General features: G+C 37.7%; 7 protein-coding genes and 1 long non-coding RNA gene across 8 annotated transcripts; 3 read left to right on the top strand and 5 right to left on the bottom strand.

Annotated features, from left to right (window-relative positions):
• The first annotated feature begins 2,018 nt into the window (after positions 1 to 2,018).
• On the top strand, positions 2,019 to 23,320 carry cttnbp2nla (CTTNBP2 N-terminal like a). The gene is made up of 5 exons (XM_053499674.1): positions 2,019 to 2,113; positions 7,142 to 7,249; positions 16,428 to 16,691; positions 18,193 to 18,300; positions 19,086 to 23,320. The coding sequence occupies exons 1-5, from the start codon at positions 2,099 to 2,101 to the stop codon at positions 20,286 to 20,288; spliced, it is 1,698 nt and encodes a 565-aa protein (XP_053355649.1). The 5' UTR covers positions 2,019 to 2,098; the 3' UTR covers positions 20,289 to 23,320.
• A 4,572-nt stretch (positions 23,321 to 27,892) lies between these two features.
• On the top strand, positions 27,893 to 35,719 carry wnt2ba (wingless-type MMTV integration site family, member 2Ba). The gene is made up of 5 exons (XM_053499368.1): positions 27,893 to 28,269; positions 33,122 to 33,342; positions 34,050 to 34,327; positions 34,549 to 34,813; positions 35,171 to 35,719. Exons 1-5 carry the CDS (start codon positions 28,148 to 28,150, stop codon positions 35,398 to 35,400), a joined length of 1,116 nt encoding a protein of 371 aa, XP_053355343.1. The 5' UTR covers positions 27,893 to 28,147; the 3' UTR covers positions 35,401 to 35,719.
• Positions 35,720 to 42,772: 7,053 nt separating this feature from the next.
• Positions 42,773 to 55,667, bottom strand: st7l (suppression of tumorigenicity 7 like). The gene is made up of 15 exons (XM_053499341.1): positions 55,390 to 55,667; positions 54,941 to 55,023; positions 52,669 to 52,828; positions 52,209 to 52,263; positions 51,990 to 52,105; positions 51,793 to 51,871; positions 50,888 to 50,976; positions 50,699 to 50,799; positions 50,347 to 50,461; positions 50,141 to 50,213; positions 49,547 to 49,649; positions 45,981 to 46,131; positions 45,040 to 45,132; positions 44,801 to 44,940; positions 42,773 to 43,020 (listed from the first exon to the last, which is right to left on the bottom strand). The coding sequence occupies exons 1-15, from the start codon at positions 55,556 to 55,558 to the stop codon at positions 42,925 to 42,927; spliced, it is 1,623 nt and encodes a 540-aa protein (XP_053355316.1). The 5' UTR covers positions 55,559 to 55,667; the 3' UTR covers positions 42,773 to 42,924.
• A 4,483-nt stretch (positions 55,668 to 60,150) lies between these two features.
• capza1a (capping actin protein of muscle Z-line subunit alpha 1a) lies at positions 60,151 to 74,219 on the bottom strand. Its single transcript, XM_053498609.1, has 9 exons — positions 74,139 to 74,219; positions 66,168 to 66,231; positions 64,733 to 64,784; positions 64,166 to 64,223; positions 63,794 to 64,000; positions 63,478 to 63,557; positions 63,239 to 63,389; positions 61,007 to 61,069; positions 60,151 to 60,748 (listed from the first exon to the last, which is right to left on the bottom strand). The coding sequence occupies exons 1-9, from the start codon at positions 74,175 to 74,177 to the stop codon at positions 60,608 to 60,610; spliced, it is 855 nt and encodes a 284-aa protein (XP_053354584.1). The 5' UTR covers positions 74,178 to 74,219; the 3' UTR covers positions 60,151 to 60,607.
• A 2,203-nt stretch (positions 74,220 to 76,422) lies between these two features.
• On the bottom strand, positions 76,423 to 79,932 carry LOC128526598 (uncharacterized). Its single transcript, XR_008360819.1, has 2 exons — positions 79,842 to 79,932; positions 76,423 to 76,812 (listed from the first exon to the last, which is right to left on the bottom strand). It is a non-coding gene; the product is annotated as an uncharacterized LOC128526598 (long non-coding RNA).
• A 464-nt stretch (positions 79,933 to 80,396) lies between these two features.
• mov10a (Mov10 RISC complex RNA helicase a) lies at positions 80,397 to 95,888 on the top strand. The gene is made up of 22 exons (XM_053499499.1): positions 80,397 to 80,558; positions 80,845 to 80,944; positions 81,092 to 81,291; positions 81,565 to 81,806; positions 82,541 to 82,796; positions 83,576 to 83,716; positions 84,690 to 84,852; positions 84,960 to 85,111; positions 85,197 to 85,367; positions 85,463 to 85,610; positions 85,849 to 86,010; positions 86,112 to 86,215; positions 86,463 to 86,560; positions 86,635 to 86,733; positions 86,862 to 86,973; positions 87,069 to 87,186; positions 87,345 to 87,536; positions 87,620 to 87,682; positions 90,995 to 91,120; positions 91,386 to 91,474; positions 93,351 to 93,469; positions 95,476 to 95,888. Exons 1-22 carry the CDS (start codon positions 80,440 to 80,442, stop codon positions 95,532 to 95,534), a joined length of 3,033 nt encoding a protein of 1,010 aa, XP_053355474.1. The 5' UTR covers positions 80,397 to 80,439; the 3' UTR covers positions 95,535 to 95,888.
• A 143-nt stretch (positions 95,889 to 96,031) lies between these two features.
• Positions 96,032 to 112,277, bottom strand: rhoca (ras homolog family member Ca). Its single transcript, XM_053499500.1, has 5 exons — positions 112,126 to 112,277; positions 106,085 to 106,242; positions 101,358 to 101,478; positions 99,880 to 100,010; positions 96,032 to 97,952 (listed from the first exon to the last, which is right to left on the bottom strand). Exons 2-5 carry the CDS (start codon positions 106,238 to 106,240, stop codon positions 97,779 to 97,781), a joined length of 582 nt encoding a protein of 193 aa, XP_053355475.1. The 5' UTR covers positions 106,241 to 106,242; positions 112,126 to 112,277; the 3' UTR covers positions 96,032 to 97,778.
• Positions 112,278 to 114,158: 1,881 nt separating this feature from the next.
• On the bottom strand, positions 114,159 to 129,833 carry ppm1j (protein phosphatase, Mg2+/Mn2+ dependent, 1J). Its single transcript, XM_053499536.1, has 10 exons — positions 129,281 to 129,833; positions 125,012 to 125,129; positions 124,158 to 124,487; positions 120,444 to 120,556; positions 120,110 to 120,194; positions 119,677 to 119,795; positions 119,470 to 119,533; positions 119,107 to 119,214; positions 118,724 to 118,875; positions 114,159 to 115,907 (listed from the first exon to the last, which is right to left on the bottom strand). The coding sequence occupies exons 1-10, from the start codon at positions 129,541 to 129,543 to the stop codon at positions 115,760 to 115,762; spliced, it is 1,500 nt and encodes a 499-aa protein (XP_053355511.1). The 5' UTR covers positions 129,544 to 129,833; the 3' UTR covers positions 114,159 to 115,759.
• Positions 129,834 to 133,228: the final 3,395 nt, after the last annotated feature.

Below are 133,228 nucleotides of genomic sequence, written 5' to 3'. Positions count from 1 at the left end.
AGCTAAAACCTGATCACTACTGGGTCTGGATTATTTAAAGACAAATATGTGAAAGTATCGAAATGGCATAAAGCAATCACCTTAAATCTATATACTATGTATAAAAATAAATAAATAACTGACACACATTTTTAAAGGAGGAATGAGCAGAAAAGGCTGCCCAAAGTGTTGATTCAAGCAAATTAAGGCAATAACACCAAATACTCCCAATTTATTACTTTATGCAAAGAAATTGCTATAAAACAATCAATATTTGTATATATAATATGAAGTCCTTTATTCTTTAAAACCTGTCGGATCCAGCTGGGCATAGAGTCAAAAAGACGTCTCCAGCATTCCGGTGTTACTTGCTCAATCCATGCCTGATTAATTGTTTCCTGAAGATCATGTACAAATGATTGCAACAGAAGTTCACAATTCCCTTGAGAAATTACTATTTTTAGCCCTTTTTTTTTTGCAGAGGTGAACACAAAACTTTTCCATCCTTTAACAACTCTTTAGCCCCACAAGTTTGAACTAATTAGAGACATCACTTGTTTTGTACACAGAGAGAACTATAAAACAATACACTATATGGACAAAAGTGTTTGTCCAAATCTGAAATTGTATCCATGGTATTGTACCCTTTCACAGCAATAGCAGCTTCCACTATTTTTAGAAGGCTGTCCACAAGATTTTGGAGAGTTTCTGTGGCAATTCCTTCCCATTCATTCTGCATAGAATATATGAGGTCGGCACTGATGTTGGACGAGAAGGCCCGTCCCGCAATCTCTGTTCCAAATCATTCCAAAGGTGCTCAATGGGGTTGACATTAAGGCTCTGTGCGGGCCAGTCAAGTTCTTGAACACCAAACGCATCAAACCATGTCCTTATAGTTCTTGCTTTTTGCACTGGGACACAGTCCTGTTGGAATAAAAAAGGGCTTCCCTAAAGTGTTGCCACAAAATTGAAAGCATTGCATTGTCCAAGATGTCTCGGTATGCTGAAGCATTAAGATTGCCCATTACTTAGAATAAGAGATCTGATTAAAACACCTGAATTCAATAATAAAGTTTGGCCAAATACTTATGTGCATATAATGTATGGTGTCATACTGCATTTTCCCACCACTGCATATAGAACAGGTAGCACTGTTGCATAGTGGTTAACACTGTGACCTCGCAACTTTAGGGTCGAGGGTTTGATTTCTTGTCTCAGGTCTGTGTTCAAGGAGTTTACATGTTCTTCCCGTGAGCTTGGTGGGTTTCCTCCGGGTACTCCGGTTTCCTCACGCAGTCCAAAGACATTCAGATTAGACTAACTGAAGTTCCTAAATTGTATGTGTGTGCGTGTGTGTGCCCTGTGATGGATCGGCACCTTGTCCATGGTGTACCCTCTGCCTCGTTCCCTAAGTCTCCTGGGATAGGCTCTAGGACCCCTGTGACCCTGTATACAGGATAAAGTGGTATGGAAGATTATTGAATGAATAAATGTCTATAGAACATTAAAGCATAGACATAGCGTACAAACTGACATGAAAGGAAATGTATGGTAACTGGAAATGTGTGGAGTTGTGAAACATGTGACTTTAATGTAGGTTTATGTAAAATGTTTGCCTTTACTCAAAGATGTATTTCACTAAAGTCTAAAAGTGTAAGAGTATTTGTGGTAACGTAGTTTACATAAAAGCTGAATTAAAATCGTGAGTTATGAATTCAACTATATAAACGGTGTACTTCGCGTATTGATATTTACGAACGTTTTTGTTTATTCTATAATGACTGTGAATGTTAGAAATTGTGTGTATAATTTAAAAGGCTTGGAAAACAGCTTTATCATCTTCCCCACAGTACACTGGCCAAGTCACAGTGGGGCAGTTAGAGGGAGCCGGAGGCTGCACAAAGAACAGAGTCCATCGTTCAACTTCTTCTTTAACTCCTGCCCCCTGCTGCCAGACTCGCTTTCCTATTGGCCAGAACGTTAAGGATAGCCTGCTTATTGGCTCTCCGGGAGGTCAATCATTTTTACTCGTTCCCGTTGTCTTTTCATCACGAAATGAGGTTACTCGTCTTTTAAACCCAAATCTGATGACCAGTGTTCGAAAGTGAACAAAGCTGGAATGGCGCCGACCACGGTAAGAGTGTTTCCTCATATAAAACTGCAAATATTTCTTTTTGTTAGTTCGCTTTTACAACTTTTCTTTACTTCCTTTTGAATTCTTTGGATGAAAAGTCCAGCGCTGCAGTTTGCAAACTTTGCAAAACTGCAACTCACGCCACAGCGTATTAGTAACTGTCAAGAGATTATGCAGGAAAGGGCCATTTATTAACTTTTTTATAGTAGTATCATGCATTTTGGGAATGTTGAATCTGTAGAAAGTGATGCAGTTTGGTGCAGAAGCTGGACAGTTTGCTCTTTGTTACTTTGCAGTGCAGGAGTCAGATATCAAATAACCACAGGATTCCTGTCAGGAGCAGCCTAACACACTAACACACTGGAACACATCTCACAGATCCTACACACAAAGCTTTTAATGCATGGCAAGGCTTACAAGACTTTTAGCACTGTCTTACTCTTTAATACTTTGAAGCTTGCAGCTTATGTCTTAATCATGTTAAATAATTTCAGCATTTTTGTTGTTGTACAAGCACTAAGGTTGAGAAAAGCACAATTGTGTAATATTAATAAAGTTAAATATTACACTATTAAAGTTATTAATATCTAGACATTTCATCTAGTTGCACTGGAAGGCTTTATTTTCTGGAATTTTATCACTTGTGATGCTTCACTGATGTTTTTTTTTTCCTTCGGGAAGAAAAGATTCAAAAGCTGAGTCCAAATAACTCCTTCTACATTCAAGTGAAATGCACAAAATAGTGGGAGGAAATCATGGGTGTTATATCCAATAGGAACGTACTTGGAATTCAGTCAAGAGTCGTCTGCTGTGGAGCCTAAAGGAATGTCGGCACATTTTCTGAAGTGGTTGGATATGTTTAATGCCGTAGCCCTGCTGAATGCTCAGGGCCAGAGAGGAAATGCCATATTACTGAACCATATAAGGAGCCCGGCAAGACTGGCCCAAATCCCAAATGAACATTTAGTGCACTTCATTGAGTGTAGATGGCAGCGTTTCGTCCTCTGTATGGAGAGCCATTTAGAAATCGGATCTTTGATAAAAGACCGGAAAGCCCAGAAGTGATTTGAAGAGGTTTGAAAAGCTGTGAACTGTTAAAGTGACACTTACGTCTGTATACTGTATTAAATGTAATATTACAGTATGCGGTTCATTGTGATGGTATAGAGGCATGCACAGGAAGGAGAAAATTGATCGTCGAAACACCTTGAATATGAATTTGCAAGAATAATATGTGGTTAAAAAAGCACAAAAAATGCCCTGCAGTACATCTTACTGTACATCAGCCTTTATGCCTGCTTATAGTGCAAATATTCCCTTTTGTGCTGTAGGATGCATCACATGCACGTCCGTACAGTATTAATAATTTTTTCCATTTTTTTGTGTGGTCAGACACAAACCATGAAAGCTGTCAACGCCACTAAAGCCCACAGGAGTACTCAGTACCAATTTAGTCCATAAAACAAAAACAGTATGCATTGAACAACTTGGCAAGTTAGTGCAAACATGAAAGTGTTAACACGGCCACATTGAGATTAGTGGTAACAGTTTGACGAGGCAGAGGACTTTAGTTCTTCGAAGTCTGAATCTTTTTTATCTTGTACAGTAGCCCAAATTGTGGTTTCAGACTGTATTATGTAACTCAATCCTCATCACTTCATGATGTGGAAACTTTGGCTAACCAGACAAATCTCTGTGTGAGCCTGCAGTTTTGCAGAAAGCAAAATACTGGCTGTACAGAGAGGTAAGAGCGCTCAGGGTAAGCTCAGTGTTCTTTATGCATGAAAAATGGGAATTCAGTTGGCCAAAAATACTTTTTTTTTCATTGTTTATTGAGTTCAGTGAGACATTGTTGAATATGTGACTTCCTTAAGGTTCACTAAATTCTTTTCCTCTTACACCTGGTTAAGCCACAGTTTATTTTAGACTTTTTGTAGCACTACTGAGACAAGAGCACTGATGGTATGGAATGTAGCTGTGGCTCATGAGCACAAAATGGATGACCCTCGGTTATTGATGGTTTTCGTTTCTCATGAACCTTGTGACAGAAAAGGAGATGCACCATCCAGATGTACGTGCATATGTCTGTACGCCTGTATCTGAAAAATACTGTCAGAACTATCTCGCTTCTCCAAGCTTTTTGGATGGTTTATTGTGTGTTGTTTTTTTCTGTTGCAAATGTAACCTTTCTTTTAGATGAGAAATTATTTAATAGTGTCAGAATCTGTAGAACGTTTAAGTTGGTGTCAAATGGTGTTCAGTGTTCATACGTAAAGGAATGGGGTTTCCCAGCACTTTGGTTTGTATGAGCAAGCTACCAAGTGAGGATCAGATTTCCACCGACTCCCTTTGTCTGACCCGGAGTGTTTTTTGCCCCAGGCATTGAATGGGCTATATCAGGCGATTTCTCTACTTCCCAAACAGTGCATCTACTCAGTCTTTTAGCTGAGTTAGTTTTTCCCATATGCCTTCCCTATTTTTATCCCTACCCTGTGAGACCTTGAGGAAAACCTGGCTTTCTGTTTTTGTTGCTTGGATGTTTGGAATATACAGAATTCAGGAGTCCACATTTTATGGTATTTTACCAAAATCGCATTCTGATCCATTATTATACCCAGGAGATGTAACGAGTATATCAACTTGGTTTACTTAACTGCCAAAATAATGGGCAATACAATGAGAAACAATGCTCATAATGCTACTCATATTTACCCAAAGAAGCCTGCTATGTTCTCATTAAAAAAAATATATAGTTTGATTTAATTCAGAAAAGGTTTGCAGATTGTTTTTCGGGCTGGTTTTCTTGTTAGCTTAGTCATATTAAATAGCATCTGTTATCTTTTATGTTCCGGTCATTTCAAGGATGTTCTGTGGGCTTAAGTCAGGTCTTTTTCGGGGGTGGGATTCTAAAGGACATTCCGAGACCTGTCTTAAAGCCACTTTAACATTGTCTTGGCTGTTTGCTCTGGGTTGTTATTGTGCTGGAAGGTGAATCTTTACCCTGGTTTGAGGTCATGTGTGCTCTGGAGCAGGCTTACTTCAAGGACCCTCTCTGTAATTGGCTCCATTCTCTTAGTTCTACCCAGTCTCACTGTCTCTGCTGCTAAAAAGCATGTTCCCATGATCATGCTTTATCATAAAGATGCTATTAGCAGTTGATGAGCAGTTCCTGGTTTTTGCCTGATGTAGCGTTTGGACTTAAGAGTAAATCTTTCATAAGAGTCATAAAAGCAGAGCAGCTTTTTCCACATACTTCTGAGTGTGAGTACTCAGGAGTGGCTTTTGGCTTTTTCTGAATCTCTGTTAGAGTGGCCGTTGGGTTCTTGGTGACCTCTCTGAATAAGATCTTTCATGGCCAGTTACTGAGTTTGGCTGAACCTACAGTAGTGGTTTCTCTTTGATTGTCTTCCTCTGTTTTCCATTTTACAGTAATGGAGAGCACTGTGTGGGAATATTGAAAGCTTTTTTGCACCCTTGACCAGATCTTTGTCTTAAAATTATTTAATTCCAGAGGTCTGCAGAGAGTTTTCTGCTTTTATTTTGACCTGACATTCACTGTGAATTGTAGGCCTTTATACACAAAGTTGTTGTTGATGTACAATCAATTGAATTTGCTACAAGTGGTACAACATTTTAGTTCTTGGTTTTTAAAGAAAATCTGCATTATGGATTACTGTGGCAGGAGTGGCCAAAAAGTCAATTTAATCCATTTGAAAGGGCACACTAACACAATCTATAACACAATAAAGTGCAAAATGTGAAAAGGTCTGAAACTTTCTGAACCCACGGTACATTCAGCTGACTGAATAATATAGTAAACTATTTGTCATACTACAGTACTTATATTATGTAAGGTACTAAACAGTTAAACTTAAACAAGCACATACCCACTCAGCCGAAAAAATAGGTTTGTCTTTCTTTGGAATCAGGAAGACTACATGGGTTGAAAAAACATTTTTTTTCCCTAAAGGTGCAGTTTTCACTGCAAACATACTAGCAAATTAGTGTGTATTTGCAAAAAGCACTGGAACTTGTAGATTCCTCAAAGCCTGGTGTAAAGGAGGATGTGGTCACATGCTCTGTAGGTTATAACATTAAGGGCAGTGAAGGGTGGATTTAAACACTAAATAAATCAAAGAAGCATGAAAAATCATGGTGCTAAAAGTATAAAAAATATATACATATAATTATAAAATAAAAAAAATAAAACAGTAAAAAGGCATAAATCCATGTACATCACATTATTTTATGTGACACACACACACAATTGCAATTGCTCATTACTATTCCACATTCAGTTGCAGACTGGTAGATGAGACAGTGATGAGGAAGCGATTGATGGGTACAGTGGGTGAGTGGTGGGTGTGTAATGAGGATGTCAGAGGGACAGGGAGCTAGCCATATTTAATTATGTTACATATTAATATGCAGCTTTACTTTGTTTGTATGCATCTAAGAATCTTATTACTTTTATCTTATGTTTTAGTTGTTGTTTTTTTCCCTATATAATGTTGAAGATTTGAGAACACATTTAGAAGGACACATTTACTTAACAAGAAGTGTCAGTGAGGTTTTGTGTCACAGGAAAGAAGACAAAGGGCTTTGTCGATCAATAAAGTATCTATCTATCTGTTTGGGCAAATGTTTTACTGATACTAATATTTTACAATGTATAAATGCTAACAACTACAATATATAACATAATTGAATACAATATCAATATTAATACAACTTAAGTATAAGGCATTTCAATATTAAAACTCAAAGTGCCAGAATAGTCTAAAACAACTATAATGTAGTTCATGACTAACAGTGTGTTTGACTTAATGTTTCATGGTACCACACCTTTTCTATCGTTTGCCATGACTGAGATTGACCCAATGTTTATTCTTAAGTAATATCTAAAATGTAATCAGAATCAGGAATCCTGTAGTTAAGTGTATTGCTTAAAAGTACTACAGTATCCATGAGCGAGAAAAAAAAACAAACAAAAAAAACCATATGTAGTCATTCTTGTTTTGTATGCAGGAGTCCAGGCTGAATGTTGATGCTCTGAGTAAGAAAGATGTGCTGCTGCTCTTCAGTGTGCTGGAAGGAGAACTGGAGGCCCGAGACCTCGTCATCCAGGCACTCAGGGTGAGTTGGGCACTTTAGACCTACTGTGTGATTAATGCTGCTAGTCTTTATTCTAATGCACAGATATAGTGGCATGTAACAGGGCAGCATATCTTGGTTGCATTTTTTCATTTTGAAACCCCAGTTAGTAAATCCCACTAGCAACCCCGCACAACCGAGAACAACTAAAGGATGCTTCAGTGAATGCAGTGTTAGTTCCCCTACTTTAGCTCATTTCATTGGCTACCTCCGACTGCCTGCGTCAAGTACAAGTTCCCGCTTGCCTGTTGAGTAATCAGTGGAATTTTGGCCACCTACATGGAATCATTCATCAGGGCCGGTACATGCAGCACTGCAAGTGAACAACACTTAAGCAAGTGTTACCACCACCATGTGCTACTAAAATGCCATCCACAAGTAAAAAGATTTTTTATTTATTTTTTTCTCGCCTGTCCATTTTCATGTACTAGCCAGCTCTCCCCTATACAACAGCTACAAGCTAGAGAAGGTTAATAAGTGTTTCCTTTAAGAAACATGATCACAGACAAATGTACAAATGGAGTTACTCATGTTCAGTCACGGAACAGCATGCAGTACGTAACACACTTGGAGGAAAGCACTTTTTGCCCTATATGGGTGGAGTATAACCGACAGTGGATGGCGCAAAAAAAATATGAATTTACAAAAGGTGAAAAAATAGTTAAAAAAAAAAAAGAGGTTCAGCAAAATCCAGACAAAACATAAAAAATTCTAACATAAATGCTGACAAGGATTTATATAAGTGACAACAGAGTGGAAATTCTGCTAAAGTATTCTGCTAAATTAGCATGCATTTGGTAACTGTTCATGGGCACTCTCAATATATATTCAAAGAGGTGTCAATGCAAGTGAAGGAGGTTGTAATCAGGCAAAAAAACAAAACGGACATATTAGAGCGATAGCAGAAACTTAAGGTGTGAACAAACCAACAATATGGTACATACTTAAAATGAAGGAATAAGCTGGTGAGCTTGGACACACCACAGAGGACAAGAAAAACCCCTTTACAGCATCTATTGAAGTCAAGAACACACTGGAGCAGGTTGGTACAGTGTATCATTGTCTAATAAGTCTTCATGAATGTAATTTTAGAGGGTTTCCCTGAAAACCACTGGTAACGCTTAAGAACAAAATGAGTACAGCGCAGAACTTTCTGCTTAGATTCAGGAAATGCTGTAATGCCTATAGGACAGCGCTTAACAATAAAGATGGATAAAGACCCAAAACCTACTGCAAAAGCAACCAAAGAGTTTCTTAAGGAAAAGAAATTGACTGATTCTTTTAAATGGTAATGTCAGTCATGAACCCAGCTGAGAATTCAAATCTGTGTGTGTGTGTGTGTAAACAAGACAGACAGAGTGAGAGAGAGAGAGACACTGGTAGATGTTGGACAGGTGTAGAGCTTTGTCTTGCATCCACGTTGTCCCAGACATATACTACAGATGTACCCCTCGGTAAAATCCAGATGTGTATTTAGCACGTCTCCACTGCCAACTTCAATGATGGCCCTGAAGCCAGCCTTGTGAGCACAGCTACATTTCAGCAGGCAGCAGTAAACCTGCACTGGTTTCAGTTACATGAAAGCATGTAAATTTAGTTTCTTTGTGCAAGACCAACAAAGTGTAAATACAATATGAGTGCCTTGCTGTAGCTTTAGTTTTAACAATTATTTCTTTAGAATTTAACCATTTCCTTTTTTTTTGTTGTTTAGTGGTGTTTACTTTGTGGTACATACAGTGGTGTGAAAAAGTGTTTGTCCCCTTACTGATTTCTTATTTTTTTGCTTGTTTGTCACACTTTAATGTTTCAGATCATCAAGATAACACAAATAAACACATCATGCGGTTTTTAAATGAATCTTTTTATTATTAAGGGAAAACTAAATAGCCCTGTGTGAAAAGGTGTTTGCTCCCTAAACCTAATAACTGGTTGGGCCACCCTTAGCAGCAACAACTGCAGTCAAGCGTTTTTGATAACTTGCAATGAGTCTGTTAAAACCCTGTGGAGGAATTTTGGCCCACTAATTTAATTTAATTCAATTTATTTATTCAATGTACTCATCTTTGCAGAATTGTTGTAACTTAGCCACAATGGAGGGTTTTCAAGCATGAACCGCTTTTTTAAGGTCATGCTACAGCATCCCAGTTGGATTCAGGTCAGCACTTTGACCAGTCCACTCCAAAGTCTTCATTTTATTTTTCTTTAACCATTCAAAAGTGGACTTGCTGGTGTGCTTTGGATCATTGTCCTGCTGCAGAACCCAAGTTTGATTCAGCATGAGGTCACAAACAGACATTCCCCTTCAGGATATTTTGGTACGCAGCGGATTTCATGGTTACATTTATTAAAGCAAGTCTTCCAAGTCCTGAAGCATTAAAACAGCCCCTGACCATCACACTACCACCACCATATTTTACTGTTGGTATTCAATTCAATTCAATTCAATTTTATTTGTATAGCGCTTTTAGCAATTTTCATTGCCGCAAAGCAGCTTTACACAGTCAAAAGAATTATTTAAGTTTGTATGAAATGTGAATTTGTATGAATCAAAATGGTCAGTTTGTCCCTGGTATGGTCAGGTATGATGTTCTTTTTCTGAAATGTGGTGTTACCTTTACGCCACACATAATGGGACACACACCTTCCAAAAAGTTAAACTTTTGTCTCATAGGTCCACAGAGTATTTTCCCAATAGTCTTGGGGATCATTAAGATGTTTTCCGGGAAAACTGAGACGACCCTTAATGTTGTTTTTGCTCAGCAGTGGTTTTTGTCCTGAAACTCTGCTATGCAAACTATTTTTGCCCAGTCTCTTTCTTATGGTGGAGTCTCACCTTAACTGAGGCAAGAGACCCCTGCAGTTCTTTGGATGTTGTTGTAAGGTCTTTTGTGACCTCTTGGATGAATTGTCACTGCGCTCTTGGGCTAATTTTGGTCGTCCGACCACTCCTGGGAAGGCTTTTAACTGTTGTGGCTTTAGAACCTTTTCCAGACAGATAGATCTCAATTATTTTCTTTCTCATTTGTTTTTTAATCCAGGAAGATGTCTAGCTTTTGAGGATCTTGTCAGGCAGGTCCTATTTAAATGATTTCTTGATTGTGAACAGGTGTGGCAGTAATCAGGCCTGGGTGTGGCTAGAGAAATTTAACTCAAATGTGATAAACCAGAGTAAAGTTATGTTTTAACTTTTTCATACAGGCTATGTAGTTTTGGATTTTGTTTTCCCTTTAAAACCTTCATTTAAAAACTGCATGATGTGTTTACTTGTGTTACCTTTGAATAATATCTAAATTTGTTTGATAATCTGGAACATTAAGTGTGACAAATATGCAAAAACATAAGAAATAAGTAAGGGAGCAAACAATTTTTCACACTACTTTACATGTAGTTATTGATGTTTTTTCAGTAATCGCTCATTGGGGATTTGTGAGTGTTTGCTTGGAGTACAGGGTGAACAATTCTCCCAAACATAGCTGGAAAGAATGATAAAAGTAATGATATTCTCTGTAAATTATCAGAATCCTTCCTGAACATAAGCTCACTTTCTTGCTCATCTTTTACTTTTTTACTTTTTTGAATTTTGCAATCACACGGCAGAGCCAATACATTTTCATCATCCTGATACATATTAAAATTCACGATGCCATTAATCTTCTCTAGATCCCATGAACCACCAGCCGCAAAAGCTATTATAAAAATAAAAAAAAACTGTTAGTTGTGTGTCAGCAGAGGTACGATGTGCATGTTTGTCAGCACTTTGGAATTATTGCAGCTATTAATCAAATAAGAAAATTGATGCATGTTTTAGAGTGTTTTCCTCCTCCAGAGAGTTTGTTGGGAAGCTTGGCTGCATTCCTCTTTGAGTTTTTCAGGAGCGACCTTTCAGCATTGTAAAATTGGCCCACTCATTCATTGACGCTTAGTCAGTATGTGTCACTGTCTATTTGTCTGTGAAAACAACGCTGAGACCTTGTTACGTTGTGCCTGGGTTCTGCCTCACAGTTTGTGCAGTAAAGTCAAAGCTCTTAAGGCCTGAGTCTGTGTATTATACAAATAATAGAAGTGATATTTTTGCATATCTTGTAGAGAAATAAGGAAGTGCTACCAACCAACTTCAGAGTCATGTTTTCCATGTCTTATGGCTGTTGTTAGCAAAAAGAATCTAAAGGGAAGAAACTTCTATTCAAAAAGAGGAACGTTGTACAGTGTCCGGCACAAGAGTAAAATAACAATATCTTTGTTTGCTTTGCTTTCATGTAGGGTGTTAAAAGCAGATTTTATGTAAAGCAGTTATGTGTTTTGCAATGCTGTCAATTGATACAGTTCTTATCTATTTAATCACAGTCATAGTCGATTTATCACAATTTTAAAATACTGAGAATTGCTTGTTTTATAAACGTGCAATATTGGAATAAAGAAATGTATTATAAACTGGTTAGTTGAAATAGATTATACAGTTGTATAAAATATTAACATTTAACAACTATTACATTCAAATGTCTCGAAGAGGACTTGCACTGCATGCAGTGGCTGGGTAGTATGGAATGAGGCAAACTCTCCGACAGTGGGGCTCAAACCCGGATCCTCAGATCTAAAAACCGACAACCTAGAACCTTAGGTGCCTGAGCCACCACTCCCACATTTTACGTTTAATGTATGCATGCAAAATACTTTCTTCTTGATGGTAACTTGAGCACACAATGTTGGTTTTAGTCAAACTTAAAGGGTTTTTCTAACAAAACTGTTCACACCCTGTAACGTTTCCTTAGTCATCTTATTTTCAGCGGTAAACATGCCATTATCACACATAGCCAGGTAACTGTGTTGTAATTATGGGAAGCAATTAGGGTCAAACTTGGTCATGTGATTAATTTGCATAAAGAATAGCAATGCATTAAATTACCTAGTAATTTGCGAACAAATTCCATTTGAACAAATTTAATTGTCTTTCATAGTCATAGTGAAAATGGAGTGCATGGATAGAACAGTATTAATGGGTGAAAAAGCATCCTTATGAGAGAGCACCCTCCATATGTTTTCGCACCTACATTTATTTTTATTATTGCCTTTACTCATGATTTTTTCAGTGATTTTAAGGTGAACCGGATAAAATTTTATTTTATAATGATTATTTCACTGTTGCTTATTTGAATTATATTCACAGCAAATATAATCATTTAAAGTATATATTTTTTGCACATTTCTTTATTTAATTTTGAATAAGTTCATTTTCCAGTGTGTGACCCCTTCAGTTCATCTGTAAATTTCAAATCAAGTCCAGTCAAGTAGGCTTTTATTGTAATTTCAACCATATACAGTTTAGTATACAGTGTAACAAAACAATATTCGTAGTGCGAATAAATTGTCCATGAGATGGTAAATGCAGTAAACAATTTGTGTCTAACCCTTGACTTTCACAAGGCTGTAGTTTAAACCACACACATACCCCCACACTCCCAGATGTACCATGAACAGACAATATTTTAAAAAAACTGTTGGTAAGTAAATCTTCCTAAACTCTTCTCTTGCACCCTCCTCAAGATAATGTGTTCCTGATAAGATTAGACTGTAGGATAATTCCTTGGCAGCCACTTCACTTTATCAAAATGTCCGGGGGCTCACTTCTTCAGTGGTTGTTCACTAGCAGTAAGAGCTTGAAACTGACAGGAACTTTAACAGTGTGTCTCTGACAGCCTCTCCTTGTAGGCATTTATCTCATCACAGCAGCAATGTAGGCCATCAGCAACAAGTAGCAAATCCTTTGGTTTATCTATATTCTTCTGTTGTAAGATACTGATGTTCTTTTTAACTTACGTAGTTATTTTAGTAAAGAAACGGATCTTGTGAAAAGCATTTAATTGTCTGAGTAGCTCAGATAACAGTTTTTTTTTTTCATGTAAATTTTGGAAATTGTGCCATAGGAGCACATTAAAGTGTGATGGAGTTTACTATGAAGTTTTTATTGACCAACAAGCAGGGTGATTTTTGTCAGCATGATATTTCAGGATCAGGTGATTTATATGGAATTCTGTATGATTTATTTGGAAGTATATTTGTAACAAGCAGATGAACTTATCCCGCTGCAAATTAAATGATTAGATTTTAAATGATTAGATTTTAAATTTGGTCCGAACAAAAAAAATAAAAATATATTTTATTTATTTTCTTTGCCATTGAAAATATATTTTAAGAGCATTTCTTGCCTACAGATTAGCAACAAGAAGGACTAGACTTGGTGCTGGTGTAGACATTTTTATTGATGACACTGGCAATGTTCTACTTGTTATAGTTTAGTTTTTAGTTTCATTTGCAGTGGGATAAGTCAGACCACTTCCTCCTTTTACACTGTGTTAATTGAAAAGTAGGCGAAAAAAACAGTTTCTACTTTGACACATGCACTAAGTAAAATTACAATCAATGTTTATCTTTTTACCATACACCAATATAGGCCTCTTCCGAATGGTTGAGATGTTGCTTCATGGGAAAAGTATGAATAGATTTGTTTTACAAATGTTTTGGGGCATAACTTAACTTTATCTCTTGTGGTATGCAACAAACAATTAAAAAGACAAAGTATTTAAAGGCACACCATCATCTAGTGGATTTTTTAGCATAGCAAGTGTTAGGGTTGGCTCATTCAGGTTCAGGTTCAACACATGTTTTTAACATGACAGTCACTTAAAAGGGTGCTCTACCAAAATGTTTAGCAGAATATCAAAGGTTTGCAAATATATTGCAGTTTGCATTTAGAGTAAGCATTAAATACACAAAGGACTTTATATTCTTATGTATGCTGTTTACTTCACCCACACTTAACCATCAATAGGATAAAGTGGTTTCTGAATGCTAGTATGTGAGATCAAATCAAACTTGAAATGCTCCAGGAGTATAAACTGTTCGGCCATAACTTTCTAAAAAAAAAACAGCAAACTATAAATGGAAGAACAATAAGTAAAAGAGAAAAAACAAATGCAACCTTTCTATAAATTAGGTAAAATTATCTTAGTAAAGGTACAAGCAAATATAACAACTATGGAAGCAAGCAGAATTGGTCAATCAGCTATTAAAATCTATTCGCATGTTTTACTCCCTTGGGGGCACCAATAGAAATGTTTATTTTTGTACCCTACACTAATATAGGCCTCTTCCAAATGGTTGAGATATTGAAAGTATAAATTTATTTGCTAATTAAAAAAGTACAATTTGAGCACTGATCAACTATAGTTTACTTTAGTCAGAAGAAAGTTTACTCCTCCATCTGACATGCCTTATGCAAAGGCATCCACTGGACCACTAGTGGAGTTTGTTTTTCTTACTTGTATACTTGGAGGAGTGGGGTGGGGGCCGAGGATGTTCACTAAAGAATGTAGAAGAAGAGCTTTTACAGAGCAGAGGCAATTATAGTCAAGCCAGTTGTACGTCATCTCTGCAAACATAAACAAACATGACTATCTTCTTCTCTTTGTTTTCCTGTATCTTTTCCCTCTTAGGATTTAATTGAAGAGATGTTCTTGAGGCTGAGAGAATTTATGTACTGAAAGATCTTTGTTCATCTACAGTGAGTAGCATTAGGCTGAAAAAATGTTAACGTCTTGCCACATTTTTTCTTAAGACCTTAAAAGCAATATTCTTTCTTTGTGTGGCAGAATTGTCCCTGTCAGATCATGCCAAAAAGCCTAAAGCATGCTCATCTCATTTAGAATTAGTCTCATAGGGTGCAGTGATGCCTTCAGCTCTGTGGAATAGTCTGACTTTCAGAGCTTTTTTAAATCACTGCCAGGTGGCTGATGTTTAGTGCTGGATGCTGTTTATCTAAGGTGAAAGGCAGAATTTCCTATCTGTCATTATGATTTACATGTGTAGAAACGAAGAACTGTCTGTTTGATTCACTGACCTGTGCTGGTATGTAAACAATTAATTTAACTGGATGTTCTTTACTATATATGAAGTCAACTCTTGTGCCTCTTAGAAATTGAAGTTTCTTCACCTGCATCTATTGCCATATTCACTATGCGTTCTTAACACACAGTTCTCCACAGATATCCCCTTCTTTTCTCACATTCTGTGTCTCTGTTTCCTCTATTTTTTTGTCTTCCTTCATCTATTCCAGAATTAGTGTCACGGAGTTCACAAAGTGTTCAAAGACCCCTAGATAAACCACCAAGAACGGAAGAGAGGGATGACTCATACGTAGTTATTCAGGCTTCATGTATTTGTGTATTCTGTACTAAACTACAGGCAAACCTTTACTGATCAGAAAAAAAGTGTGAATTATAAACCTGTAGTCCATCAGGGTATGACTTCCAACAGCCACCATATAAAGTTAAAACTGCTTTGCTCCCTGGCAGTTTATGGGTCATGGGAAACACTTTCCCATACGTTCCCATACAGTAAGTCTCCAGATAAACATGGATATGTTAAGTGCAGGTCAGCATGTAAAGGCTCATCTTTTATAGTGTGTCTGGCACAAAACACTCACACTTATCAGATGGTCCTTCATGTTTTAACCTGACTCCTGTCAGTATCTAATCCTCTTACCTCAAAGCTCATTGAAAACAACTGTCTTAATTTAATCTTCTTCTTCTCTCCAAGCTACTTAAACCATCTAGGCTCCATCTACAGCTTGTAAACCTACTTCCCTAACTGTAAAGCTGTGTACTCTGTAAACTGTAAACTGTACTCCTTGCCTTCTGGTGGCATGAGCAGCTTAAATATCTTGCATGACTCCAGTTGTTTGGGCCTCTCATCTTGCACCGGTGTACTCCGGGCAGATTTTCCTCTCTTTCTAGACCTCCCATTTTGTCTCTGCATGAAATAAATTAATGCTAAAGGCCAAAGATTGTGTATTATGCACAGTGAGCTTCTGAGGATGGTTTATGTTGTTCATGGCAGGGTCATGAGCTCTGTATCCTTGTGTTTCCTGTTTCTAAAGAGAAGCATGTGTTGGGCGGTGAGAGAGGCGCCGGATAACTCTTCTGCAAAAGTCTGTGTTCTTGCTTTAGATACAGTTTGGCATGAGTCATCAGCCCTCTATGTTGATATGGAAAATCAATTATGTAAAATTGTGCTCCGGATTCCTGAATACTGTCACACACATGCTCGTTGTTGTCTTTTTTAATTACCTTTTCCATTTCATTGAGAGCCTTTTGCCATTTTGCAGGCCCAGCGCAGAGAAACATATGTGTGGGAGCACTATGGGAAGTATGATCTGAGCGATCCCTTCCTGGCCCTTCAGAGGGACAACGAGGCTCTTCGGGGCTCTGCTCAGGGCAGAGGAAATGGAGCAGGTTGTTCACAGAGACGAGAGACACGCAGCAAGCGCACTGATCCACTGACCATGCTCAGGCTGGTGGTGGGACACTGCAGGAGAATGCAGGAGAAGATGCTGAAACAGCTTGCAGCTGCTGAGAGCAGGCACAGAAGGGTAAATATGCACTGTATTTTGCATATTTATTAATACAGATTAACAGTTGTTCTCCTGATTTGTCTTTGCATGTGCTTCTGCTGACACCAATAGTCACGCTTGTAGCGTCATCTGTTTCTCACCATTAGTTGATTATTCTATTCTTTACAGGCTATATGAAGTCAAGCAAGGATTTTGATTAGGAGGTTAACTATTTCTTGCGTTTAAATTAAAAAAAAAAGTCAATACAAATATTTACAATACATATATAGTCAATACATATATTCTAGATTTATTACATACAAATTGAAGTATTTCATATCTTGTTTGTTTTAATTTTAATGATTATAGCTTATAGCTCATGAAAATCTCAAAATATTAGACTATTTTATTTCGAGTTTAAGTAAATTACTCCTCATACAGTATAATTACAGTGTATCCCTTGGTCAAGTTCAGTACACACATTGGAAAGACTGCTGACTTCACTGTTATTTAGAAGACAATAATCTACACCCTCATTGGTGAAAGTGATGGCTCTTCACACAGTGCTGTATTGAAGCATACAGTATGCTGGGAAAGTTGACTAAAAAGCTGTGGTAGTAAAATGTGCACACGCAACAGGGGTGACCATAGGATTAAAAAGATTGTCAAGCAAAGCTTGAAAGCTTCACAAGGAGTGGAGTGGGGCTGGAGTCTGTGCAACAAGAGCCACCATGAACAAACGCCTTAAGAAGATGGGTTAGAGCTGTTGCATTCCTCGTACTCCTGAACCAGAGACAATGTCAGAAGCATCTTACCTGGATTGAGGAGAAACAGAACTGAACAGGAAATCTGGAGAAAGAGTAAAGAGGCACAGAATCCAAGTTTCTTGATGTACTGTGTGGATTTTACAGTTGAAGAATGCAGAAGATTTTAGAGTACTGCATGTTTCTATCCATCTGCTGACGAGCTTTATGAAGATTCCAGTGTTGTTTTCTGGCAGAACTTTCAGTGATAAAACTGAAATACCACTAATAGATTTGCTGACCATAATATTACTGATTGACAAGTTGAAGGCTGCTATCAAAGCAACCTGGTCTTCAATAACACCTCAGCACCTCAGCAGTGCCACAGGCTAATCACCTCCATGCCATGCCGCACTAATGCAGTAATACATGTACTGAGTGCATAAATCAACAAAACTTCTTTTAATCCTGGTATTGTAAATCCTTCTTTTATTGATCTTAGGAAATATTCTACTCTTTTGAGATACTGGATTTTTTAATTTTTTATGAGCTATAGGTCTGTAATCATTGAAATGAAAACAAATAAATGCTTAATATTTAACTTTACTTGTAATGCATCTGGAACATATGAGCTTCTCTTTTCCAAAACAAATGACACAAAAAAATTAACTGTTGATCTATACATTTTCGAGATGCATTGTGTATTATGCCAGAATCCATAATAAGGAAAGGTGTTACAGTACGCAACAATTAGTTAATACTGTTGCCTCTTTGGTGCCCCCTTATGCTGGTTTCAGGTCATTGCAGATTTAGAGGAGGAGAAGAGGCGGCATGCTGAGGATACAGCTGAGGGAGATGATGTCACATGCATTTTAGAGAAGGAACGAGAACGCCTCCTACAGCAGGTACGGAAACCTGCACCACTATGCCTGGGTTTTAAAATGCATATTAGCATACTGTATAATGCAACAGTAAATAGTGTATACTGTATGCAGTAATGCATGCAATATGTAGAGGTGTTTGCTAGTAAACTCATGGAACCACAGTACAAAGTTCGCTCTTGAGGACACCTTGGTCAAAATGACCTACTATACTGCGTGCTTTCATGGTAACTGTTGCTTTAATGCACTAGGTCTGAACTTTAAAGGTTTTTATAAAAAAATAAATAAAATAGTTAAACAAAGTAAAACTAAGTGAAAGCATGCAACCATTAAAGTCATTCAGGAACTGAAAGGCTTTTAAAGCAATTAATGAAGTGAAACACAAAGATAAAAGCACATTCTTAATAAACTACAATTGCATTAATGTTTATGAGCTGATGGAAAACAAGATGATTCTTCCTTCCTTTTTTCTTTTTGTGTTGCATTGCGGAACATAGTACATTTCTTAAGATAGCTGCGACTGCATACAGGCTCAAGCATTATGTTACTGTAACTGTATGGCATGTTTACATATTGTGATTTTCAACAAATTAAGGATGAGTTGTATGCTGTGTATATAAAAACAACTTTTTCTTTTTTGAGAACATTAATTTTTTTTTACATTCTTTTCTTGTATATTACATTTATGATTTGGAAAATGTTTGGTATTTAGAAAACAAAGATGCAAATGACACAAAATTATTGATTCAGTCAATTATTCAGTTATTCATCACTGTTAATCACTATAATAATTGGTTTTGTGTGTTTAGTTGGAGTTTGAAAAGGCAAAGTTCTCCCGTGTGGAGAAAGAGAACAAGCGATTGCAAGCTCAGCTAGAGGATGAACGTGTTCAGCACAAGCAGCTTATGGCTGCACTGGGGCGAGAATGCAAACGCTCGAGCTTGCGTGCCCACGAGGAGGGACAACGTGCCAGTGAACTTAGTTGCCGCCTAGACCGCCAACGTACCACAAATCAAAGCCTGAAGGCAGAGCTTGAGGAGGAAAAGAAGCGTGCCATGCAAATGGAGGCAACGAGGGAAGAACTGCTGGCTGAGTTTGATACAGAAAGGGAGCAGCTGGGTCTGCGGCTAAGACGGGAAGGGGCATGCATCATTGCTTTACAGGAGGAGGTGGAGAGGCTGAGGAGAGAGGTACGACAGCTCAGGGGACGGGAGGACAATTTGGAACATAGTAGCGAATTTCGGGAGGTGAAAGACTTTTTAGTGGAGAGTGGAATAGAAAAATCAGACATGATCCAGCTTAAGATTAATGGTCATCAGACTCTGGTAGAGGAAGGAGGGAGTGTCTTGTTGGAGATGAAAGAGAACGAAAGAGAAAATGAAGCTTTTCATTCTACCTTAACCCCCGACTATAGCGTATTGACTAATGGAACTGTGTCATCCGCTAATCTAAATAATGAGAGTCCCTCAACCTGCAGCACAGACTCCTCACCTGACACAAGGTCTTCCTCTAGCCTACAGGCTGCTTATCAGGCTGGGATCCAGCAGCGTTTCCATGCAGCACGTCACAAATTCCAGTGCGTTGCTGAGCAAGACCTCCAGCTGGGTTCACCTGTCTCTCATTCCCCTCGTGACCTTTCACCCGGTGCCACCGCAGATCCTCCAGCAGAGTGCAGCAACTCCAAACAAGCAGGCCGCAGCACAGTGACTCAGTCTGTCAGCCGTTTCATCACCAAAACAGCATCGACACCCAACAGCTCACCCTTTGGCACAGACTACCGTGCAATGGCCCCACTCGCAGCTCTGTCTCCTGGAATTCGCTCTCCCACAATCCCCAGGGTGGATAGGGGCATCCCTCCACCCATTCCCCCTAAGAAACCAGGCTTGGCTGAGACCCCACCCTCCCCTGCCACCCTCCGAGCTGCACACATGGCTCAGATATTAGCTGGATGTGGGCGGAAAAGCACAGAAAACAGCAAAGAGCCAGACATGCTGTTGTCTTCCAGCAGCTAACAAGCATATCTTAGTCAAATAGTCATGGGTTCTGCAGTGGCATCTGTATTATTTTGTTTTGCTTTAGATCTCTTGCTTCTACATTTTAATGTTTATGCCTGTTATGATAAAACTAATAATTTGAATTGTTGACCAGTCATGTTATATTAGTTATGTGCTAAGAAAGGAATAACACATGTGGATGGCCATGATCTTTTATGAAAGGATTCCATGTCTGGGTGGTGTGACATTCAAATTCCACACTGAAGTAAATTCTTTGTTTAACAGCATGGTTTAAAGATTGTTGTTCAACTTGTACCACAGCAATTTGCCAGCGATGACATTTGAAAAAATTGTCTATAAACGTTTTTACCTGTTACATTTAACATTATAAATAGTTTGTGAGACGAGTTAGCTCCTTTTATCACGTGCCATTTTTATACCAGCTATAGGCTTTGGATAACTAGTCTCTCTTTAATTATACAGACAGTATGGTTATGAATAGAACTCAATGATACCAAAAATGGAGCTTGTGTTCTGTAAAGTCCTGTTCTGAAGACTTTCCTTAAGAAGCTGTTAGGCTGCATTGACACTCGGAACTCCTTTCATACACATTAAATAAACGCGTCTTATTAGGGAACTTCAGTATTTTGGTGAGTATACCGGACGCAGGTTTATCTTTGAAAATCCATCGTGAAACTGAAGAAATGATAACAGATACGCACTAGTGCCTAAGTATAAACTGTCATTAATGTTACAGCTGGAACTTTGGTCAGAGCTGTGTGGTTAAAAAAATGTATGTGTAATGCTGTGGAATAATTAATCACATGAAAGGTCATGCTGTTGTACTGAATATCAGCATGGCTGTGATGCAGTTGTATGTACAAGTTCGCAGCCTATACCGCATCATGTAGCCAAAAGAGGAGGAGAATTACAGTCCTGTCAATCTTGTAAGTTTCCCTTTATATTTCCACTTATTCTGCTTAGATTATCAGCTAACATCTGGTGTCCTGGAAGCCAGTTAGCTTTGTAGCTTGCGTTAGCCATGAAAAAAAAACGTTCCAGTTCCGAGGCAATTCGGGGTGCTTTAGAAGCAATTGATGAGTGTTTTTCAAAGATAATAATAATAAAATGTTATCAGATGTATTTTTTGTATATTCTGCAAACTTCCACACATTTCAAATATCAATATCAAGAATTGCTTTTGGCGATGTTGACCAATGAGACCAGCTAATATCAGAATAAGGGTTAGTTTTAACGCAGTACCTTTGATATTGCCCAGTAAAACATTTTCTCAACACATTAAAACACCATTTGTCTTTTGTGTTGCTAATTATTGTGTGTTAACTTTAAAATCATATCACCATGGATTTTGTGTATTTTTACAATCATGTTAAGTCTGAGGTAAATTAAAAAAAGGATACAATTAACATATACATAGTTTTTTTTTTTTTTGCTTACACTGAAATTTTGTGTGCTCATCATATGCTTTTATATCATGTATATGGTCTTCTTTGAGTAGCCAAGTTTTTGTAAGTTCTTACACATTGAATGCATAGCATACAGTAATTTTATTTTTGTTCTCTTTGTATCTGGAATGCTTTCTAGTTTATACACTGTAATGTATGTTTGTGACAGATTGTGTGATGCAGACAAGCTTGCGTTTTACAGCTTTTGTAATTTGTGCATATGTATATAAAATATTACACAGCAACTATTATCTTTTTTAAATATTAACTATTAAAGTTCTGCTTTAATGATATACCTCTCACATGAGGTAGGTATGTTATATCTGATGTTCACACTTATTAGTGTATTATTTTATTTTATGCACTGTGTTAACTAGTTGGTCAGTTGCCCAATCCGGTCTACTCCATGTCAGTGTTACATAATAATGTAATGTACTATAACAATGTATAAGTTGGGGTAGATACTATAGTATTCCTATCCATATTCAATATATGTATACGCTGATCAGCGTTACTATTAAAACCATTAACATTATAAGCAACTAGGATTTAGGTTCTCCGTGTGCCACCAATGTGGCTCTGTCTCCTTGGGGCGTGGCTCTGCAGGGCCTCTCAGTGTATGCTGTGGTGTTCTGGCACCAGGACGTTGTCCTCGGATACTTTGGGTGTGGGCATGGGTGAGCCATGATCCTGCTGGTGTGTAGTTGGTAACCCAGTGTTGTTCAGTTCAGTGGTTATAATGTTATAATGTAATTGGTGAATCCTTGGCCATAGCAAATACAGTATTGAACTCTTTTGTTTATAAAGGGTTTTTTTTTGGACTTCTTCAATCCAGCCACCAGAGGGAAGCAACTGGTTAAGTTTGTGGTAAAGGTCCTTTTTTTTTCCTTCCTAGTGTGTAGTGTATAATTCCTTTTTTTTTAATCCATGCTTATAATCATTTAGGAAATAAAGCATTATTATCTGGGACAGTATTTAGTATTAATTGGTTTGTTCATTTTGTTTAATAATATAATTATTCTAATTATTTTAATATTGTCTTAAAAAACTGTCAAATTCTGCTGTTGAACTAAGAACTAAGTGTGCGAAAAATGTGTGAACTTCACAGGCAACCATGTGAGACTAACAGACTAGGAGCCTCTCCCTAAATCCATAATCCCCTTGTTATATCTGTGTGTGTGTGCATGTATGTGTGTGACATGGGAGACAGAGAAGCAAACATGCATGAAGTATGCACTGGTCTGCTGCCCTGCTGTATAGCACTTACTAATGACCAATTTTGTGTGAAGTATTTAGTTTGGAATTAAAATGAAAAACGTTTTTACAACCAAATAGCACAGATGGAATATATCTGCATGAGGTATTAGCTTTTAGATGTAGCATTGTCCCTAATTTTAAAGTTCTGTTCAGGACTAAAAGACCCATTAGATTTTTTTTATATAAGGGAGGAAATACTTAAACCATGAAATAATTTCCATCATTATACTTAATGTGCCAGTTTCGATTTCTGTTTCCACTTAAAAAACAGTTTTATAATCTTATTTATATTACAGAGATGATGTAGCTGTAAAAATGACTGGTCAATGGTTAACTCCGGAGTATGTCCAAAAATTATTGTATAAAAGAAACATTTCCACAAAAATATTTTTACTAAGCTTTTTTTTATTTGTTTTCACATCCTTGAAAATTGCTACGCCTAAAGGATAGATACAGTAGAGTTTGTGTAGAATTTCAGTGCTCAGTAGTATGCTCCAGGTGTGAATGGAGGTGTGCAGGTTATCCTTTCTGTCCCATCCAAGGTGTATTGCCATTTTAATATATGTGTTCCTGGGACTGGCTGACAAATATGCTGTCACTCCCACCAGGATAAAGTGGTCACTGAAGTCACGATTGCTTCTCTTAGTATTCAGTGTTTTCCCTTTTTGTTTTTAATATTTTAGTGTCTCATTAATTACACTAAGTATTTGGATATTTTATCCAAAATCCTGGTTTGAGCCTAAAAGATTACGTCCAAATAAACACAGACATGGTTGTGGGATCCAAAAAGAAGTGTTTTGCAATGACCATCTCAGTCCCTGGATTTGAACCTTGTTAAAAAACATGTGGTCTGAGTTGAAGAAGGAAGTCACATGCACAATCCCAAGAATTTAAAGGAGCTTAAATGTTCTGCAAGAAGGAGTACAACAAGATCCATCATGTCCTTCAACCTTATTATATATTAGTAAAAAACACATCAACAGAAGAATTTTTGGCACCTTTGGTAAAGATGAGTAAAAATGTTTTAATGGTTAGCTTAACTGCATACTGACAATGTGAAGATGTGAAAATAACTGAGAAGAAAACAAATGGAATAAAAAAAAGGACAAAGTATTTTACACCAACTAACGGTGATGTTTATGGCTAGAGATGTAAATATCTCTCACTTTGAAATCAAATCCAGATTTCTGTAAAGCTAATTTGTGCCAATATCTATTGTTAAAATATTTTACAAATAAAATTTTACTGAATTAAAGAAATCAAACTATTTGGAATTCATGTCAGAAGAATGCCTTTTCTTTTATCTAACCACAGATGTAAGCACCTGGAGTTTGCTAGACACTACTTAAACTTTGATTGTAGGCAAGTTCCATTGACAGATGAGAGACAAATAAAGTTGTTTGGCATCAAACAGTTAAGGCGGGTTTGGCATCAAAAGAAAGATGGTTACACAGAGGACAACTTAATCCCACTGTTTGGTCTGGTGCTGGATCTATGATGGACAGCTGATTCTCTTCCAATGCCGTTGGAACTTTGGCATGAATGGCATCATGGATGCCATTATGTACCGAGCGATTAAAATGAAAATGTGTCCGCCTCTATAAAGAAACTACAATTTGATATTCCGGTAACGCCAATGATTTATATCCAAATCCACACAAGCGTAATACAGTGACCACAAAATCAGGCGTTTCGACGTGGCCATCCAGGCCTTAAACTTAAAACCTGTGGAGAGGGGTGTGGAGGAGAGTTTAAAATAGAGGACATGAAGCATTTGGAGAGATTTTGATGTAAGGAGCAGTCTCAGATGTTTCTGCTCTGTATGATTCTCATCAAGGAGATGACACTGTGCTGTATTATTTTTTGCAGAAAAAGAATGCACAAAGTGTTGGATGCACAGGTAACAATTATTACAATGCTTTTTCTCACTCAATTACAAACTATACTGCTTATCCTGTACAGGGTTGCGAGAGGCCTGGACCCTATCCCAGGGAACTTGGGGCATGGTACACCCTTGATGGGTGCCAGTCCATTACAGGGCACAAGCATGTACACACTCACTCACTCACTCACACACTCACTCACACACTCACACACTTACTCACTTGCACACTGCGGGCTATTTGAAAATAGCACTTAGCCTTATTTTAATGTCTTTGGCCTGTGTAAGGAAACAGGAGTACCCAGAAGAAAACCCACTAAGCACAGGGATAATAAGCAAACTCCATGCAAACAGATCTCAGGTAATCAAACCCTTTATCCTGGAGGTGCTAGGCCAAACAGCTAACCAATATGCCATGGTGGCACCAAAATGTTTTTCATTTAAGCTTTTGTTTTTTATTTTTTATAGCATACAGTCAGCACAATTTAAAATTATATTTCTTAGATAAGCTAATTAAACTTATATACATTGTCCTTTTTAAACCAAGAGCGATATAACCTCTAAAACTGGCTGTATATTTACTGTATATTTTAGAACATTGCTAAAATAAAGAGAATTAATTGGCTGGTGAATAGGTTTTAGTTTTTTTTCACGTGGTCACAACTCTGCTGGTGGAGTTTGGAGTTTTTAGGTCAGAAGAGACATGTGCATGGCCTCCAGAGATCCCTCCTTAGGCACACCAGTTTTTGGGCATGAAATAGGGAGAAAGTTTCATCACATTAAAAAGATAACAGACAGCCAAAGTGAATACCATGATGACCAGCCTGAACATGATCATAACTTTTGCAACCACACCTGAATAAACTAGCACATCTTTTTGGATTCAAGGGAGGATTATTTTAAATGTAGTTTTGTCACCGCTAGAAAATTTTTTATCCATTCCCTATATTTTACTGCAGCGCTGCTGCCTGTCCAGACAATTTAATCGGCTGGAAATCAAAGCTACTAGACATGCAGAATAATACTAATTGCCAGTTGGGGTTCCCTTTTGCCATATAATCTTTCTCTAGCTCACATACACATATTCATCCAAAACTGTGAGGTTTCCAATAGGTTTATCAATCATCAAACCAAAATCTCACGAGACTCACCACTGATCCAGAGTAGCATTTTTGCAATGCTGCACTAATAACAAGGCCACTGCCTCTATGGACATGCATAGCAGTCGTTATTCTGCAAATAATTTGAAACTGGTCCCAGCCACAAACCCCAGCTCTCCAATGAGCTTTTTGAAGAGCACAAGCCTGCCAGTCTGTTCGTTCCTGCCTCATCCCAGGAGAGAACAATTATACGAGTGTGATTACAAAGCCAAATGACTGAGCTCTATACTATAATGCAGAAATCGTGTCTGGGCATGTTGAAAGGCAAGAGCACAACCACATCAAAAGGCTGAAACAAACTGGTGCTTCAGGCACTGCAGAGTAAAACGATAGAGGCTGGAATTCTTAATGGGAATGTTTTAGGAAATTGCATTTTGATTTCAACCCAAAAAAACTTGTTAAAAGCTGTTTCTTCTATGGCAGATACTCAGCCATGGTTTAATGGGTCACCATGTCCCAGGTCCAGTTACTATCATAGAAATGTCACAGTAAAATCTACTACCTAACATGTGGACAAACTCAGAATGGGTCACAAGCTAACAAGCATACAGGAACGGAACCAGCAGATGTAACAAATTCATATCCTGAAATAAATGAGCAATGGCAACCATCTTCACAGGGAATGTGTTCATTGCACTAAATATAGACCTGAAGAAGAGGCTGTGTGCTGCTACCTAGACAAACTCTACTACAGAAAAATACATTTGCGACACTGGTATAGATTATACAGTGCAAGGTTTCGCAAGTGAACACAATATGCAATACATTGTGCCCCATGGATGAAGACATTATCACTCTGAAAAAGGAAACACCCATCAATAGAGAAATCCTAGGATGAAGGTGATGAGTCAGGAAAAACTATATGAATTGTAGTGACTTTTTTTTTTGTTGTTTAAATGAGTGGACCAAGCCATACCTTCCTACTCCTTAATAAATACTGAATTAAGAACGTTTAACTATCAAGGAGGATTAGTAAAAAAAAAAAAAAAACATAATCGCCACTGTTTGGTCTGGTGCTGGATCTATGATGGACAGCTGATTCTCCTCCAATGCCGTCGAACCTTTGGCATGAATGGCATCATAAATTCCATTATGTACCAAGCGATTAAAATGAAAATCTGCCTGTCTCTGTCAAGAAGCTACAACTTGATATTCCAAGTGGACAGTGGTGCCAGTGATTTATATCCAAATCCACACAAGGGTAATTCACTGACCACAAAATCAGGCGTTTTGACGTGGCCGCCCAGGCCTTAAACTTTACCGAAAACCGTTGGGGGAGGTGAAGAGGAGAACTTTAACTCAAGGACATGGAGCCTCTTGGAGAGATTTTGATGTGAGGGGCAGTTCAGATGTTTCTGTGCTGTTTTGTTCTCATCAAGGAGATGCCAATGTGCTGTATTATTTAGGCAGAGAAAGGTGGTACAAAGTATTACATGCAGAGGTGACAATAATTTGCAGCAATGTTTTTTGGTTCAAAATGTTCTTCATTCTTTTTCATTTTATTGAATGTTTTTCTTGAAAATAATTAGTCCAATTAAAAAAATATATTAACCAGAACGTTTTTTTGTTATGTATTTTGTGCGTGTGTGTGTGTTTAATAATTGCCAAACTGCCAGAATCATAATGAGTTGTAGCTAAGTATAATTTACCAACATTAATACATTTGTCAATAATAAGTGCTCTCTCTCTCTCTCTATCTCACACACACACACACACACATTATTATCGACACTATATACTCATCTTGTCCAATGAGAGCTCTCTCTCTCTCTCTCTCACACACACACACACACACACACACACCGCCCACATCCACTTATTATCCCTGACAATCGGATGCTGCAGCAGAGACACCACACTGCTCTCAGCTCAGCTGCACGACTTCAACCTGCAGACAGAAAAATAATAATAATAATAATAAAGAAATCACTTTCGGATAGAAATCTAGATGTTTAGTAACTCGTGCAGATCGGAGCGCTTCACTTCCTTTCTAACAGACCCAGAGATCAGAGATCAGGAGGGAAGAGCAGAAATGTTCAAGAGCACCGCAGGACTGCTGAACTAGTGTCGTGTCGAGGTACAGAGGGGAGAAGAGTCTGAGTTTCTCCTGAGATGCTGCAGCTGCGTGAAGTCGGGAGGTCGGGGGGTAGCGGACCTGAGAGAGCGCAGGGGGTCTGCCTGGCCTTCATCCTCCTGCTGCTCATGTTCACTCCGACTGTGGACTCGTCCTGGTGGTGAGCGCGTCCTCATTTCCTATCAACGAAATCCGAACACGAGCCTGAGGGCAATGCACTTGCTAACGGGGATGGTCTGTGCTGTGGAAGTACTGATTGTTGCCTTTAGTGTGTGTATGATTTACACATGGGGATTTAGAAACTCGTTATTTTTAAAGGTACATAACTGAGCCTTAAAGGACACTCCTGTACCTTAGATTTTGGAGGAATTCTACAGTAAATGCTCCTTTCCACGTGGTACAGAAGATCAGTGTTTAAGGTTACAACCCCACTGACATGGAAGTGCCCCAAAGCTAGAAATTAAATGACAGGTTATTAAAAGCCTAAATAAAGAAGTCGAAGTAGAATGCCTATATGGAAAATTATTTTTGATTTACTGTTTCCTACTTAAAACATTTTAAATATGATTTATGTAGAAAACAGTGATTTACAGAAATAACTTCGGCTGGGTTTTTAACATTTTTTGCCTCTGTACATATAAAATATATAATATACAAAATCTATAATATATCTAGGTACAAATATATATAGATCAAGTGTAAATCTTTTGTGCCCTTTTGTAGCCTATAGATTGTTTTTCTGTGAAGGTGCATATGTTATACATTAAATTATCAGTAATATTTAAAGTACTTTTAATTATAAAATATATTAAAAAGTGAAAGCCACAGATTAACACTTTTTGGTATCATTTTTTAAAAATTACAGTTTGCACCTTTATTTATAAAAGTGTGAATATATCGAGAAATATATTGTAATCACTAAGATATGAAAAACCTGCCCATGCTTAATGTAGCTCCCCCCAGTAATTTCACGAGCACAAAGATTCTCTGAAGACTGGCAATTTATTGAAAGGTTCATCAGCAAGATAACCATCCAATCTTAACCATGAGATGAGAAGTAAAGGCGTAAAATAAATACAAAGACAAAAAACAAAAGAGAACAAACAGAATAAATATAGCAACTTTGAAACTTTAATTAACCTTTAAGTATTAAAGTATACAGTAGAAATATATACACGCTCAACATGCGGTGCAAACGTCTTCCTTGAATAGTCATTTGGTCCATTTGTCATATTAAAGACTTTTTTCTAAGCATGTTCAACTTACAAGTCTCCAACAAACTATTGAAAATAATATGTAGTTCATGCATTTATTATAAATCTAAACTCTTACCTGAATAAATTATAAACCTAATATAAACAGTTGCACACCGAAAGTTTATATAGTGGTAACTATGGTCACACATGTTCAGTTATAGCACTGGAGTGTTCTGTTATACAGTACTAAAAAAATGAAGTTCCCATAGGTTATACTGTAGGTTATTTGTCCATGTTTAATACTGTAGGATATTTTTTAAAGAAAATAGTTTTTTTTGTATATTCAAGTTAGAAAATTTGATCAGATCACATGTCTTTTATCTTAAAAGATGCTCCATGTTATATGAAGCAATATTATAAATCAGTGTTGCAAAAAGGAGTCCTTGAAATTATATTTCTGTAATGTGTTATAGTGGCATAGTGGTGCAGTGGTTGTTGTAGCTGCCACACAGGTTGAGGGTCCCCAGTTTGATCCTGAGCTCAGGTTACTTTCTGTGTACTGTGTGTGGTTTTGCATGCTCTTCCCATGTCTGTGAGGGCTTCCTCCCACATACTTAAAAAGACAAACTGTTAGATTGATTGGCTATGCCAAATTGCTCCTATGTGGGTGAATGAGTGAAAAGTTTGTTGAATTTGCGTCCCATTTATTGTGTATTCCCACTACGGCCAAGAATTCCCAGGATTAGCTCCAGATCCACCATGACTCTGACCACAATAACGTAGTTACTGAGTGAATGAATTAATTTCTTAGGTTCTCTAAATGTGTTTATCCTTACTAATGACAATTCTCAGAGTGTGTTAGAATAAAGTTCATTGCCTTGTCAGTGCGACAAACTTGGTGTTTACTTAAAGATTTTAAGTTTGACAAAATTTGTTGGCTCTTTTTTTGTCTGATTACACTGCCTGGCCTCAAAAAGTCACCACTGGCAAATTATTGGCCTGTATTAAGCAAAGAAAATTACTCGTGAGCTTTGAAAATACCGGAATTAGGTAAGGGACTGTCCATGCATTATTAAATCTTGGAGGGAAAGCGTTGAACCATTAACTTTATGGAAGAAATTTGGTTTAAAAAAAAAAACCCATAAATGTAGATCATGTAAATGATTGGTGAAGTTGGATCATAAAAAAAGGGACACAGAAATGACAGCTATTTTTATTAATAAAAGTAAGAGTGTTTCCACACACACAGTGTGGCCAGAAGAACACCCGTTTAAGTAAAGCTAATCAGGGGAAATGGCTTTAGTTTGCTAAGGACCATAAAGCGTGTACCCATCATGCATAGTGCCCAGTGTACAAGGCTCTGGAGGCAGTGTTATGATCAGGGGATGTTTCAGTTGGTCAGGTCTAGGCTCAGCACGTTATACAGCAATAAAAAGGAATGTACCGAATGACTAGGTTATAACATCAATGCATTTTTTCCCTCCCTAATTGCACAGGCATATTCCAGGACTCAAACGGTGAAGGAGTTGTTCTGGGAGAATGAGGAATCATTCGCATACATGAATTGGCCAAAGTTGAAGTCGGTTGAACAAAATCTTAGAATGTGCGACTTTTTTTGGCCAGGCACTGTATATTAGTGATGTTAAACTAAAAGCTGCTCAAAAACTACCGAACTCTATAATGTTTATAAGCTATAAACTATTTTTGTTTAGTAAGCTGGTGTTTAATGGATTTTTTGTCCGTTAAACTTTAGTTGTAGCATTGAAATTGAAACCTAGCTACCTAGCTTTGGGAAATTTATCCTAAATGTAGCCTCAAAATGAGTTTGTTATCCATCTCCAGCGGTAGGTAGACATATGAGCCTTGTTGTTCAAGCCTGTTATTTTTAGATAAGCAATTAGTAGGCGGGTTAGACACTCTCAAATATTTACTGATCACTAGATTTTTAGCAGGTCTTAGTAGTGGTATTTTTTTTATTTAAAAAAGCTAACTTAGGTACATAGCCTGGGTTCGATTCCCAGCCAGGGAACCATAGAAGAGGGTTTGATTCCTGACCAGATAACCGTAAAACAAGGACCTCCAAAAATTCCAGTTTCGGTCCCCCTGGCCACATGGAAAACTTGTAAAGAGACATAGGGCTCTGGGGACAATTGAATTAGTGAATTTATTGTAAGCTAGTTAGGTTACTAGCTGACTAGTTCATGTTAACAACATTTTTAGAAATTAGGGTAACCAAATATATTTTATGAAATAAATTAAATAATGTAAATGCTTCCTCTGAAGTAGTTTTAGCAAAGGCCTACTGTATAGGATATTCAATCAATAAATGCAGTATTCTGAGGGAGAGACACCTTCAGAACTACACTGGAGATATTGCACATGAGCGTCTGACGTTCATGTTCTGGGCCACAGACTTTGTTTCACTTTGGTCACAGGTTATTGCTTTTCAGCTCCCAACAGAAGATGTGATGAAACATTGGGACATTTCTCAATTAAACAGTTGTTTCTGTCACTAATTGAAGGATCCATGGGGATTCCTTCATGTCTCAGTGGTAGCAATATCAACAAAGCCCAACATCTTACCACGCTTTTGGTCAATTGCTTTGCAGTCTACAGCTGTGTAAACAACAGAAAGTCTCAGTAGTCTACCCAATTTTAGTTACTGCCCCCTACCAATGTGAAAGTCCCATTTCTTAACCAAACAAGCAAGAACACTGTACCTGTATCTTTGAAGCTGTGCTAAAGTAACTAGATGGGCCCTGCTGCTTCAAAAAAAAAAGGCAGTGGGGATCTGGCAGTGTGAAGTTTAGCCAGTAAGACAGCTATGGCTGTGCGCCCACAGCCACAAAAACCACAATGATAAATATCTCTCCTTTCCTACAGTAATTTATGCAGTTATGGGGATTGTTGTCATCATAGTAATCAATTTACACAGTGCTTTTCTGGCTTACAAGCATTAGTCTTTTCCAATCCCAGACAGATGTGGCTGATAAGTCTTTTTTTTTTTTCTGTGGAGAAAATGTGTGTGTAAAGTATAAATAGGGGAGCAGTGTAGAACAAGGCCTCCCTGGTTGTTGGTGAGAATGGTCTTGTGCAGCATGTGAATGTGGGTATGTGCGCGAATAAAGACAGGGACGTCCATAACAGGAGTGGAAACTAAACACTGCGTTCATCTGAGCACTGTCGCACAAACTGGGTTATAATTGATTGGATAATGAAATCCAGGAAGAAAAGCATAAACCTTACAGTGTATATGTGTGTGTGTGTGTGTGTGTGTGTGTGTGTGTGTGTGTGTGTGTGTGTGTGTGTGTTAGATCTGAATCAAAGAGGCCAGTTAGAGGATGCTGTAATCTTCACTTTGCTGCCTATGGACTATTTAGAAGAAAAAAAACATTAGTAATCCAGGCAAACTATGATGAAATATAAACTTTTACAGCAGTATTATGTATTACAAATACAAGTATACTGTGTTCAAAAGGTTAAATCTAGAATTCTGAATAGGTCTTTGGTTTGACGCTCCGGAGGAACACTTAAAGATTCTATACTGAAGTTTACTAAACGTTTTTACTGTAATTAAAGAGTTTGTAATAGAAATCTTTCTGGCCTCAAGAAACCATTATAACACATTAACTGGAGAAAATTTGAAACATCCAACTTTTACGCCTTTACGATAAGTCTTCTCAGCTACTGATTGTAACTGAACTAGCTTTCTAGCTGTTATGCACATTATACATTGCTATAGCATTGCTGTTATTCAGTGGTTGGTGACGTAGAGCCATAGTTCCACATTTCTTTAATGGTTCTCCCCTTCTGCAGGTACATTGGTGCACTTGGCGCACGGGTCATATGCGATAACATTCCTGGCCTGGTTAACAAGCAGCGGCAGTTGTGCCAGAGACACCCAGACTTAATGCAGTCAATTGGCGAGGGAGCCAAGGAATGGATTCACGAGTGTCAACACCAGTTCCAGCACCATCGCTGGAACTGTAGCACACTGGAACGTGACCACACTGTCTTTGGCCGCGTCATGCTCCGAAGTACGTCCCAGGTTTACGTACAGTACACGTACATAACATATTAATTACAATGACATAAGTAATCTATTCATGAATGTGTTATAAATCGCTTCTAAGTAGGCCATACCAGAGTAAGAGGGAGTAAAAAAAAAGCCATCATTTCTCAGATTTACAAAATGGGCGGGAGTCTGAAGAGAGTGTGGATATTCTCCAAATACAAGTGGTGAGCAGGGGGATCTGCACGAGCAATGTATAAACAGTAATAGGAGATGTAAATATTTGTGAAGATGACTCTGGCAGACAGACAAAACTGCTCACTTTGACATATCACCCTATGTTTTGGCTAAGTGCATAAGCGGGAGGATGAAAAATGAGGGGAATAGGGGTCATCGTGTTCTCCACAGAAGGGAAAAAAAACACACCTCAAGGCTATGAGTGCAGTGATCCAGACACTGAAGGTGAGGGAGCGTTGGTCTGAATCTGTCTGAGGGTAGGAAGCACCAGGGTGGCCCTCCACACTTGAATAAGCCCAGGATGTCAAGAGCTTCAACCTGAGAGGATGATAATCATGTGACGACCCAGTACACCACCACACCTGCTTTAATAAAAGAAATTGCATCTATCTCACACCTAGAATTCTATAAAAAAGTTCTATGAAATATTTCTGTTGTCTTCTTTTCTTGTGGTTTATAGCTGATAAGTTGATCATGTTGTTTTGATCTTGGCAGGTAGCCGTGAAGCTGCATTTGTGTACGCGATCTCTTCTGCTGGAGTGGTGTATGCAATCACTCGGGCCTGCAGCCAGGGGGAGCTCAAAAGCTGCACCTGTGACACCCACAAGAGAGGAAGAGCACATGATGAAATGGGTGACTTTGACTGGGGTGGCTGTAGTGACAATGTAAATTATGGTATCAAGTTTGCCAAAGCCTTCGTCGATGCCAGGGAGAAAATGGTAAAAGATGCCCGAGCCCTGATGAACCTGCACAACAACCGCTGTGGCAGAATGGTGAGGACATACTGCATGTACCATTGAGCTGGCTGGTTAATTAAGCACTGTATGTTGACATACTGTACACTGTCTTCTCTCCCATCCATTAGGACAAATTCCATACCAATCCATTATCAAATATCAAAACAAAAATGGCTTTTACTTCATGTTCGATGATTATTATTATTATTATTATTATTTTTGTCTTAATGAAGTTGATCAACCATTATTGTTCTTAGGCAGTGAAGCGTTTCATGAAGCTGGAATGCAAGTGTCATGGCGTCAGTGGTTCGTGTGCTCTGCGGACCTGTTGGCTCGCTATGTCTGATTTCCGGCGCACAGGAGACTACTTGAGGAAGAAGTACAACATGGCAGTGGAGGTCACAATGAACCAGGATGGCACTGGGTTTATGGCTGCAGACAGGAACTTCAAAGGTACAACCAAAAACGAACTGGTGTACGTGGAAAACTCTCCAGACTATTGCCTCATGGACCGAACAGCAGGTGGGTGAACAGTCACAGCCATTGAGCCATGGTAATACAATCAGTCAAATATTTGGTATTAATGATGTGGTATAATGGAAAACAGAGAGGATTACAAACATTGGATGATTTTTTTATACCGCTGCTTTAGTTGTACAGTAACTGGCAGTCAGAACATGGCAATCATTTACAAATATCTTGTTCTTGGACATAGGTTTGGTTCACAGGCCAAAAAGCAAACATAATAACCCTCAAAACAATCAGATTTTATTTAAAGACTGTTGAGCACCCTACCCATATCCGTGACATAGGCAGTGACACTCACTAGCTGGATAAAGAACAGTGCATGTGTCATTATCCTATATCTGTTTGTTTCAGGTTCTCTGGGCACAGCAGGGAGGGTGTGCAATAAATCTTCCAAAGGCATGGATGGCTGTGAAGTTATGTGCTGTGGCCGTGGATATGACACCACACGGGTTAAGCGGATCACCAAGTGCGAGTGCAGATTCAAATGGTGTTGCTCGGTGGAGTGCCAAGACTGTGAAGACACTGTGGATGTTCACACTTGCAAACCACACAAGCGCCCAGATTGGCTAGATCTTACTTGACTTCTGTGGCAGTGGCCAAAATGTTCTCTTCTCAGGACTCCCAAGTGGACCAAAGAACCAGTGGATGCATGGTTCCAGCTTGCTAGTGTCTGTCTGCAGAATGTTGCAGAAGTGAAATTTTTCTTTAATCTGGACCCCTGGTTGTCCTTGGACAGAAAAAAGAAAAAAGGATTTAATATTTGTTTTTTTCTCTCTTGTTGTCGTGGTTAAATGACCTCGAATAAGAGCACAGAACTTACTGCACATTGCTTTAAAATGTACAGACACCAACGTTTTGACAACTTCTTTGATGAGAACTTGATTAAGCATTTTGTTGTGGACTCTGCGTTACTGAACGCAGTGCATCATCAAACTGGTCTGTGAGAACTGTCTGACAACAGAATAGACCTTACTTAAATTAAAATTGTCTGAAAGAATACGAGGCTGTATGATTTATACAATAAAAAAACAGCTCTAAAAGAGAAGGTCATACCATTTTCATACATGAAAGAATGCTGCATGTAACATCACAGTGCTAAAGTGTGGTTTCTTCGAAATTCTTTCCATAATAATATAATTGATTTGGACAACTACATAAAGATCAAATTTCCTGTAAAACCCATTGTTATTATGCAATGTAAGATGTTGGTATTTTAATCCTTGAATTGAAACGGAATATCTAAGCACTTAATCATAAATATACAGTACATGTAAGCACTTTTTGTGAGGGTTTGGGTAAGACTGATGAAAGACTGGGTATAGATTCTCTTAAAAACTGAGTATTGTTTACATTGATTAAAATAAAATGAAAACGGGCTGATACACAGCTACAATATGATTACATTTAACTAGGTCTCAGTTTTGAAACCAATACTGTCCTGACAATTTGGATTGATACCGGACTGGATTAGATAATGGACTGGATTAGATAGACAGTATTTTCCATTTAGTGACACGATGATGTAGTTTACACAGTGAATGTGTGCCCTGTTAACTGACATGACGGAATTTGGAAGTGAATACAGGGCACAGCTTATTCTAAAACATGTCACCATCAAGCCCCTGATGTTTCACATAACTTGTCAAAAGCTTGCAGAGAGTTGCTTAACTCCTAGGGGAATATTGGTAATGGAGCGGAATTGGGTATTGGACAATATTCACTGCTGTGATATCAGTATCATACCACAAATGGAAAATGGATTAGTCAGTTCTTCATAATGCACTGTGAATTGGGAAGGTGTAAATGAAGACGAAATGTCTTTTGAATGAAGGTGTAAAAAAAAAGAGCAAGTGACATTTACACAAGACAAGCACAGTATGATAATGAGACTCTTTTTAAAGAAGACCTTACATCCGTGAATGATGATCCAGACCGAGGTGACACTAAGCAGTCGTGTTGCTTCTGTTGCCACTGCAATCGCACATTACAGGAAATTATTGCCACATCCTCCGTATACTACCGACCTTGCTCCAAGTGATTCCTACTGTACATGTTTGGAATTACAGGAGTTCCTAGGAGGCTAGTGTTTCAGATGTGAAGCAGACAGTCCACTCATCATACTGGCGTACTGAGAAAATTTTCTACCTTGATGGAATCCAAGCACTAGTGAAATACTAGTTTTTACTCTCATAATGCTGTTCTGTTATTCACACGTCCCAGTTTGATTTGAACGCCCGTCGTACTGAACATTGATGAAACCCATCCTTTGGTCTTTAAAGGCATAACACTAGTTGTGTTGCATGCTAGTAGTTTCGCAATCACATGTATTTGTCTTAAAAAAGAATTGAGTATTTACCCTCTGCAATATTTTAATGGTTTAATATCTTTTTTTTCTGATGCAAATCCAATAGTGATACTAAATGTCAAATCATTACCATATAAAGATATAGTGTATCATGATTGAGTAGTAAAAATAGCCAGGACAGCATGGCTAGCATTCATTTTGCTATGCCAAACCGTCTGTTTCTAAATTTGTTATTAAGATGGATGAGTGGAGTCAGGGCATTGGCATACTAGTGGGATAACATGTCTAAAATGCCACTTCCATTAATCTAAAGCAACCTGAACCTTTGTCATGTACAGGATGAACAGAATTGCACTGTTCTTTGTTATAATGTCTAAATGGTTACAATATATATATATATATATATATATATATATATATATATATATATTTTTTTTTTTAAGATAAAAGTAAATGCTTATAGTAAAAAAAAAAAAACAGTTAAGACTACTATGTATAGGTCAATAGGTTTGGTTTCAGGGTCTTATTCTATGATGTCATTTTTCCATCCTCTGCTAAAACCCCTGTCATATTGGGTTTTCCGGCAGTGAGCAGCACTATCTTTCACCTTTTTTCACCAGAGGCAAAGATTATGTGTTGAGAAAGACTTCAGAAAAACATGTCAGTGTGTTTACTTTAAAACATTGTAAAATCCCCCCTTGATACTGTACGGTTGATGTTGAAATTTCTACATGTTCTTAAACAAAACACCCTACCATTTTAATTAGCACACTAATCCCTAAAATTTGAAGTGTTTTGGTTGAAGCCTTGTTTCTTGAATGTCATTTTGGTTTCCTGAAGCGAGGAGAATTAACAATGGTTGATTAAAAGGATAATGAACATAAACATTACATGACCATTTTCACACAGTGCCAAGTGTGTGTGGTCCCAGTAACTGCTTTTGTTTGGAGTCATATGCTCTAGATAATGATCTTGTCAGGCTGAAAACCTTCCAGCTGTTTTCAGTTCAGCCAAATATAACATTGTTATTTATTTCTCTTTTTTCATGACAAGTTTGAGGTAGTTCTGTCAGAGTTGGCTCATGAACACTTTTGAAATTGTATGTATGGTACCATTTCATTAGTTTAAAAGATAGATGGCGAGTCAAAGTCTTATAGGAGAACATAACTCGGTAAAAAGTGTAAAATTGTACATTTGTACATAAAAACTGTAAATGCAGTTATTCTATACGTTATTTTTTTGCATTCTACCTGTGTGCAAATCGACAGGCTTGATGGGGGATTTTTCCAACTCTTGGATGTAGTTCATGTTTCTGATCAGAGTTTGGCCCTGAGGCCAGATATATAGTCTAGTTTAATGTATACATGACATTTGTGTCGGGTGAAATCGCTGCCAGAGGTGAACGTTTAGAAGGTTTGGCATAGCTGCAGCCAGGTATGGGATCAATGCACGAATCAGGTTGTACCAGTCCACTGTATCAGTTCCGACAGCCAAGGAGAATCAGATATTTTTCTTTTTTTTTTTTTTAAATATATAGAGTACCTAATTACAAAATGGCCACTGATCTGAAAAAATCTTTTCGAAAAGACAGAAGAGTCAGAGATTTTCAACCCTTGTTTTCAGTCCTCCATTGTCTAGCAGTTTTATGGTTCCTACCCGGATTTAACTGGTAGTAATGATCAGTTCTTTTACATTCAGTCTAATGACCAGGACTGTAACACCTGCTGTTAGGACCCACCAATGAGCAAGCCATGCAACCAGAGTGCATCCTCCCTTTTCATATTAAAGTCCTCACTCTCATTGTGATCCCAGAGAAGATCGAGCCAAAGCAGGTCATCAGCATGACGGCATAAGTATGTGCGGATATTATTACACTTGCCAGTCAGATGTCTGTAGAGGATGCTAGAAATGATGATGATGGCATCCACAATGGTAATCCGACTAAGCTTGATGTAGCTATGGGCACTCCCCAGTGAATGCACTGTCAAAGCAGCTCATACTATGCCAGGGCGTTAGCATCTGCACCCAGAGGTTTGGAAAGGAACATATGACCCTTTCTACCAGTGCGCCACAGAACCATCTCTTTACACAGAGGAGATTATAGGAACTGAGGGGGCCCCAGGCATGAAAATAAAAAAGCCTTTCTGATTTACGTTAGGCTTTAATACAATAAGCCATCTAAAGGATATCTGTATGAAACGATTAGTCTTATATATTATTCTGCACACTAGATGAAAGATAAACCATATTTACTTCACAATAGAACACTTTTGCTAAAGTGTTGGCATTTATACTCTGTATGCTTTTTAAAACCAAGCTATCAAAGCGATTATACACAAAGCTAATTAAATATTCCAAAAACCAGCTCCCATCTAGCTGCTTGTTTTCCCAAGTAACCTTGGGTTACATTACTTTATGGTTTAGCCTTCATTTGCCATCTTTATTCTTTTCTATATTATTTCATGTATCTACACCATCTTTTTCATTTGAAAAGTGTAACCATTCAAAATAAACCTGTGTCTATTTGATATACTGTATAATAATATAATTGCATACAACGCATATCACCAGTTTTGGGGAATTTTTATTTGACATTTTTAACAACTTGGAGTTGGCTGCCTCGAACCCAAAACTAGGGTTTAAGCAATAAACTAAAAACTGTTTCACCTGTCCTCTAGATACCTTAGTATTTAGGGTCCCTACATAGGCATATACTGTAGGTAATGATATCTAAATCAGCTGCTCCTTTGCCACCTCCCTGATATAATGCAAGTTCTTCTTGTGCTACCAACATGACTTTGAAACATTGAGGTATGTACGCCACAAGATCATTTAAGTCATAGGAATTCTGAGGTGTAGCCTTAATTAATCAGACTTGTTTGTCCAACAGATCCCAGAGATGCTTTACATGATGGGGACTTGGAAAATTTTGAAGCCAAGTTAACACCTTAAACTCATTGTCATGTTCCTCAAACCATTGATAAACATTTTTAGCAGAGGGTCTAATCCTACTAAGAGGCCAATTACATTATGGCATACCAAGAGGTGCTGCTTGTCAACAGGCAAGGCAGTCAATTAATTAGGGCCTCAGGCCAGTAGGGGGCCCTCAAGGGCTGACAAATGTACTTATTTCTGAGATAATGATGATGTATGCTTATTAGAGAGGCCCCCTGCATTTTTTATTTTTTTTTGATCCAGTATTCTAGAATCGTCTCTGGGTAGATTGTTGAAATTAAGTGATGTACTTGCAACAGTGTGTAGGTAGGTGGTACATGTAACATCTATGTGAATGAAGGGACCCAAGGTTTCCCAGCAGAACACTGGCCAGAGCATCAAACTGCCTTTGTTGGCTTGCCTTCTTTTCATGGTCTATCCTGGTGCCATCTCTTGTCCCGTTAAGCGATGTACACACACTCGACCATCCATATGCCCCATATGCACCCTTTTGTGTACACATGGTGTACACCTTTCTATAATAGCTAATATTAACTGTTTCAGCACTGTTATAGTATCTGATTCGACCAGATAGTCTAGACATCACTCCCTACATGCAGCAATGAGCCTTGGGTTCCCAAGAACCTGTGGCTGCTTTACTGCTTGTCCTTTCTTGGACCACTTTTGTTAGGTTCTAACCAATCCATACCATGAACACCCCATGAGACCTAGCATTTTGGAGATGCTTTGACCCAGTCATCAAGTCATTATAATTTGACCCTGATCAAAGTCACTCAGACCCTTTCACTTGCCTATTTTTTCTGTTTCTAACACACCAACTTCATAAACATTTTTTGTAATATAACCATAATCATTACTGTTAAAACCTATTTATAACATTCTAGGAAAAAAAGACTTACAACAAAGTGCAAAACCAGTGGCACTGATATATTTTTGCGCCATTCCTAATAAATTCCTGATGTAGTTAATTGATGTTAGTAGGCAAGTGTAAGTAACATTGGTAGATTTAATACCACATAAACAATTTTAAAACAAACGTAATTTACTGTACCTTAATAAAAAGCATTAACACTTATTCAGTATATCTTTTAATAGAAAAATCCAGACGATACGAGAGGAAAGCAGTTTATTCCAGCGCAAAATAATGAGGGTATTTCAAGTTAAACCGGAACTTTTGATTGTGCATAATAACAGATAATGTTATTGTAAATAATCCGAGGAACTCCTTTAATGGCCCAAACATGTGGAAATCAATTGGAATGGGGTTAGGACTTTACAGGGGGCTGTGGCAATAACTCCCAGCTGAGTTCCACTAATGTGCATGTGGTGCTCTCACTATGTGTAGCGTTCTCACAGACAGATGTGTCTCTTCCATGAGTTGGCAACAAGTTATCTGTTGATTTTCAAGGATCAGGCATTCCGCTTGCTGAATGTTTGCTCCAAGACATCTTGACTGGGTCTGGGACTGTCTCATCAACATTCTGTGCTTCTGTAAATGTCAGTTGGTTTTAGCCATTCATTCACGAAAGGTTGCAGCACAAATCCTGGTTTGACGTGTATACAGTATTATAAGGTGGCGGGTTATCCGTTTTTACAATTTTAGATATATACACCTTAAAGGTTACCTGTAGGCCATAGGTAAGCTCTTTTAATTTCTATCCTTTACATTTTAATAAAAGCATCAAAAAGAAATAATTCATACTCATTAAGTCATTATTGAGTATTTTTTAAAGAATTGTCGCCAAAAAGATCAGTATTCTTATGATTGCTATTTAAAACTGTTAATTTAGCATTGCATTACATATTAAAATTATTATTTAGTTAGAGCATTTGGAAACACCATCACAGTAAAGGATAAACCTTACATATTAAATTACATTTATGCATGTGGTTTTCCACCAGAAAGCACTTGTTCCCTAAGTGTTTGTTTTGGAAATTCATGTGGTTGGATTCAACTTCTTTATAACAAGGCTGCAGTTAAGGTTACCGATAATGTAAACCTCTCTGAACCTAGGGTACTTATAAAGTTGCCAGTGTTTGTTATTTGTTTGTTACCAGACCTCTGAAATCCAACAAGCACATCGACCAGTTAGTTTGGGCATATCCCCAAATCTGCATTAACTCAATATCCATTTCAATTGTCTCCATTTAAATGTTTTTCTGCTGTTCTAAAAGCTTATGATGGAGTTGGACCTCGTTTTTAACTGCAACGTCTGACCACCTCTTATGTAGGATAGACAGAGATATTATGTTTTTTCCCCCCCTCCTTCTTCTTTCCCCGTAAGTGACATATTCGGGCCAAATCTCATTCAGAATTACTGAGACAATGACCGGTTACAAAATCTCATCCAGTAGCTAAGTCACTCTTTTTACCCTCCCTGCATTACAATGGAGTGATTTAGATGTTCTAAGGTGTGGAGATGTGTACAGAACCTGCTTGTGAGAGCTGCTAAAAACACTTCCATGATTAACTGCCTCTGTCAATCTTCAGCATATGCAAGGCCAACCAGTTCTGCCAGCTGTTGCTATGGCAGAATGCCTCCATATATCATAGTGGCACTCACTACCAAAGGAAAGGAAATATATCTAGTATTATTGGCATGAGGAGTTCACCATACAGGATGGCATGCTCAAAAAGTGCATTCAGAAAAAGCTATCTATATAAGCAGAAGACCAAAAAAGAAGTTGCAGGATTCAATCAAAAAACATCGCTCAGAACATTTTATTACGATCAGCACGGATCACACAGAACTTCTTAGCACATTTAATGCTACACATCCAGTAGATTGACACCGGGATGTCTGCATGTATTTTGGTGGTGGAGGGGGGACGGGAGGGTTGTGTTTTAGATTCTTGTCAGCTGGTACCATAGGCAGGAAGGCATAAAGTTCTCCATCTTGTCTGCAAAAAAGCCCAATGGTGCAAAAAGGGTGCTGAAGAACTGTGGAAAAATAGAAACAAGAAACAAAATCTGTTGAAAAACATACCGCATTCAAATGCATTTGGTATGTAAGAATCTTATCTGCATAAACATTATGTCAGTAGAAGTTATAAATATACATAAAAAAAAGATATAAATAAAAAGATTTCAGTTGGTTAAGTAACAGCTGATTAAATTCACGCATCTCTTCTTCTGACCCTGTCTCCATTCTTTTAAACAGTTTGCAGTTCTGCATATTATTGACTGTTATTGTATATTCTGCAGTTTTGGGGATTCAACTAAATAAACCCTAGAATCATTGGGTAAAAAAACCCAAGGCATTTTGTCCACTGACAGTCGGTAAAGAACAATTTAAAAAAGGGGGGAAAAAAGAATAACAATAAAAAAAAAATATATAAAAAACCCACACCATTTATCAAGTTAAATGTTCTGTCTTAGATATTCAACCAAAAGTATTCAACTTGCTCATCTGACTTTGAGTCACAGCAAAAGAGGAGTGCAGGCCAGAGACAAACATACAAACATTAGAAAAGTGTTTCTCCAAACTCAAGCCAATAAACAGCTTCATTTCTGCAAGTTAGTGCAAAAGCACGTATCCGAACAGCATTTGAAGCCTTACAGCTCGACCGAACATAAACATGTGCTTAATATGTTTATGAAGTGATGCATTTCACAGATGATCAGGTGTTTATGGCTGAACATGGCAAGTTTAAATTGCAGTATCCACAACAAGAGAGGGAAAGTGCTGATGGTCCGAGTTGGAGCTGAAGAGTCATCATCTATTTTACTGCAGATCCAGGGAACAGATACAACCAATGTAAACATGTGCTGTATCATGACAAACGAGAACGATTAAAAGATAAAGACTGGCGAAGGTTGGTGTCCTCATATTGCTTAGTTTATTACTATGACAAATACGGGTACCATTCTTCTTGAGGAACAGCATGTTTACAAAGGATGTGTGTGCTTGGTGTGGTGGACGTGGGACTGTATATGCGTTATTACATGCATGTCATGTAGGATATCCTGATTTGAACAATCTGTGTCAATGGCAAGCTCCTTTGGTTACCCATTCCAAAAGTGCATGTAAACCAAACCAAGATTTATACCATTCCTCAACAAAATGAGGGAAACAAAATAAATGAATAAAAAGAGGTAAGTGTCCAGTCACATCACGTAAAAAAAGTATTAGGTTGACGTTTAAACAGCAATCGGACTACAGCCATGGCTAATCTGGAGGAGATTTAGGAAGCCTGGCCTGGCAGCTCTGCTTTGTCTCACCTCTCTTCGTCTTGGCCTATTTCATTCACATGTTCTGAGAGTTACATTAAGCAGGTTCTGGTTTGTAGTGTAAAGGCTTAGTGTATGTAAAGTCTTTCTCAAAACAAAAGGCCATAAAGCAAGTTTATGCAAGCAGTGTTAGGGTTTTGAAATAAAGTGTGGTCCAGGCCAAGTGTAGACCAAGATCTGATAAAGGATAGATCTGCTATTTCAATATCCTGAAACTCTAAACTCAGGTTTACCTAAAAAATAAGCTACATGCAATATGAAAAAATAATTAAGTCAAGAAAAAAAAGCATAGCCCTGACAAGGTTGCTGCCTGAAATGCAAATAATAATATTACAGCTCTCTAGATAGAACCACATTCAAGTTAGATTGAAATGTTTATCACATTTATTGTTTTCTGCAAAAAATGCTGAGTAATAGCAAACAAAAATTGTGCTTACAGCATGCTAACACAAGCAAGTGTATCCATATCAGCGTTGCTGTTGGTACTTACAGCTTTGACAAAGACGCCCATGAGGTCGGGGAACTGGTGTGTGAGCATAGCCAACATGGCAGTGAAGGAGCACAGGCCTGCTGTAAATAAGATGAAGAATGGCAGCTCCTTCTTAGGGTATACTGATACCTCATGAAAAGCTGAATCAAAGAAATAAAAACATGACAGCACATTTTAGATACATCTTTTTAAATTATCCAAATGACAGGGTTAGCACGAATTAACAATGCTATACTCACATGGCAGTAGTTCTCTGTCTGCTGTCTCTGTGCAGCCAGGGTATGGGTAGAACAGATGACCTTTCTCCAGTGGGTAGGGAATAATGCGGAATGCTGGGCAGTGGATATAAAAATTAGATCAAGCTGTAATTGTTCAGGTTTTTACCTCGTAAAAAGAGATCTTGGCTACTCTGAAGTAGGAAATCATCGCATGTTTCTTTTTCCTTATAAATTAGGGAATAGATAATGTAAATACATGTCACCTGTACTTTCTAAGCAATTCTTCCAAAATCTATGTCAAGAGACACTGATATTGTTCTTACTTGTGTTTAAATAAATAGGTCACATACTGTAAGTGTACTGTACATGACTTTCAAATAGACTATCTTCCATCACCATCAAAATAAATAAATAAACAGATAAATAAATAAATAAATAAATACAACAAACAAACAAAAAAAGGTGCGTTTCTCATCTGCAAACTGCACCACCGTGAAAAATGAAACAAGTTACACGTTTAACCAATCACGGAACAGTCCACACCAACGTTAAGTTTGGAACTCACTATCCAAACAGCCAGAAGCATTCAAATGCCTGTTAATGTTCATAGTAATGTCGGTTGATTTATTTATAGTAAATAACATTTTGTAAATTCAAAGAATCTATTAATTTGATTTAACCATTATTACTACAATTATCATACCCATATATACCGCTCAGCCATAAAATTATGACTAAATCTGCCTAAAATTTAGCAGCTCTGCTTCTTTGCTACCAAAACTGTAATGCACAGCTGCTCTATTCGATCAGACTACATGAGCCAGCCTTCGCTCCCCAGGTATCAGAATACATAACACATCACTGGTTTGGTGACAAAAGAGGGGATCTATTTAGTATTAGCCAGGTATAATGTTATGTCTGATCAGTGTGTGCGGTGTGCATGTGCGTGTGTGTGTACTTACTGCCCTCCCAGGTGCAGTGGAGCAGGTTGAGTGCTCCTTCTGCTCGTTTCCAGTGCTGCAGGTGAAAGAAGGCGTATGCCACTGCTTCACTGTCACCCCTCTTCAGAATGTGCTCTGGCGGCAGGATCAAACTCTTCATCTCTAAAAGGTACTACACACAAACACAAATGCTACATGAAATTCTGAACAAAATAAATATTGAAATTATCTGCATGCGAGTTCTGTTTTGTGTGAATATATAAGCGTATGAATATATGAAACACTGCCATAAAGCTCAAGTAGATAACCGCTGCAAACAACTATTTAGAACTTTCCCGGGGATGCAAAACAGCGTCAGAGGACAGGAAGCTCCATTTAGTTGGCTTGGAATAAAAGACATCCATCAAAATGCCTCCACAAGATGACTAAATGACCCCTTTCATTGGCACACTAATAAATGTCATAAATGTGTTTGTGTACCACCAACAAACAGGCACACAAACATACATCTGCCCTTCTTTACTACCCCTGGCATTAGACTGGCATCTGTCCTTGGTGGCATCCCCTAGCACACACATGCACACACACTCCTTTGAAGTGGTGACAGAATGTCCATGCCTTTTATGTGGCTGGCTTTCCTAAAACAGTGTTTCTCAACTAAGCCTCTTGTCTGATCATCATTCCTCTACTCTGCCAACAGGGCACAGATGAGCGCACTTACATTCCACTAGGTCTGCACACACACACACACACACACACACACACCTGTGGTTTTCCTAATCAGCAGTCTACTGGGAAACCATTTAATAATCACGTGTGTATTGTCCTTACTGGAACCATTTAAGAAAAAAAAATAGTTTGACTTTTCTTGCTGGGCAAATTTCTAGCTTTGCAGACATAATCTGTTTTGTTACACTCCATATTTCGCTTCATTATACATGTTTGATTCCTTATGTATTTAAATAGCCATTACTTTATTTGTATAATTTAATAACAATATCCCTTTCGTGCCAAAGAGTCCAGTATAATGTGTAACATTTTAAGACACTTCACAATGTGTCCAGTGTCTCCTATGATTTACGGCCATACAAGCACCATGGAACTTGAAAGTACAGGTGTGTGCGCACAGGAGTGTGGGGGGTATTCATCTTAGACAGGTGCACTTTGTAGTCAGGTCGAGTGTGTTTAAGACTACATGGTGTTGGTGTGGGTGTTGTATGTATGTTACAGAGCCTGGGCAGGTTAGAACCAGGTACTGAGACAAATGGAGCATGAGGGCTTAAGAATGTTTACTCTGAAAAGAGCAAAGCTAATATAAAAAAAAAATATTTAAAAAGGAGGCAAATATGGAAAACAATTATCAGACAATTGCTGTTGTTCAGCCAGATTTTCTACCTGCATAATTAAGAATGTAAAACTCCAACTAAATGCTTTATGTAGAACTATTGGAGTTTTAATGAAACCAGATTGCCCATAATAGTAATACAACAGCAGCACCTGCTGGTTCACTTAGTAAACTGGGTTATAGCGTGAAGAGACAATTATATAAGAGCTCTACTTTGTACCCCTCATTATTTACAAAAGTAGTTGACAATGTTAGCTAAGAAGTTAACATTAACTAGTTGTAAGTATCTGCCTTAAAATACCTGATTATAATAAAAGTTTTAGATGTAATCAAGCAATGAATGTTTCCTGACAGTCCTATTGAAAATACATTAAGCCTGGTGTTTAACGCATTTCTAGATGTAACAATCAAAATAATAAAACTATAAAGAAATGTAAACATCATAGTCCTGACAGAAAAATAAGGTGCAGCAAACTGCGAAAAAATTAATAAATTAATAAAATAAAATAAAATTCTAATCTGGAAACTTCTCATCACCGTTCCCATCACTACTCAGATACAGGGGTTGGACAATGAAACTGGAACACCTTGTTTTAGACCACAATAATTCATTAGTATGGTGTAGGGCCTCCTTTTGTGGCCAATACAGCATTAATTCGTCTCGGGAATGACAGATACAAATCTTGCACAGTGGCGAGAGGGATTTTGAGTCATTCTTCTTGTAGAATAGTGGCCAGGTCACTAAATGATGCTGGTGAAGGAAAACGTTTCTTGACTCGCTCCTCCAAAACACCCCAAAGTGGCTCAATAATATTCAGATCTGGTGACTGTGCAGGCCATGGGAGATGTTCAACCTTACTTTCATGTTCATCAAATCACTTTGTCACCAGTCTTGCTGTGTGTATTGGTGCATTAACTCTCCCGGATGTGGGAAAGACAGTGAAGGTGGACTCATCAGAGAACAATACGTTTCACATTGTCTACAGCCCAAGATTTTCGCTGCTGGCACCATTGAAACTGATTTTTGGGATTGGCACGAGTGACCAAAGGTTTGGCTATAGCAGCCCGGACACGTACATTGACCCTGTGGAGCTCCTGACAAACAGTTTTGGGGGAAACAGGAGAGTTGAGGTGCACATTTAATTCTGCAGTGAGTTGGGCAGCTGTGGTTTTATGTTTTTTGGATACAATCCGGGTTAGCACCCGGACATCCCTTTCAGACAGCTTCCGCTTGCATCCACTGTTTGATGTGGTTCCTTCTTGGTTGTATGCTGACATTATCCTGGATACTGTAGCTCTTAATACATTACAAACACTTGCTGTCTTGGTCACAGATGCGCACAGATGCGCACCAACAATTTGTCCTCTTTTGAACTCTGATGGGTCACAAGCTTTCTTTTATTTATATGGAAAAATTGTGTTAAAACAGATATTTATTTATTTATATTGGGAGTCCATGCCAGGGACGCATTTTATTGCATAACACTGGGCACTCAGTTTGGGTATTTTACATGCCCTCACCTCAGACTGCCTCTAATCTGTGTTTTAAATTACTTTCATATTGCTTTTTATTAGTGCCACAGTTATAACACAGTAGAATATATGAGACAAACTGGTTTTGAACCTCTTTCAGTTAAAAGAAACAAAGTATTTATAAATGTTCAGTTTAATTTACTTATTAATCAGAGTTAATCATCCTGTGTCGCACTTTTGTTTCTGTTTTCTAAGAATTGTGGCAGATTTGTACGTGCATTACTGTCGTTTCTATGTCTTGCGCATACCTTGCGTACTGAGTGACCGGCCATGTCTACCTCGAGGGAGAAATGGGGAGAAGTGTAAAAAAAAGAAAAAAAGCAATAGATCCTGTGACATCATTTGGCACATAACTTCTCATAACTTCAATTTTACTCGACATTTTGATTTAATTTGTGGCGCAGGTTTAACTTCAGGCAAATACTCAAGTACTACCAAAGTTTTCTGTGATGCTGTGACAAAATCTGGCTCGACTGATGGTTTCGGGAACTCCAATGTACGAAATGTAAAGATATCATTAAAAGAGCGAGTTCTGACCAAATTACAGGTAAAACCTCTGTTATCCATATAGATGCCTTCAATATTATATATTTTTTTTACAATGTGTAAATAAATAAAGATCAGGATAGACCTGGTACTGTATATGTGACCCAGTCTATAAAAACATTAAAGTAATTTTTTTTTTACATTAAATTTGATGGGGTCTGACCTTTGGAACATGTGGGTTGAACTCTACCGCTCTGTGTATAGCTTCCACAGCATTCATCTCTGCAGTGCTAAGTCCTCGCCTAGAGGCTGTCTCAGGTGAAAATCTGGAGTGCATGCGCACGCGAACACACACACACACACACACACACACACACACACACAAACAGAGAGAGAGAGAGAAATAAATTATTTCCTGCTTAACCAATGATGTAAATTATCGGTTAAAATATTGCACTAAACTTCTTAACTTTAAGAAGATAACTTTTTTCCCATTAAATTGTTTCATCAACTTTAATAGCTTTAATAACTTTAATCTGCTGTGAAGCTGGTAGAGAATATGCCAAGAGGTATGATGCAAGGCCTCATCAGCAATACTGTTAGACATTTAAGTATAAAATACATTTGAATTGTTTAACACTCTTTCATTTCATCAGAGTGTCAAAATAATTACACCAACATAGTAAAAACCTTTGAGTGGTGATGTTTAAAATAAAAGAAGATAAATGGTTCTGTCAGGAGGTTTTATTAAAGCCAAGAGAAATGTATTTAATTAGAAATGCATGTTATGCAACCAGCAGACACGCTTAACACTTACTTGTCTGACACTGCCCGTGCTTTAAGTAAGGCAGATGTGTAGCATATAGTGGCAGATTTTGGCAAGCTGATATCTAGAAAAACGAAAAGAAAGAAGGCTTAGAAGCATGTCATGTGTATCAAACAATGAGCCTGATATCCTACTAGTAAACTAAAGATCTAGACCGTTGCTATAAGACATCAAACCAAAATGCTTCTTCAACTTACCATCATATTTTGCTAAAACTGCTTGCACATCAGCATAGGCCTGTAGTTCCAATAATGCTTCTAGAAGGTTCTCATGTATATTTAACATTCCAAGTAAGGGATATTCTTTAATTAACTATGGAAGAAAAGAAAGAAAAAGACAAAATCACAATAAAGCCATTCAAACCAGCAGAAGAAAAATGAATGCCTATCAGTGTACTGTGTAATAAAATGATTCGTGCTTCACAGTTTGAGTAAGGTAAGTATTTTTTAAAATATGCAAACAAGAACACTTAACCACGTCCCAAACCACCTATACAGTAGTCAAATCTCCTCCACTAAACCTGCATGCAAAGTATACACATGGTCTTACGTCTCTCATCATCTTTACTGCCTCTTTGATGCGTCCAAGTTTTCGTGCACACATCGCCAATCTGCGTTTGATGTACACCAGAAGATTTGTGTCTTTCCCAGCTGATTAGGCAAAGCAGATGGCATAATTGTAACCAGAATATCACGTGGGCCAAGTGAGCAAAAGTGTGTGTATGTGTACTTTACGTACCAAACTTTAGTGCTTGTTTGAAAAGTCTCTCGGCTTCTATAATGGTAGTGGCTTCCTCTTCAGCCAGGAGCACGTACGCTGCAGCACATCTGAACAAATTTACATGCGAATTTAAGGCTGAAATACTGCCTTCAGTGAAAACATGACAGCTACCTCTCCATCATCAGAACAATAGCTTCCTATTTTCTGGAAATCTTGTTAAAATAAATGTTATTTAAAAAAATAAGTGATGAAAACAATAAACAGTGAAATGAGACAAATAAAAATAACTAAGAATATATTATATAACTATCTAATTTTGATTTACATGAAATTAACAACTGATAGAGTGGCGATATTAAAAAGCAATGCTGATACACAAATGTACGCTGAACTCAACCAATCATGGCCGCGGTTCATAGTTACATTCAACATACAGTATATATACACAGTATATGGGTGCAGGTCTCAATAAATATGAATATCATCAAATAATTTAACTCATTATATAGATTCTTTATACACAAACTGATATTTTAAGTGCTTTTTTCTTTTAACTTGGGGGATTATGGCTTACAGCTAATGAAAACCCAAATTTCAGCATCTCAAAAAAATTTGAATATTGTGAAAAAGTTCAATATTGGAGACTCATGGTGTCACACTCTAATCAGCTAATCAACTCAAAACACCTGCAAAGGTTTCCTGAGCCTTTAAATGGTCTCTCAGTCTGGTTCAGTAGGGTGGCTGTTCACAGAGTGCTGTATCCAAGCACATTAATGGAAAGTTGAATATATATATATAAATAAAAACATATAATAAAACAGAGACAGAACTCAGCAGCCAACTATATACAGTAAAAAACAATAACGAGGTGTGTTAAAGAAGGAAGGAGGAACATGCATATGAACTAATGTGTTATTACTCACTCATGGTTGAGCTCAATAGCCTGATATGCAGCTCTGATACGAGCCTGAGGATTCCTCTCTCGCCAGGCCTTCTGCATCACTGTTACACACACACAGACATACACAAAATTTGACCGACTGCCATCTGTACAGACTGCAAACGAGTCATGAAGTAAATATGTCCTACAGCTTTAAAGACTAAAAAAGATGAAACTAACCAGTATCCTCTGGTTTGAGCTGTTGTGTATCTGAAGTAAAGAAGGTCTGGTGGTCTTGTGCTGAGAGATTCATATCATAGTAAGTCAGAGGCTCTTTACCCGTCACCCATGTGTACCTGGAGAAGAGAGAGGAATGATGGGGGACCGCAATAATATCTACACACAAAAAGGCTGGATGTAAGACACAGAAAAATGATGACAGAAATGAAGAGAGCTTACCTGTTGTATTCTGCACCTCGAAACAGATTAAGAGGGTTCCTCCATACTTTACACTCTGGAAACAGACACATGCACAAATTAGCCATTTTAATGAAAACTAATTACCTAACCAATGTCAACAATCTATAACTGGTAATATTTACATCACAGCAATGGTGCAACATGTTGTGTGCATAAGTTGCCTTTAAAATTTGAAATGGCTAATTAAATTTCCCCTGTAATCAATAAAGTATCCGTCTTAAAAAAGCTAAACATCTATGTTTAAAAAAAATCCCTTTCACAACAGTTCCCATTCTTCACCTGACAGCTCTGTTCGCCCGCCCTGGATGTGTAACTCAATACACGTGTATCTACAGCTATTCCTTTAGAATCATCTCACAAGATGATGTTTCTCACAGCAGTGCACTGCTAGTGCAGTTGGAGGAATACCTCATGCGCTTACAGATGTGTTTATGGCTACCTGAGACACTGGGCCGCTGCTCCACTTCTCCATTAGCTGAGGAGAAGAGACTTGCTGAGCTGTTGGTCTCCACACCGCCGAGGAGGGGACGCAAATGACTGACGGACACTTGCTCAATGAAGGACGTCCCATACTTTCTGAAGTACCACCACTCGAAGATCTGAGTCGGAGACAAGAAAAAAAAAAAAAAAAAAAAATTTGATAGGTAGTGGAACTGAAAGAGACATTTCACATGTGATCATTTCTTTATTTTTTGTTTTCTTTTTCGGTTCATAGAGCCCTACAAATCCAGTCTTTCCCTTGGGTTCTCTGGCTTCCTTCCACTTTCCAAAAAATATGCCAGTACACTAAATTGTGCCTGTGATTGTGATGGACTGGTGTACCATCCACGATGCCTTAGAACTAGTACTACACGTTAAAAAAATTGCATAAAAATCTAAGTGGACCTGTGCAATTTTTTTTTTAATACCAGTGTACCATCCTGACCAGGATAAATGAGTGAGTGACTGTATGAATGAATAAATACAAAAATAAATCAAAAGTTCTCTTGTAGAAGTGTTTCCAGCCAGCATGACAGATCGTGATGGTTCATTCCGTCTAAAAATATCTTTTTGAGTATAAGGAATTAAATCATGTACAGGAATCTCTTTAATCTGGTCACAGCTGCAGTGGCTGTAAAGTTTCTCCAGCGAGCACTGGGTGCAAGCAAGAAAGACACCCAGATCCAGCAGTGGATCATCTCAGGGCACCACACACACACACACTAATTAGGTTCATTCACACAGCCTGTTGAAGGTGGAAGTGTTGAACCTTAGTTACACCTAGACATTCTATTACACCTAAGACAGTAGTGGGGCGAAGTGAGATCTGTGTAGATCTGAGGGAGACCCGCCATTGTGGCCCAGGAGGTGTGACATTTTCACACCGACGGGTCTAAAAACTGTAAAACAAGTATAAGGAATTATTACTGTTTTCGAAACCTAAGGTATGCACAGCATTTCTGATACACGTTATATTTCACACTACACTCTGACCGATTTTGCGGCACACTACATGCTGACTGATTTTACACTATATGCCTCTTCCTAATCTTTTTAAAAACCACACACTGAGGTGGCCTTACGTTGGTTCAGTGTGCCTTACCGAAGGCGAGCAAATGTTGGTTGCATGTCAGGAGGCAGCTTTATTGCACAATCTCAGCATGTAAGTGACTATATACTCATATAAACTTGTCAAACAACCAGGCCATAGCAGTACCGGGCCACCCAAAAAGAATGAAAAATATACATTTTCAATTCAATTTTATTGACTATTGGAGTTTGAAAAGTGTTTTATTTATTATAAAAAAAAATTATAGATTTAATAAATCTCCTATTCGCTTTTGTCTGTATCTCTTACACACTTCTCTTGCTGTTTTCATGCATGTTAAAATTAAGCTAATGTTACAAGATAACTCTGGCTAAATCAATAAAAAACAAACATCTTTGGAGAACTTCTTTGAAAAAAGGGAAAATACCTAATGACTATGAGACTGCCAACAAAAAGAAAGCTGCGTTTAAAAGAAAATGCCAAGAATCCTGCCTAAATTATAGGTTTATTGCAACAGGTGATTCACATTCTCCAAACCTGCTTTTTATGACAGATGCAACCTTAAAAGTATGTTTGTGACAATGTCAACTTTACCACTGATCTGGATTAAAATCAAGCCAGAATTTCCTGAGATCCCCACAAAAGCACTGAAAACCCTGCTTTCAGTTCCAACAATCTATCTTTGTAAAGCAGGTTGTCCGCAGTGACAGCAACGAAAAAACAAAATAACAGAGCAGACTAAACATAAGGCACAGACTTTGTGTCATTGTCTCCCGTCACTCCTAGATGGGATCGCCTCGTCAAAACAAGCTCAGGGCTCACACTGATTCTGTGTTATGAAACAGTATGTTGTTTTTACTATGCACTTCATTATGCTTTGTTGCGTTTGCACGATGGCCCGTCCATGGCAAACTATCTTACATAAAACTGGTCTGTGGTGCCAAAAAAGGTTGGAGACCACTGGTCTTAAGGACAATTTTGCGAAACCAGTCTGTCTAACAGCATGTTTTTGCAGAAGTGGGAGAAAACCAGTGAAACCAGAGGACCAAGCAAAACTCCAGAGAGAGAGTGTGATCAAGAGAGAGAAAGAAACTTCAGCTAAAGACCAGACTGATTCCCACAGTGCTGTGAAGAGCTGTATGTTACAGTGAATAATGTGTTTCCTAGAGAAGAGGATTCTTACCAGTATAAGACCAGAGATGAGAGAGGAGGTTCCTGTGAGCGCAACATAAAACTTGGGTGTAAGAGTGTTCAAAAACATGGATGCTGGAGGACAAAAAAAAGGGAAGAAGAACGTGTTCATTTAGTTGACTGTTAATGACAGAGACACACAGGGACATTTCTGTCCTCACGAATAAGCTTCCACATTGACACATGCAGGTGAATGAGTGTACACACAAGTCTCGGTTCCTACAGTAAGACAGTGAGCATTAGCAAGCTACCGTTAGCGACACAAAGCCCTCCGACTTTATTAACCCTGACCCTTTAAATAGAGCCGAGGGAGCCGTTACTAAGCCGCTGTGCTCTCGCGCAGCCCACAGTGGCACGCGCTAACGCTAGCCAGGCTGCTGTAACGTTAACGCTAGCCGTGCGCGCGCCTAGCATCAGCAGCTTGTTGTTTTATAACATTACCGGCAGCCACGGACTCCTGGAGCTTCAGCGGACTCCGCAGCACGTAAATCATCGTCAGCACCATGGCGAACCAAACCGCACACACGTACGTCCACGAGCACGACAGCCACGACTTCAGCTTCTCCGCAAAGCCATGGGCTTGAGGAGTACTGCTGTTCTCGTCCGCCATTTTTCACCGTATGACAATAAACATGAGAATGACGGGATACCGGAGAAGGCTGTAATATGGGCAAACCTCCATAGGACGGCGCCGGCGCCGCGTTCCTTTTTCCACCCGTGTTCCGCCAAAAAGCCCCGCCTCCCTCCCTGCGCAAGACTCGTGGCGTTAACGTTACAGTAAGCGTGTGCCGCGTTCACAAGCTCCCGTACATGCACGTTTAAGATCGGCGGAGTCGTCCGAATACTCTAGTTCGAGTGTCTGTTTCATGTTAAATTATACAGCTAGTTTAACCTTACTAATCATGTTAAGCTTTATTTTTAGTTATTCTACAAGCTAATTAAATTAATGTATGGTTATAATGTAAATATATAAGGCTATGGAGGCATATTCGCAGTCAGTGCAATAGGTAGTAGAGACGGGCTTGTTTATGTAGATTCGCGATTCAGTGATGTATCGCGATACTTTTGTGTGGCAATTCATGTATTTCCATTATTGTATTGTATTATTATATGTATCTACACTAGCGATTGGATCAGATTACACGAGCCAGACTTCACTCCCTATGTGCATCAGTAAGCCTTGGCTGGCCATGAAATTGTCTTCAGTTCACCATTTTCCATCAGTGGATTACTTTTGGTAGGTGCTGACCACTGCAGACCAGAAATAGCCCATCCCACAAGTGTATGTTTACATTTGACGTGGTAAAATATTGCAGTTCCTCTATAATCCTACAGGTGGTGCTCTCTAAACTAGTCGAGATAACACACTGAACAAAATGTACATATGTAGATATAAGTGTGTGTATCTGTGTACAGTATGTGAACAATAGATACAGCTGATATGCTATACAACCAGCTGCACGGGCAGTGTGGGGATTAATCCACACTATAAGTGTATATACAACTATATTGCATTTATTTATATTTATTTTGTATTTAGGGACACATAAAGTCGTGATTCTGAACTCTGGTTCTTTACTACACCATGGCAAAAATGAACAGGTGAGTTAATTAAGAAATATGTTGATTTAATGACAAAAGATGTCATTATGCTGTACAATTTGCCCCAGGTATGCAAATGAGAAATATATATATTTTTAAACATAAACTTATCTGCGCGTATTTAGGTAATTAAAAATAAATGACATAAAAATAAATTACTGTTAAATAAAATGTTGGGGAAATATGAGCGAAATTGATTTTATTGTTTCACAATTTTAAACCTGCGCCTGTGTTGCCACCTAGTGTTTGTTCGAGGAAATCCCTGTCGGGGAAAGGCTTCGAATACGGGGCCTCAAAACTCCTTATCAGACCAGTAATAAATATATAGTAAATTTATATACGAATAAAAATGTTATAAAGCCTCACTTTAAAGAATTATTTTGTCAAAATCGATGATGTAATTTCCTTTATGCTTGATAAAAGGGATTTTATTGTTTATTCTGGTATGCAGAACATATCTTACAGTTATAGATATTATAAAAAGAATTTACTTAGATTATCCCGCACAATGTGATTAGAAGTAAATCTGTTAAGACAGAAAAAATCGCAGAGTAAAAAGCCGAAGAGCCTTTTAGGTTGGTAACACGACTATTCAGAGAGCACTTGAAGGCAGCACGGTTGACCTAACTGACAGTTTAGAACCATCCAATCATGGCGCTGCTTTAGGTTAAGGAGGCGGGATTTACCATAATACATGTGGAGGGGGGGAACAGATACTGCACCTGTTTCCGACGCGTTTCAAGCTGTCTGTCTGAACATTTAGACAGTCATTACAGTCAGTGCTTTGAATCTTCGACTCAGAGATATGCGTTTTTTATATTTGCATTTAGCTTATCCATTCATTTCATGTATACACATGAGCAGTTGAGGGTTTAAATGCTCAGCACTAATAGATGAGTTGCTCTGCTGGGATATGAACTCATGACCTTTTGAGCAGAACATAACAGGCATCCGGACATAGTTTCAAGTTTATCAGGTCCATCTTGTAGGTACGCCTGTCCATCTACTAATACATGCAATTATCTAATCAGCCAATCATGTGAAACCAGAATCATCAGTGCAATGCATATAGACTCAGGCAGTTATGGGCCAGCAGCTTTAGGCAATGTTCACATGAATGATTGGAATGAGAGAGAGAGAGAAAAAAACAATTGTTTTAAAATTGTGGCATTATTGTTGGTGCCTAATTGGTTAAGAGGGTCATAAAGTTTCCGAGGAAACATCCACATCATTACACCACCAGCATCATGAACATATCAGAAAATGCATGCTGAGGCTATCAAATACGGCCTTCTGCTCTTGTAGCCCGTCTTTGTACAGCCCATTATTTGGGTTACTATAGACTTCCTGTAAGGGCAAAACCAGTTCCCTCTTTGCCTTACTTTTCTCTAATGAATATTAACTGAAACTCCTGATCTGTATCTGCATGAATTTATGCATTGTGCTGCTGCCATATGATTGGTTAATTTTCCATTAGAATTTAAATAAAACAAAGGTGTGAAAGGTATTATTCTGACTGAATTTGTATCATACACAATGTTTTCACCCCAAATCATGCTTTGCAAAAGAGACAACTAAAATAAAAATGTCGCTTAAGGTGTACAATTTACATTTGAAAATACAAAGTATGCATATTTAATGAATTTCTTTTTAAATAGTGTTTAAGCAACTTTAAACAAGTAAAAGTTACAGAATGTCATTAATCAATCTTAATGTTATTACTTTTTTTCTGACTCCACACTAAAGCTCTTACTAAACGAAACTGAACGTTTCTTTTAGAAAGGTTTGTTGTCTTTCCTACTTTGTATCATTTGTAATGATATTATATTCACCCCACCCAAAACATTGCGAATGCAGTCAGGTAGGGTTAAAGTTGCTGATGACACACGAGTCCAAAACTTACTTGACATTTATTCACTTCCTCTAGTAAATAATCATTGTAAAACATACTTTATAACAAAAAGCCAAGTTGGTGCAAATATTATTTTATTTCTCTGGGATCCTATTTGTTCATACATTTTGTGTAAAAAAAATGCAATAAATGCTCGGGGAGGAAGCAAAAAACTGAGGCTAAACTGTGAAACTGCATACAGTAATGCTACTAGTTGGAGACACCAGGGGGCGATATTGCAACCATTTTCAATCTATGGCTGAAGCATCATAAGCGCCATCTGTACACTAAATCCGATGATCATGAAAATACAGTGCTGCTTCCCTTTTCTTTTTGTCAAAACTTATCAAATTACAGTACACATAAGAACATGCCGATAGACACTGCTTTCAGGTAAGAAATTATTGTTTTGATTAAAGCGGTGGCACAAAACTGGCATCAAATGCAGACAGATTAGAACAAAAACTTTTTTTGAGATTTGCCTGGTGATACAGAACAACAAGGTTCACAAATGACCTCCAGAGTATTCCATGGTTGAACATAATCCAACAGCGGTGATTCTGTTTGTGGAGCTTTACGCCTGTACGCGTGATTCTATCAATAAGACATTAAGGAGTTTTTAGGGCGATGAATATTAACACTGCCAAAACAAAAACGTACACCAATCAGCCATAGCATTAGACCCACTGAACAGTAAAGTAAATAAAACTGATTATGTTGTTAACAATGGCACAGATCATTGGGTGGGAGATATTAGACAGCAATTGAACATTTTGACCCTGAAGTTGACGTGTTATAAACAAGAAAAATGGGCAAGTGTAAGGATTTGTGCAACTTTGCCAAACAACACATTGCGATGAATAAACAATTGGGTCAGTTCAACTACAAAATTTGTGGGATGTACCAGATCTGCAGTAATCAGGACCTACCAAAAGTGGGCCAAGGGAACACCAGGATGCACTATGGGGAAAAAGCTAAGCCGAAGGAGGTGATATAATGTTCTGCTAGGAAACTTTGGGTCTTGAAAGGTCATCTGGACATGACTGACATCTACCACCTACCTAAACATTATTGCTGACCAAGCACACCCAAAGTACATGGAAACTATATTCCCTGTTGGCAGAGGCCTCTTTCAGCAAGATAATGCTCCCTGCCCTCTGCAAAAATGGTTGAAGTATTGTTCACAACAACAAGCTCAAGGTGAGGACTTGGCTTCCAAATTCTCCAGAACTCGATCCAGTGGAGCATCACTCGGATGTGCTGCAAAAAAAAGGCCGATCAGTGTATACCTAAACTTCGAACTTTAAATCACTTGTGTTTGGACCGCAGATAAATTTAGGTAGAAGCGTCCAAAACAGAAACCATTTAAAACTATTAAATGAGGACAATGTGGACATGACTAAAAATCAAGTAAAAAAAAAAAAAAGTTTCATACTGTTTAAGGTATCGATGGCTGATTTTTACTCTTTTTTTATATTTCAAATTAAGTCATCAGCTCAATTAAATGGTATTTAAGGTATGTAAAGTATATTCAAGGTAGAAAAAAAAGGCTTTGACCGAAGCAGTAATTACCGCAAACTTTCTTCACACAAAAAAACTCTTCAGTATTTGTTTCCATTTGCTCAAGATAAAAATATACTTAAAAAAATCTTGAATTAAAATCAATAACTTTCAGCAAAGATTATAAAATTAAACTCCATTTCAAAGCGTGCTTATAAAGGGTTTTCATTAGTACATATTAAACATTTGGTCAAGGACAGAGCAAAACTGGTGTACAGAAACCCCTCTCTGAGTGACGTGTAGAAATCAGCGAGGTGAGAATGTGAAAAAGTGGGAGTATTAACATTTCTGACCCTGTGCACTGGTGTTGGAGGAGGTATTGGTTCAGCAGCAAGGACCTTTGCTACACCCAACAGAACAATCTCACAGCCTTCTGACAATACAGATAAGGAGGCAGTCTCTTTAGCTGAGGTTAAACCTTGGCTTTTGGAAGAAAGGAAAAAACTAAACCAAAGAAAGAAGAAGGAAACAAGGACATTTCTTTGCACATTTGTCCTAAGTGCCTGTGCCTAAGCCTGGTCCCAGCCTCGAGCTCCAGCCTAGGCCCTTCGCAGGTCATTTCTTGGCTTGTGCTGTAAGCAGAGGGGGAGGCATGCTGGCTCAGCTCTAAGCGTTCTGCATCTCTTTGCCGATCTTATAGCTGAGGATCTTGTTCCAGTCGATCTTGGTACGGGTGACGGGAAGCGGTCGGCGTAAGGCTTTGAAGGTGGTGTCTGACATGTTCTGGTAGTTCTCGTTAATTGCCGTCTAACAGAAGAAGGAAAAAATATAAATTTAAAGAAATAAAAGTAAAAAAATAAAGCAAGCAAGTGAAGGAGGTGAGGAAGAAGGAAGGAAGGAAGAAAAGAAAGACATTCTTTTAATCTAGGTCTAAACAGATGCGTTCCAGACACAATGAAATTAAGTTACGGATTATTACATTTTTTTACAATAATGGTCATAGAAAAACTTTATCGAGGGGAAAAAAAAATCAATAAACAAAATACATCATTGACTCGAACCTACCTGATACTCGGTCTCTGCATTGTTAATAGCCTTCACCAACTCCTCTGCAGATTGCTTTGGATTCTGTTAAATGATACAGACAAGCACAATTAACAGGGATAACAATACTGGGTGCTGAACCATCAATTTTGTGGAAGGAGGTTGGAAAAAAAATCTTTAATGGAGATTACTATAACACTTCGTGAAACTGCATGGTAACAAAAAAATCTACGGTAAAAACCATAGCTGTGTTAAGTAGTGTTTAATAGTTTAACATAATGTGATGAGAACTCGCATAAGAAAAGCCATAAGAAAACCACTTGTTGGTGAGACTAATCAGAAAATACTTAAATTTTCTCAAAAACATAAAGATTAATGAAAAAGATTATGTGGTCTGATGAGTTCAGAGTGACCAGAGAAGTGCATAAAGCGGTGCAGCCATCATGCATGGTGGCCACTGTACAAGCCTCTGGGGACAGTGCTATGATCTTCAGTTCATCAGGAGGTCCAGACTTAGCAATGTGAAGCTTTTCTTGCCTGATGGCAGGGGCAAAGTCCAGGACTCAAATTGAGAATAGTTTCTGGGAGCATGAGGAATTATTTTCACACAAGAACTTAACACCAAATTGTGTGCTGTAATCAAAGCTAAGGGTGACTAAATAAGATCTTAAAGTGTGCGACTTTTTTGGCCAGGCAGTGTTTTATCCTATAGTGTAGCCACAAGCAAGAGGCCTTACTTCAGGCTAAATAATAAACCAGAAAGTTATTTAGACAAAGGAATAAATATCTTGTTTCTGTCAAAAGCTAAAAGCTCTGATGAAAATTCCTATACAAGACTAACCTTCACATAAACAGGAGTTAGTGTGACTCTAAAAGTGAGTCAATCTCCATGTTATAAATGCATAATATTACAACAGAAATAAATATTTTACAGCTTGGTAAAAAGAGGGTTTTGGTCTATGTACACGACACTTAAAAGTTTAGGATCACTTTTTAACTCCATGGTTTTTCCTGTTTTCTTTTCCCTCCATATGTGTTATTTTATAGTTTTGAAATCCCCAGTATTTTTGTAAAATGTAGAAAATAAATCACTAAACAAACAAAAAAAATCAGCAAGTGATCCCAAACTTTTGAGCAGTAGTGTACTGTACATCTCGCTAGATTTCCTATTTATAATAACTGTATGGGGTGAATTTATTTTTTTATTAATCATCTAAAATTCTATTAAGCCATAAAGTTAAGCATAATTAGGGGTATAATTAGCTTCAAAACCGCTATTTTAGAAAAACTTTGTCACAGATGGTTTGTCTAGTCCTTTTTATTTGGTCCATGTTCACAACTTGGTGTTGCTGGGATTTAAACCTTTTCACCAGTAGCTTAGACTCAGCTGTTTCAGCTGCTGATTCATTACTGAAATTTGTGGTTAAAGATCCCCCAGGTGAACTTGACTGATGTAAACAGACATTCCATGAAAACGACATACAGTGCTCAGGTGCTACACACTTACAACATTTCATGCATGCTCCTCACCCTAGATCAGTCTCTGCCTTTATTCCCTAAATGAATGAACTCCCACAGCCACGCTCTAAGGCCATGTCCACACGTAGCCGGGTATTTTTAAAAACTGAGATTTTTATCTGTTTTGGCCTTTCGTCCACATGCAAACTCAGTTTTAGTCATTGAATACAAAGCTTTTGGAAAACTCTGTCCAAAGTGAAGAATTTCCGAAATTTTGTATTCAGAGGTATTATGTGGACACGGGGAAACAGAGATTCTGGCTCGTTGTAACGTCACCTTGTGTGCCAATGATGATAATTTCTGTGTGCTTGTCTCCTTGATTTAACGTCAGCTTTGTTAATGATGATATTTGTGCAATAGTGGATTTACGTACAGTAAACTAGTGACTGTGTTAATGTTGCGTACTAGACATTTACATGCGTGTACATACAGTTACTCAGACATTATGTTAAACAGAAGTGCCTGAATGTACCACAAAGCTCACTGCTGCTACATACAAAACACAGAAGACGGCCAGGGCGGTTTTGGATGAGACCCGTCGGACTTCTACAACCGGTAATGTTTTGTCTAGGCTTCTGATTGGCCCCCAGTTAATTAGGGAGGCTCCTAAAAGCCTCCCTAATTAACAGGACGTTTTGCGTTTTTATGTGGACAAAGATATTTTTAAAATGTAGGTCGTGTGAACAGAATTATTAAGTAGAAAAATCCAAACAACTAACAGTAGTTGTAACTCACAGAAATGGTGAGAGACTCTTGAATGTCCTTGTGGCTGACCAGTTGCACATTGCCATCTTCATAATAATGCACCTGGACCTTGAGCACCCCCGCAAGCTGAGTCGTCCCCTGAGAGATTTTAAACTTCCATTCGGACCGAGAGCGACCGTTCCTGCACAGACAGAGGACAAGACCTCATGGACTTCATCAAACAGCTTACGGGACAGAGGCAGTGACACGAAGGACAAATTCGACCTTACCAGAAGTTTTTGGGTTGAAATTGATGTCCTTCAATACAGACAATGATTGTTTGGTGGCCATCGACGGTTTTTGCATAAACCTACGGAAAGGAGGAGGTTGTGAAAGAACACAAACACAGAAAGCATTAAAGATTTCAGAAGAAATGTTTAAAGGCCCTAAGATAGAAAATGGATAATATAAGCACACGATACTCTTAATGCACTAAGCCTTTTTAGATTTTTTTTTAGAAAAATTTTTACAAGGAATCAGGGAGAGATGCAAGAATGGTACTATAGCTCCCAGATCCAGATCCAGGAGAGGTCAGAGCTCACTCACCGTGCACACTCCACTAGGGTAGTGATCCTTTATGTAGGCCCTGAGCGCAACATCACACGCCTCCCTCCATGGTTCCAGAGATGATTCACACTCGTAGTGCTGCAGGTCGCTGGCCTCTTTTTTCAGGTGGTCAAACTTAAATGACAGCTTGTTTCGCGGGTCGAAGAAACGCCCGTTTCCTAGGTTTCCATGCTCCGTGATCAATACCTGCATTTTAACATTGGTTAAGTGCAAAATCAGCAAGTGAGTATATATTTAATATTATATAAAACTATGTGAGGAATGGTGGCAAATTAGTTAAAAGATCAAAATGTTTAGGCCAACAAATTATCATATTAATTAACATTAAACTGGTGACAAGGTGCAAATCACCTGATCTTCCTTTAGTTTGGTGGGTGTAAACTGATCCATGTTATACTGAGCAAAGGCTCTGTTAAATGGAGAGAAGAAATAAATAGATTGAAAGGCAAATTTAAGTTTTAATTTTTTTTTATTATAATTAAAAACAGATAAAGCGATAAAAACACAGGTAATCTTATTGCTACGCTGGCAAATAGGGACATGCAAGGTTAAGTTGTTGAGTGAGACTGAAGTAACCTTTAAGAGAAATACCAAAACAAAAAGGTGAACTCTACTGTGTTTTATCTTACGTTGTCAGTATAAAAATACAAGAGACATTTTCCTCTCATAACACTTATAAGCTTTCCAAGTCTGACAAAATGGTGGGAAGTGTTTTGTGGGAAGACATGTTCCAATGAAGATAATAAAACCCAAACTTCCAAGAAAGAACAGCTTTTAGCCACAGAAATGTCAGAAATAAGTGTTTAGTTTCAGACTTTAAGTTTGCTATTTAAGTTGTAGAACACAGGTTTGGAACTAAATTAAAAGGACAATACAGTCCCACTGAAACATAAATATTTAACAAAAGTAAACACTCACTGAGACGCCCCTTCCCTGAGTAGATTGTCATTGTTGAGCAGTACTCGGACATCTGAAATCATACAACAGCATTCTCAGTAAGTTTTGACTCTCATACTCTCTCGTACATTTGTTTGTATCACCTGCCAGACCTGGGGTCCGTTCTTCGTACGTCGCTAACTCAGTTAGCTGGATTTGATTGTTGTGGATTTGTCCTGATCTTGGATTGTTTCGTTCTTCGATGCGCTTCTAGCATTTGTTGTCATAGCAACATATCCGTAAGCTTGAACCTGCTCGGAAGCAGGTTTATTTCTTGTAAACAGGATTTAGCCTGCGCTCCTGCCGGGTTATGATTGGTTGAAATGGCGAGGTCACATCTGATTGGTTAAAGAGCATGACTGACTCACGTGGAAAAAGAAAAGTATATGCCCCCTGCCATGGACCCCCCCCCCCCACACACACACATAATCGCTATCAAATATTATATATGAACATAAATTCATAGGTTTATTGTTATCAAATATGATATTACTATTATAATAAACCCTAGGCATGAGACAGCCAAATAAATATTTATATATATTAAAAAATTATATTTTATAATGATAAATTGGACGAAACTAATTTTATTATAAAATAAACAATATAAAAGTATACATAATATTTCTATTTTTTCATATACAACATATTTATTTTCATATTGCTTATTTTATTTTATTGTCTCATGTAATTTGTAATTTGTAAACCATTAACCTATAAATTTATGTTCTAATATAATATTTGATAGCGATTATGTAGGGGGGCCAATCCATGGCAGGGGGGCATTTCAGCGCATAACACGTGTTACAAAAAAAAGTTGAGCCGGTCATTTTCCATTTCGTCAACCAATCGGAGGGCTTGTGATCAGTGTTTCTACTGTCGATGCATATCGCCTTTTAAACCAACGCACGAGCGCGCAATAATCCTAGACAACTCAATCCAGCTCTACTAATCATCAACCACAGGTGAGCTCGAAGAACCGACTTAGCCGGATCGTAATTAGCACGATGATCTCATCTTAGATGTGTCAATTCATCTCGGATGTGTCAAGCGACGTACGAAGAACGGACCTCTGGTTTTCAATTCCAGCGCTTAAAAGCAAAACATTCAATACCAATGGGATCCTGCTCATAAAAATCCATCCAACACAATAATTATGATCCAAGGTGGATAACATTAATACTAATTTCAAGATGGAAAAGATTACTAGGTAAGTACTTCGTAATAAGATAAGATGGAGTCATTAATTCTGAAGAAAATTTAAATTCTGCAGCAGCATTACACAACACCATGAAACAGACAGTAAACATGATTAATAACAATTAAGAAAGGTAACAAGAAACCATGACACAAAAAATAAATATGTGTTTTTTATGTAATTTGTATAAAATGTACAGAAGTAATCCAAAGATCTCACCATTGAAAACTTCATTGAATTCTCCAGGTGGCGCGTGGACCACAAAATTGGCCGCAATGCGGACCTGTTACAGAAAAATGGTAATATTATACAGTGGAACCTTGAATTACGAGCATAATTCGTTCCGGAAGCGGGCTCGTGTTTCAAAACATCGACATTTCCCATCAGAAATAATGGAAACTCAAATTATTGGTTTCACATCCCAAAAAATAATTACATAAAAATAATTAACACGAAAAAATAAAACAAATTAACCTGCACTTTACCTTTAAAAAAAAATAAAAAGCTAAAGTAAGGAGCTCCTTGCCTCTCCTCCTTCTCGTCTTATACAGTTACCCTTCCTCTACTCTTTTCATGGAAACACTGTTTAATCGAAAAAAGAAATCTCTCTAATGACACTCGATTGAGCAACAAACTAAGAAATCAATGCTGTAAAGTAAAAATAAAACAAATTAACCTGCACTTTACCTTTGAAAAGAATCGTGACAGAGCAGAGTTTATGTGTAGAGCAAGAGAAAAAGAGTGTGTGTGTCTGTGATGGCGAAAGTAGGAGGGGTCTGTGTGTGTTATAAGAAACAGTACACGTGCGCTGTACAGACAGAAAATAAAATATGTTATACACCTACACACATAGTCACAGTGTTATAGTAAACAGTACACGCGTGCACGGATGTTTATTATACCAGTAAGAGACGGGCACTATGACCCAGCAGGGGAAACTTTTACCCACAATTTTGCAACACAAGAGAGAGAAAAACAATAGGCTCAGTTGTGATCACGTGATGCTTGGCATCAAAACAAGAAGCGAGTGTGTGATACATGATACTCTGTACTCGTAAACCAAGACTTGTTAGTTTTCCAAGTCAAAATTTATTTAAAATCTTTGCTTGTCTTGCAGAACACCGCGTTACCTGCAATCCGAGGTTTCACTGTATTAGGGAAATATATATATATATATATTTTTTTATTAATAGCAGAAAGACCTCAAAGTAGGTTTTACATATGATGCTTTATTATTACAGTAACTAGTTAGTATTAAAAAAAATACATATTAGTCCCATGTATATTTCTTTTTTGAAAGAGATAAATAATATTCGTAAAAATATTACAATATCCTCTAAACTCTTTTAAAGCATCTGATAATTTTTTTAGGGGGTTTTGGCATATGATGTGGGTTAAGAGGTGTACACTGGGATTCTTCAGGACCCAACCAAATTTTACAGGCATGGCCAGTCTGATATACAGCTTGCTGGACAAACAAAGGCCAAAGTTATAAACATAAGAACATTATTGGGGTTTGTGTGTGTGTGTTAAGCAGTGCAAACATTTTACTTTGTACATACCTTTCTTTATTACCTGCTTGCCAGGTTCAGAGTGATTTGTTTGTATAATGACAAACAGGACATGCTTATCCTTTTTAAACATCTCACACAGGTGTAACAACAATAAGTGTGAGACTACGAGGGATAGGACAAAGTTTCTGTGGGCAAAAATGGTTAGGAGTGTGTCTGAGCAGACAGGAAATAAATAAATAAATAATTTATTTTTCTTTGTTGCCTTGTCACATGACAACCTAATTTATTTATCTGAATTTGCTTCTTGTTTTATTTTTCCTAGTGGTCACCACATCAGATCATTTGGTCCACAAGGTCTGGCACAGGTTTTACGCCAGACGCTCTTCCTGTCATAATCCACCCATTTTCTAACCAAGAGCGCTGCACAGTGCTCTGACCACTGCTCCTTATTTGTGAAACCTATACAACTGATAACCACTCCAACCCCCTATTATAAACAATATAAGGGATGCAAACTTATGTAGTCAACATTTTTGGCTATATGAGAGGTTAAGCGCCGCATGATTTTCTATTCCAGCTAGGCCAGAATGGCTGTCTGTGAGATGTGCTCTTTCTGGTCTGTTCCGCTCTTAGGCCACTCCTTAGAAGGGTTAGGGCTTTTCTTAGCAAAGCCAGAGTGGCATACAGGCCGAGCACTTCGTCACACTTCCCACAGTGACACACTGGGCACCGCAGCAACAAGAGTAAACCCAGACTTCCAGGTTCCCTTTACATACAGACAGGAGCAGCTTCCTTCTCTCTACCCACGTTCTGAGATTGTCTGTGATCAGGTTTCATATCCTTTATATGACAAGCTAGACAAACTGAACAAGGGTGAGCAGAGGACAGTAAACTCTATTCTATAGAATCTATTCATCTATGTGTATGTATAATATACTGTATATTGGTTGTGAAATTGTTATGGAGTCAAAGGGGGTAGGATTTAATAAGTTTTTACTTTTTTCTACTCCTTTTCGAACAGACTTTTTGCTTCTTTATTTTTTTGTTTGTTATATTGTTTCATGTTCGAAATAAAGTATTCAAATCAAATGTCTCATTATTTTCTTTTCCATGCTCGGTATATAATAGACCATAGATTAAACACTGGAATGGATCCAAACGCAAGGCAAAACCCATTATATAATTTATAGTTGGCCAATTACCTTAATACTAACTGAGGGCATTTTCCAAAATTTATAATTTGGTCACCTAACAAAGACGGGAAACAAATTGGCAAAGGAACACCAACACAAAAGCTACAGTATTATAAATAGCTCCACTGCTGCTCCATAGTCATCGCGAGTGGGAAATCTGTTTGACAAGCGTTATGACCTCAATTACAATGGATTCAACGTGTTAGGCAGCAGTTCATGCCTACTACAGCAATCAATAATATTATCGCAGACTCATATGTTTTTGTTGTAACATTGCGTGGATTAAAATTCGTACCGTTCAGTACAGGACATTCTGTTCGATGCACGCCCTCATCGGAGTATTGCTACAGTCTAGCTTTAAACAGTTCGGTTTTTGATTTTTCTCCATAAAGTTGATCAATTTAAATTTAAATGAGGACTTATCTGGTAGCAAAAATATTCAAATACAGTATCACTTCAGAGATGTTAAACTTGAATAGGTTTGAAAAGCCAGCCATAATTAACATTTCATTTCAAGCCATCATTTCTGACTTCAGGATGTTTGACAAAGTTGGATCTAGGATGCCAACAACAAGCAAGTTCAATATTTTCCTCCTAAAAACAGAAAATGTTTTAGATTTAACGAATGAATAAGTTTGAATGTTGATTATTTTTTATTTCATTTATCCCCTATACCACTTATCCTGTTATAGAGTCATAAAGTGGCGCCTATCGCAGGAGACATTGGGCAAAAGGCAGGGTACTTTTAAGGTAAGAAGTTTTACATGGTTTGTTTCCATTGCGCTGTGCAGCCATGTTCAACCCCCAGTTTGTACAGTCCGTCTGTACACACTGGGGGTTGATTTCATTTGTGGTGGACTATTTTAGGCCTTGTTCACACGGGTGTTAAGTTTTTGGATAAACGAACTTGCTCTGAACGTCCTAGACGTTTATGTTGCATTTTGTAGTGGCGCTTGATTTGACTTACCCAAACTGTAGTTTGTGTGTTAACCTGTGGGGGCAGTGTGTTGGGATCTGGATATGAAAGCCCACCGCTACCGAGTTCACTCTCTGACTGCACAACGTTGGATTAAAGGAAGTTTTTTTGTGGTATATGAAGAAATGCGAAAATTTCCGTGTAAGTTTTTCAACAATTTTTTTTTTTATTATTTTGTCCCTTTCCGCATTTCCCCATGTATAGCATGTAGGATCATGGAATATATCCAGTCCACCGAGGCGTAAAATGAACGTGAAGAAAACGAACTAAAAAACGGTTTCCTTGCGTTCGTTGGGTTTTGAACGCCAAGAAAAAGCTGCATGCAATGTTTTTTTAATGCCGTATAAACGCGCAGCCGGACAAACGCAATTCACCAAAGCCAGTGTGAACACTCTCATTGACTCCTATGTGTAGAAAACACTCGCTGCTTAATCTGCGCTCACTGGACGAAAAAAAAAAAAACGCTCTATTTTAACGCCCGTGTGAACAAGGCCTTATATCATGACAGACATAAATGCTTCTCATTTAATCTGTCCATAAAGAATGGTTCCCCAAGGTGTGGAAAAATACTAACAGTGCCATCACCAGTAGCAAACAGTAGCTAAGTCAGTGTGCACCAAACTGCATACCTTGTTAAGTGACATGGGAAAGTTTTTCTTTTTGTTTGTTTTTGAGAAAAAAAAAGCTTCCCTTTTTTAATAGCAAACAGACTACTGCCAAGTCCTGGTATGATGAGTTATTTCCTGTCACACAGATGTAGAACTTTGCAGTTGCAGTTAAACAAAATAATGCAGTTTATTCAGCCACAGCTTGAGATGTGAGATGACAGGAAATTACCTACAAACAGCCTTGCAATTGTTGTTGTTTTTTTGACACATGCTTGTGTGGCACACTTCTTCATTACAAAACAAAAAAGGCCTGCATACGAAACACAGCATTCAGAAACATTACTGAATTTACTGTGTTTCCTTCCACAGTACAGGCTGGGTATGGGAGAACCCCTGCAAAACTGGTGACAGAGCACATTGTGTCTTGTGCACTGCTACAGAAAATCTTTAACAGGAAGTTGTAATGACAAAAAAAAAAAAAACATTTAGGCCACTGAAAAAGATCATATCATGTCTGTATTAACTGTGAATGCTGCCACCAGTCAGATTCAGAAAATGATCTAATGCTTTGTAAAGCAAACACTGTAAATCATTGACTATACTCATATTGATCATCTGCAATTTCTAAATATTGCCTGTCTGCTTGTGTTCATAGTGGCCCTCCTTTTTAACAGCAAGTCTATCACAGTGCACACATCTAAAATAAGGGGGAAAACATGCAATCTGGTGTTTATCTATTAGTCAGAAAACAAGCAAACAAAAACAGTGACATAAGCAGATAAGCACCAAATTTTAAAGGTCTACAAGAACCTAATAAAGTCCACTGAGATCACAGCATTAATACTAGCTTAATAGCACTTAATGTTAAACTTATAATCTTTTTAAAAATTATGCAAAACTTATTTTTAGACATTTAAATGTGTCTCCAGTGTGTGTAAACCATAAACCATATATATATATATATATATATATATATATATATATTTTTTTTATTTATAGGGGGAGTGAAATAAAGAGATTGAAAAATAAAAAATGCAATATCTGATGGGTATTTTAGGTGGAACAATAACATATATTTTGAAATGGCACTGTGCGAAGGTCTTGAGCCACCGCTCATTTCTTCATATTAAATTTAATGAAATTATGTACATTCAATTTTTAAAAAATGGGGAGAATGGATACTGTGACAATTTTTAAAAAACCTAAGCAGCAACCTTGTTTCTCCTCTTGTCTGTTCCAACCACTAAGCGTTCAGCATCAGCTGTATGCTAATAACCCGTCATCATCTGCACCTGTTTCTCACTGGTTGTTGAATTGTGTGTGACTTAACAAACACACAAAAAAAAATCTCTAAAAGGTATGGGGACTGGACTGGAAATGTACATTTCCTGTCTGATTTCCTTAAAGACAGGTGCAAAAATATATTTTTTAATTGATGTGTACATTTTAATGTAATGCATTTCATGTTGGTGCAGTGCATCTCGATTCCTAATCTCACACTTTGCCCAATGCAATCATTCCACTGGTATGAGGAAGTAAACAAAACCAGGCTGGAATTAATAATAAACTAGGCCCATATAACTGTCCTGCTAATATGTATATTTAATGACGCTTGAAACTAATCAGGTTTAAATATTGTTTATATAGAATGTGAGAACAGAAACTCTCAGTTCATAACTGAAACACTGGATAACAACACAGCTGTTGAACAAGTGCAAACACTATGTGCTACACAACCAGATACTCATTTGTCTCACCTATAATAATATAAATAATTTTCAACCAATGCTTAGGCAAAATTAAGACAAGTTTACCATGTAAATCTGGAAACTATTTAAATCACTCCGTGTTGAAACGAGCCAACTCGGGATAGTTAACATTTATAAGAAGAGGAACAAAATCTACAGTGCTCAGTACAGGTTCTTTTGATTTAAAGTAGTTAGCTAAATAAATTACTCCAGGCTCCTTTACTAAAAGCACATTATTGTTCTATTAACAACAGAATGTTGTATATTTAACATGCATCAAAGCTTAGAGACTTATCAGTCAGAAAAGACCCCAGGCCACAGGCTCTGCATGTCAAAGCATAATTGAAATACCCCGACCTGCTCATGCCAGTCTGTACATGAATTTAACCACATAACTGTCACAAACTTGCAAGCAGCAGCAAAGCTAAGCACCGGAAGAGACAACTTGCTTGCAGCAGATTGCAGACATACAGTACAGATTAGGGGTGGAAGTAGGAAGGCATGTATTAGCATGCATACTCAGGGCTGGGTCACTAAGACTCAGCTGAGAATAAAAACAGAAGGCAAATGCAGTGCACAAAATCAGAGAAACCAAGTGGAACGGGGGGAATCAAAACAGGAGGATGCAGTTTGGCAAAATCAAATAATTTGGTGATCAAATGTAAATTTGATTCAACAAAGCATACAGAAACCTGCAGGATTTTAACAATAAAGGACCAAAATTGTGTTTAGCCTCAAAATAGGAACAGAAACTTGGTTTACGTTACTCTGCAGTTGAACATATATAGTGAAAATGCAGACATTGCCAGATTTAAAGAATAATTTTCACATGCAATGTGAGAACAGTTCATCATAAGACTGGCCAATAACTTTATGATATTTTACAGCTTAATGTTTGGCACTGAATTACAGTGTCCTAAAAGTGTCCATAAACATAAGAAAATGAACAGAATGCATAAGCAATGTCAGGGAAAACAGAATGACATGAGCAATGTCATGCACAACACCAGATGTGTTAAAATAAGCTGAACATGAGTTGAAGATACAGTGATGCGTATTCACAAATAAATTACACATTTGTAGAGGATGATCTGTAAATAGGGGGTCAGGGGTAGCTCAGTGGTTAAGGCATTGGACTACGGTTCGGAAGATCCCAGGTTCAAACCCCACAACCACCAAGTTGCCACTGTTGGGCCCTTGAGCAAGGCCCTTAACCCTCAACCGCTCAGATGTATAATGAGATAAAAATGTAAGTCGCTCTGGATAAGAGCGTCTGCCAAATGACTAAATGTAAATGTAAATGTAAATAAAATTCTATTCTGATAAAAAGCATTAATTTCCCTTTTGTATGAAGACTTCTGGGACATCCTGTAGTTGCCCAACATCATCACGTTATTGGGACAGAAGATTTCAGAGAAACCAAAACAGGAATATGAATAAAATTTTATTTTGCAGTGAAGATGTCTGGGCTCTTGATTCTTAATTTAATAAAGCACATTATCAAATCAACAACACAAACAAACGTCTAATACTATACATCTAATAGACATGGTCTAGACAGATGGACAGATAGAAAGGCAGAGATGCATGAATAGATAAGGATACACAGGTAGATGAACAGAGACAAGCAGACAGTCAGCCTACGAAATTCATAAACACCCCTAATTAAGATGTGTGGATACACCCTATCAGTTTCGAACTAGTTCACTTATATACCGTTAGTTATGAATCACACCATCAATTCTAGTATAACGCATTTTTTTTACTAGTCGTACTAGTTTTCTGAAACTATAACACGGCAGAGTTAAACTCCCTTCCAAAGAGTTTAATTACAAACCACCCAAAACTAGCCGAGCTGCGTCCCAAATCACCTCCCTATCCCCCACATAAGATCCCTTGATAGAGTATAACATAGCGCCGTACACACCCAGTTTAGTGCACTACACACACAACAAGGAAGCGCGGTTGAGACAGACCTCATCTCAGACTACGGTGCAGAGAGCTAGCAAACTCGCCGACTGATATCTCTTCTGCGCGGCCCTGAATGCCGAAGCTACAACAAGCCAGGACTGAAAACAATAATGAAAAACGCGTATCTGTAAAACGACAAGAACGAAAAACAAGTTCGAAAGTTTTAACCACTCGAATTACCTTCTCCTCATCAGTGAGCTGCTCGGCAACGTCCGCCATCTTGGCTCAGCAGGACCAACCCTGTCAAAGTGCATCACGGGAAATCAACGAATTGAACGTGATGAAACGAAAACAATAATAACCATAGTTAGTCCCTCTTCTTTTAATCCTATACATTTTTGTGTAAAAAATAAAATAACATTAATTAAAAATCATTTGATCATAGTGGATCTTAGTATAGGCAAATTTAACCTCAGACAAATAACTTTTTTCACTATGCATTTATTTAACAAACAAACAAATGTGTGCAATACGAATCCATAACAGCACAATTAGAAGAAGACTGAACAAATATGTTTTTTTTTTCTTCTTTTTTTGGTGGGGTGTGTTTCCAGGGGCGGTGGTGTAGTGGTTAGCGCTGTTGTCTTGCACCTCCAGGGCCCGGGTTCGATTCATGGCCAGGCTTGATTCCTGTCTCTGTGTGCATGTTCTCCCTATGCTTGGTGGGTTTTCTCTGGGTACTCTGGTTTCCTCCCACAATTCAAAAATATGCAGATTATGTTAACTGGCATTCCCAAATTGCCCAAAGTGTATGTACTGTATGTGTGTGTGCCCTGAGATGGATTTGCACACTGTCTGGATTGTACCCTGCCTTGTGCCCGAAGTCTCCTGGGATAGGCTCCAGTATAGATGATGAGTGGGTGATTGAGTGTTTCCAGAAGAAAGCATCTTCTTCATAAAAAAAAAAAACTGCATCTGAACAAACCAGAACACTTCTATGGACAGATGAAACCAAAGTGGAGTTGTTTGTCCCTAATGTCCAATGTCATGTTTGGCACAAACCGAACCGCATTTCAGCACCTTATACCCACTGACAAGCACGGGGAGGAGCGTTGATGATTTGGGCTTGTTTTTGCAGCCAAAGGACCTGAACACTTTGCAGTCAACTTTGCAATCAACCCTGAACTCCTCTGTATACCAGAGTATTCTAGCAGCAAATTTGTCTGAATTTGGGTCACGCAACAGGACACTGATCTAAAGTACACCAGTAAATTTACATCAGAATGGCTTAAAAAAATAATCAAGGTTTTGAAATGGTCTAATCAAAGTCCAGACCTCACCAGGACCTTTACAGAGCTGTGCATAAGCAAATGCTCAATAACTTCATATTTTTTTCTTTTTGGATTAAATTTTGTTGAATGAATAATGGTACACTGAAAAAGAAATGACATGTTTTTGGTTGTCTGAGGTTATATTTGCCTAAAAATAAGACTTACTTTACAGAAAAAAAACGTGTGTATGTGTTTATGTGTGTGTGTGTATATATATATATATATATATATATATATATATATCACACACATGTTTTTGGCAGACATTGACGTTATCTTTCCTCTGGGGACGAACCTGGGGTGCATGTTTAAATTACACGTGAGGATTGCCTGAACTGTTCCATTTGACACATCAACAAGGGCAGAAATGTTGTGGATTGTGCTACCTTGAACGACTCGTTGAAGCTTTGCCATAAACTTGCCAAAACATGTCAAACATCTCTGTGGAAGATTTGCCTAGTTTCATGTAGAATAATTTGCTGTCCATAAAGAGGTATTAGACATGGTAACGCTCATGATCAAAATAGCACCATTTGCACAGCTTCCAATGTACACAGGACAATGTCTTTCGGCACACTGACTTATGAAGGTGGTGCGCCCTGTGACGGTGTATGTACACAACTGTTCAAAAGTTTGGGGTCACTTTCTAACTCCATGATTGCTCCTGATTTTTATTTTTTTTCTACATTGTAAAGGAATGCTGAAGGCGTCCAAAAAAATGCATTAATTTCCTTTGAACTGTTAATTGTGAGATGTGTCTGCTACTTATGCTCTGTAAAGACTTCATAACACCTCTAATCTGAGGTGTTGTTAATTGGGTTATTTTTCAGGCTGATAACTCTAAATAAACTTCTTGTCTGTGGCAGAGGTAGGTTTTGGCACCCATACCTTTTAATACTTTAACACTTATACAATGCACCTTTAAACCCTAACAGTTCTTCCTGGTTAATTGTCTCTATATAGCCTCTGAATTATCGTCCGCCAATCACCACACCACTGAAAAAAATCAGGTCACTCTGTCCAGTAAACAACATTTGACCTTGGACCCACCAGCAGTTTTACAGGTGGAAGCCAAACTGATTTCGACATTTGGGGATTGACTGTCAGCAGACTACAGGGGAGAGCTCTGGCTATTTAATAAACAATAAAAACAATATCAGACGATGCCTTGGGTTAATGATAAATACACAAACTAATAGTTAATACTGTATTATATTTCAGTACTCCTGAAAGACAAAAGACTTCAATATCAGACATTTCCTCATTGCCAAATATTTTCAGCATTTTATGGTCCATCTTTTACAGCATGCAGTGGTGCACAAAACTGACATGGCAAAAGTCTTTGAAGCAGGAAGATATGAATTGTGTTGTCTTGAGTTGAATCCTGCCACAGTTCAATTTAACACAATTCCAAGGTTTGTCAAAGTGATTGTAGATGATTTTGCTTCTGGAAACCATACAGCACCTTCAGGTACTAGGACAGATCAAAGTGCTGCTATATTAGTCACTTCAGGTCGGGCTAAATTTCCCCAAGCCCCACAGTTGGCAGGCAGTTGAACAGCATTGTAGGTGATGTAGGAAACCTAAAGTTAATGTAAAATAGACGAACGTGGTTAAAAACAAAAATCTGTATTGAATCATAAAATTAATCTTTTAAGCCTACAAAAATAACATATTAATTAATAATATTGATAAAAATAGGTGAATGTCAATCCTGGAGTATATATAATATTAATAATACATGTACGTAAAATGAAAACAAAAAACAAACATAGAAAAAAAACTATATACTGTATATATAGTGTGAGTAGATAGATAGATAGATAGATAGATAGATAGATAGTGTTTTCCATGTAATGGTCTCATTGTGTACAGGTGTGCCTTATATTGAGGCCAATCCCAAAAGACAACCTTTTTCAATTTTAACATTTTGTCGGGTCGGTGGCAGGCAGTCAGATGTTGCTTGTGAACTTGGTGTGTCTCATAGGGTCATCAGCACACTTGCATCAAGACACAGAACTACTGGCAGAGTTCATGACAGACCCAGGAGTGGAGCCCCACGAGTGACAGACCGCAACGGTGACCAGTACCTAAGGACCCACGCACTCAGACATCGTTATGCAACTGCCACACAGCTGCAGGCCTGTTTACGAGATGCAAGGGGTACTAGGATTTCCAGACAAACCATTCCCAACCGACTTCACCGTTTTTTTCTTGAATGCCAGACCGTTGCAGGTGACTCCACTGACAGCAAGACACCGCCGTGAACATTTGCAGTGGGCACAAGACCATGTGACTAGGACAATGCAGCAATGGTCTACCGTCCTGTTCACTGATGAGTGTCGGGTCAGCGTTGCTGGGGAAGGCTGGTGAGCAATACGCTAAGGTCAATATGGTCCCCAGGGTTTGAAACAGTATGGTCAGGCATCAGAAAACAGATTTGGTTATTGTACATGGCTCAGTCACTGCACGTTCTTACCTTAGAGACATCATAGAACACTCATCATTCCCCAATTATGCCAGCACACCCAACTTTCTGTTCATGCATGATAATGCTCCACCACATTGTGGCAGAATTGTCACAGGTCGACTTTAGGAGGTTGGAGTGCCTCATATGGTATGGCCATCAATGTCCCCTGAACTGAACCCCACAGAGCACGTATGGGACTAGTTGAAGCAGAGACTGGATAATCGTACCCCACCACCATGTGACCTGGCAAAACTGCGTATATACAGTATATATATACAGAACTGGCTAGGGGGTTACCATGGGTATTAAACAGCAACAACAACAATAATAATAATAATAATAATAATAATAATAAATCCCTAAATTGCCTGTTTCTCTTCTCTGCATGAAATAAAAATAAGTCTTACTACAATAAACTGTTGTTCAGGATCATTAAACAAGTTTGTCATTAACAAATCATTACCATGCAACAGATTTTGTAGTGTTTAGTGCTACAGTATAATTGGTTTATTGTATTTGTTTATTGTATAGTTCATAGTACATTCATTGTATTCATTGATTCTGGGGGACCTTCGCGGGTGCATCCAAAATTATCCACGCTCTGGCTGTAGGACGTATTATAATTAACTTTTAGAAATAAAAAATATAATAATTTTTTGACATAATCTCCCTGATGTACTTTGTCTATTAGTTAACAAGCTTTTGTATTACCTCATTAAACATGTTTTAGGCTAAACTGCAAACCATGAACGCATTGCTCTCTTTCTTAGAAGTTAATTTTCGTCCTTGTAGAGCTGCTTTCAGGGGACCAAACAAGTGAAAGACAAATTCTACAGTATATTCAGAACTATGAGGAGGATGCTTTAATACCTTAAAAACAAAATGTCCACAGTGTGGGCAGAATGTGCATTGCCATGCAAGAGCACAACTCTTTTGGATAGCGGTGAAGTTTTGACTTCAGCTCTTCAATAAGCATCTCACTCTAATGAGCACTGTTGATTGTTGAAGCGTTTTCCTGATAAATGTACTAGTTCTGGCCCTTGAGAATCCCAAAAAACTAAACATATATGATTATGATATGATGATTGAACTTTTTCTTGGTTGGATGTTTCCATTTGACATTCTGCCATTTACTCTCAGGTTTGTAGTGATGATTCTCTTTAAGAAAGTTTTATCTTCTTTATCCATTCATACACACTTCTTTGCGTCAAAACACTGTTTCCATACTGTATGCTAAGTCTTTGATAAATTCAATTATTTTTTAAAATTTGTATAGTGCTTTTAACAATGGTTATTTTTATAACCTATTTTCATTTAAAATTATAGAAATGGGTATGAAATGTGAGAAAATATGTATGAATCTAAATGATTAGATTGTCCTGATGAGCAAGGTGAAGGTGGCAAGGAAAAATATCCCTAGATATAATAGGAAGAAACCTAAAGAGGAACCAAACCGAACAGGAAACATATCTTCATTCTGGTGATAACGGATAGCAGGGATGACTGTTTTGCAGTCATACTGTGTGTTAGGCAGCTGGAAGTTCAATATAACAGATGGAGTTTAAGTTAATATGGAGTCCAGTTCGGTACTGTAGGCTTAAAGAACAGCTGTCTGCATCAGCCGGACTGTCTTCATGGTAAAGTGGAACCGTCTCCCCTTTTACCACACGCATCCCAAAAAGACCATGTGGTGTCCATAATGGCACCAGGTACACCTTCAGGCCACAAAAGTGGGGCACAAGTGGGGCATCCATTTTTGCTCGCACACAGTTACAAATGAACTGATGTAACACATTGACACCTGCACAGCAGTAACTGGGGAGACCAAAGGCTTGAACAGATAGTGCTGATAAGACAGTGCAGGAAAAAAGATGTAAAGAAGTAAATACTAAACAAGAACCATTCTAAACAGTTACTGAGCATGAAAGGGATGTCATCTGTAGTGTTCCATCACTGCTTTGTGATTGTCTTAAATTTATATGGAAGACACACAAAGTCATGATGGAGGGTTGTAAAGAGTCTCACTCATCTTCACTACACTACATGTTCCCTCCTATCATAATCCTGCAGGTATATCCGGAATGCAGTCTGGCTGAGTTTGCTGTCGCAACACATTAACAGAGCATTTACTTAAATACATACAAGCCTGTTTTTGCACGTAACTTCCCCCGCGATCCTACTCATGTTAAAAGCGGCACAGAATCGAAATGAATTAATTTAAGCCGCGCCATCTTGTGCACCTCACATATAAAAGTTCAATGAAAGTTCAAATTCAACGAATTATTATAGATAGAATTATTAGCTTATGTTATGTCTTAACATTTACTTCATCTATTAAAGCGAACAAGCACAACTTGAATACATTTAAAACATGTTTTTGCTTGTTGACTATCATAATATTAAAAATCTACTAATGTGAATTATCAACGGATGTAGCGTCAGGACTGCTCGGGAAGCGTCTACAAATTACAGCCTAGCAATTTGCTAACTTTTACCAAAATAAAGTTCCATAGGTTCTCTGTGTTGGCAACAGATAACCCAAACAGATACTATTCATAAATACGCGCAAACTGTGCACGACCGTTTCTCTTTCTTCTCAGGTGTGTGCTGGGATTTCTCTTCGTTTTGGCCGTGTCCATGCCATTGCTGCGCTCCGACGAGCCCTTGGCCAGTTCCGCCCTGTGTGAAGCGCTCGGTGTCTTTCAGCTGAATCGGAGCGGCAGCGGCTGATACCGGAGCAATGCCTACACTCAGAGAAGTTTATGAAGTTGGACTGGATTTCATCGAGTTCTTGGGAGAAAGAAAATCAAAAACGAACAAGAACGAGCTACAAGACATTTACAACTTCGAGTTCAAAAGGTTACACTGGGAAGCTTTCTGTTTATTCTGCAGACTTGTTTATATTATGGATGGGTTTGACATTTAAATGAAGTGTCAGCATTATTAGACCTTAAGTAGAATACTGTTAATAGTTTGGGTTTTACAGTATGATATCCAGCTTAATTGCAGCAGATAACAACCTGTCATACTTATTCCGTGTTTAATGTGTCTTTGAGACTCAACTAGGCAGCACTAATGATGACTAATGTTGTAATGACTGTGGCTTAGTGACAGGACTATCATAAGATTATGTCTGGTTTCATAGGGAAGGAGGGCCCAATTTTTCCAGGTTGGTTAACGCCTTGCAGTTCTTCAACCAAGCCAGTGTCAAACCGGGAAAAGTTATCCTGCGTGCCCAGTCTCAGGTGAGTCTGGCTTCTGTGTCTCTTCCTTACTTTTGAGTCTCTTCTGCTCTCTCAGTCTACCCTGTCTGTCTGTCTGTTTTTTCTTTCTCTCTCAATTACGTACACAGACACTCATCTATATGCCACTTCCACTGAATTCTAACACAGGTTCGTCTGTACTACTGTGACCAATGGAGATCCAGCACTCACTCAAGGCCCACTGCAGGTCGATCAAGACCTGATCATGAAAACAGCACAGGTCCTGACTCTAGACCGGGGGCTGCATCCTCATCACCCAATGTCAACCCTGTCCTTACTCCAAAGAAACGACTGGCTCAGGATATCCTTAAAAAGCTCAGGAAAAACAGGTAAAACTGTTGTGGTATTCATAGTGAGAACGCTCTGACAAATTAGTTGTTGTTGTTTCTTTTTTTTATTATTATCACAAAGAACAAATCTTGACCTAACCAAAAAAACACAGATTTTGTACCTAGGCTCAGTTCATGTTTAAATATGTATTTTATTATGTATCTCAAATCTGTCTTGACCATGTACACGTTTAACGTTTTATTTTTTTATTTGTTTGTTTGTTTGCTTATTTATTTTAAACAGTGATCAGTGGTTTTTCTCCTTTTTTGCAGACCACAGCTTATCTCTGACAAGGGAGGCATCGAGATCACGTCTTCTCCACTGAGCATAAACGGAAAAGTTGTGCTCAACATTGAGCTTCTAGATACAGTGTACGTAGTGAGGTTTCAGATCGTAAATAATGGGCAAAAGTGCATTCACTTCACCTTCTACACAGCACTGCACAGGATACGTTGCTTCACTTTAGTCGATGAGAGAAGAGTGAGCAGGGTTTCCCCTCTGCTTCTTTGTCCAGGTAAGAAAAGTCATTGTGAATGATCTACATCAGACCAACTACTGTATACATTCAGATGGAACAAAAAATCAAATAGAAATACATTAACAAATATATTAACATGATATTTAATTTCCATTCTACTTTACACAAGGAATAATACATGATTGAAGATAAGATAAGAATAAATATTCTTTTTTTTTTTTACTAATATGTACATTGCATTTAATTTTACCATTAAATTAAACCATACATTTAATCTTGGAAGATATCAAACCAAAAATCGCAGCTTGCAATGTTATTGCCAAACTGTGAAGGTTTTTGTTGTAATAAATTTTCTGTGATTGAAAACTTAAAGAAACAGTTTTACCTCTGTACAAAGTCCCAAGACCCTATTAAAAATGTGAAATTAACATCTCCTCACAGAAAACCTCCCCATATAAACATGAATGGGTTTTAATGATAATAGTAATAATAATAAGAACAAGAAGAATACTTATTAGGTATGTTTTTTTTCTCTGATAAGCATCTACCCTGCTTGTCCTCTATATACAATAAAGTATTACACCAGTGGTCCTGGATGACACTCTGCTCCACACATTGTAGCATTTCTTATCTCCTGATTTAACTAATAACCTGAACTAAAGTGGGTATGATAGTGGAGGGCAAAACACTAAAATGAAATTGGTATACTGATGGATGAGGGCTGAGAACTGAGAATTATTATTATTTTTAAATTAAAACCTTTCTGCCAGGTGAGAGCTATGCGGTTGAAGTGAAGTACCAAGCTCACCACTATGGCTACTTCCCAGCCACCATGTACTTTGAGTTCTGCCCTGAGCCAGAGTCCTCGGACCCTCCCAAACCATTCTGCATTGTGAGGGAGATTGAGGCTGTGGTGCACACTCAGCTCGGCAGCGAGCTGGGCCCAACGAGTCAGTATAGACCCAGACAGAAAGGGCGAAACCGCCCCAAGGACCGAGTGGTGGAGGAGGGTGTGCCTCCTGAGAGGTAAGCTTACTGGGATATAGTACAGGCAAGTCCCCGACTTACGAATGAGTTCCATTCCTGTAGCATGTTCAGAAGTCTGATTCGCTCGCAAGTTCGACAAAATGAGTCTTGTACACCTTTGACACAAATATACAATGTAAAGCATATAAAACAGAACACAGGTTTTGGTTCCGTATTATTCTCTTGCAAGTCACGCATTATACTCTCGTGAGACCTCGCCTCCAAATCACGAAGGGAATCCCGGTGTAGACGTAGGGGTCAGACAATGCTACATGGTGTTTACTGCGCGCTTGAACGGAATCTCAGACCTGTTTCAGACTGTGAACTCTGTCTTGTAAATTTTGTGAAATTAGAATTATTCACTATTGAGGCAGCTTTACTATTGGGACTGGTCTTCGAACATTTAAGGTCCGTTCGTATCTGAGAAAAATTCTAACTCAAATGTTCGTAAGTCGGGGACTTACTGTATACATGATCACAGAAAACGGGAATAGGAAAATACAGTGTGGATTATAAAATCTAGCAAAAAGTACAAATTTCTACTAGCCAATTTTCCTTTGACACGTAAAATGTTGTCTTTTTACTACTATTTACTGACAATTTTATTTTTTTATATATTTTGAGAGGCAGAAGCTGCCTCATATGAAGTGTTACAACACTCAGTGGCATTTCACAGTGCTAAAATTTACTATAGTAGCCTTTAGAATGTTTGTGTTCATCATACATTATTGCGAATAAATTTTCTTGGATTTTCTTTTGCTTGTTTTTGTCCTCTGTAGTAGTCTGACAAATGCTTTAAAACCAGCTATGAAGCTAAAAGACTATAAGTACTCAGCTTACCTGAAGAACTTGGTCAAGCATTGGAATGCTGATATTGAGAAACTTTCCCCCACAGTTCAGCAGCAGCTTCTCAGAGTGAGGTGAGTTTCAGTCAATTAGAAATATTTATAACTTTGGTTCTGTCTGCTTAGGAAGTCAATGCTTCATTGACCCAAGCCAAGAAATATAAAAAACTCGTAGTATAATCACACTTAATTAATTAGAGTAATTACTGCTGAGCAATGACCTCAAATCAGTATTACCATTAATTGAACACTTCACCTCAATTATAATAAATAACCAAGGTTTGTATGGTAAATACAAACTTATCGTATGTAATTTCTTCTGCTCTTGTTTTAAGACACTCTTGATAAGTGTATGGTTACACGTAAATAAAAAGTAATGTTTGAAAGTAATTCATATTGTGTTGGCAGGTCTATGGTAACAGCAAACCTGAAATCAGAATATCTGCTGAGGGTTTTAAGTCATTCATAGTGTTTTGAAGTCTAAATATTTGCAACTTTCTTGACATATAGTTTCTTTTTAGCCTGAATTGGATTTAATTACATCAGACGAATATCTATTACCTGTTTATGTCAGTATAATCATTACATATAAATGATTTTTAAAAAATAGGCAATAATAATAATAAAAATCCATTTATTTAGGGAAATGTTATATCGCAAGAAATATCGTTATCGCAATATTCAACAACAATATTGCATATCGCATATTTTCCTAATATCGTGCAGCCCTATTAAGAATACACGACCAGAGAAGGAACAAAGTAAGAAACACCTGGGAAATTTCACAATCTAACAGAAGTGTCAGAAAATCCCTAATGCTCCCTAACACAGTATTGCCAGGACATTCATGTTTATAATGAGTGTATAAAAATGTCTGCTATCAAATGTTCGGCAGACTTTCTTCATGTCTTAAATCTAATAGACCACACATTCAATGACATGTACAGTACAGATATTCTGTGACCTAGCTAGAGCTAAATCTAGCGTTGGCATTACCATTGCGTATTGAATTTTTTTTCATTTTTTTTTCTTTTCTTTTTTTTCTCAGAGGTGTGTTGGAGTCGCCCCTGTGTATAAAGCAGTACGCTGAACGTTTACATCTTGTTCTACACCTAGAGGAGATTCAAATGGAGGAGGATATAAAGAAGTATGATATGTACGGCCAGACCATGAAAAAGGACAAAACTAACAAAAACCTGCTTGTGCTGCAGGTGAATGACAACTCTTCCATTTCCAAAGAATTGGTGTAACTGGTATAATATTCAGTCATTGTTTTTGTCTTTGTGTAAAAATTTTTTTTGCTCTCTCTCCGCCTCAGGTGCCTGGAGTGGCAGAGAACAGGCCATCAGTGTTAAGAGGAGATAGCTTGAATGTGTACTTGTCAAATAATAAGACTCAACCTGTCACTATGTATAAGGGCTATGTTCATCGTGTAGAGCTGGAGAGCATTAAACTGGGCTTTTCGAAGAAGTAAGAACTGCATCCAGCCTTGAGGATCCTGGTTTTATAATATCATGGATTTATATGCTACAGTTGAACCCTTTTTGTTCTGTAGGCTTGTACAGAAGTTCATTGTCAATATGAAATTCAATGTGGAGTTCAGCTTTAATCGTTTGCCACTTAAACTTAAGCATCGTGCCGTACAGCTGGCTGCTGACCGCAGGCTAGGAGATGTATTGTTTCCCACTCTCAATGGAATCAGGCAGGCGGGATTGCCACAGCTAAGGTCACAGTGTATACAGTTGTCGATAAAAATATACAGTTGATAATAAAAATATATTTCTCAAATACAATGTAAAGTATCGTGCTTGTTTTGTGCAGGATTTACAATCGAGATTTGGAGTCCAACCCTGAGCAAAAGGCGGCTGTTCAACACATTTTGTCTGGCCAGCATAAACCTGCCCCATACCTGATCTTTGGCCCACCTGGCACAGGAAAAACTGTCACAATGGTGGAGGCCATAAAGCAGGTAAATTATAGTGTATTGCAAATATTACACATGTGTTGCTAGAAAATCAGTCAGCACCATGTATCGAACCTTGGAACTGAATCCATTGTGTAAATCTTTTTACCTTTTGATGTTTTAGTATAACCTTCATTTAAGGTTAGTCTCACAAGACTATTATAATATGTGCAGTATAATAGATGATGTACAAACAATTATACTGTTAAAAACAATGGTGTGTTGGCCTGTCTGTGTGTTTTAGGTAATTAAATCTAGCCCTGGTGTCCATCTTCTGGCCTGTGCCCCTTCCAATAGTGCTTGTGATCTGCTATGTGAGAGGTTACTGGGATTTGTGGATTCCCATCGTCTGTTTCGTCTCTATGCCAGCAGTAGAGACTCTCGTACTGTGCCACATAAACTACTGGTATGTATTCGTGCTACATAATGGTTTTTTGAGATGTCTTAATGTCATCTAGATGTGATGAATGTCTTAATTTATCTCTGGAATTGCGTGTCTGTTTGTAGAAATACAGCAACTGGGTTGAAAGTCAGGACAGTTTCGTATCGCCCTCTAAGGAAACTTTGATGGACTACACTGTCATTGTGGTCACACTCATCACTGCAGGAAGGTAAAAGTCCCTCTAAAACTTCTAGTCCACTGTAAAAGTGCTCCATAGCTATACTTTAAAAACAAGATTTTGCTTAGTAGTTGCTAGGTGAACCTAAAAAAACAACTACTGTGTGCAGATATGAATGTGACAAAAAATGTTGAAACGAAAGAAGGTTTTCTATTTGTCTTAGCTTTAAGAATGACAGTCGTTCAGCATGATACTGTACATAGTAGTGTTTTTGAGCTACTGCATGTACTGTTCTCAGGCTTGTATCTGGAGGCATACCAGTGGGCCACTTCTCACACATCTTCATAGATGAAGCTGGACAAGCTGTGGAACCTGAATGTGTTGTTGGAATTGCCGGTAAGTAAGTATGTAAGTCTTACAGAAATTACAAAGTTATGTTTTTTGTCTTATCTCAAATCCTTTTTACTCAGGTCTTCTTCATCCTGAAAAGGGACAGCTGGTTTTGTCTGGAGACCCTAAACAGCTTGGCCCTGTCCTTAGATCTCCACTGGCACAACAACATGGACTTGGTAACTTATACTATTATGTCTCTTAATATTTAGACATACAGTATAGTCTTTAGACTCATCTAAACAGCTAATCTTTTTACATTTACCCAACATGTGTTTTGTTTTTACTATTCATGGATGGTGAACAGGGGTTTCACTGTTGGAGAGGCTCATGACTGACAGCCCCGTCTATGAGAAGAAACAAGATGGCCTCCAGGGTTATGACAGTTGCTTTGTCACCAAGTTGCTACGTAACTACAGGTGCCCTATTCATTTTCCCTTGGCTTTGTTTCTGTTTATTCAAAGCTAAAGCAAATTAATGTTTAGTTGTTTAATCTTTTTATTATTCTTAATAGGTCTCACCCTGCCATTCTAAAAATCCCTAATGAACTTTTCTATGAAAATGAGCTGCAAGTATTTGCAAATCAGATACAGCGAGAGGCCTTCTGTCAGTGGGAGCACCTTCCAAAACAGGTACTCTATTCAAAAGTTATGTAGCAGTTCTCATGAGAAATTCCAGAAGCTCCAGGCTACTGTTATGTTTATGTTGTGACTATTTCTGTAAAGGTTGTGGGTTATTATGGTTACCATGTGCTGAGTGTTCAATTTCGTGACATTGTGCTGTTGATCAGGGCTTCCCGGTGATTTTCCATGGGGTGATGGGAAAAGATGAGAGAGAAGCAAACAGTCCATCCTTTTTCAATGTGAGCGAGATAGAGGTTCTTGTCTCCTACCTCAAAAAACTCCTGCAAAGTCAGGGAAAGAAGGGGCTCCCCAAACTCAGTGCCACTGACATTGGCATCATTGCACCCTACAGAAAGCAAGTAAGAATACTCATTACTCGTAGGTAATTTTACTATGCAAATAGATTTTCAATTCATTAACTTAAAATTGTATATTTTTCCAGGTGGAGAAAATGCAGAAAGCTCTCAGAACTGTAAGAGAACTACATCAGTGGAAAGACATTAAGGTTTGCCAGCTTTTTTTCTTGGAACTAGACTATATTTAGAGACCTAATTATGATTTGAATAATGAAGGTTTCTTTGAATTGGTAGTCATGAGTTGTCATTTCTGTTGTTGATTACACAGTCACGTGGGGACTTTATTAGGAACCCCGACCCATTCATGCATTTATGTGATCTGGCAGCAGAGCAGTAAATATAAGCATGCAGATATGGGCCAGTATATTCAGGTTATGTTAACATCTACCAGCCGAATTGGTAGTCCCGAAATACGTTTGTATTTTTCTGTAACTGCTGATCTGGGATTTTCCCAAACAACTTCCTTTAGAGTTCATCCAGTGTGCAGCAGTGCAGCTTCTAGTTTATGTCAGGTTTCTTTCTTAGTGGTTCCTGGCTTGTTCCTGACCATCCAAATACGTTTTCACTCAGCTGAGGTAGGCTGAGGTTCTTTTTCCAACGTACTTACATACTGTACAGTTTTGTGTCCAACGAATGTTAAAATGTGTAGTCAGGCCCGTAGCCAGGGGGGGTTCGCGTGGTTCGAACGACCCACCCCCACTGCCAAAGGTCCAGAATTTTTTGTTATTATTATTATATTTTTTTTTTTTGAGACAGATTAAAATTGTTGGGCAATATTTAAAATAACAATTTATTACAAAACAATTTACAAAAAAAAAAAAAACGCGACATGTGACAAGTCTGCGCAGCAACTGATGTTTTCTAAATCTGTGAGGCGGCATCCAGCGGTGTATAATATGGGTCGAAAAGAGCAGGAGAGACGGAAGAGAAAGCGGGCAGCAGCGTCATTATCGCAGAATATTGAACATATGTTCAAAAAGACTGCCAAACAGAGTAAGTCTGTTACTACCTCAAGATCAAGTTGTCTAATCGTCAACCCCACATCACACACAGAATAGTTCTCTTGTGCCTTTTCTTGAGCAGTCTGAATGGCTATGACAAGTCTGTAACATCTTAAATAAACATTAACAGACAGTAGCCTATCTGATGGATCTGTGAATTTATTATGTTAAATAATGTTAATCTATCAAAAAATAAATAAAAGAAAGAACGACGAGTTCAATGCGTAAACAAACCTGCTTGACCATGCATAGTATTAGGATTTATTAACATTTTATTTTGAATTAATAAATTATTATATTAAATTAGTAAATTTATTGAATTATTATATTTACAGGCGATGCTGTCTAGTGTCTATACGCGGTGTAGACAGCATTCGAATGAAGTTTATCATGAATAATTGTTACATAAAACATAAAATAAAATAAGCCCACAAAAAATATTTTTTACTCATCCCACAGTCTTGTAAGTATATTAACTGATCGTCTTTCCCCCGTAATATTTGTATATTATTATTATTAGATAATTATTGGTAATATTTTTATATTTGTTTATATTCCTCATTTCGACCTCTTTACTTTACGTTCTGAATGTAAATGATAGCCTACTGTAAATGCTCGACATTCCAATAAAGATTAAATTATTCTATATGACTGGGATTTTAAAGGTTGAATTTAACATATTTTATTATATTTCGCCTAATTAATAGACTATATAAATAACAATTCGTTGAATCCTAAATATATTTTATATAAGTTCAATAAAGTGAAGAGGCAAAGACAAAGAAATGAGAGAGCATGTTGATGAGAGAAGTTGAATTTGTAGTTTAATAATATCCCAGTAAAAATTCCTTAAATGTATTCTGTTGTGTGGTTTTTAAACTTTTGAACTCTGTGTGTGTGTTTTTAGAGTGAAAAAAGTCGCACGTGATCTCGATAAGCAATTTGACAACATTGTAGTACATATTTTTGGTGCATCAAAAGCATGCACATTATGATACCAGCAGACAAGCTAATCCAGCACATGTCACTAAAATGCAGTATTTAATCCTTAAAATGAAATACAAAATGAGTAAATACTCAAATACAAAATACTATGAAAAAAGGTCCACTTTAAAAAATAAAAAAAGAACCCCCCCTTGCACTAGGCTGGCTACGGGCCTGGTAGTTGTTTAGTAATGGCTCTAGTGGACATTCTTGACGTTGTAATGGCTACAGTACCTCAAATAACCACTCCCCCCCCCCCCCATTTTCTCCCTAATTTAGTCGTATCCAATTCCTCCCCCCCGTCACTAGGGAAGCTCCCACATTAAGGCTACTACTACCACTCAGAACCACGTGACACCAGCCAACCACGTCTTTTTAAACTGCTCACTCACACACCATTGGGGGCAGCATAATTCAATTCAATTCAATTCAATTTTATTTATATAGCGCTTTTACCAATGGTCATTGTTTCAAAGCAGCTTCACAAAAATGAAAGAAATTCATTAAAAAATTCAAAAAAAAAAAAAAAAAAATATATATATATATACACTGTATATAATAAAATAATAATCATAAAATAATAATAATGAATTGTGTATGTGTGAGGAAAATGTGTCTAGATAATAATGAGATGAATGAATGAAATTTCTCTGATGAACAAGACAAGAGTGACGGCGACAGTGGCAAGGAAAAACTCCCTGAGATGGCAATAGGAAGAAACCTTGAGAGAAACCAGACTCAACAGGGAACCCATCCTCATTTGGGTGATAACAGATAGAGATGATATAACACCATGTGTGTTATGCAGCTGAAAGTACAATATAACAGAAATTCTTTAAATTAACATGAAGTCCAGTCCATAACACAGTCGGAGGACAGCGCTATCCTCTTCTTCCGCTTGTGTGAGCTCACAGACGCCCCTGATTGGCTGTAGATCCATGATTAATGTGGGATCACATTAACAGATGCCTCACTCTAGATGTTCACTCGTTCGCTGCAAGAGGTTACAGCATCACCCGGGAATCGAACTCGCGATCTCCGGATGATGGGGCAAGCATTTAGCCACTGCATATTAGAAGGCACAGGATGTCAGACCTTTTGACAGATGCCTCACAACAACAGAAGATCACTTTGGGTTCCTCTTTTGTCAGCTTAGAGCAGACAGTGGCACATGCTCACCAAAACTAGACGGTGAAAGCCAGGAAAAATGTAGCCTGGTTTGATGAATTTTGATTTCAGCTAAGGCACACAGATGATAGCATGAGAAACTTGCAACATCATGAATTTGTGGACCCAACCTGGCTCGTGTCAACATGTGTAGCTGGTGGACGTGGTGTAATAGTGTGGGAAATGTTTTTCTTTTTTTCACACACTCTGGATCTGTTTAATGTATCATTCATCACTTGAAAACAACAGCCTATTTCAGTATTGCTGCTGAATCCTACTGTACATTATATTAATTACTCTGTACCACAGGTGGGCTCAGTGGAGGAGTTCCAGGGGCAGGAGAAAATGGTGATTATGGTGTCTGCAGTCAGAAGCAGCAACAACTATGTTAAGATGGACCAAGATTTTAACATTGGTTTCCTCACAAATGAGAAGGTAGACCTGTTTTTGCCCCGGAATCATTTGATTAGATTACTTTTGGGACATTATTTGACCAATGTTTAGGAAACCATATAAAGTAATGGGCTGGTAGCTGTAGTAAACCATATAAAGTAATGTACTGGTAGCTGTAGTATGTACATTTTCTTCTTAAAGTTTTTGTTTAAAAGTGTACAAGATTTTTTCTTCTTTACTGTGTTGGACTGGTGTGTTGGTTGTGATTTGTGTATCATTTTCCTTGATCCTTTTTGTTCTCCCACAGAGGTTTAATGTAGCCATGACCCGAGCCAAAGCTCTGCTCATTGTGGTAGGAAACCCTGTCATCCTGGGCAAGAATCCAATCTGGCAGAGGTAGGACTCAGTATTAAAAATGATCATCATAAAGGACACATTTCAAACATTTGTACTTGTTATAATGAAAAAGGTTATACTGTATATACAAAATGTTAGTTTGTAATTACTGTATACCTGATGTGGCAGTTTAAACATTACCTTATGGCAGTGGTTCTCAAACATTTTCTGTCATTCCCCACTTAAGGGGGTGGGCGAATTTTCAAGCCCCACTTGTCAACAAAATGATAACGAAAACGGCTAAGTTTACTATTTATTGAAATATCAATTTCTAAACCAGTAAGATCAAATAACACCAAGTTCAAAACAGATAAAATACACGTGCAATTGTTATAACAGGCTTACTTCATCACTTATCTAGAGCTTTCTTTCAAAAAAGTTAGGTGGCTTATTAACGTGACTGGGGTGTGTTGTCTCTAAGTGTCTTCCTACTTTGTCTCATGCTGTCTGCTGCCAGCGGTTTAAGACACAAAACACACATGGGTCTCTCCTCTGCCCCCACCATCCCCACCATGAATCCAAGCGCAACATAGGCTTTATCATGTTTTCCTTTCGGCTAGATTTTTAGTTGATTAGGCTGATAGTGCTGAATCACCTGCTTATTTGTGGTCCATGTAACGAATGTATCCATTGATGTTATTATGCTCACTATATACAGTACGCTACTGTGTTATGGTCTAAAATGCCCCCCCCCAACCCACCCCCGCCACAGATTGCCCACCTAAATTCATAGGTTTATGGTTTACAAATTACAAATTGTAACAAATTAATTTAAATTCGCATCTTCGAATTCAATAGCTGCGTAAATAAACCCGCAAATAAGATATTCACATATACTGTATTTCCTCTCTACATTGTCTTTAAGCTACATCCGCCTTAAATTATACATGTTTAAAAGCATAAACACCATTATTCTCTACAGCGCAACGAATGATTTAGGGATCATCGCAAAATGCCGCACAGCAACAAAAAGCGTAGAACGATATTGATCTTCCCTTCTGTTCAGCGCCTGAAGGAGCAAAAAACAACTTCGTTACCACACTGGAAAATAGAAATGCCAGACTAGTACTGCCTGATAAAATACAGAAACATGAGCATACACATTGGAATAAATGAAATTACATATATAATACCGAATGTTTCCTTATATATCGTTCCTCTGGAATTAACATGCCGACGTTAAACCGTTATTGTTGCACTATGGTTCCACTTTTTCTCGGATTTATTTTAATTTACTTGTATTAATGATCCAATTCTTTGTGTGTCATTATTTAGTTTCGAGTGTCTGATAAAGAAAATAAAGATTAAATAAATTAATAAAGAAAAGCATGAATTAGAATAGATACGTTCCTATTATTTTCCACTAATTCCCTCCCGTTCATTGCGCCCCACCTGTCATGCCTGTATTCCCCACTAGTGGGGCGCGCCTCACAGTTTGAGAACCACTGCCTTATGGTGTTATAGTATATCATGCCTTGTATAAACATTTCCACCTTTTGTAGCGTTACTGTAAAAACTAAAATGGGACCAGTTACAGCCATTTCAGCTCTAGTTTGTAGCACTTGAAAATGTGAAAAAACTTCAAAGGGTATGAATACTTGAATACGAGTTTGTAGTTACTGCACATTTTGTCAAAACCATGTTGGTCATGAAGAAACCACGACCTGTCCATGACCTATCTGTGGTCCTATGGCCGTCCCTTTGTATTTGCGCATGGTGTAGGCTGGTAATCCACTTACAGTAGGAACAGTGCAACTGTTATAAGTAATGATATACCTACAGAGGTGCATCTACTGGGTGTATCTGATAAACTGGACTCTATGAGTCTATACTGTATAAGTGTGGATAGCCAGACAGATCTCTGTGTGTACGTTAGGTTTCTTCAGTACTGTGAACAGGAGCATGGTTACACTGGCTTCGACTACAGGGATTTTGAGGGAGAGGACGACATGGTGACTCGGCTGGCATCTTTAAAAATCCATACGCCCGAAGATGGTATGTGACTTGTTTTTTTTTTTTTATATATATATATCGATATGAATATTCCAACTGTTTTTCTTCTTCAGTCTACCATACAAAAAGAAACTATGAAGAAACCATTAAGTGCTAACTCATAAAAATAATTTGAATGGCTTTCAAGTCAATTTGTGCATGTAGTGCTCATGATCACAATATTCCTGAGTTTCATGATGTTCAGTCTACACTTCTATTACAGCAAATACTAATGCATTTTAAATGACAGAACTAAAAACATACCAAACCAACAGCTCTTACTGTTTTATGGTGACAAGAGTGATTTGTCCAATAAGGAATAAAAGGATGGTTACAAAAAGTGTACACTCCTCTTAATTGCATTAAAAAAAACTAAACAAATCATGTCAGATCTCAGTCCAACTTTATTGTGATAAAGCAAACAACAAAATTATATGAAAAACCTTACAATAACCTGGTTGCAAGTGTGCACACTCCTTAATTAATACTTTGTTAAGGCACATTTTGCCTGTTATATATTCCTCTTTTTAGGGAAGATTTTTACCAACTATACTTCTTCATTGGAAGATTTTATTCAGTTTTTCTATCAAATGTAAGTGGCTGTCTCATGCACAGCCTTCTTCAAGTCATTGCACAAGTTTTCAAAGGGATTTAGATTTGGGCTCTGCCTGGGCCATTCCAAAACATTGATTTTCTGAAGCCATTCCTTTGTTAACTTTGTGCTTGGGGCCATTATCGAGGTGTATGGTGATCATTTTTCTTCATCGTTAGACTAGGCTGTCTAACAAAGGCTTGCAGGTTTTGTGCCAAAATAGATTGGTACACAGAGCTATCCATTGCTTTTATCTTGTCTAGAGCCCCCATGCATGTTCCAGCTGAAGAGAATCAGCCCCGTATCATGATGCTGCTACCCAGTTCTTTGTTCTGTGGGAGACAAGGTGTCTTGTTTTTGTGCCAAACATATCTTGCCAAAAACTTCTGCTTTAGCCTTAGAAGACCATGAAACTTTTGAGATACACAGAGATACACTTAATACTTTGTACCCTATATTGTTGTCAGTAGGAGTGATTAGTATTTGTCAGAAATGCCCGCAGCTACTTTAATATTTAATTTTAATTAATATTTTTAAATAAAGTCTCTTGTCAGCCTTCCTAACCATTTTTCCTAATGCTTGTTGTGCTTTTGTCAATTTTGGGGAGACACCCTGTTCTTTGTAATGTCCATGTGTCTTAGTACGTTGAATGTTTTAGATGTTTTTGTACCCCTGTCCCGATTGATACACTGAGATCCCATGCGGCTTCAAAAGCAAGATCTTCATTGGTGGTTAGTCAGCATCTCTATGTTGATAACAGAGATATAATTAAAATTATATGGTTAATTTCTCATTAGAAAAGGACATGTACACTTGTACACTTGTGTACTGCCTCTATTTATTTTTTAATAAAATTTTGTTGGTTGCTCCTTAACGTTTAAGGTCAAACAATCTGACATGATTTATCTTGTTTACATTTTATAATATCACAAAAATCCTGCAATGTAGTTATCTATATTATTAACTTGGAGAACATTTTTCATAGCACCATTGCAGTATAGATTCTGGTGAGGACATCATTTGGATGAGGACTATAGAGTTACCTTAGAACCAAAGTGCAATAATTGTTATAATAATATATAATAAAATAATAATAATAAAAGTTTTTTAAATAATAATTTGTGCAGTTATATTATATATATTGCCATAACACTTTCACTTCTTTTACATATCCAGTAGATTCTTTCTCAAGTTCTGTACATTGCTACAGAATTATAGAAAGTTATAGAAAGCAACATTTAAACTACAAGTAAAGGAACTAGCTATTCCACCAAAAAACAAACAAACAAACAAACAAAAAAAACGCTTGTCTTTCCCAGTCTAAAGTGCCACACAGTTCTTGTATCATGCAAATAATGTTGTGGATGTTATGATTTACAGTTATGCATATCATTACAAATGTGTGATTTTTGTGTAGAACTAGAAGAGAGTGCAGTGCAACAGCATGTGCATCCAGAGTGGAGGAGTGAACAGTAAAACTTCTCACACATCAACCATCAACCCCTGCACTCAGTGAGACACTGAATGGTGGCTATTGCAACAGGTCCCCAAACTGCTGTTATGGCACTTTCAAAAGTTCAAACCAATTATATAATCAATACTACCTTTACACTTTAATGTGAAATGGTTTTACATTGTTTTTCTCTTAAATTATATTTTTCCTAGTTCAATTAAGTTGTCGTAAATTGAAGATTATCAGTTTATGTTCCAGATCTAAACATTATTTCTTAATTATCATCAAGCACTTCGCACAAAGTCATGCCTACTGTATGTGTTCCATGATTTCTTGTTTTCAGAATGAATTGTTAATCTTTTATATATCTTTTTATATCTGTAATTGTTCTTAATCAGAGGTAGCATTTGAGAGCAAAGTTTATTATTTGCCCTTTATAGAAACCATAATCTGTTCTACTCCATTACATAAACTACTTGCATCTTTTACGGAGGAGAAAGAAAAACAATGGTATCCAGAATGGGAGAAATGTATTTTAATTTTCCATGCTCAACAAAGACCACTCTGTTCACACATTTCTAATGGGCAGTAAATGCAAGAAAACACTTTTATATAGATAAAATAATGTGTTTAATGTTTCTTTCAAACTTTTGCTTAAGAGCCTGAAAAGTTAAAATTTTTTACTTCAAGAACAATTGATTCATGTGTTGTTTTTGCTTAATTGGACCATTCACTGTATTAGAACTGTTTTCTTAAGTCATATTATAATGTGCGTAAAATATAAATCTGTTTCAAGTAGAAGGTTTCTAGTTTATTTAATATTTCAAACTTTCAGATGTAATAGTTAAGATATTTTAGTAACCTGGAACTGTCTCATTTTCATGAGTTACAACAAATTATCAAAGAAAAACACAGTAGATATTGTGCTTCTCTATTTCATGTGCTATATTGTTTTTTAACTACTATTTGACACATTTTTCTTCCTAAATTCAGAACATTCCCACACATTATCTTTTTGAACTTGGTTTGTACATCTTGCATTCTTTAGCCAACTAAATGCAGAAACTATCAACAAGACAAGTTTCCTATTTTTAGTTAATTAAGTTGGTATTTTTAATTTTTACTATACAGTACATAGAGGTTACTGAAGTAAGAGTGTAGGAAAAAAAAAATGAACAGCAGTGAGTTTCAATCCTTAGCGTTAATACAGTGCTGTGCATGTTTGACTGATCTTTAATCATTCATTACCTAAAAGGCATTGTAAGGTAAACTACTGATATGCAATCTTAGTAAAAGCTACATCTGCACATCATCCTTGCAAGCAAAAATACAGATGACCGAACAGGAATTTCAGACCAACACCAAGTGACTGGCATGCAGGACTACATGTTTTAACACCACTTCTAATAATATAACACCGATAATACATTCAGTGCTTTACCTATGGCGAAAATGGCTGAGTCAGAACACAACTGAAGGCACAGAGGTCAATAGGAAGTGTGTAGACATGTGTAAGGCGCATTCTTAAAACAAACAAACAACCATTTATCTTATGAATAGAATTTTGAATGCTATACAGATGCAATGAATGTTTAAAGTGTACATGACAAGACTCAATCTAACTCAATATGTAGGGCAGCCTTTGGGTTCTCCTGTTTGTTTTACTGATTACACACTGCATTTTTGCATACTGATCCAAGTACAACAGAATGCAATCTCTCAGCTACTAAAACAAAGATCAGAGCAGTATCAGTATCTATGTTATACATAATTCGGTATCCAGTGTAGATATGTTAGCGCCACCAGGATTGGGGGGGGGGTTTGGGAGCTCAAAGAAACTCTGTAAATGACATTCAAATCCACAACAAACCTGTCACAAAGCATCATTACATTAACGCGCAATGCTCTGTAAATTAGTACTTACTTTTAACAAATGAAAAGCATAGAACAGCTATGACCAGGGCAGTGTCTAAACATGTACACTTAGTGTGGAAAAAAAAAAAAAATACAGCATAGTTTCATCTTACTCAGGTGCAAATCTCACTGTGTAACACAATCATTACAGGCAAATAAACCTAAATAAAACTGAGGCGTTATCTTGTGCCGGCCTAAATTACTGTCAGTCTTGGTCCTTTTGATGCATATGCGATATACAGTACAGTACATAGATGCTGTTTGGTTACAAATCAGATGTTCTTTCATGGGCTGTTGAATGCCATATATTTCTAGACATCAGCAGATGCTTCTGCAGGACTCAAAAAAACCTCTCACAAGATTAAGCAACCACTCCTCTTTTTCCTCTTTCGGACCTGCAGCGCTGCCCTTGTGGCCATTTCGAACACTTCTCTCACACCTTCCTTGGTCTTGGCTGAGCACTCCAGGTAACCGAAGGCGCTAATACGGTTAGCCATGTCGCGACCTTCCTCGGGTTTAACAGGCTCCTACGATCAAAGCAAAACAAATACAGGTGAGATGTTGAAGGATGGTTTTTATACCACTGCTGTGGTTTGAAATATAAAGTTAATGTACTGTGCATCATGTTTAGGCGGAGTATAGCTCAGTATACACTTAAACAGTTATCAGCAAAATGTTTAATCTTTATTGTTCTGAGGAAACTGCAGTTAATACAATTCTGACAAGGTGTAGGCTTAGCATTGTATAGACTGGTTAAAAAATGTTGGGAAGGAATCAGCAGGACTTTATGCATCATGCTAGTCTAAAAATGTTTAATAGAAGGAACAAGAAACCAGTTCTAAAACCAGACTTAACTGAGAAAAGTGTTGTTTTAATTTATTTTGCTTTAATGGAACATTGTCGCTTTATAAGAGATGTAGAACAGTTTGCTACTCTTTTATTTTTTCCCCCCCACTCCTGACTGCTCAAGAAGGACCTTTTTTTTTATAGTTATAAAAAACAAATTTGCTTACAATGTGGCATAGTGAATCCTTTATGAACAATGCCTTGCAAAAGATCAAATCACTATGCAATCCAGTCAACAGTTTAGAGTGTTAATTTATTTACATAGTTTTCGTTTTGGCAAAATGCCGATTACACTACTGTTTGAATTACCAGTAAACACATTACGTTGTTGTGTATCCCCTAATGTAGGCCTAAAGGTATAGTATACAACCTTTTTAAAAATTTCAGTTTTTCTAAAACTTATCTTAATGTGAAAAGTTTCTGTCACCAAGTTCTAAACAATCATTCAGTGGTGCAGAAATGATCCCCTTTTTTTTTTCTTTCACCTGTCTGACAAATTAGAGAAGGCTAAAATTAGGGCAATTAATGTGACCACTTCAGTTTTACTGCTTTAGTCCAGTAGGTGGCGGTAATATATCTTTAACCTGATTTGCCAACAGCAAATACACTTAAAAGAAGTGCGGCAGATGGATTTCCGGTTTAAATCATATGTCTGAAAAAACATCAGCATAATTTTAGTAAAAAAAATAAAATAAAAAAAGGGGCATATACGCTATAATTGAATAAGAATATGGGTTCTAGTACTGATTATTTTGGCTATGTTCTATCGGCATGAGTGGGTTTCTGCACTGCCTAAGCAAGATTTTTTAGCGTGATCTGGCAACCCTGTTCGGCTCCCAAGATAAAAAAAAATAAAATAAATAAATCTATTGGTGCTGCAGATCTAGAGAGTTGACAATTTTTTTTTATATAGCAGATGCTGATTCTGCATTATTTCTGCTTGACTGGGAAGTTGTGAATTTATTATTTATAATAATTTTGAGGCAAATGCTTTTTTTTTGAGAAAAGAGACAGGAAAAATATTTCCAACAATTTCTCTCTGGGTGTACATAGGATACTTGTCATTTTTCTGTTTACATAATTGTGCTGACTGTAAATGCTGAATGTTGTGTAGTTGATTTTTTGTGCTTTTTTTATTCTTATTTTTTTTTACAGTAGACATAAAACATAAAAGTTACTTTATAGAATTATTTTTATGCCCTCAGTTGAATATTTTAGTGTTCACTTCCAAATGAAAAGAATATGTACGTTCACATGGTTCACCATGGACCACTGTGCGGACCATACCAGAACAGTGACAGGAAAGGCTAGAAACATCTGTAGTTGGCTATTAATTCTCATGGTGCTAGCTTTATTATCAAAAGTCGCACGCTACACCTTTATCCTGGGTATAGTGCTACAGTAAAGCAGCCAGGCAATAATGCGTGATCATTCAGCAGTGTGGGTGCTTTACAGCATCAGCTACTGCCTCCTAGGTTTGGCATGCAGCCAGTAGTTCTAGTGCAAAATGTGATGTTCGTGCCTCACAAAGTGACAGTAATACGTCACCTAAGTGCTTTTTTATGGAGCTGCTTTAAACAATGCTCTGGACCACAAGCAGAGAGCTACCTGTTTCATCTTAGCCAGCTCTCTCCGGGTGTGCTCGTCATTCCGCAGGTCCTTCTTATTCCCCACCAAAATAATGGGAACATTGGGGCAAAAGTGTTTCACCTCTGGTGTCCACTTCTCTGGGATATTTTCTAAAGAAACAAATACACAAACACGTTATGAGCATGACAGCAATCATTTATTCTTGTTAGAACTTTCAATCTCTGAAACGATGAGCGTGTATTAGGTTTATTACACCAACAGGTCATACAGATGATTCAAATTTAAGTTTACAAAACTAATGAGTCTTACTGTTTCTTTTGCATAACAAAAGAAACAGTAAAAAACATTTTAGACATTTTACTGTTATCAATCTACTATGGTCATGCTAATTTTTTTTCTGTCATGTTTTTTGTTTTATTTTAAAAATTTGATCTCTAGAAAGAAAAAAAAAATACAAGCTACTGTATCTGACCTTAGAATTATGTGACATGAATAAGGGCAATAAGCTTACCTAAATAAGAGAATAAACTTACATTTGATGTACAATTATGGCAAAATAATAAAGTTAAAATATATAAGCCCATATTTAACATATCTGTACTTCCTAAGAATTTTCTAAAATAAGAATCTCAATATGGAGCTAAAAATCATGAATTCAGTGTTACAGAAACATTATACCCCTATCTCACCTATGCGGTTTCGCACGGTGGCTGTAAGTACAGTTCATCATGATTTACCGCGAGTTTTGACGCTGTGATTAGGTTTCCAACTTTCTGCGCGAACAATTAAACATGTTTGTAAAACTCATGAAGTACCAAAAACTGGCTCTTATGAAGACCTTCTCAGGAAAGCAAGACCTAAAATTACCTCTGCTGCAGAGAAGTTCATTTAGACTTACCAGCCTCAAAAATCACCAATTAACAGCACTTTAGATTAGAGCCGTTATAAAGGCTTTGCAGTTTATAAACTGCTTTACATGAGTAGCAGGCACTTTCCTGGGATGGTCTCCATAAGGGCCAGTTTCCACCATGGTGCTTGATGGGTTTGTACTGTATACATACGGCATAAAAACCTATAGTTCACCATAAGGTTTCACTATTCCAATTAGGAAACCAGGATTACCAGCAACAGATCTGATAAACTGTTAGATTGGTTTCCAGAAAAGTCATCAGGGCTATGGTGACTCACTAAGGCAAGTCAGAGTCCAGACTTCCTGCTATTCACATTCTCAGAGATATGAGCAACATGTGTCTCTGCTCTGATAAGAGGGAGAAAATGCATATTAAGATGATCCACGAGGGCACTTGTACAATTGAGATGGTTTATCCGTTTACTATAAATCTAGCAAAGCCCAGACGAAGTGAAAAGAAATTAAATGAAGACTTAAAGGCAAGGACTCCATATATGTCCAAAGCAGAAAACAGGAATGTGATGAGTTGGGTGTGAGACTTTTTTTTTAGTGAGGGGAAAAAAAAAAAAAAAAAAAAAAAAAGTACCTAAACTGTCAGGACTGTCGATGGAAAAGCACATGAGGATGACGTCTGTGTCTGGGTAGGAAAGTGGCCTCAAACGGTCATAGTCCTCCTGACCTGCTGTGTCCCACAGTGCCAGCTCCACCTGTCAATCAAAAGTAAAGAAGTCACGGTGAAGTCCAACAATGTAGCAGAGAGAAACCTTCATAGTCACAGGCTATAGGGATTTCTTTCTTTTTTTATCAAAGGAAACTTCTATAGTGACAGCATAGTTTCTTCTGCATTCTGATAAAGACTCAAACGTGTTTTCCAAGACACGGGAATGTTGTGACATTTCTATTATGAATAGACCAAACTGAAAGCAGCAACAGCAAATATGTGAAAAATGTTAGCTCACTCTGACAAAATCTATCTTAGACATTGTGCACAAGGAGGTCAGCTATATAAGCCAAGAGTTACTGAAGCTGTAGGAAACAAAACTAGTTGATATTCCAAAATATTTATAGACACTGACAAGCTGAGCTCTCGACCCTTCTCTCTCATCACTGCAATTCAGCATTTTTTGTTTGCTTAGTGCTCATTATACCACCACATCAGATTTATGTCAAACATGCAGTAAGAAAAATACTTTCACTGGACAAAAAAAAAAGGAAGAAAAAAAAAAAGAAGATTAGCAAAACAATGAGAATTTATGCAATTTATAAAATATGATCAGAAAAGATGATCCTTTAAGCAGTACTGGCAGCTCTGTTGTCTTATTATAATATTAATAGAACATATCATTTTAACTACCTTAACCTACAAATCAAGAGGTGAGGTGCCTTTACATAAACAATGTAATGCAGTTTGCATTTGGTCTATTTGATATCCTGCGTTTATTTCATGCATAGCTTGAAACTAACGCAACATGCCCATTTGTGCCTGCAAGATGCAGTATGCATGTAATCAGTAGGGGCAGTGTAGTCAGGAGGCACATCAAAACTAGAGGAAAGTTTCGAGGACAAGTTGTGCAGCCAGGTCGGCAATTACCCCACCTGCATGATTTACCTTTGCTGCTGAACAGTGTCAAAACAGCTGGTGAAAATAGAAACCAAGCTCCTTATGTGTCACCCTGTTTGTTTATGTACTTCATGAGAAACCATCTGAATGAATTCTAATAACACGAGTAGTATATAGGCAAGTATGTGAACAAATATGTTCACAATGTTGACAGATGCATGGTTTAATAACAAGTACATTTCCACCCTAACTGTGCTTTAGATAAAAATGCGGAACAGCATGGTTTTCAGGTATGTCCTGCATCGTCATAGCAAGTCGTAAAAAAATTTAATAGAATAAAACCATATGGCTAAGTCACAGTTGATGGCACCTCTGGCTATATCTAGTCCCAACCACCAGGTTATGGACTCTTGTGTCCTGACACTCTTGTGTTCTACCTCATAACTACCTGAAACAGCAATTACAATCACTACAACAAGCAATGCCAAATAGCCAGTACTGTACAAACAAATCTTGAGCCACCCCTCATTTCTTCATATTAAATTAAATTAAGTAGATTGTAAAGATATTGGAATAAATGTTCATAAATGTTTGAGGCTACAAAGCACTTAAAGATGCAATTCTAAAATTATATATTTATAATTTATGAGAAACAGCAGAGGTATTTCCCCTTTTATCTTTTTCAACCAATTAGTACTAATCACTGGCCTGATTATCTGTTATCATCTGCACCTGTTTCTCACTGGTTCATGCCATAAGTTAAATGTTTATGCTTGAATGATTAATAGATCATGGTGTGGCCTGTTAAGCAAAAAACATTACTCTGAAATTGGTCAAGTGCAGGGTCTAGACTAAAAATGAGAGCTAAAACATGTTAAAAAATTAAGAGAGTCCTTCAGGAAGCCTGGAGAGCTATTGCTCAAGGCTACATAAAAATAAAAAATAAAAAAAATAAAATAAACGAAAGTCTGGCATTTTTAAAGCAAAATAAAAATAAATTACGGTTGCCTGAAGACGTTTGCCCAGTACTGTAGTTCTAATGCCATTGAATCTGATGAGACTGCATTTTTAGTTGACATTATGAAAGAGACTAGAGTTTAACAGTTAATTCTCAAAATTTTCGATGAAAAGTAAACTGAGCTATTTGCAAAACAGTTTTTCCCCCCTTCTTCAAAATTCTTATAAGTTGAAATAAAGGATAGTTACCACTTCTTTATTTTTCAATCTTAATTTTTGTATACAGAAACTCTGTGTTAAAAGTCAATGTAAAGCTATGGCACTGAAGACAAATTAACCGTAACTATTTTTACTTTTAACTCCTTTTTCCTTGGAGTAAAGGTTAAGGTTGCACAAATGTAAAGCCAACAACATTATTATTATTAAGAGTAGGGAATGCACAAATACTACTTTTTGTCATTCCAAGTAAAATACTTTAATTTTAATACTTGCTGATACCAATTAGGTGCCACAGTGGTTTGAAGGTGAGCACTGTGAGCTCGGCCTGGTTGTACCACGCCTAGTGCCACAAGTCACCTACAGTAGGATAGACTTCAGGCCCCCCTGCGTCCCTGTACAGGATAAGCGGTATAGAGAATGTGAGAGTGATATAAAGTACCGATACCAGTTCCTGGTATCAGCATGAATAGAATTTTTTTTTTAAAATAGCCCAAGTGTAAAATGGTTATCTTTTCTATGCTCAAGTTTATAACACGGTTGCCTGTTTGTATTTGTCAAACAAAATAAATTGTTGTATTTCACTTTCACTTTTGTGAAAGTCACAGAACACAGTTACCGTAAAACAAGCAAAACACAAACAGATCAACAGAAACACTGCTAACTTTTAATATATTTTTCCATGACCAGACAGACATTTCCCCTGCATACTCTCATCAAAGTTGTCAACACCAGCCCTTGCTTTGACCCAAGGGGAGGAGGAGGTGCGTGTAGGGGCTGCGTTGTAAAATGTCTGTCTCTGCCAGAAAGGTGCAGAAGTTTTGGAACAGTTTCAAGAGGATGAGTAGCTAAGCTCAGGATTGGACAGATACTGGGATCAGTATTGTTGGATGCCTAATTAGAAGAATTAAATTGCTTCCTTATGGCTAAAAGCTAAGTAGGAGCACTGAGAGATCGGTTATCCTCTGGGAGGAAACTGCTGGGACTAACACAGGAGCAGCTCCAATCATCCATATCCTAATCTTATTATTGATATGGACCACAATAAAACTTCACAAACCATGGATAGCCTAATGAGAAAAACAGATATTGGACACTTTTTCTTGTCTTATGCACTCAAGCTCCAGCGATGAACATTTGAAAATGACAGGAAAGAGGAGCTATTTTTAGAGATGGAGAGTGGAGGAAGAGTATAGAATCCTTGCTATTGGCCAGAGAGTTTTAGGATGAGCTCAGACTTTGTGGGGGTTAGAAAAGGATCTAAATCTCATCCATGCTTGTTTTCGAGCAGCGTGAATTCTCTGGAACTTACACCCACACAGAAAAAGAAAAAGGAAAGGAGACTCCAGAGTATGCCACTCTTCTTAAGGTTTTGATATGGTCAAAATCCTATACGGCAGAAACAGCACATACCACCCCAGCTCTTTCACACGCACACACAGGAAATGAAGTGACCTGTTTATCAACCCATGAGGGCCACGGGGAGGGGGGGAAAATCCAGACATCCATGTTCCCAAATCAAACCAGGAAACAAGCAAGTACAGCCATTTCCTGTTATGGCCGTTCTTTGCTTGGCCGCTGTAAGACTAGTGTCTGTTAGTGACTGACTACTGACCAACACCTCAAGTCTGCTGGGAATTTAAGCATTGTTTAGGATTTGCGGCTTGTCGCCGTGTCATCCATGAGGAGGAAATTTGCATCAATGTGGAAAAAAGAGATTTTCTATCAACTGTATGTTGTTGCATACAGAAGTCTGTCATTCTGGAAATATTTTATATTTAACAATAAATCTTTAATAAAGTGAAAGATTGAACATTATGATGCTCACCAAAATTTTAAGGTCACGGATTAAAACAAGTACAAATATACAGTACAAGTATGACATATAATATAATATCCAAATATTTCCTTGATCATTACTGCTTTATCTAAATGTTATAACATATACCTGAAAAGTTATATTTTTATTTTGCAGTCATGTTCTAGTATTGCATAAACAACAATTAAACTTTGGCGGACATATTACTACCATTCACATTACTACTACATAGTACTTATTTTTAATTAATTAATTAATTAATTAATTAATTAAACCAACTCCACCCTAAAAAAAAATAAAAATAAAATAAAATCACCAGAATTATTCTCTGATGGTTAATCCTGCCTCACTAAACCTAAAAAGTAACCTATTAATTGATAACTTTTCTGTTCTGATGATTATTTTCACATGCAAAATGTTGTGGTGGAATTTCTAACTTATTCAAAAGAGGAACAAGCATGTGAAACTTGATGAAGTATGTAACAAGAACATTCATTTGCAGAAGTTTGATTTGTCATCTTTATGAGATTACCTCAGACACTGTACAAATATGTGATTCCTTCTGAATTTGGTGTCGTTCGGTAGCGTTAGCATTAGCTCATATAGTGCTTCTTTTGCTAATGAGATGATGCTATGGAATATGCTTTATGTTTCACAAAATACTTGGCGGGTAACGTTAACTAATACTGACATTTTAATCAAGCCAAACTCATAACTACATATCCTAGCAAAAATAAACAGCAAGAAAATCCACACCAACCTGTTTGCCATCCACCTCAATGTCAGCAATGTAGTTCTCGAACACGGTGGGCACATAGACTTCAGGGAACTGATCTTTACTGAAAACTATGAGTAGACAGGTCTTTCCACATGCTCCATCTCCCACGATCACCAGCTTTTTCCTTATGGCTGCCATGCCTAGAAAGGGCAAGAACAACATTTTAAAACATTCCTATACGCAGGCAATTTTTAAGACTTTCACTTTCCCGTTGAAATCCAGATGAAAGTCATGAACAGAAATACAGTGAAACCTCGGATTGCATTGTAATGTGGTTTGTAAGTGTTCCGCAAGAGGAGCAAAGATTTTTTAAAAGATTTCACTTAAAAAACGAGCAAGTCTTGGTTTACGAGTACCGAGTATCATGTACGCATGCACTTCTTGTTTTGACGCCGAGGGTAACGTGATCACAACTGAGCTGGTTCTCTTGTGCTGCGGAATTGTGGGTAATCGTCTCCCCTGCTCGGTCTTAGTGCGCGTCTCTTACTGGTATAATTAACATCCGTGAACGCATGTATTGTTCACACTAAAGTCCACATTTGTAATTAGCTTATTTATGAAGCATTTTAAAGAAGGAAGATGCACATATGTCAAGAAACACCATGTACATTTTTAATCACCCACGTTCGACTTCCTCCAATGATCTCTAAAACACACAAAAATTAAAGTGCTGGTCACTTTTTAGATTGTGCTGAGATCAGTAAGCTATTTTTAAAGCTCTGAGCTCTTTTAAAGGAGCAAAATGCACCACATGCAAAGCTTTATCCACCCACAAATACAGGTTTAGTTTCTGTCTAACTGAAGAAGAAATGAAAACGTTCCGATCTGCACTAAGGATAAACAGAGTTAGAAGGCACGGGGTTATATTTACTACACAACTGGATTCAATTTAAATCAATGATTTATATCCAAAAATCTATATTTACTAATAGAGAAAATAAAGCCCAAGAATCTGGCTTTTATGAAACTCAGTAAAATGTCTGTTCTTCACACTTGACAGCCAGCTGATAAAGCACAGGGTTATCAAGATGAACCACAATGCAGGAGCATTCAATTGTATCAGAGTATCGCTGTGTATCACATCAAAACACTGGCCAGGTGTGGAGCTGAACCACAGTATCACTTTACATGAGAGGCAGAAAAACAACTTTACTGAACACACACAAGCATATTTAAACAATGAAAGTCATAAGCCCTGTTCTAAGGCTTCAAACTGTTTTTTTTTTAACACACCCAAAATGTTTTAATCCAGCATCTTTAATTAAATGTGAAAACAACTGTGTGTCTCAGTTTCATCATCTGTGTACAAAACAAAATTTACAAACCTTGTTTATAGGTCGAGACCCCTGAGCTTCTGACAACCAATAATGTTTGAATGACTACTGATTACTTTTAATAACTGGATGATTAATTAAATTTAACTGAATTAATCTCTTTGGAAGAGACTTAAGATTTAAACTCAGAATCGGCTGAAAATCACTGATCGGTTATCTCTCAACTGGTCGATCACATAAACCAATATTATCGTTAATACCAACCAATATTATCTCTTATGTTTTTAAAGAAATGCCTGCCCTTGCCAGAACAAAACACCCACAAAGTTGGGAGTCCCTTGTGACTTCCCTGAATCCATCAAATGACAGTGTGACTGGAAGTACATTCTACACTATACACACGTACGGTAGACTTTCGTTTGAGACATTTCAAATATTTCACTTCTGTTTGACAAAACAAACCTGTATGACAACAAGCCAGTTATTCTGGTTTGAAGGGAAAACACAAGCCATTTGCACAATACTTTTTGACATCAGTCTAACAAGAATAGAATTTTTGTGTTGCATTTCCCCCGTTTAACAACAACAACTTAAATCATGCGCAGGCTGTTTGCAGTCACCTGACCATTATGACATGTGACGCACCGTCTGAAATGCAGAGAGTGGAAAAACTGATAGGACCAGATCAGGAAAAAGTCCTTATTGCACAAGGCTACAGTATATTCCCAACAATCATTACAATCAAAAGATCACCAAATATGTTAACTATAATTTAGGGTGATATGTCTTTAAATTAATATCACAATTAATTGAATATTTATCTTGTTTATGATTAAAAACAATTCTGTTTTACCTTTTTGCTTGATTGGTTTTCACCCTCGAGGTTTATACTGTACATATGCTATTAAAGACAGTATATTTTTTTTAAAGGAAGAGTATGAGCCACATGACTTTACATCCAGTAGAATGTTTTTAGTGAGACAGTCCACAAACATTCAAATATTAACAGATTTTTTTTTGCCCAGCCCTAATGTGGTCCTCATATTACCATATACTGTAACATCCTCATATTATACATTCACACATAAGTATTATGACTACATTCACATTACCAGCCCAAAGTTTCCATTTTCCCCCCTTAATGTGACCGATCAGATTTTTTTTTATGGCTGTCTGAACGCACAAATCCAATGTTTAAGATTTGGTGAGGTGAGATTTTTCCAGATCGAATACATGGTCAAGGGCCTTAACTGCGAAAAGGCGGCTCAGAATTCACGTTACTGTGCCTGAGGTTAGCATCAGCACTGCAAGGATTTCAACATCATGCAATCGACAGCTGCTAAAGCAGCTAAAGTGAAGCATCTCGCTATCTTTCTTCTTCTGGACCTCAACAAACACCTAACAGAACAAAATCCTAAGCACATATATGGCTAAAATCGCATCCATTGTTCAAAAAGAATGAACTCTTGATGGATTTTAATCCAGATGGCATGAGCAAAGACATACTGATGTGTGCATGCCGTTTCCGAAAACAGATAAAAGTAGAGTCAGATAAAAGTACTTGTAATTATGAATGTCATTGTCGTGCAAATCCAATTTGGCCAAAAAAAATCTGAATTGAGCAATGTGGCTTGCAAAGTGAACGTAACCTTTCTGATTAGAATATAAACCATTGTAGTCAAGAATGAAGGTAGAAGTACTTCAAGTTGAAGCATGTGAAGTATGAACACATTTTGCATAAGAGTTCTCGGATGAGCATTAAACAGTCTTTATTGTTACAGCAGCAATTCCAGTTCTTAGGTAAAAGTCTACAGGAGCGATTATTCACTGAAGCAAGGATGTGCTTATTTCCAGCTCCAGGCAGAACACTGTTTGCTGTATGCATTTCTTAAGATTCCCAAAAATTTCCTGAAAGCCTAAAATGTAATTGAACAACTCAATTAGTGGAAATGCATATTGAAAAAAAACAAGCAGGATCTTTAATTACTGTGTGCTTGGATATGTAGCTCAAAGCTCTCAGACAATTTTATAATGGACATATTAATTACTGTAAACTGTTTTGCTAGTAAACTTTGTTGTCTCTGCCCTCGTGTTTCCAGCACCCAAACACAATACTGCATTATGGGCTTAGATATCAAAGAAACAATAATAATTATTACATGGTGCAGTTTTGGGAAAGATAACCTTGAGCTGTAAGAGGAAGACCAACCTTAACTATTCGCTCAGAGTACACATGCTTGTTTTGCAACAGAATACAGCTAATTAGACTCAGATTTAAAAAATTATAAAAATCAACTTTTATAGATATTTTTCTTATTTATATAACCTTTAGGGATAGTATGTGATTGTTTCAAACATTTTCCAACCATTGTGACACAATTGTTCTTAATACAAGAAACAGACATGGTCAGAAATTTAAAGTTTGTTTCAGGTTTTTAATGCATTTCCATTTTCTGTTTGATATATTTTCAATGTTTTTTCTCTTCACAATTTGAGAATTAGGGTCTTAACAGATCTTAAACATGCTGATGCAAGGTTATACCCCTCCATAACGTTTGAAAAGGCAGTATTTTCTGTCATATTATTGCTGTTTCCTGATCTCTTCCCCTTGCCCGTTTTTAGCTCATTGTAAATAAGGCCACTTTAGTCTGTTTAGTCAAGTTTATGAAGTGTAAAACTAAACATTAAAAGGTATGCGCTTATTTAAGTATCAGACATTTGAGTAAGGAACAAAACATTTTTTTAAGAATACTATTAAAATATGCCATCTGATTTTAATTTGGGCTGCATTGTAATGGATGTTTAAATACAAAAACATGCCTTAAATGAATACAAACTAGTGTTTTACAAGTAAACTATACATAATAGTATGCAATTGCTAGAAAAGACTTCACATGCAAACAACGGCAAGGAGTAGAGGATCACTAGAATCCCATTCACTCTGGATGCTGTATATTCACAATAGTCTATTGTTTTTGGTCCAGACTGACTCACTATCTATTTATCTCAGCTGGTCAGGGTCAGGGTGTGTGCATTAGATCACTGGTTCCCAACCCTGGTCCTGAACTAGCCCCGCTGTGTGCATTTCGGTATTTATTAAAATTTTTTTTTTCCCCCCAGATCCTTCCATTGCCCAATTACTAATGCCAATAAGTTGTCATGTTCTAAGTTGTTCAACAATTATAGCTGTAAATATCAAGGAATAAAATCTGAAATTCTGATCCATCGCCTTATGTTCATCTTTTGATCTCAATCCTAAATATCTTCAGTGTATAGCAAAAACTTTTAGAGAAGACTGAAAGTTGACCACAGTATACTGGAGTAGGAGGATAGTTCATCCAAATCAGTTGAGGGTCGTTGAGGGGGGGATGATGGAGTGAAAGAAAAGTATTATTTTTTTTATATTTAATGTGACCTTAGGATCATAAAAGTAAAATACACAGTTAAGAATTTGTGAAAAGTTTTCCATGCTTAGTCTTCTCACCACTAACTTTGTGATTTTTATTTTTATTAAATAATCATTCTGTAAATATATTTACAGGTTTTTTAACCTGTAAATATAAAAGGGCTTTTGTATTTAGGTAAAATCTGTTAACACAGAACTCCGGTTTCCTGAACACAGGCCTCAGACCTTGGGGCAGACTTTGGACATCCCTGACATCAGCTAACAGCACTGATTGCGGCCGAAAGACAAAAACCTTACTCCTGAAAAATCTTCAGGCTTCTGTGGAAGCTTTCAACTCATTTCACTGTCCATTTTGAAACAAGCTCAACAGGTCCTTCCTTGTGTGTTCCCAATATGTGTCCAGGGTTCATGAATAGAGACCCATTTCACATTCCTTGTCTTGAAATGGCTCCAAGTTGGAGTTACATAATTACTCCACAGTGCGCGGCTTTGAGGAAAGCTTCGGGGAAACAAACTGTTTTAAGGCTAGGAGAAATTGAGAACTTCGGGGAAATAACACAGCCTGATATACTTTAGCGACACGTCACTGTCAGGTCATTGGTGATTAGGAGCTCTTATCGGCTCGCCGCTCTCCGGGGCCACTGCTGTGGAAGTTGACCTAGTTCCTGCTCTTCCTCATGGCTCGGGGAGCTACAGTAGCTGGCTGGCTGTAGCGTGGCCTACTCTTCTACAACGACCAAGCAGTGAATTCACAGTTCAAACTGACTTGTATTAGTTTTAAATCTTCGCTTTATCTCAGTAGAGAGCTATCGTCTCTCTCCAGTACTCTAGCGTGTGACTCGGCGTAAGTTACAGTACTTGTTAGAGGCAGTCCAAACAACGCCCTGTGACTGCGACAGGTTACACCACGTTCGCAATAAACACGTCCTCCCTAACTGTACACGGTGTCGGAAGGACATTTACACAAGGCGGATTTTTATTTACAGCAGTGGCCGTGTAAAAACTCCCTAAGTATCGCTCCAAGCTAGGATTCGAGGTGAAGTTGTTTTCCAGCTACCCTTCCCTCCCTCACTATTAACGGTGTGATGGACTCCTAGAGTTTAACAGGTGGTCTTCGGATCAGGTTAACAGACAGGACTTTTTTTTTTTCTTATCGCAGACTAATTACAGTGAAATCAGATTAAAACGGCTAATAACTGAGTAAACCAGCTTCCATATGCCCGAAGGACACTTTCACATCACACACCACCCTGAAAAAAAAAACTTATTCCCAAACAACACTCCCAACCTTCTTGGATATTTTAAATCTGGTACCTCAAACTTATTAAAGTAAAATACAATACCTTAAATTGACCGTTTTCCGATCTTCTACTGCAAGATTACGCTGCTCCGCGCCCAAGTTTCACTGCAGATGACCGCTGAATATCTGGACTCTGCTCTATTGCTAAGAAACGAAGCTGACAAACAATATCCCCGCCCACACCGTGAAGAAAAAAAACTCACTCGGCGATAGCGATCTTAAATCCCTATTGGCTGAGGAGGCGATTCAGCCGTTAGGAATTTTTCAGCCCCGCCTCCTTCGCTGCCGATAATAATGACATCATTCCTTACCGATGGCAAAATGAAGATTGCTGAAGTAATGAGGCTTTCCTACCACCCGGTCGAGCAGCTTTTCAAAACAGTGCGAGCTAGTGGCATCTAGTGGACAAAAAGGTGAAATACAGAGGAATGCTAGTGGATGATGAATCGGGTTTTGCTGTTTCAGTAAAAAATCTGATGCTTATTTTATTTGCTTAATTCATTCATGAATTAATCTTTATATTCTACACGCAATTTGGCAACACCAATCAATCTAACCCACATGTCTTTGGACTGTGAGAGGAAACCAGAGTATGCAGAGGTAACCCACCCAGCACGGAGAGAACATACAAACTCCATGCTCACAGTAATGGAACTCTCGACCCTGGAGGTGCAAGGTAACAGTGCTAATCATTTAGCCACAGTGAAACCTATTTTATTTTATATATATTGCTACTATATGGCTTTTTTTATGTATACACGTTCGCAGCGGGACAGAAGCGTATCCAAGGAGACATGGGGGTTACACCCTGGACGGGGTGCCAAGCCATTGCAGGGTACATACACGAATACACTCACTCACACACTTTTTCATTTCATGTCTTTGGACTGTGAGAGGAAACCAGAAAACCATGAGGAAACACACCAAGCACAGGGAGAACATGCACACTCCACGCACACAGACCAGAGGCGGGAATCGAACCCAGACCCTAAAGGTGCAAATATTTATTCGAATTTAAAAAAGTATAAAAACTATGCAATTTTATCAAAGTGTTAATTTTCTCTAGTCAGGTTACAAATAGATCAAGGGGCTCAACATGCTGTCTGTTGGCTACTGAGACAGGGCTTGTTACTGAGCAGGACTTTGATTATTTTATAAATTAGTTTTTGTGTAACAAGAAGGAAGACCTGTATGTTAAAATGCGTCAAAGCTACTCAAATTCTCATAATAGACACATACGGTAATTACTGCTGTATGCAGAGATTTATTTGGTACAGTATATGTTGGGCGGTAATCAGGAAAATTCCTGATTCATGCATGGGTGACAAAAAAATCACCACTTATGTTCATATCCAATTGCTATAGAAATACCAAACTATCTTTGTCTGTGAGCACATTAAATTTTTATTCCTAGTTTTATGATTTTAAAGAATGTAATCTTTTGTTGAAACTAATTATATTCATTACATAATATTCATTATGCATTTATATATATATATATAAATTCCTTAATCTTGCAATGTGTGGAAAGGCCCTGCACAGCAATATATGCAAAATAAAATGCATACATTACACATCTATTATGAGAATTTTGTAGTCCTATGCAGAAGGCAACCTTGTCTTTAGCAACTATTTATAATGGTTAATAATGGTTTGCTTCTTTTTTACCTTTTCAAATTGTGCATGTTAGGTAATTAACCTCAGTCGTCTGAAAATTAAAGAAAATCCCCCTTTTTTCCTTAGATTGCCATCTGTTTGAACACATGGGTTAATGCATAATTGAAGTGCTGTAAACAGTCGTTACTCACTTGAGCCTGTACCAGGGGACTCGCGGCACAAGGCAGGGTACACCCTAGAGGTGATGCCAATCCTGCACAGGGCACAAGAAGATCTTTCACAGTAATTACAGTGTGTTTAATTACTGTACAGTAATTACATCCTATATGTGTTTCAAGCAAATTAAACACTTGGTCTTAATGCAGAATCTTCAAGATCGAATAGATTTTGACAATGGTCTATTTGTTAGCAACATTTTACGTTTCAATAGAGTGTAAGTCACGGCAAAGAGACAGAAAATAATTTATTCAAAGATGGGATATTTTATTGTGAAGGAGTCACAGTTGCTTAGGTGTTTTAGCTTAACAAATGATAAAACAGTCAGCAGGAATGATAATACAATTAAAGATATTAGCAAAACGAACAAACAAAAAAACAACAAAGTTCTAGCCGCCGATTCAAATGATCAGATTTCTATCCACATTCGGTTGTTCACCTCAAGATCATTTAAACAAGGTGTATTAAATTAAAGTTCAGGTGTTGATGTTCAGGAACTTGGTTCTAATGTTGAAATGTGATCGCATTAAAACATCATTGGTGGTAATCTGCCACCTAAAACTTCCTGTCGACTCATTTTTACAAATATGGTACCTCATGTGAAAGTCATAGCAATAATACATTATAATAATAAATTCATCACGAATGGTAAATTTTTAGGTTCCATATAAGTGCTGATCTTGGACTAAAAGCTCTTTTAATTGGGATTCTCAATATACAATAAGCTTCTAAACTTGGCAGAGAAAAAAGCTAGCTCATATGCTACCGTTTAAGTGGAAAGTAGTGTGTGCAAATAATACATCTGGGTTTGAATATATTTAAAAATCCACCTCCTTGCAAGTTTTTAGGTTCATTGTGAACATGGCTTTGTGGAGAGGTAAGAAACCCAGGAGTTGAAACAATGGCCTCTATTTTCCTGAAGCTTTGTCAAGATTGTTTTTTTTTCATTTACATTTATGGCGTTTGGTAGACACCAGAGAGACCTACATTCTATCCAACCTATACAACTGCAAGCAGTTAAGGGCTTTGCTCATGGGCACAGCAGTGGCAGCTTTGCTGTGATGGGATTTAAATCAATGTTCTTTAAAACAGCAGCCCAGCATCTTAACCACTGAGCTACCACTACCCACATGTGCCACAATATAATCCTACACAATTGCCCCAGGATTAATGAGAAAGTTGTGCTTTCCTTCTTGTGATGTAGATTCTTAGTAGATTCTGAATAAAGCTGCTGCAAAGTCACTGAAATGCATGTATTTAACAGACACATTTTTTGGAGACATTTATGGGAGTTGAGGGGGATATATTAATTTGCTAAGATTTAATTACAGGTTGATGAGTTTATGCCTAAAGATAAAGTGCGTACATCTATACACCCTTATTCATCAAGATTTGATCTGTCATCCATTTACTGTGCCCCATTACTCTCATTTCAATTTCAGGTCATGTTTAAAAGACCATTTATTCTCCAAACACTATTCTCTTTTCTTATCACTGCTTGCTGTAAAGCAGACCTCAAGAGTACATATATATATATATATATATATATATATATATATATATAGGACAGAGTGTTTTTTTTAAATAGTCTTTCACAGTACTGTGAGAAATGTTGCATGAAAGGAGTGGCACTTAATGATGATGTCATCCCAGGCTTGATAAGAAGAGGTAAGAGTCGAGATGATTCTTCTTAAAAGTCGGAGGAAGAGGAGCAATGCCCATGTCTTTCCCTTCAGTGGAGAATGAATTTTATTTTTTTTTTTTGGTATTGCACCTCTTCCTCACCCAGCACGAATTAACGTCGTGTCCTGATTTGCTCGCCATAGAAGAACTGATGTGCCTTGTCATGTCTCTGACTCTGCCCCGGCCAGTGGGATGATAAACACTGTTATGTCATCTCCTGATCCCAGTCTGTCATTGGGCAGTCTCCAACCTCGTTCTTTCAGAACACCACGTGACCTCATTAGGAGATCCTGAGCAGCCAATGTATACCTTTTACAAAGAGAAAATAAAAAAATGTAAAGTAGGAATTAATAAATAAATAAGTGAATAAATGTTCATGTGTGTGAGAGAGAATGTGCGGGGGTGTGCATGCACATATGAATAGGTGTATATGCTGCCTGAGCAAAAAAAGTCAAACACTCCAAGATTTCATTGACTGCCTTTAGCTTTGAGTAGAGAATGATTAAAGAATGATTCTTTATGCTCCCAGAACTACACTTACACAATTTGAACTCGAAATATGCCATCATGAAAGAAAAAAGTTTCTAGACGTCATGATACGCTAATCATTCATTACATTCAGGTCATCAGCTGACTTCATTTTATTGCCACATAACAATGCTAAGCCTAAAACTGACCAACTGATGTAACCCCAGATCATAACATAGCCTCCAGAGGCTTGTACACTGGGCATTATGCATGACGAGTGTTGCATTTATTACTTATTATATACTATATTGCAGGCCTTCTAGAACGGATCACCTCCAACTTTTCAACAGATTTTTGACCATCTTTGAAGTGTTTGTGCCATATTTTTATTAGCACTGCACTCATTGCATCGACCCCAAAAGCATTCTAAATCATCTCAATAGCTACTATGGAGAATTGTTCAAGCTTAATAGAAAATTTAAAGCAGATTCTTTGCTCTACTCGCTGAGGGATTTTGAACGCAGGGACCACACAGTACACATTCATCTTGGCATCACAGTGGCATCTAGTGCCCTCTGACCAGTGCAGTAAAGTCACCAATATTCAACATGTACATTACAGTCTACTCTTCTAGATCCTATTTACAATAAACACGCTAAAAAATGTTACCTCCTGGATTTAACTAAGTAAATAGTTAAGATCCTTCCAGTGTATAATTACTGCAGTGATCCATATGGTTCAGCTAGCAAAAAAAAGCTATTTAAGCTTAAATAATTCAGTAAGTTGCTTCTCATTTCTTAAACAACCATATTAGAAAACAACTAGGGAGATTGCTGACACTACTAAAATTGAGGTAAGAACTGTACAACTGTATCTCTGTTCAAGAGAGATAGGTGCATCAGGGTAGGAAGAGAGCGAGATGAAGTGATGCACCCTTTTGCCTAGTGCCATATAAGCCATACAAGCCTATGGAGGCAATATTATGATCTGGGGTTGCTTTTGTTAGTTAGGTCTAGGCTCAGCAATGTTATTTGCCCAAATAAAGAAATCTTCTGACCTCCTAAAACTGAATGACCAGGCTTTTTCAACATTGCTAATCCTTAAGCCTGCACTGGCCCATATACAGTACAGACAGAACTTACACATTCATGTTTAGGAACAAAACTCTGATTGTCTGGTTATCTAAAATTTTTGCCATCTGTCCAATTTTTGCCATCCAAAGTGTCTATTCATGCATTTTCATTCGCATGATACCTTAAAAATTATTAGTTAAATGTTTGTAAAGTAGGATTTTATTATTATAGACATTTGGAATTGATCCGAGCAAGGTCAATTGTTTGAAAAAGGACTTTCAATATCCTTTTTAATGTTTGAATTTCATAGTATAACCAAATGTATGTGCTCATGCTTGACCTCGGAAAGGCTTTTCTGACGGAATGTGCACAAATTCCCACAGATTTTATAGAAAGCATCTTTATTGTATTGTGGAGTAGAAATACCTCACATTGACAAAAGAAAAAAACGGCGTTTGGCAATAAAAAGTGAAATATGCAATTTCCATAGGTATTCAGACGCTTTAGTGAATCCTACTCCTATCAGTGGTCCTTGAGATGGTTCTACAACTTAATATGGGTTTACTTGTACCAATTAAACTAATTGCACATAATTAGGAAATCATACACTTGCCTATACTGTATATGGTGTCACCATAACTGGTGTATGTCAAAGCACAAACAAAGCCATGAGGTCAAGAGAATTATCTGTAGACCTGTGAGACAAGATGATGTCAAAACACAGATCTGGGCAAGGATAAGAGAAAATTCCTGCAGCATTGAAAGTGTCCAAGAGCAGGTTATTCCATTATTCTCAAATGGAAGAGATCTGAAACAACCAAAAGGCTATAAGGGATCACTATAAATGAGATCCAGAGTACCCTTGTGGAGATGGGAGAACTTTACAGAAGGACAAGTATCTCTGCAGCACTCCATCACTTCTTTAGGCTTCTACTGTATGGTACAGTGGCCAGACAAAAGCCACTTTTCAGCAAAAGGCACGATACCCAGCTGGGAGTTCATCAACTCAGAAAGAAACAAAATCATCAGGTCTGATGAAACAAAGATTGTGTCAAACTATTTTAAAGCAAAAAATCAGCCACTGCATATCACCTTATTAAAATCATCCCCACGGTCAAACATGGTGGTGGTAGCATCATGCTGTTGGCATGCTTTTCTGCAACTGAACTGGGAGACTAGTCAGTATAAGGGGGAGAATGGATGCAGAAAAATAAAGAGCTACAGTATACTAAGTGAAGACCCGCTCAGTGTCTAGCTCAGGGCAATGGCGAACATTTCAACAAGACGACATTTACTTTTAAATTAATAAAATATCTGTTTTCACTTTGTTATTGTGGAGTATTCTGTGTACAATGAGGGTTTTGAATCATTTTTAAGATGTGTGAAACAACAGAACATGAAACTCTGAAAACTTGCCACTCTATTTACCCTGCTTGTACAGTACTATGCAAAAGTCTTAGGCAACCTGTTTTTTTTTTTCTTTATAATATCAGTTATTTGCATGCTCCCAAATACTTTTGCACAATACTGTAAATGTAAGAAATTTAGACAGATTATAAAAAAGGAGTAAAAGTTTAATAGTACCTCATTGGGTCATTAGGCTCACAGCAGGACAGATATTTCGTCACAGCATCTGCTACTTCTCTGTCAGAAGTCACATCCCACAATCCATCAGTGCCCATAATGAGGACATCATCAGGTCCATGTTTGTGCTCTGAAATATTGTAGACCCTCACCTGAGAGAAAAAAAAAATGAATATAGAGTTAACACATGGTCTGCCTTGCTTGAAGATGTAAGATGTTTTATTACCTGCTTCAAATAAAGCAAACATTTGATTTAAAACATTCTGATTTCAATTGCTGGATAGGTGAAACTAAATAAACAGAAGTGTTGAAAAGATGGCACAACTGAATAAAGTCAGCGAAAAGCATTAAATGATTCTGGTACCACCTTAATTATGACCTACCTCTGGACAACAGGATAGGAAGGGTTTTATATGAATGTTTGAATTGTACACTTTCAGATCATGATCTCCTAAACCACGTGTTACACCAATCGTGGCCATGACACGGGCCTGTGGACACAGACACACACATTACACACATAGACTCTGCATTACAGCTACAGAATCTCAGGAAGAATCAAGACTCTTAAAATACAATTTTCCTACTAGGGATGGGTAATGAACCAGAACAAAAAGAGAAGTTCAGTTGTAATTGGCAATACTCTATAAAATGTTGTGCTCTCTTAAGACAAAAAAGCACATGAAATGCATTAATGTTAATACACATTGAGAATTTAGTTCCTTTAGCTTCTTTATATTGATTACCTTTTTCCCTTCTCCATAAATAAGAGGGAACTTGAGATCATCTTCAACAATTGTCTTATATGACCTGTAATCAAAGAAATAAAGCAACTCGTTACAAACACGAATGAGGAAAATTTGGCCTCAAATGACCTTACAGTGGATTTCTACAATGAATTAACTCAACATGTACAACATCACACACTTATACATAAAAACAAACATACATACCACCCAGTCATGGTGTGGTCTCTAAATAACATCTTCTTCCCTAGCTCATTGTGCTGAATGCGCCGGGGAAACTCGATGTGTGTGAACTCGTTCCCAAGCAGTTCCGGTTTAAGGAATCCCTATAAACACAGGAAAGGAGAATATGGGATGAGTAACCAAACAGTTAATAAAGGAAAGATACCTACAAGATAAACTTAGCATACTTTCCAGACCTAGGTGTACAATGAGTCATTTCTTTCTAAAAGTTATCATTTCTCAACATCAAATGTTCAGAGCCATTACCATTTACTGATTATCAAAACATCAGATCAGAATAAACTATAATATTATCTTTGATTCAGTTTTGATTTAAAATTGAATATTGTTTTGTCTTCATTCAATATTGCCAACGTGCAGATCTGTGTACTTGTGGTACTGCAGGTGAGAAACTCACCAGATACTGCAGCCGCTGTCTCTCACTTTCTGGTGTGAACTCATAAGACATGGGAATAATCTCATCATTGCGAACAATTATGGCTCTAAAACAAAAATAGTAGATTCTTAATACTTAAAATTGTATAGTTCTGTTAACAAATATTATAGAAAACAGGACTTATTTTTATCATTAATAATATTAATTAATTATAATAAAAATATTAATTAATAATAATTACTAAAAATATTTTTTTCAGTTGCATCCTAGAAAATTATCTACTTCTTGTATTTAACATTTTTTTTTTTACATTTGTAATATGTTAATGTTGGTATAACTCATCCTGTAACTTTACCTGCTGTCACCCGCATTTGCTACGTAGAGTTTTCCTAACAAATGCAAAGCAGTCAAGGCACAACATCCTCCAGAAATGCTGTATGACGCCTTCTCCTTTTCAATAAGGTCATCCTGTGTGGAAGACACACCAGAATATCACTTTTAAAAAAAACTATGCAGCATTGTCTGTAAATAACTTTGACATAGACACAGTATAACATACTCTAAAGAAGAATGAAACATGACAAAAGACATTTTTACTGGAGGACAAACCCATAGCAGATATTACAGGCCTTTTTTACAGACTTTTTGCAGTACGTTTAAAAAGCAGGCTAATGTGCTGCAGTATCCTTAAACCCAGTTCCCAATTTTGTACTTTTATTTAAATGTTATGAGCCATGAATAGATGTCAGGTAAGACTGTGGCTTATCTAGTGTGTTGGGGTGTCAGGATCATCTGCAAGTTAATGACGTCTTGGATTAATTACTTTAAATCATAGCTTTTTATGTTACATATGTACTGTATAATACCAAGCACAGCACTGTCTCGGGTTATCACAGGTCTCTTCGTATTATCAGCTTTTCTGTGCCTTAAGACTGCGCCAGTGTATTTCAGCTAAACTCTTCCTTTAGCGCCTTGTTGCTACACCATAGCAGAAATTAGTCCCGTTCACACAGCCGGTTCAAGGCAAAAGTATTGTGCCATTGTTAGCCCTCAGCATTCTGTATAAAACAAATGGAGGTGGAATGAGGGTTGCAGTAGACTCTCTATTAATCTGGAAGCAGAGGAACTGACAAAGTGTGAAGTTTTTAACTATGTGATGTGTCCGACATGCCGTTGGGAGGTTTAAACAACAGTAAAACAGTTAGCAGCTAACTCACTGATATGTCATGCAGAGTAGATCAGACATACCCACCGCATTTAAAAGTGCTAAAGCTGTAAAAGCTTTGTTAAAAAACACCGAACTGAAGCATCAGCTGAGATCAGCACGGACAGGGTTTTATTTCTGCATCACATTTAAAATAAGTGTTTCAGAGTGCAACAGACAGCACTGGGCTCATTCTAGACACAGTAGGATATAAAAGGCTGCGTTCACATTATTAGCCTGTATTAGCCTGACTCAATTCCGCTTTTCTTTTTACCCCAAATGTGATTTTTTAGGGATTTCTGAATGCACAAAGATGATGTTTTTATCAGGATCTTAGTCACTTTTGTATACGGCCCTAGACTGGATAGAAATCTGTTACATGGTCATGTGACGTGAAGAATTCATGCAACTTTTTGTAATGTATGTATGTATAACGCAACTCAGTGTAAGTATCTATCCAGTGAGGAAAACTTCAAAGCACTTTTTGTAAGTCGCTCTGGATAAGAGCCAAAAGCCTAAAAGGAAATGTAAATGCTACCAAGAGCTTCTAAAACAGCTTCTGGACCTCAACACATACAGCCAACTAGCTGCTTCCCATTCTCCAGAGCAAAACCCCAAGCATATTTTTTGCCAAAATTGCGTTCATTGTTTGAAATTAATAAGTGGTTGGACAAATATAATGAGATTTACCCCAGATAATGTAAGCCATGATGGTGTATGCGTACCATTTCAGAGGAACAAGTCCACATGAGAGTCTGAATTAAATGAACCATTATGACATGCAAATCCGATCTGACCATAAAAATTGTAATTGGAAAATTTAGGTCGCCAGAATTTAGAAATAGGAATCAATCCGGAGTGCAAATTTGGCCTTAAGGGCAGTTTATTTAGGCGCCTTGTTGCAGCTTAACGCATAGCTCACTACGCAGGTCCTTTTTGTTTTTAAAGCAATGATAGGTAGGCTATTTCTAGCATATATAGGATGTTACACTAGATGCTGGCGCTGTTGTGGTAAATGCCACATGCCCTGCAATTGCATAAGAATGCATGCTGCATGAACTCAAAAACTGAGGTGGCTAGGCCCTTAGTGAACTACAAAAACCTGATGGAAAGCACAGTATTCAGAACGTGTTATTATGTTTCTGTGTGAAAAGGGCTATTGTCTGGGCATATTTTGAATAGTGGTTGAGCTGAAGATGTCTCGACGGTCCAGGATAATTGTCCCTGAGCTAGCTACAACAGAACCAGTGGCAAATAATAGTAAAATTCATGAAAATGGGAACTGGGCTTTAACAAATGAGCATAAGAAGCCAGGGTAATTATTGGAATGATATGGTTTACATCTGAATTTTGCTGCAGTGATTCAGTGTGGCAGCCAAATAATTGTCTGACGCTAAAGCCATCATGACGCTTTAATTAAACACATTTACACTGAAAAAAAAGTGTTGCCGAAAATAGTATGTGAAAATTAATTGTTTACACTTTTGCTAATGAGTACCATATGACAGCAAACAACATTTGACATCACAGATGACCACATTATTTGCCATAAAGAAAATAATAATATCTTAAATAATGCAGAAGCAGGTCTGGTTACTGGTGTTTATCAAATGCTAGTATAGTTTGTTACCATTGACTAACCTTTGGTGAAATAAGTATGGCATGAGAAACTAAATGGACTATTTATGAACCAGAAGAAATGAATGCCTACTGTATAAGAAAGATAGGTTGATGGTCATACAAACTAATTTGGAGTAATATTTTACAATTTATTTTATGTACAACATCTTGCATTATATTTATTGTTGTAACATATGAATAAAGTAATATAATATAAATATATAGTATAATAAGTGCCATAAATAGCGTTTCCAAAGTTGGTTAAGATAACCTATTAATTGAAATAGATATTCTGTCCTTTTACCTTATGTGTCTGATTTAATTTATTAAACTGCAGAGCCCAATTTTGCTTTCCAGGAAAAAATATATTACTGTCAAGTTCCTTGGACTACGCAGTAAAACAAACATGTAAGACATTCCATGGAGTAAATAAACCTTTTCAAACTGGCTAAATAGTGTAGCAATATTATGCCAGCTACTCCAATATAATTTAATTTTGTCTTCTGAGCATCACCGCTTCATTGGTTCTTGAGTCAGAGAAAAAGGTTTTTGTCTACATAAAACTAATTTAATTGGTTTAAAGGGACAGTTTATTAAGCTGCCTTGTGGGATGCTTTCTCTATAATTCTAAATAGATTATTTTTGACATCATTTGTCTCTGGGAAGGTGCACCAGAATGAATGGAAGTGTTTCAATGCAAATGAAAACCTAAACATGCAGACATATACTGTATCACTGGCTCTTTAAGGTGTGCCATGATGAATTGAAAGGCTTGGCTGACAAGATGCTCTGGCTGAATATGTACAGTACAGTATGTAGTCTGTGTACCTTATAGGCTATAAAAAGATTCATGACCTTTATTTAGGCCTGAAAGGGAGATCACTAGTTTGGAATGTTTAACCCTGCTTTGGTAAAAACACCAGCCATAGCATTAACACCACATGGCATTAACAATTTAACATTAGCAAATATCAATAAACTGGTGACAGGATCATGGGCACCCAAGGCTCACCCATATCTGTGGGGCCCTAAAGCCAGCCCACCCGGTCCAAACACATCCCCAAAGGTCTTGTGGAGTCATGCACTGAGGGGCAGGACTGCCCAGGCAGCACAAGGGGAGTCTACTGTAATACTGTACTCTACATGTATACTGTAATAATGTTATGTCAGCTCTGTGTTTGTTTGTTTTTGTCAATATTTGACCTAATGCCAAATATTTTAAGACCTGGAAACCTTTGGTCTCACCATCTGTTTGAAGGCATTCTCTATGATTCCCATCACGAGGCTTTCCAGACTGACAACCTTCTCCATGTGGAAGCGAGCAATGGGATCTACAGGCCCATCTTGATCTTCTGCATCCATGCAAGATCCCTTCTTTTGCTCAGCCTGATAGGGACTCCCATTCTTAGCTAGGCAGATGGGGGGTGGGCTGCTCTGATTCTCCAAAAGATGGGCTACTTCACACAAACCATCTCGGATAAGACGATGGAGAACTTTGGAGGCCATCAGGGCGGCTCCAGAGCCAGCATGACCATCAAATACTCCCCAAAAGTGCATAGGGATACCTGTGGTGTCCTGCAGACAGAGAGAGAAAGATGGGCGGTTGTGTGAAAGGTCAGGAGAATATATACAGAGTCAGAAAAAGTGTGATTTTTATGACGAAAGCGGCTGTCACTGGAGTTGGGATGGGATTGAGGGTTCCTCTTACTTGTAGTTACAATAAACAACATAATTGTATAAGAGGACAAAATGAAGTTAGTAATTGGATCTTAAACATCAGTGTCTAACCTCTGTACATACTGTACATCATGACTTAAGAGATTAAAACCATGTTTAGTCTTTCTGAAGTTGGGAACAGCTGACAGCTAATAGAAATATCAAAATTCACAAAATCAACAAAACATCGGCTACCAGTACCACCACAATGAGGTCTCAGTCCTGCCAAAATTATCATGCACATACAGTAGTGTTAGTTACAAACATTTAAGTTTAACCACAACAAGACTGTAGTTCCTGCAACGGGGAACCTGAACGTGAAACTGAGATTAACTCGCTTCCTATGGCTGAATTGTTTTGCTCTGATGCTTAGTAAATCTCACCCCACTGTCCTCTAGCATCACGGAGGCCCGCTGCTGTTTGCTAGTGAGCTTCTTCACGTATAGGATGTCACACGAAGCCTGATCCTCATTCAGCATACTCTTTCCTGCATTTATCACCCTAAGATAAAGACAGAAAGAAAATTAATTATAGTCATATAGTCACCTTCTTCACATTATCAGATGTGTTTTCAGCTATTCTCATGTAACCCTTCCAAAATTTAATTAATGTTAAGACCCCAGGGTTTTGACTCTGAGTGAATAAGATGATGAGATTTTTATAATTAAAAAATAAAGGCAAGTTTGGGCATTAATGGTAAGCAAGTGAGGTAAGTGTTAACTCAATGCTGAGAGATTAATAAAAATAACCACACTGAGATCTAGTCATATACCACACATTAGCAGAGACATTTCACAAAATATTAATATATTCATATAAAATAATACAACCTGCATTACTAGTATTTTCCCTGAATGTGGCTATGGATCCCTGAATAAATCTTTATTGATATGCAAATTTATTTTGCCTCATATGCATTTCTGCTGCATTCATGAACTCTTTGCAAGGTTTTATTTATTATTATTATTATTATTATTATTACCAGTATACTGTATGTATATATATTTTTAATCTTACTTCCTTTTATGAGTAAACAGACATGACATCAAACTCTGCCAGTATCAAAAAAGCTCTCATTTGCTTACATACTTTCAGGAAATAAGTTCTCTGGGTTCATTGTCTGGGCAAACCGGCACCCTTTGAATGATGAAATTTTGTCTATTTAAACTTTCTGCAGTTCTAAAAAGTATAGATTTTAAGCTACAGGTTACGGTATAGTGTTTTGTAAAGTCTTTTTACTCAAAAAACAAAAAAAGGGAAGGAAACTGCACTTAAATTCCATTTCAACAGTCAGTAGCCGTTTACAACCTGAACTGGTCAGGACTATGTTCTTTAACCTTGATCTAACTTAATCAAATTGTGCCTGAGTGGGTACATACATTAAGACTCATGGCACAAAGACAATGCCGCACCTGTTGCTTCTGCTTCACACTTTGAGATTGACTTAAACCAAACATGTCATCATTATGAGTCAAATACTGTATACAGTACAGTTTGTGTGGATTGTATCAGGAATTTTCGATACCAATACATTCGGCCTTCACTTATCCTTACATGAGCTTCTCTGAAATGAGGAAGTACAATCTCTGTCTACAAGTTCCTCTTCAGCGGTCGCAAGAGCGAACACTATTTCTGAAACCAGGGTTTCCGTTGCAACATTGTTTTTCTTTAAAACAGCTCAGCCGAAGGACTTAATTTATTGATGTCATCTGAACAATAAACGTATCTAGGGTCTTGAAATGTAGAGATGTACTTCTGTCTAAAGGAAGTGTTATATACAGTAACACACTTTACCCACCTTTATTTAAAATAATTTAAAAAAAGAATAAATATCATTAGAAACATATTATGTAGTAAATTTGATCAGTCCAGATGTAATTGCACTAAAAATATAAATAAAGCACTATGTACAATTAAACTTTTCTTTGAAAAAAAGTATCTTATAAGAGGCAACAAAGCTCTGAAAAATAAGTGTTTTCTGGCTTAAATAACTTTAAATATAAGTAATCAGTATTTTGTTAAAATAGAATCTAAAGAATCTGCATTTTAAGAATCTAAACAGCACAACTGAGCACTTAAATGTTTTATTTTAGGAAACTAGAAAGTAGTCTAGTCAAGAACTCTTGGAGCAAGTGGCTTTAAGAATTGCTTTTTTAGTGTGAGACACTCAGCGATGACATAAAGTACCACTCCTGATCCTGTTAAGCTGGCAGTAAATGGAGATAGAGAGAACTGGAGATAATGTGGTATAAATGTCTTCTGAGCTAGACAACAGCCTGCTAATTAATGTATTGTGTTGCAGATCAATGATGTAACTCTCTATAGGATAAACAGTAAGTGCTCCATTAACACACGTGACATATACAGAGTCACATAACTTTAGCCACAATAAGAAAGCCTTCAAATGCTTTTCAGCTTCTCATATGAAACAGGTACCGTGTTCTGTAGTTCCGGTAGTTTAGTCAGAATGTCTGACTATAGTCTTATGGTCAGAATATGTAAGGAACAAACACCGGAGGAAATACAGCTATTTTGCAAAAACATTGCAAAAGGGTTTTTGCAAAACAGAAACCTTTCCTTCATTACTTCCCAAAACACTTTTTGGACCCCCAACTAAGAAATCCATAAAGGATTCATTGAAAGAAAAATATAAGAAAAAAGAAAAAAAAAAACATTTGCTTATGAGATGCCTCTACTTGCTTAAGTGCTAATTTAAAGTGCTCTGATTTGTTTTGTTTTGTTTCTTTTGCTGGCCTTTTTTTTAATTAAATGCATGTACAAAACAAGGTGTGATCACACATAATTAACAAATACAATAGATATCGATTTAAGTATTAGGAAGCAAACTAGGTCAGCGAATGTTTTTTTAGAGCTCAACAGCTTAACGTGGTTTTAACACACCTAACATATTGCATCATAAAAAGGTGCTTCCTTTAATGTCCCTTTAGAATACTAAAATGTTTTGTGATATTTTCCACTCTTTAGTACTATTTTTAACTCCAGTTAAAAAGAGAAACAAACAGTCAGTTCAGTTGTGTTTCTAAAACCTGTCACATGATGAAACTCTCATGAAACTCTGCTCCACTAAAGCCACTAAAGAGCAGGATTGAAGCAATGGTAAACAATTTTGTATTCTAGGAATTTGTAAACCATAGGACTGGAAGACCAATTATAGTTTGGGGGCTTGGCCATTTGTTAATGGGTTTACCAATCCCCCAAACCATTCCAAGCATGGTTTGGTGACTTTTTCTACATGCTCTCTTCCAAGAAAACAAAAAAACATATGTAGGACATGGGTATTTTCCCCCTACCCACAACAGACTACTGATTTTACAAGTAAAAATTGATCAATTGATCAATGAGAGACGCCAAAGGAGAATGGACAGATCACATTCAACTGACAGTAGGGCTACAGTAACTCAACTACTATTTACATTTATGTTGAGCAGAAAATCATCTCAGGAGGCGCATGTCAAACATTTAGGCAGATGAACTAAAACAGAAAAAGAACACTTTGGTTTCCTGTCACTACTGACTGGCAAAAATTGTAATCCGAGTCTGTAGTAGACACAGCCTCACCCAAACTGCACTGTTAAAGATAAAAAAAGTCTAGAAAATGTATTGCCAGTCTCCAAATTCAGCATAGATTCAAATAACATTTAGGAGTAGAGCATGTGCAGGTGCTTTTTTAAGACATTTTTTCTGTGTGTATCCTAGGTGGACATGGGGAAGATTGCATGCATTAAAGTAATATCTAATGAAAAAAGTACCGATCTATATCTATATCGCCTTTTCTCATGCTGTAGAAAATGGTTTTATTCTAATTTCAAAAGCCCAACAAATTGCACTAATGATGGAAACGCAGGAACCCAATAACACTTTCTGTTTATCTTAATCTCATGATTAAGGCGTGCTAATTCTAATATATCTTCTCAGACTATAACCTACATGTTTGTGTGCATCTTTATTATTCACCAGGAGTTGTAGCTATTTTGCAAAATATATCTGAATTCTAAGTTAGAGTAAATGATCTTGTATTAATTAAAAGGGGGCAAATGCTTGCATTGCTTTTGCAATCTGAATAAACAGCTTTTCAGACTGCACCCTGATCACGTGACTCGGTTCTGTCTCACACTTCGTGTTTTGAGTTGAAGAAAAGAGGATGTCGTGTGAGAACGCTTACTGGCAGATAGAGATCGGTGTTCGTTTACTGTCAAGACGTGTAAAAAGCCTGCATATGCCGCAGTTTAGTTGAGGCTGCTGAACGCCTCACATCACCCCGCAGCCAAGCCTGCTGCCGATCGCAGCCTACGTCATCATTACTCACTGAGGGATGGCGCACGGGGCTTTGAGTATGACGTTCGCTATACAGAAAAAAAAAAAAAAAACAATCGTTGAATGAACATCTAAGGGTCCCGATCAATTTAAGTTTATTTAAGACACTTGCTGCAGCGCAGTGGCGTTATACTGTACCGCACTGTGCTGTGGTTTGCCCTTGAATGTGTGTGTGCGTGTGCGTGTGTGCGCGCGCGTCTCGCAGCATTACTAAACCGAACCCTCGCGTCTAAACGCACATTCACTCCGCCTGCACTGAATGAATGGCCCATAACTGAAGGTGCATGCGCTAGAAGCATAAAATACCCCCGACTCACTCTGCATATCCTGTGCGCCAGGGCATCTTCGCGTCTCTCCGGAGTGTTATGACGGGCCGGGATGCGTGCTCGGCCGCGTAGTGAACCAACTCAGCGCTCAGATCCAGAAACTCGGGCCGCGCGTACGGGAATCGCGGCGGCAAAGAGTCCGCGCCGCTCTGCTGTTGCTGCTGCTGCTGAGCATGATGGTGGTGGTGGTGGTGGCCGTGCGGAACGATGCCGCCCACCAGCGAGGACATGGCATTCTTCACTTTGCTAATCATTGCGGTGCGGTGCTCCTGCGCGCGCGAGCTCAAAGCGCGAGAGCTAAAAGCAGAAGCGGAGCGGCGCAGCGGGAGAGACGCGCTGCAGGAAACCGGCGCTCCTGTGCTCGTCCGACGTTCTCACACACGATGATCTCCTCATAGCGGAGGAAAAGAAAAGAAAAGAAAATATCCCTCGCCCGATAGACTGTGGATCAGCCGAGAGTCTTTGAGGAGGCACAGAAGTTCAGCATGTCCGTCTGCTAGCAGGAAAGGGAATGTCTTCACAGCACAGGCAGCATCAAGGGAGGGGACCTGCTGAGAGAGAGAGAGAGAGAGAGAGAGCCAGTGACGCGCTGACGTTTCCGTAACGACCGTGTCACAGATACTCTGACTACAACAACAACAACAACAATAATAATAATAATAATAATAATTGATGTTGGTATTATAATTATAATTTCAACAACAATACTGATGATAAACCGATATGTAAGTGCATTAGCTAAATAAACTATAGTCTGCCTTATAAACACTCCAGCACCATCACACACTGGTGATAAAGGAAACCTACAGGGTATGTACTGTATACTACTGTATATGGACAAAAGTGTTTGGCCAAACCTGTTAATTATTGAATTTCAGATGTTTCTGTCAGGCTCCTTATCCCCAGTGAAGGGTATTCTAATGCTTCAGCATACCAAGGCATCTTGGCTAATGCTATTCTTCCAACTGTGTGGTAACAGTTTGTGGAAGCCCTGTCCTATTCCAACATGCCCGTGCCACAGTGCACAAAGTAAAGACTATAAAGACATGATTTGATGAGTTTGGTGTGGAAGAACATGACTGGTCCACACAGAGCCCTGACCTCAACTCCATCGATCACATTTGGGATGAACTGGAACAGCGATTGTGAGCCAGGCCTTCTCATCCATCATCAGTGCCTGACCTCATAAATGCTCTACAAAAAAAATGGGCATGAATACCCGCTGAAACATTTCAAAATCTTGTGGACAGTCTTTCAAAAATAGTGGAAGCTGTTATAGCTGCAAATGGGGACCAACTCCATATTTAATTTGAATACAATATAATCGCAGGTTTGGCCAAACCTGAAATGTTTTCCATATAATGAGTATCATGGCGAGTTAGTATAACTATAAGCCGTATCTAAACTGGTGAGTATGCACTGCATACACAGAGTTGTGTAAGATATTATAATATAAAAATAAAATTAAAAATCTGCGATAGATTGGTATACTCTATACATAGATTGGCCCTAAGCCTCCTGAGATAGTCTCCAGGCCCCCCTGTACAAAGGATAAGTGGTATAGATGAATTAATAAATAAATACATTAAAAAAAGATCAGGCATAAAAATTAAAATTATTGCCAAGTGAAGTGAATGACTGATTATTTCTTTATCGTGCATCTGTCAAAGGCAGCAAGTAAACATTCAGTTCTCCAAGGTGATGTGTTGGCAGCAGGAACCATGGGCAAGCCTGGGCAAGGATCAGAGCACCTTAAGACATGGAGCATCCAACTTAGTGCACATAAAGAAAATGCTGCTGAAGCCTTGGTGCCAGATATAACATCATACCTTCAGAGGTACTGTGGAGTCGATCCACTTAGTGGTCCAATATGTTATAGCAAGACAAGGGGGACTTACACATTATTAGGTATTGTGGATATTAGTTAGATTAATTTTATTGCTGTATTATATAGTTTATATAAACTACTATAATAAACCGTCAACTCAGTTAAGCATATGGCCTGGCGAATCAAGCTCAAGCTTCTCAAACTTTACTCTATTGACATGAACATGAACATAAAAGAGTAAGATTCTTCAAGCCGCTAACTCAGTTCTTGCCAAAATCTGTAGGGAAGAACACCTACTGTAGACCTAACAGAACGTAATCAACTCATACTGACAACAGTTGCAGTAGTATCTGGTGAAAAAAAGAACCTCAAATACAATGGAAGTTGATACCCTCTGAAGGACCTTCATGGAAGATGAGCCTGAAGCACAAAAATGTCAATGTCTGCATCAGTGCTGGCAGAGCTGAGCAAAGGGGTTGCCACAAAAGCTTTACACAACAAAGCCAACCACATTAAAAGGCATTCTACAATCTCAGACAAAACAGAGCCTTCAAGAATCCTCGAGATGAAGCTTCAAGCCAAAGCCCAACGGCTAAGGAGATTTACTGAATGGTCTGATCAATATCATCAGAATAGATTGGTCAGGGAGAACACAAAGACTGGAAAAACAACAACGAGGCCACATGGATGCAGCACGAAGCCAATGCTTATGCACATACAATTTCAAATAGTTTGAAAGACTTATATGTATATTGATAGTAAAGACCTCCAAAAACTGAAATGCTGCAGGCCCAGATAATGTCCAGAATGTCTGGATCAAAAGCTTTGATGACCTTAACAGGGCACTAGATGAGGGCACTCTCTAGTGAAGCTATCAGTGAATTCACAAGTATTTTACCAGACTGGTTTACAATAGGAGTAACTCCTCTGTTCTCAAAGGGCAAAGACACAAAGGACCCGAATGTTTGCAGACTGATTACTTGCCTCCCATCTAACATACAAGGTATTAACTGTCCTGATCTTTGACAGACTACATTCAAATTCCTGTGCCAGTTGAGTTTTGGGATACTCAACTGGAAAGAGGTAAAAAATCTAGTACAGTCTTCTGCACCCAAAAGCTGATGTACAAAATACCTTCTGCTTGAAACTACCTTAATGTTATCAAGCTCAAAATAACAAGCTCACTAACTGAAGAGAAGATCAAGGCATACTCATTAAAGTCAGTCTGTGGTCAGTTCTTCAATTATACAGAAATTACTTAGACAGGAAGCAGACCTTTGGATGGGTTCCCAGCATAGGACTAAAAAGCAAAACAGAGAATCTACTGTAATCGCAGTAGCTCAAGATCAGGTGCAAACAAAATGCAAGTACAGTAGACAGCAAGTGCATTGACTCAAGAGATGTTGCCAGTTTTCTGCACTGGTCAATGCTAAAAGAGCAGGGTCTAAAATTTCCTAATCACTAGTATGATCACCAGCTTGAAAAAGTTACTGAGATGAACAACATTTTGATCATGTATAATATGGCTGTGAACACTGATAGTACCATTGGAGCCAACCAACCAGATATCATCTTACATGATCTCTAATAATAGATGTACCTTTACACAAACGTCCTAAAGAAGGCTATATATTTGCTTTCTTGACAGTATGATGTTGGTGTCTAGCCTCCTGTTGTCTTCTAACCTGGAAAAAATCTGGTTAGGCCTAAATTGACCAACGCTAAAACACGTTATTAAAATACAAACATTTCATGATTAGGTCAAAATTACATGGTCTAAATTTTTTTCTTATGCTGTTCTTGAGAAGTGATGGCTAAATCCAAAAAGGGACTTTCAATAGCTAAACAGGTCTGTGGTTTGAGAAAGTACCATGTTTCAATTAGAAATGGAAAACACATAGTATCAGCTGTTTTCTATCAGTATCAGTGAACACATACTGTAGTACTGTAACAGTTTGTCTTCTCACTTTTTCATTTATCAATCTGCTTTTTTTCTCCCTGATATTTTTATTGAGTTTAAAGGCAAATTAATGTGTTTAAAAATGATGTTCAAGATTCTATTGAACAACGCCACAAATCACAGATGATTCTACCTAAAGAAAATTTTGCAC

This window comes from Clarias gariepinus, chromosome 6 (genome assembly GCF_024256425.1).
Source record: "Clarias gariepinus isolate MV-2021 ecotype Netherlands chromosome 6, CGAR_prim_01v2, whole genome shotgun sequence".
NCBI lineage: Eukaryota > Metazoa > Chordata > Actinopteri > Siluriformes > Clariidae > Clarias > Clarias gariepinus.
Note: the sequence above shows the minus strand (reverse complement) of the source record. Positions and strands in the feature narration are given on the sequence as shown.

Bases quoted from the DNA above. Each gene is read 5' to 3' on its own strand.
- cttnbp2nla (XM_053499674.1), top strand. The intron at 7,250-16,427 runs GTGAGTTGGGCA...GCCATTTTGCAG, and splicing joins TCGTCATCCAGGCACTCAGG to GCCCAGCGCAGAGAAACATA. The intron at 18,301-19,085 runs GTACGGAAACCT...TTGTGTGTTTAG, and splicing joins GAGAACGCCTCCTACAGCAG to TTGGAGTTTGAAAAGGCAAA.
- wnt2ba (XM_053499368.1), top strand. From the start codon at position 28,148: ATGCTGCAGCTGCGTGAAGTCGGGAGGTCGGGGGGTAGCGGACCTGAG. The intron at 28,270-33,121 runs GTGAGCGCGTCC...CCCCTTCTGCAG, and splicing joins ACTGTGGACTCGTCCTGGTG to GTACATTGGTGCACTTGGCG. The intron at 34,814-35,170 runs GTGGGTGAACAG...TGTTTGTTTCAG, and splicing joins CCTCATGGACCGAACAGCAG to GTTCTCTGGGCACAGCAGGG.
- st7l (XM_053499341.1), bottom strand. From the start codon at position 55,558: ATGGCGGACGAGAACAGCAGTACTCCTCAAGCCCATGGCTTTGCGGAG. The intron at 50,800-50,887 runs GTACGTAAAGTA...TTGCCTAATCAG, and splicing joins CAAACAAGCACTAAAGTTTG to CTGGGAAAGACACAAATCTT. The intron at 50,462-50,698 runs GTAAGACCATGT...TTTCTTCCATAG, and splicing joins CAGTAAAGATGATGAGAGAC to TTAATTAAAGAATATCCCTT.
- capza1a (XM_053498609.1), bottom strand. From the start codon at position 74,177: ATGGCGGACGTTGCCGAGCAGCTCACTGATGAGGAGAAG. The intron at 63,558-63,793 runs GTGAGTGAGCTC...TCCTTTCCGTAG, and splicing joins ACCCTAGTGGAGTGTGCACG to GTTTATGCAAAAACCGTCGA. The intron at 60,749-61,006 runs GTAGGTTCGAGT...TTCTTCTGTTAG, and splicing joins ATGCAGAGACCGAGTATCAG to ACGGCAATTAACGAGAACTA.
- mov10a (XM_053499499.1), top strand. From the start codon at position 80,440: ATGCCTACACTCAGAGAAGTTTATGAAGTTGGACTGGATTTCATCGAG. The intron at 86,974-87,068 runs GTGCCCTATTCA...TATTCTTAATAG, and splicing joins AAGTTGCTACGTAACTACAG to GTCTCACCCTGCCATTCTAA. The intron at 91,121-91,385 runs GTAGACCTGTTT...GTTCTCCCACAG, and splicing joins GTTTCCTCACAAATGAGAAG to AGGTTTAATGTAGCCATGAC.
- rhoca (XM_053499500.1), bottom strand. From the start codon at position 106,240: ATGGCAGCCATAAGGAAAAAGCTGGTGATCGTGGGAGATGGAGCATGT. The intron at 100,011-101,357 runs GTACTTTTTTTT...TTGTTTCTTTAG, and splicing joins CGACAGTCCTGACAGTTTAG to AAAATATCCCAGAGAAGTGG. The intron at 97,953-99,879 runs GTAGCTCTCTGC...CTTTGATCGTAG, and splicing joins AGCTGGCTAAGATGAAACAG to GAGCCTGTTAAACCCGAGGA.
- ppm1j (XM_053499536.1), bottom strand. From the start codon at position 129,543: ATGATTAGCAAAGTGAAGAATGCCATGTCCTCGCTGGTGGGCGGCATC. The intron at 119,796-120,109 runs GTGAGTTTCTCA...CTGTGTTTATAG, and splicing joins GACAGCGGCTGCAGTATCTG to GGATTCCTTAAACCGGAACT. The intron at 118,876-119,106 runs GTAGGTCATAAT...TTTTTCTCTCAG, and splicing joins TCCTATCCTGTTGTCCAGAG to GTGAGGGTCTACAATATTTC.